The 136,147-nt window shown below is 56.9% G+C and overlaps 12 protein-coding genes across 13 annotated transcripts in view; 7 read left to right on the forward strand and 5 right to left on the reverse strand.

Annotated features, from left to right (window-relative positions):
- Positions 1-14,615: 14,615 nt before the first annotated feature.
- MATK (megakaryocyte-associated tyrosine kinase) lies at positions 14,616-18,801 on the forward strand (the record flags this gene model as incomplete). Its single annotated transcript, XM_082010813.1, is given in 12 exon segments — positions 14,616-14,654; positions 14,656-14,796; positions 14,933-15,048; positions 15,323-15,542; positions 16,569-16,662; positions 16,752-16,817; positions 16,973-17,072; positions 17,164-17,248; positions 17,426-17,499; positions 17,609-17,804; positions 18,192-18,278; positions 18,420-18,801. Coding segments are annotated over 12 exon segments (1,401 nt in total). The 3' UTR covers positions 18,603-18,801.
- Positions 18,802-19,960: 1,159 nt separating this feature from the next.
- LOC309413645 (complexin-3-like) lies at positions 19,961-21,413 on the forward strand (the record flags this gene model as incomplete). The annotated part of the gene is made up of 3 exons (XM_082010834.1): positions 19,961-20,115; positions 20,748-20,835; positions 21,103-21,413. The coding sequence occupies 3 exons, from the start codon at positions 19,961-19,963 to the stop codon at positions 21,322-21,324; spliced, it is 465 nt and encodes a 154-aa protein (XP_081866960.1). The 3' UTR covers positions 21,325-21,413.
- Positions 21,414-28,491: 7,078 nt separating this feature from the next.
- On the forward strand, positions 28,492-31,535 carry RAX2 (retina and anterior neural fold homeobox 2; the record flags this gene model as incomplete). The annotated part of the gene is made up of 2 exons (XM_082011075.1): positions 28,492-29,300; positions 31,092-31,535. The coding sequence occupies exons 1-2, from the start codon at positions 29,058-29,060 to the stop codon at positions 31,533-31,535; spliced, it is 687 nt and encodes a 228-aa protein (XP_081867201.1). The 5' UTR covers positions 28,492-29,057.
- Positions 31,536-35,199: 3,664 nt separating this feature from the next.
- LOC309413646 (mucosa-associated lymphoid tissue lymphoma translocation protein 1-like) lies at positions 35,200-40,695 on the reverse strand (the record flags this gene model as incomplete). Its single annotated transcript, XM_082010835.1, has 16 exons — positions 35,200-35,454; positions 35,551-35,685; positions 35,783-35,940; positions 36,211-36,357; positions 36,426-36,553; positions 37,040-37,114; positions 37,391-37,568; positions 37,709-37,912; positions 38,180-38,215; positions 38,310-38,357; positions 38,530-38,626; positions 38,702-38,880; positions 39,216-39,369; positions 39,482-39,612; positions 40,167-40,333; positions 40,559-40,695. 16 exons carry the CDS (start codon positions 40,693-40,695, stop codon positions 35,200-35,202), a joined length of 2,229 nt encoding a protein of 742 aa, XP_081866961.1.
- Positions 40,696-42,303: 1,608 nt separating this feature from the next.
- Positions 42,304-43,937, reverse strand: MRPL54 (mitochondrial ribosomal protein L54; the record flags this gene model as incomplete). Its single annotated transcript, XM_082010958.1, has 3 exons — positions 42,304-42,542; positions 42,854-43,010; positions 43,862-43,937. The coding sequence occupies 3 exons, from the start codon at positions 43,935-43,937 to the stop codon at positions 42,410-42,412; spliced, it is 366 nt and encodes a 121-aa protein (XP_081867084.1). The 3' UTR covers positions 42,304-42,409.
- A 238-nt stretch (positions 43,938-44,175) lies between these two features.
- APBA3 (amyloid beta precursor protein binding family A member 3) lies at positions 44,176-50,199 on the forward strand (the record flags this gene model as incomplete). The annotated part of the gene is made up of 10 exons (XM_082011004.1): positions 44,176-45,321; positions 45,720-45,759; positions 46,191-46,336; positions 46,498-46,584; positions 47,173-47,331; positions 47,690-47,869; positions 48,082-48,294; positions 48,911-49,030; positions 49,836-49,976; positions 50,128-50,199. The coding sequence occupies exons 1-10, from the start codon at positions 44,200-44,202 to the stop codon at positions 50,197-50,199; spliced, it is 2,280 nt and encodes a 759-aa protein (XP_081867130.1). The 5' UTR covers positions 44,176-44,199.
- Positions 50,200-51,556: 1,357 nt separating this feature from the next.
- TJP3 (tight junction protein 3) lies at positions 51,557-63,564 on the reverse strand (the record flags this gene model as incomplete). The annotated part of the gene is made up of 20 exons (XM_082010878.1): positions 63,323-63,564; positions 62,784-62,883; positions 58,938-59,126; positions 58,733-58,857; positions 58,427-58,529; positions 57,788-58,241; positions 57,379-57,482; positions 56,277-56,439; positions 56,107-56,197; positions 55,819-55,883; positions 55,567-55,642; positions 55,268-55,424; positions 54,761-54,869; positions 54,079-54,298; positions 53,555-53,751; positions 53,238-53,333; positions 52,860-52,930; positions 52,439-52,750; positions 52,095-52,313; positions 51,557-51,871 (listed from the first exon to the last, which is right to left on the reverse strand). The coding sequence occupies exons 1-20, from the start codon at positions 63,547-63,549 to the stop codon at positions 51,557-51,559; spliced, it is 3,393 nt and encodes a 1,130-aa protein (XP_081867004.1). The 5' UTR covers positions 63,550-63,564.
- Positions 63,565-64,872: 1,308 nt separating this feature from the next.
- PIP5K1C (phosphatidylinositol-4-phosphate 5-kinase type 1 gamma) lies at positions 64,873-111,201 on the forward strand (the record flags this gene model as incomplete). 2 transcript variants are annotated; one of them, XM_082011125.1, is made up of 18 exons in its annotated part: positions 64,873-64,972; positions 88,834-88,865; positions 91,193-91,279; positions 91,585-91,715; positions 92,324-92,441; positions 94,383-94,535; positions 96,654-96,953; positions 97,477-97,682; positions 98,878-98,961; positions 99,479-99,527; positions 100,525-100,609; positions 100,979-101,140; positions 102,109-102,247; positions 102,539-102,571; positions 105,007-105,111; positions 105,397-105,529; positions 107,301-107,375; positions 109,673-111,201. In XM_082011125.1, the coding sequence occupies 18 exons, from the start codon at positions 64,873-64,875 to the stop codon at positions 109,796-109,798; spliced, it is 2,118 nt and encodes a 705-aa protein (XP_081867251.1). In that variant the 3' UTR covers positions 109,799-111,201. The 2 variants fall into 2 exon arrangements, with proteins under 2 accessions (XP_081867251.1, XP_081867252.1); XM_082011126.1 differs by lacking the exon at positions 107,301-107,375.
- A 3,616-nt stretch (positions 111,202-114,817) lies between these two features.
- On the forward strand, positions 114,818-121,200 carry CACTIN (cactin, spliceosome C complex subunit; the record flags this gene model as incomplete). Its single annotated transcript, XM_082010966.1, has 10 exons — positions 114,818-114,975; positions 115,481-115,970; positions 117,539-117,634; positions 118,116-118,261; positions 118,346-118,508; positions 118,639-118,756; positions 119,008-119,200; positions 119,555-119,677; positions 119,845-120,113; positions 120,621-121,200. 10 exons carry the CDS (start codon positions 114,818-114,820, stop codon positions 121,109-121,111), a joined length of 2,247 nt encoding a protein of 748 aa, XP_081867092.1. The 3' UTR covers positions 121,112-121,200.
- Positions 121,201-129,184: 7,984 nt separating this feature from the next.
- On the forward strand, positions 129,185-130,819 carry TBXA2R (thromboxane A2 receptor). Its single transcript, XM_082011076.1, has 2 exons — positions 129,185-130,061; positions 130,485-130,819. The coding sequence occupies exons 1-2, from the start codon at positions 129,255-129,257 to the stop codon at positions 130,797-130,799; spliced, it is 1,122 nt and encodes a 373-aa protein (XP_081867202.1). The 5' UTR covers positions 129,185-129,254; the 3' UTR covers positions 130,800-130,819.
- A 398-nt stretch (positions 130,820-131,217) lies between these two features.
- Positions 131,218-133,706, reverse strand: GIPC3 (GIPC PDZ domain containing family member 3; the record flags this gene model as incomplete). Its single annotated transcript, XM_082011109.1, has 6 exons — positions 131,218-131,369; positions 131,455-131,536; positions 131,736-131,848; positions 132,319-132,499; positions 132,803-132,988; positions 133,449-133,706. 6 exons carry the CDS (start codon positions 133,704-133,706, stop codon positions 131,218-131,220), a joined length of 972 nt encoding a protein of 323 aa, XP_081867235.1.
- Positions 133,707-135,379: 1,673 nt separating this feature from the next.
- HMG20B (high mobility group 20B) overlaps positions 135,380-136,147 on the reverse strand; it is a gene marked incomplete at both ends in the record, with an annotated part of 3,293 nt that continues 2,525 nt past the window's right edge. The window contains 2 exons of the mRNA XM_082010879.1: positions 135,380-135,516; positions 135,938-136,147. The exon at positions 135,938-136,147 is cut by the window's right edge and continues 6 nt beyond it. Of these exons, the coding sequence (XP_081867005.1) occupies positions 135,380-135,516; positions 135,938-136,147 (347 nt within the window). The remainder of the gene's footprint in view (positions 135,517-135,937) is intronic.

A 136,147-nucleotide genomic window follows, 5' to 3' on the forward strand; every position in this document is an offset into this window, starting at 1 on the left:
TGGATTATAAATATTCTTCATTAATTCCTTGAAACTATGCTAGAAAAAGTGATATTTCTGTAGCACTGAATTTGAGAAATCTGAGGGGAAGTTGTTACAGAATTAGTATTTCACCTTTTTAATGAGTGATGTAGATTAGCTTACTCCATCATTGATTTTTTTTTTGGAGGGCGGTGAGGGAAAGTTTAAATAAGTAAATACACTGTTTTAGAGACTCTAAAAATATGTTCCTCGAGCCCTTGGACATGTGTATATATTGAAAAACATTAGATCTCCTTCTGTTTTAAGAAGAAATTTTTATTGATGCGCTAAACATCTCTTTCTGAACTTAATTTAGATGAAAGTTTGGGAATACATCTTCTGGGGTGCCTTCTGTCCTGTAGCTAGTTATTGGTGTTTCCATTAATGCCTGGAGTCAGGGCCAGCTGCCCCCATGGAGGAGTGTGTAGAACCCATAGAGCTGTGAATTCCCTGTGAGAAACAAAACTTGAGAGGGCATTTTCCCCCTTACCTGTATTACTTTCTCAGTTAGCTACCTGAATGACCTGTTCACAGTGGAAAAAAAAAAGAGAGATCTGTTACTTAACATGATGCTTGCAGAGAGCTAGAATGTCTTACAAGAGTGTACTTAAAAACCAAGAAGTTACCACATCTAAAACTGCTACAGTTTTTCTCAGAAGCAAGTATGCAATATGCCTGTAACTGCCTGGCCTCTTTGAACTTTTGTCTACATTAGTGATGATTCTTAGTCAGCACCCTACTGAAAACTTAAACAACAAACAGCTTGGGGCAAAAGCATCCTTAGTTCTTCATATTTTGTGAGGTGACATACATCTAACGAAGTGCATATGCCTACAATATTGTCACCTATATCTAAACCAGCTAGGTTAGGTATGCTCTACAGTCAACAAAAACCTAATCACGTAGATACGTTTGTCCATATGTAAGTCTTGCAGCCAAAACTGGACTGATTGTGTAAGAAGCCTAAAATGAATAGGTTGTGTGTGAGTGCTTACAGTAAGTGCAAGGTAGTAAAGGAGAAATTCATCAAACTATTAGTGCTTGTGAGGTTTTTATACATTGCAGGTTTAAATGTGACTCCAAAGGGAGCTTTTTTGGTTTTAATCTGAGTATTTCAGGAAATTTTCCATTTATTTTCAGAGGACATTTAGTGTTTTAGTAGAAAAACAGTACTGTCATTGAAAGGGACATGAATATGTTGCCCTGTTTGACTGCAGACTTATCGCGAGCACTTAGAATGACAAAAACACAAGAAGAAAGACGTTGTTCAGAAAACAGGAAACCAAGGAAACAGGAGCCCCGCAGGATTCAAAAGCAGCTTTGTGTGAGCTCTGTGATGTCTCTTGCACAGGAGCAGGTGCGTGTGTGACACATATCCGGGGAGCCATCAGAAGGTGGGATAGGTCTGTAGAGTTAAGAAAAAGACTGAGCTTACTTATGTTCTAGAAGTGTGTACAGCAAGTAAAAGATCTTTCAGAAACATTTCTGAAGGAAAACTTGTCATAGAAATACATGTGTTTAGTTCACTGCAGTAAATGAACTCTAGAGATAACCAGGTCTGATCTCAGCATAAGTTTGTAGCTCAGCTTTGCCAAATGTCCCTCCTCTAGCATTGTAATCTATGCTGAGAAACCTAACCATTTAAAAAATATTTTCTATAATGTTTTTCTCTAAAATCATACTGAAGTGATGTTACAGATAACAGGGGAATAACTTTATCACTTCAAAAAAACCTGACAACCTAACCATAGCAGAATAAATGTCAAGTGTATTTCTTGAAATATTCCTGAAAATTATTCCACAACTGAACTTGGTTTTGACAGGTCAAGCCAACATCTCTAAAAACCTTTTGCTCCAAGTGTTTAGTCATCTTTGGACATAGTTCTTTAAGTTTTGTTTAAGTTATGGCTTTGAAAATATCTGAGCACAAGAATTGTCCAGTTTTTTGTTTGACCTGGGAAGAAGACTGCATACTCCTAAGAGATTCTTCTGTGGTCATTCAGAGTTGTCTTTACTGGAGTTCTGTTCTAATGTCCACTTTCACACCTGAGTATTTAGAGCAGGGTGCCAGTATTTACTCCTCGCTCTTAAAGAAGCTGAGACAAGTCTGTTTTGTCTGTGAGACCAGCTATGCATCTGAAGTTGGTCTGCACTGTTCTTTGTGGTTTGTTGAGCCTAGAAACCGTTGTATGAATAGAAGTTTAGAAGCAGCGGACCTCTGATAACTGCTCACAGAGAACAGATGCTGAGGATGAAGAGGAGGAGGTGGTGTGAGCTATAACCTGTTCAAAAATGTTCTGGAATATTGAAGGCACTGGTGTCTGGTGTGCAGCATCATGTAGATGTTCACGTCAGCTTGTGATAAAAAGCTTAAAATCTTTCAGGCTTAACTACAGTTTTGTGTATAGTTGATATAATAGCCATCATCAAAGAAACAATTACAGTTAAATTTGTGTTTGCCAAGCACCAAGATTCTAGGAGAACCTCAAATTGCCTTTTCTTTTGAAAGACTTCTTACCATTGGAAGAACTTCCCTGTCTTTGCAGAGATCTTATCTTTGCAAAGAGTAACATTTTAATGTTACCTGTTGGAGATTGCATCGGTCTGAATGCAAGACAGATACTGAAGAAAAAGCTTTTGCTTAACAAAGCAAAACTTAGCATAGGCATTGGTTCTGTGTTGCATTAGAGGTGCAAATCTCAGTAATAAATTTAATCCATTACTGTCAGCTGCTATAATAATTGCTATAATGACAAGGAATAGAACAAATTGGGGAAGATTTTATGGTGACAAACAACTGACAATAGTATGAAGGATTTTTAACTTAAATGCTGTTAAGGATGTCTTCCTAAATAGTAAAGAATTGAGCTACTAATCCAGTTTTCTTCATTCACAGACTAATAAAAATACAGGGAACAAGCAACAAACTTGTGGAAGAGAAGGTGATGAAACCAGAAGCGGAGCTGCAACTATCTCTGAACATATACTAGAGGGCTGCTGGATGTACAACCTGTTTTACATGACCATGTAGAACAGGTTAATGTCTTTCCTCACAAGATAAATTGCTATGTGAGGCTTTTGATTTCAGACATACTAATCATGATTTTAGCATATTTGCAACATTGTTTTTTCACTAATGCTTGATCTAGCTGTTGAACTTATTCCATGCTGGTTTATTTCATGTATAATTAACTTTGATTTTTCAAATATACATTTATGGGCTTACATGCAAAGGTACCACCAAAATAAAAAATGTGATAGGAGGTGGGGAAAAAAGTTCTACTCTTTCATAGGCCCATAAAGCTGCAGTAGATGAGTGATGGAAAAATGCCAGTAAATAACAGAAATATCCATGGAGACCCCCAAAGACTTAGTCTAAATGATAGAGGTGATATATTCTGCTATTTTGTGTGCTTTTGAGGGAGAATTTCTTGTATGATTACTGCACCTAAGAAGATTACCAGGCAGCTGTAAAATCCTGCATGCACTCAGTTGTCTCAGATCTTTAACATTTTTAGAAAGAAGCTCTGAACTGAGCTCTTCATTCACTTGACGTTCATCCCTAGGAAGCACCATTTATTATCAAGTGCACATCAACGGATTGTTTTGTGTGTGGTTGATGGGGTGGTGTCTGTTTTGGTGATAAAGTAGCAAAGACAATTTCTTACTTGGCTATTTATATGATAAAAATTATCACAGAAGTTGATATGTTCCTGGTGGTTTTACAGGCCTGTGACAATGCAACATAGAAACTAATTTCAAAGTGCTAAAAAAAACAAGGCAGAGTCCAAAGGATGGGCAAATGTCTAGAGAAGTGGCAAGGTTCGGTTAAAGGGAAACCACGTTTGTTTGCTTTTTACTTCTAACATGTCACTTTTATCCTTTCCATAGGCAATGGGACTTTTTGTAGAAAAGACTTTAAGTGGGGCATCAAGCCTCTTAAATCTTGGCAGTAGCATGCAGCATGTTCTTAAAGGTGTAGTGTTGGGAATACCGTTGACAGGTGAGTATCACAGCATTATCCAGGAGCCTCACTGGAACCTTTGGCACAGCAGCTCATGCTGTGAATGATGTTCCTCAGTTCTGCTGCCTCTTGGTTGTTTTCTTATGAAAGTGTGCCAAGTGTGATGTTTTGGCTCCTGCACTGTTGAGTTGCTCTGTTAAAATAATATTGATAGCAACATGCTCTCCAGGAAGGAGAGACCTGTCTACCTTCTGATTCATAAGGGAAGACTAATACTTGAATTTGTCAGAGATGTATTTCAAGCCCCCGGGCACTCACACTTGGCTTTTACAAAGCTCATGTTGCTTTTCTGAATGCTTGCAATCATTACATACAGAAAAGCTTTTAAGGGAAGTCTCAAATGCTTTAACTGTGTGCTTATTCCAGAGAATCTACAGCTTGATCAGTTTGTCACATTTTCTTACTTGGGGTAAAGCAAAATTCCAGAACTATTTAAATAGTTCTTAAACTTTATTTTTAATTCTTTGCCTGTTGAGTTTTACAGTTAAAAACCTGACTGCAATATGTTTATTTTTGTGGTGTGTTTTCTTTTTCATATCTTGCATTGTCAGATGAACCCAGGCTGTAAGATCCCTGTTAGAAAGTAAGTTGGATGCTTTGGAGACTGTGAGCTGTCAGGAGTGAGATGACGTTGCAGCCTATGCGCAGGTAGAAAAGAAAAGCAGTTAACAACAGTTAAGGAGGACTTCAGGCTTACTTTGGTGAATGTTCCTGGCAGTGGTATACTGGAGATTCCCACAGCAATTAACACTTCTAAACTTCTGAGAGATGTGGTCTGCATTTTATTATTACTCTATTTCTGTCATTAGTAACACCAGAAATTGTGTTGCTGCTGCTCACTTTTAATAAAGGGATTCAAAGTGAATGAGTATTTCAAATGAGAAATATAATTTCTTTAAATATAATGCCACTTGTTCTAAATGTTTCTATCTGCCATTTAGTCCTCTGTCACATTTTTTTATTGCCTATGTGGAAAACCATAGAACTTATTGTAGTACATAAAATTGTGCAGTGCATAACTCAAGCCCTCTTCCATTCTGTTTGCTTAGTCGTTCTTAGTCTGATATGCAGTAGGAAAGGTCACTTACATAAAATTACTTCTTTATTATTGACACTTAAAATTTGCCTCACCATGCCGTTTCTTTGCAATGAAAGCATTGACTTTCTTGACCAATATCGAATAAGCAAACATTAAAATCCTACAGTTACTTGTGTTAAATATGTTGAAAAAGAATCAAGTATGAGACTAAATTAAAATTGCTGTAGCCAGTCTTGCCTGAAACCTCTGTGGCTCAGTGCAGAATTTCAATTAAGAAGACTTCAGCTTGGACACAGAATTCTTGATTTCTTATTTTCAAAGTAAGCTGGCTACTTTAGCTTTAGGTGAGTATTTGCAATATAAGCGTAATTGCTATGTATGTTGTAGTGGTGGTGATGATCTTTTAAATAGCTTTAAATTCCAGCTTCTGTAGTGTGTGTGGGAAGAACTGCAGATTTCTATGTATTTCCTTTTTACAGCTGCCTTCATTTCAAGTCGTGTTGTTACCATTTTATCTCCTCCTTCTCCTAGCATCTTCTAAAAAATGCTGACTTTCAGAAAAAAAAAGGGGGACTTGGAACGGGCCCCTTGTGATCTGCAAAAAATACATTTAGTGCATGTAGTAAAAAAAAGAAGAGATACAGCTATAGAAGAGTAGAGGGTGAAGGAGGTGGAAAAAAGGACAAAAAAGAATCTGCTTCCTGATAATGATACTGCTCATATGGTTCCAATTTTGTGTATAAAGAGGTCCTGGTTTAGTCTGATATCTTACATTTTTAATAACTTTGCCTTGAAATGGTGTACTGTAGGTAGTTTTAAATTGTACTATAATCACTACAGAAATTGTGCCAATACACACCCTCTGGTATTGTGTGTATTCTTTATACATTTTCTTTATTACTTTAGATTTCTACCCTCAAACTGGAGGCAGTTTCTAGCCTGCCCTGAAATGACTGAAACTTAACGTGGGTTTTTTATACAGGTTTGTTTTTTCTACCCCACCTCTGTTGGAGCAGGGATCTTGCACTTCAGGGGTTACTGTCCGGGAGCAGTGACATGGGGGCAGAGCTGCACAGAGATACCTAGCTGCTTGCTTAGAGCCTTTTTGGTGGTTTTGTCAAAGTTGACCAAGCAAATGCTGTAACGTGGCTTTAATGTTGTCATAATGGTACCTGGAAAAAAAGTACAATGGAGAAAAAGAGAGTTGAATACTTTTGTTCTTCTGTGTGATGTTGCCAGTTAGCTAGCAGATTGTCACAGGCTTCAGTTTCATGCATATGTTCTTCTTTTAAACTTCAGTTTCAAATCACTCTTCACATTCCTTCAGGCTTTTTGGAGTATTTTGAAAAACAACTTTTTAGAACTTACTGAAAAGCATTATTTTTGCATTGCTTATTGTCAAATAAAGCTGTTTCTTCTTTAAGTATTTGGGGGGGGGGGTTGTAAAGCAGGTTCTGTTTAAATAGCCTGTGTTAAGAGTTATAAGCCATATAAAAATATATATTTGAAGAGGGACGCATTTCAGCACTTCCGCAGATCTTTAAACAGATGCAGTGTTGTATTTAATTAGTACAGTGCTATGTGTCCTGAGCTAAAAGGTGCTCACAGCTAGCTGGTTTTGCTGGAGCTGCTGCCATCCTTCTGTATGTTTAGTGCTACCATAACCTCATGCTGAAGCCTTGACTCTGATCTTCCTTTTGCCATACGTTTATCCTCATCTGTTTCTGGTAAATCAGAAAGATTGGGAAGTGTTGAAATATGATGAGCAATTTCTATCCTTTTACTTTAGTCAGATCAAAAGAGGATGAAATGATACATCCACTCCAAAAATCTTCCCTCATTAGAAATTAGGAAGTAAAACCATTAGACACTGACACAAGTGCTGCCAGAGATGAAAGCCAAGTTATGACACCAAATATTAAGAGTTTAACTGACATAGCAGTCCCCGTTCAGGGTAAGTGAAACTGATACCTGTAAAGACCAAGAACCCAGATGTGGAACATGCCTGTTAGTGCTGCACGTCACCCCACAAAACAGTGACGACACAAGCATGGACACTGCAGTGAAGCTGCGACAACAGTGGGGTTTGGGTGTAAGGAACTGAGGTGCTCAGCTGCGGCAGTGCATCTCCCACTTGTCCCTTGAGCATGCCCAGTCTACTTTCTTGCTGGGGCATAAATCTGTGTGTTGCTATTTGCATTGGAAGTGTCAGTCAGGCTCCTGGTAATGCAGTGTGCGTAGTGTATGGGTGGATCACAGCATCTGAACACGGTGTTGTGTACGACTGACTGCTTGGAGCAGCATAAGGTTAAGGCATCATCTAAAGCTCCAGCCATTATCTAGGGTGAAATACCCTTTCAAATGATCCTCTATCCAAATGGCTCAACAGTGCTGTTGGGTTGAAATGTAAATCTTTGCTATGAAAAGGAGTGTTTAAACTCAGCGATATTCTCTTAAATGCTGAAGATTGGATGTCAAAGACCAAGACAAACTATGCTGCCCTTTCAAGCAGCAGGAAGCAAGCAGCCCCACTGGACAGCTTGGCTTACTCAAGGTTGGCGTTTGAAACTAGGTCAGCTGAATTGCACTCTGGAGGTGTCCATTTTTCCTTGGGCTGTAGAGGGAGCCAGAAGGGACCTGGATGTTTGACTTCAGTTGCTAGAAGGAGAGGTAAAAAGAATCCCCCCCCAGCTGTTGTGGAGGCAAGGTAGGGAAAAGTTGTCTGCTTTTGTGACATGTTGCTGTTTTCTGATTCCCTTTTTAAAGGCTTGAAATGCAGGGCAGATTCCTCAGGCTGAGACAGCGTATTTCTGGTGAATCCAACTGTGCTGTCAGCATGAACTGAAGGGAGTTGAGTTGGCAAAAGAAAGCCTGCAGGCTCTGGACTGCTTATGCCTGAGGCTGTGCCGAGAAGAAAGGAGCTGGTTTTTTTCTGTACAAACCGCGCTGCTCTTTTGTACAGAATGAATACTGTTGCCTGTCCTTCCTCCTTCCTGCTCCAACCTCTCCTTCCTTGGATAACTTTCATCCTTCATCTTACCAGGAATGGAACTGCTTAACAGTTTGTTCTGTAGCACATTGCACTTCTGACTGCAAGCCTGACTCTCCCTGACCTAAAGGAAGGATGCCAGGAGGAAGACTGACAAGTGGTTAAAGCCTCAGCCTACGATGTGAGAAAAACATTTCCCATATGATCGCACGTTTACCCAGTGACTTCGGAAGTGCTACAAAATCTTGATGTTTTGGCTCACTGTAGGCTGTTTTGGAGGGCACGCTGGTGATTCATCTATACAACGCTGAACTGGGCTGTGCAGTGCAGATATCTACTTTGCTGCAGCAGAGAAGAGAGGAAGGCAGTTTTGAGGATCAACATATTAAAGATTGAGGCACTGACTGGGTGGTAGGTACCCAGGTATGGGGGAGACCGGTTCCGGCAGAAGCAAGTTTTTGCTGGCCATGCAGTAGGACAGGGAAAGCCCATTTATTAAGTCTGAACAAGTCGTTCCCTGTGTGTGATGCTGAGTTCTTTGGGCCGTGGTCACATCTGGATGTGGCAAAACCCAAAAGTACAAAACATCTCTATTTGTTGCAGAGAGCACTGCACAGACCCCAGGAGATCTGATGCTGAGCCCCAGGAGTGTGCTGCCGGGGCTGTAAGGATGTACTCTTGTGTTTATTCTTGAGCTTGAACAGAACTGGTATCTAAGGATCCATCCTCACAAATCCAGAGCATAATGCAGGGGGTGCTGCTGGGGAAACAGTCACGAGAATCCTATGAACAGACCGGCTCGAATGGCTTGAGGAAGTTGTTTGTTGATGGAAAAATATAACCAGGAGCTGAAACTATTGGCTAGTTTGGAGTAGTTTTCCTCTACACTGCCTTTGCCCTTGAATTGCCAGTGTTTTTTGAAGGCTTAAATGCCATTTTATTAAAAACAAAACAAAAAAGTGCACACACGCAAAAAAACCGCAGACCCCCAGGATGAAGTATGGTGTTTGCCTGAAACTGCATTTTCTTCTTTTTCACCGTTTTGCTCAGAATATTGGACATGCTGAACGTTAGTGCAAAACTGGTCTCCAGTTTTCTGGCTGGGATGATGAGTTGTGGAGGCGATTATTCCCACCCCACTAGTTGCGGATGCTGGAGGATATAGATAAGCTACTGCCATTTGACAGGGGTGTTCATTTAAAGGACTCTCTGCAATTGCCTGTTCCAGCCCACGATGCAGCTCTGTCTTCATCCCCTATGGGGCAGCAAGGTGTGGCTGTGCTCTTGGGTCAACCTCCCCTAAGTCTCGCAGAAGTCAATGCTGAGATGGGATTAGCCTTTGGGATCCCTGGTTCCACCACATCCTCTCCTGAGCCTCAGTCTGCCACCATGGGCACCTGCTCCTTGGGTAGCTGTTCTGATCATGGCAATCGAGGCAGTAACAGCAAATCTCCCTATTTGCATAGTGGATCATTCATTTTCTGTGAGTGTTACACAGAGCTGCAGGATATCGTATCTGATGATCTCCAGTTCATTTCTAGGGAGGGTGTGTACTTGTGCCCTCAAAGGGTAAAAGTTGTTTTAAGTGTTGTCACATAATGAGTCATCTCTGATTAATGTTTGATGGTGCAGGCGGCCGGCGCTAGGACCTCTGGGACGCTGCATCTGTAGCCCTTACCAGAAGAGAAATCAGGAAATAACGCAGTAGCTCTTTCTGGAAGCATGCCCTTGAACATAACACTTTGCTGCTCCTTATGAAAGAGAATTTACTCTCCAGGTATTCAGGAATCTGAGTCCAGGCTTAGCTGTGAGCTGCCCCGAGACGTCGTTGCCCCCAAGGCTCTGCATGGACGTTGCTGGGAGGTAAGTGCAAGGGTCTGTTAGAGTAGGAGCAGCTGATGTGTTGTTGTGTCTGCTCTGTCAGTGGAGAGGGATGGACGTAATCTTGTAGCATTAAGAGCAGTGTGGTCAGTGGGGAAAATGGCCAGGTGTCACCCGTTTTTCAGCAAAAGAGCTGTACTTGCCATTTGTCCAAGGGACCCTTAGCGCGGCTGGGCGTTTGTAAAAAAGTTCTCCAGCTTATGTTTCAAATATGTGTGCACAATGCACCCGGTTCCAATTTCAGTGCAGGGGTGCAGTGTGTCCCCTCTTCTGCCACTGGGAGCTCCTCAGTTAGCGTAACTCTGTGCATGGGAAACAAGCTGAAACTCTCCAGTTCAGGGTTGGGATGGCTCCACCAAACCCCACTGTTTGTGGGGTTTCTGTACTTCTCATCCTCATTGGGTTAACAGATTTAAAAAAAGCATAGAACAGTTCCAAAACAAAGAGGGGGGGCAAATATCTCTTCCCAGGCTTTCTGTCCACGCATCCTGCTTGTGGGAACATTCATTCCAGCGATGGGAATCACATGGACCAAATATCTCCAAGAACAAGTAGTTGCTTTAGGACAAGGCATGTGAGTGGCACCAGGAGGAAGGTGATTCACTGCCATTGCCTGCTGGTGGCTGGGTGGAGGCACTGGCCCATCTCCAGGCTCTGCCAGCGGCAGATATCCATGTGGGGATGCATGTCCAGCACTCCGAACCCTAGTGCCAGCTGGGCAGAAGAGAAGCTAGGCTCTTGGGCGCTCAGAGTGGAGGACCCATCCCTTCCAAGCATGACCTGCTGTCTGCACATAGGGGCAGGACTGAGCAAACAGTTGTTGCTTTTCACCAGAAATTACTGTCCTGGAGCGGCAGAAAATGAAGGATCAACTGTCGGAGCCACTGTCACCTTTCCTGGCTCAGCCAGCATGTCCCTCCTCATATCAGGTTGTACCACAGCAAGGGGTATGGAGCAGTCCCTGTCCTTAAGGTCTGTGCCCATGAGGTCCTCACCCATCCTGTAAGTGAGCTGAGCTGCAGCCAGTCACGTCAGACTTTGGCTGTGCCTGCTGGGGAGCAGGCATGGAGCATCTGCCTTTGCATCTCTAAGTCCACCAAGATAATATGTGTGGCACGAATGGGCCGCAGGACGAGAGGATGTCTGTGTTAGCTAATGATGGCTTCTAGAACAGATGAAACTGCTGCCTGCTTATATTAACCTTGCAACAGCAATTGTCCCTTTTTGTTGTTGTTCTGGATAGAGACTGGCACTGTAAGTCCTTGGATCCTCGTCATCATGGAGACAAGCTGAGGTTTACCACCGGTGATGCAGAGGAGTGACCATGACTCACCCTCAAAAGAGGAATAGAGCAAAGACTGTCATCTCTGCTCCAAGGAGCCAAGTGAGCCCCTGCGCCTCTCCCAGGCCAGCAGAGACAGGGAGACATGGTCCTGCTCTGGGTAGAAGTTTCCAAGAGGCCAACAGTGAGGTTTCCTGAGAGTGGTGCAGTTAGCGCTGGATCGCAGCCATGCATTGCCCTGCCCAGGCTCTTGTGTTCACTGAGCACCAAGAAAACCAATGTGTGAATGAAGTCACTTCTCCCCCCCCGACGTTTCTCTTCTCTGGAAGCTGATGCTCCCTGGCTGTTTTGAGGTCTTGGAAACAGAGAGGAGCACCGAGCTGCTGGGATAGCTTCACGCTAATCTCTGGTGCAAAGGAGCAAGGTGAGCTTGAATCAACTTCACCTACGTGGGACGTGGGTCTCACCAGGTGGCATGTTTGGCAAAGCTAAAGAGTATGAGTTGCAAGCACTGAGAAATCCCACCTTCCTTTAAAAAAAGAAAAGAAAGCATCTGCTGTGCAGTGAGAGACAAATTGCAACTGCAAAAGGGATCTGGAGGAAGGGTGCTGAAATCAGAAAAAAACTTACGGAAACCACAACTTGGCTTTTAAGAACATGGGAGATTTGGGGATGATGCCATGATATGGGGGTGCATGGCAGCCCAGGCAGTGCCACTGAGGACACAGGCTTGGTGTCAATGCCCCAGTGGGTGGGCTGTTCCCCCTCCAGCCCCCTTAAGGCAGCAGGAGAGGATTTGCTCACTGAGTCCCAGCATCCACAACTTCAGTTTTTCGAGGATGTGGCTGGAACCCTCTGGGAAACCTCCCTCGAGGATAAAGGAGTTGAACAGAGCTGGTAGCTCTTTAAGGACATTTTTCTTAGAGCACAAATGCTCTCAATTCCGCTATGTTAAAAAAATGGGGCAAGGAAGGCAAGAAACCAGCATGGCTCGGTAAGGACCTTCTGGTCAAACCAAAGCGTAAGAAGGAAATGCACAGGCAGTGGAAGCAGAGACATGTATCCTAGGAAGAATGTAGAGATGCTGCCTGGATGTGCTAGCTATCGGGAAAGCTAAGGCACAGTTGAAGTGCAATTTGGCAAGGGCTGCAAAGAATGATAAGGGCCTCTACAAGTACATTGGCCAGAAAAGGAAGATTAAAGAAAATGTGTGCCCCCCTTAAATAAGACAGGAAAGCTGGTGACAACCAACATGGAGAAGGCTGAGGCACTCAACTTTTTTTTTTCCTCTCCTCAGTTTTCAATGGTAATATCTCTTCCCATGTCTCTCAAGCCCCTGAACTTCAAGGCAGGGACTGGGGAAACAAAGTCCCTCCCATTGTAGGAGAAGATCAGGTTCAACACCACCTGAGGAACCTGAACATACATAACTCTACAGGATCCAAGAAGATGCAGCCCAGGGTCCTGAGGGAATTGGCTGATGATAGTGCCAAGCCACTCTCCATCATATCTGTGGCAGTTGGGCAAAGTTCCCAGTGACTGGAAAAAGGGAAACATCACACTCATTTTTAAAAAAGGTAAAAAGGAGGACCCTGGGAACTCCCAACCAGTCAGCCTCACCTCACTGCCCAGTAAGATCGTGGAGCAAATCCTCCTGGAAGATATCTCAAAACTCGTGGAAGACAGGTGATTTGAGACAGCCAACATGGCTTCAACAAGGGCAAACCATGCCTGACTAATCTAGCAGCAAGGCCAAGTGCAGGGTCCTGCACCTGGGTCAAGGCAGTCCCCAGTATCAGTATAGGCTGGAGGATGAAGGGATTGAGAGCAGCCCCGCCGAGAAGGACTTGAAGGTACTGGTGGATGAAAAGATGGACATGAGCCATCAATGTGCGCTCACAACCTGGAAAGCCAACCGTATCCTGGGCTGCATCAAAAGAAGCGTGGCCAGCAGATCAAAGGAGGGGATTCTGCCCCTCTGCCCCGCTCTGGGGAGACCCCCCTGCAGGGCCGCGTCCAGCTCTGGAGCCCTCGGCACAGGAGAGACATGGACCTGCTGGAGTGGGGCCAGAGGAGGCCCCAGCAACGCTCCGAGGGCTGGAACAGCTTTGCTGGGAGGCCAGGCTGGGAGAGCTGGGGGCGTTCAGCCTGGAGCAGAGAAGGCTCCAGGGAGACCTTCCTGCAGCTGCCAGGGCTGAGAGGGGCTGATAAGAAAGATGGGGATGGACTTTTCAGCAGGGCCTGTAGCAACAGGGTAAGGGGTGATGGTTTTAAACTACAACAGGGCAGATTTTGACTAGATCTAAGGAAGAAATTTTTGACAATGAGGCTGGTGAAGCACTGGCCCAGGTTGCCCAGAGAGGTGGTAGATGCCCCATCCTTGGAAACATCCCAGGTCGGGTTGGACGGGGCTCTGAGCAATGTGATCTAGTTGAAGGTGTCCCTGTTCATTGCAGGAGGACTGGACTAGATGGTCTTTAAAGGTCCCTTCCAACCCAAACCATTCTATGAGTCTATGATCCTCCCATGACACTGGGGATGACGGGCTCTGGAGGGAGAAGACCCACAGTTTTGAATTGGGAAGTGGTCACATGCATCCCAGCATGACAAGAAGGTGGCAAGGGGAGCACAGGGACCTTGCGCAATCATCCCACAGCCAGAGGATGTGACCGTCCTGCCTCAGCCCAGCCTTGTCTGTCAGCATCCCCGCTGCGGCAGGCAGCCCCTGTGTCAGCCCTGCTGCATCCCACGTCAGCAGGGCCCCACGGCCGGTGCCTGTCGTGGCCCTGATGACCTGGAGCTGCTGAAATAGGAGGTGAAAAAACAAGTTTCTGGTAAAACCGTGTTTCCCCCATGGCCAGCAGTGCTGGTGGGCAGTGGAGCACATCTTTGGACTTCAAGGCAGGGAGAAGGGGCAGGGACCAGGACAGCTGGTCCTGCTCCCACCTGGGTTCGGGATAGGAGCATCCCTGGGGTACAGCCAGCATGGACAGGGTTTGCAGCCTGCTCTACGCCTTTTTGTCTCTCCTGTGGTGCAGGGCTGCCCCGGGTGATGGGCAGGCTTGCAAGGGGCTGCGTTGGTGAGGAGCCTGTGGGGACAGCAGCAGTGGCCTCGGCCAGGCCAGCTCAGCCCCATTCCTCCACAGCCCCCTTTGCTTTCTTCTGTGCAGGTGGCAGCAGGAGACAACAAGGAGTCCCTGATGCGCTGACAGCCGACCATGTCTGGGGTGAGCAGGGCTGCCACAGGGATGCCAGCACTTCCCCTGCCGACATCAGGGTGACACATCCCCCCAGGACCACTGTGGGGTGCAGGGGGTTCATGCCCAGAGCCCCCCTTGCCACCAGACAGGGCTTCAGATGGTCCTTGGGGCTGGCCTTGATGGCTGTAGGAGGCAGAGGGGGGCCAGCTCTCACTGTCCCTGCTGACACTGCCTTCTCCCTTGCAGAAGCACTGGCCCCCCGGGACACAGTGTGTCACCAAGCACGACCACACCAAGCCCAAGGCCCAGGAGCTGGCCTTCCACAAGGGTGACGTGGTCACCATCATCGAGGCCGTGGAGGTGAGCCCGACGGGTGCTCAGGGGACACGCTGCCCCTGAGCCTAGTGCCATCAGCTGAGCTGACGGAGACAGGCCTCCACGCTTCGCAGCAGGATCCTCCCTTCCCTCCCTTGCTCTGAGACCCTCTCGCCCCCAGGGCAAGGGCTGGTACCGCGCCAGGCACAACGAGACGGGGCAGGAGGGGCTGTTGGCGGCCAGCACACTGCGGGAGCGTGGTGCCATCCGTGTCAACCCCAAGCTCAGCCTCATGCCGTGAGTACAACCAGGGGGAATGCAGGGGGGCCGGTGGCCCAGCTCAGCCCCTGGAAGCTGCGACAGCAGATGAGGCCGGTGCATTTCCCCCCAGCCAGGTTTTGGGTTTGAAGACCCCCAGCTGTGCCCATCCAGCTTGGATGGGCCTCACAGGGAGGGGTTTTATGCAGTGGGGTCTACGTACTTTGGTGGGAGCTTTGCTTTCCCCATCTCGCTGCTGGCACTGGGGGAAGCCCACCGGTGTGGCTCCTCTTCCTAAAGACCCTCTCCCCAGCTGGTTCCACGGGAAGATCTCAGGGGTGGAGGCGGTGCAGGCGCTGCAGCCCGCCGAGGATGGGCTCTTTCTGGTGCGTGAGTCCGTCCGGCACCCTGGCGACTATGTCCTGTGTGTGAGCTTTGGCAAGGAGGTAATCCACTACCGCGTGGTGCACAAGGAGAACACACTTAGCATTGACAGCCAGCAGTACTTCTCCAACCTCATCGACATGATCGAGGTGAGACTCCCCTCCCTGGGCAGTGAGGCCCACCCGCGCCAGACCAAGGGCAAGAACCTCATGGGGTCACACAGCGCAGCGGCAGGTCCCAGTCCCTTTCTCCTATGGTTTTCATTGGGTTTCGTTACCTGGTGTAATTCTCCATCCCTGCCAAAGGCTCATGGTTCCCACTCGGTTTGGGGTGCAACAGACAGATCTGGGATGCCCCAGGGACATCCTCTGCTGCGAACCAGCCGTGCCGGCAGCAGCCCCAGTCCCCTGCCCAGGGCCACATTTCCCCCATCCATGCTTATTCGGTGCTTCACGCAGTAGCGGGGCTTAAGGCATATTGGAAAACAAAGATCCTGGCAGCCTCTGTCACCCCTGGACCCTGGGTGAGGTCTGAGCCCCACTGAGGCTTTGAGGCATTTTGCCATGTTTCTCTCCACTCCGAGCCCCCCTCTCACCTGCTGACCCCGCAGGGCTCCCAGGCTGCTGCGTTAGCTCTCGCCCTTCCAACGAGCTCTTCCTCAAGGTCCATCTTTGGCCTGTCTTGTAGCTGCTGCCCATCTCCTCTTCAGGGGTTTCCACTCTCATATGTTTTCCTCATTTAGACACAGCTTCTGCTTTCAGGTGGGTCCTTTCCCCTTTCAGCTGCCCTGGCCCCGCTCTGTAACCGCGACGGCTGTCCTGCCACTTCCGCTCCCTGCCGCCTCTGCAAACCGCCATCAGCTGCTGCAGCGCCTGCTGTGGGGTTTAACCCCATCAGCTGCCGTCCGGCTCACCAGTAGCATCCTATATCTCCTGTGGTCCATCCCTGGCTGTGCCCGGAGGGGAGCAGGGCTGAGACACAGGCTGCAAATTGCGGCGTTGGGGGAAACGTGGTGTTTCGCACTGCCCGAGCTGAAAGGGCTCCAGGTGCCTCGAGGGTGATGATGGTGGTGGGGTTCAGTAGAGCATCCTGCGGCCGTTTCCCGGCTCTGTGCCCCGAGCTTGGGGTAAGAGGAGGCACCACCACATCGCCTCCACCTGTCCATCCCTCGGCAGCACTACACGAAGGAGCAGGGAGCCATCTGCACCAAGCTGGTGAAGCCCAAACCAAAAACCGGGATGAAGTCAGCTGAGGAGGAGTTGGCTAAAGGTAGGGGTGGCGGGAGAGGATCATGGTCTGGGTTTTGGGGACAAGGCAGCTGGTGGCCCCTGCTAACCTGCCCTTGTGCCCGTGCCCAGCCGGCTGGTTGCTGAACTTGCAGCACCTCACGCTGGGAGACCGCATCGGGCAAGGCGAGTTCGGAGGTAGGCAAGAAGATGGGGTTGAAGGTTCCCTGGCCATGGCCTTCCCCAAATGACGCCCCTGATGTCCTCTCCCCATCCCATGGCATGGGGGGCTCAGCCTGGGACACAGGGGGCCGGGTGCGGGGCTGAGCCTGACCCCCCACGTCCCCTCCCAGATGTCCTGCAGGGCGAGTATATGGGGCAGAAGGTGGCTGTGAAGAACATCAAGTGCGATGTGACTGCCCAGGCCTTCCTTGCTGAAACAGCTGCCATGACGTGAGTGCCCTGTGGGGGGGATATGGCCCGACCCTACCCAGTGACCCAGGGACAAGCAGGCACCCCTTGACCCCGATCCCCTCCATTTCAGGAAAGTCCGGCATAAAAACCTGGTGTGTTTGCTTGGCGTGATCCTGCACAACGGCCTCTACATCGTCATGGAGTTCATGAGCAAGGTGAGAGCACCCAGCCAGTCCTCAGCCAGCAGGGCCCATCACCACTCAGATCTGGGGACACAGTCCCTGTTTGGGGGCTGAGTTGGATGGACGCTGGGCACTACAGCCCCCGCAGGAGGCAAAATTTTCAGGCAGCCCCATCCCACTGGTCCTTACGCATTTCTCCTCCTTTATCAGGGCAACCTGGTGAACTTCTTGCGCACGCGGGGACGGGCGCTCGTCCCAACCCAGCAGCTCCTCCTGTTTGCTCTGTAAGTCCATCTCCCTCCCTCTGGGCTGAGGACCAGTGCTCTGCGTCCCCGCAGGCAGCCCCACAGGACACACGGTGACACCGTGCTCTGCCTCGCTTGGCTGCGGCAGGGACGTGGCCCAGGGCATGGACTACCTGGAGTCCAAGAAGCTGGTGCACAGGGACCTGGCTGCCCGCAACATCCTCATCTCCGAGGAGAACGTGGCCAAAGTGAGTGATTTCGGCTTGGCCCGGGTCAATCCCAAGGGCACGGACACCACTTTGCTGCCTGTGAAGTGGACAGCCCCAGAGGCCCTGAAACACAATGTAAGTGATGGTGGGAAGGGAGGGGGAACTGGAGGGTCCTCCCAAAGCAGCTCACCCCCTCGGGTCCCCCCTGCTCGTTCCCCCTCCTGCCAACCTGTCCCTGCCCCATGGTGCCTTCTGGCACATTCAGCCCTGCATCTCCCAAAATCTGGGCTCTGTCCTGACCAGTCCTCACCCTGTTGCGTAGTGGAAATTGGGGCAGCTCCGGCCGGATGCAGCAGGACGGACCCCGGGCCATGCGGGTGACGGGAAGGGAGGGGGGGTCGCACCCCAGGGAGCTGGGGGCGGCAGGGGGCAAGTGCTGTCTCCTGTCTTGCCCTCGGGGAGCGATGAGCGCCCAGCGCAGCGCCCAGCCAGCGTCAGCCTCCCCTCCTCCCGCTGCCACAGAAATTCTCCTCCAAGTCGGACGTGTGGAGCTATGGGATCCTCCTGTGGGAAGCCTTCTCCTTCGGCCGAGCACCCTACCCCAAGCTGGTGAGTGCTGTGCTGGGGGACACTGTGGGTCGCACCCCGCTGGCACCAATGGGACAGGGACATCCCACTGTACCCTGGCCAGGGCGAGCCCCCGGTGGAGTGGGGAAAGGGGGGTCCCAGCTGGCTTCTCCATCCTGCCAGAGTCTCAAGGAGGTGACAATGCTGCTGGAGCAGGGGTACCGCATGGAGCCCCCCGAGGGCTGCCCGCCTGCCATCTATGCCCTGATGAAGAGCTGCTGGGAGCTGGAGCCAGGCAAGCGGCCATCCTTCAAGAAGCTTGTGGAGAAGCTGCAGAAGGAGCTGAAGCACCTGAGGGACATTTAACCCACATCCCGCTTCCTGGCCAGAAGCCCCCTGGACCTGCCGGGGTGGGAGTGGCGTGGCAAGGGGTGGCTGGGCAGCGGGGTGGCCTGCGGTGCCGCGCTGTCCCGGTGGAGGTGCAGCAGCAGCTGTGGGGGTCTCTCTTCCCCCAGGGCACCTGAAGAGGAAGCAACAGCCTCCCTCCATCCTGGCAGGGGTTCTTCTTCCCACCACACAGCCCAGAGAAGGTTCCCATGGGGTTGATTTCCCCCAACCTGCTGGAGTGGGGAGAGCAGCCCAAAGGGGGCCCATGCCCCACAGACCCCACACTCAGCCCTGGATGGCGGGTGCCACATGTGGGGTCTCTTCGAGCTGCCCCTCCCAGTGACAGGGGACAGGATGGGACACCTCTGCTTGCTGGAGGATGAAACCCCAACCCTGACACAGCTCCACTCCAGCCCTGCACAGGGATGCTGGGCGCAGCCAACTAAACCACACGGATTTGGGCTTTTTGATTAAACCAAAGAAATTAGTTCAACAGCATCTTTAAGCCTCTGGGCTCAAATTAGGCCTATCCCTCCCTGGGGCCTGGCAAAGCACAGGGAAAAGCTTGGGGGAGGCTCAGGAGCTCCGGCCCTCGGAGCCTCCCGCGCGCAGCCTGTCCCCTCTCCCCTTGGGGCTCTCTGCAGCTGGGGATTATTCTTTTAATCAGAGTCTGCATGGGAATTGCTTGCATATAGATTACGGGAGCGGGGCACATTCTCCGGCAGCAGGAAGCCCCCGGCCCCCAAGCAATCTCGACGTCTCGGTGGAGCCGGGATTAATGGAGGCACGGGGCCGCACGCACGTGTGTGTGTTTGTGCGTGTGTGCCCACCCGCTGTCTCGTCTTCCTTTCAGTCCTTTGACCCTCGACTGGGTTTTTTCGGCTAATCCTCTTGTGCCTCCTCTGCACTGACTTTTTGCACCTCCAACCCCCCTGTGCTGGTGCGGGTGGCTCTGGGTGCCCATGGCGCAGGGCTCCCCCCATCAGGATCTGGCCATGAGGGTGCTGTCCTCTATTGGGGCCTGTGCAATGGGGGAGGTTCGGCCCAATCCGGGGTGCGCTGGGGCTCAGTTTCTCCTTCCGCCTCCCTATTACCCTGATGGGGCAGCACCTTGCTGTCCCCCCGCACCACCGTCCCCCCAAGCACTCCTGGGTGCAGCGAGCGGCACAGGAAGGTCTTTCCACCCCATGGGCTGTGGCTTCCTATGGCCTTCCTAATGCCTTAATCCACCCCTGATCCGCACGCCCCTGGGGCAGCCAGTCCTGCTGACCTTGCAGGTGCTGGCCCCGGGCAGGGACCGGGTGGCACCGGGCACCGGCCGCCACAGCTACGCACCCATGGCCACCTTCTACACAGCTGCCCTGAAGAGCTTACAGGGGGGCAAGGAGGAGCCGCCCAAGGGGCCCCCCAAGGATGGCAAGGCAGCCACGCTGCCCAACAGCACGGCCCGCGAGGAGTTTGAGGAGTACCAGCGGCAGCTGCTGGAGGAGAAGTAAGGCTTTGCGGGGCGGGGGGTCATTGGGTCCCACATGCACTGGGACCAGAGACCCACGTGCCGTGGGCTGTCCCCAGGGTGGGACAGGGAGGCAGCCGTGGCAAGGGACACGAGCAGAGCGAGTGCCCTTTGGCACCTCTCCCTGCAGCATGTGAGGTCCCCGTGGATGCTGGCACAGGGGTGGGACAGTGGCTCGGTGCACCGCAGGTGACAAGGGGCACCCCCGGGTGCCAGTGCCCCAGAGTGGTGGGTGTTGGGTGCCAGCCCAGCACCCATGTAGCCAAGGGATGGCAGGGGCCAGCATGGGATTGCATTAAGGTCCCACCTCCTGGGGTCTGGGTGCTGTGGGGACGTGGTGACCCAGCATCTGGGAGCTGAGAGGCCACAGGAGGACGAAGTCCCTCCAAAAACACCTTCGCGGAGCATCTCGCTGGGGCTGGAGGGGCAGGATGTGGCCCCTGTCCCCACATCCTCCTCGCAGCCCTTCTGCAGACCTTTGCATCCCCTTCTCCTCCCGCCCCCGCCCAGGGCTGGCACAGCCACACTGCTGCAGAGGACGAGGGCAATGCCGGGGGGCTCGGTGAGGTGGGGGGTGGCAGCGCGGGGGGTGACAGGTCCTGCTGCTGCAGGATCGAGCGGGACAAGGCGTTTGCGCAGAGGAAGGCAGAAAGGGCCACTGTGCGGATGCACCTGCGGGACAAGTACCACCTGGCCCAGGTAAGGACCAGCCTGCGGTGGCACCTGGGGGTCCCCCCCGGACCCTCCACGCTCGGGTCGGCCCCAGGCCGGGCGGCTGCCAGGCCTCCCCCGGGACGGGAGGCGAGCCCTGAAGAGGGCAGCAAACGGCTGCCGGCCCGGCGCGCGCCGCCCGCCCGCGTGTCCCCCCGGTCGCGCCCGGAACCGGCGCGTCCCGGCGCCCCCCGGCCGCGAGGCCCCGTACCCCCCCCCCCCGCAGCCCTGACGCCGCCTCCCCCGCGCGCGCAGGACGAGCGGGACGAGGCCCAGCGGCACGTGGCGGGCGGCGCGGCGGGGCCGCCGCGGGAGCTGGCGGCCATGGTGCGCAGCGAGGAGGAGGAGGAGGAGGAGGATGGCGACGCCGGGGCCTTCGCCTTCCTGACGAAGCTGCGGGAGCTCGGCCTGCCAGCGCTGCGGGGCCGCGCGCTGGGCGCCGTTGATGAAGCAAAGGAGAAATGCGCCCTGATGTAGCACCGCTGCCCGCCCCGCCGGCGGGCGACGTCGGCAGCGTTGGGAGCGATGGGGGTGCGGCTGTTACGGGTGCCGTTACCTGGGGGTGGTGCCCCTGGTGTGAGCCCCCAGACGGGGCGGGTGGTGGTCCCTCATGCTCCGTCACCCCCAGGAACCAGCCCCAGGCCCTCGCACACCGTTTGGCTCAATAAACACGGCGTTTGCGGCACCAGTGTGGTCTTCCTGCGGTACCCCCCGTCTGCAGGAGCCCTGTCCTGGGCGGGCGCGGGGGACACGATGACCCCGCTGCAGCAGGGCTGCCCCGTGAGCCTCTGAGCCAGCAACCAGCCCATCACGCTCGGCTGACAGATCCGTCCCCCACTTCTGCAGCAACCCCCAGGCACAGCCGCACCCCAGCAGTGCCGGGGAGCCAGCGGGACCTGGTGCGCCCCTGGGGGCATCCCTCGGGGGCAGCACCAGTGTGGGGGGTGGCAGCATTTAATCCTCCCCAGGTATTCCCCTGCCAGCGCAGGCAGCAAGGGGGGTCCCTTTGGCTGGAGCCAGGGTGCTCCACTGCCTCTTGCCCCTCCAGGGACTTGCTCCCTGCTCCTGGGCATTCGGCAGTGGCTCTGTCTTAAATGGTGCCGTGCCGGAAGCTGGGGGCTGCTGAGATCACTAATACCTGCCTATTTTAGTGAGGTCTAATCTGCCTGAGTAGCCTGTCCCCGAGGACTAAGCTAGCTGAACCCTTGTAAAATGTACCGCCAGCACTGGCCCCAACGGCACCTCCCTGCCAGAGCAGGAGCCGCCAGGGGAGTCACGCTGTGTTTGCATGAAAGAAAGGACGCGCTGAGCCGCCTCCATCCTCCCCACGCCGGGGCCATCTGCTCCGGAAAGGCCTGCAGGGACGGCCCTGCCCCGGGCTGCCCACGGCTGCGGTGGCAGGGCTGGGAGGGGGTGGCTGAATCCAGCACAGGTGGGGTGGGAGTTGTGCCATGGAGCTCATCGCTGTCACAAGAGTCACAGGTCTCAGCCACCCAACTGGAGCACCTGGAGCTGCAGGAGCTCCAGCAAGGAGGTCCCTGGGTGCACGAGGTGCTTGGTTCCCCTGCCGGGCACCCACCCGTTCAAGTAGCACCCCTTCAGGGGCTGGTGACTGCTGGAGCATCCCAGGGAGCGTGCGACAGGCACATCAGGGCTTTGACACCTGGCAGCCTCCTCGTGTTTGGTGGCCCCGCTGTACCTGCCATCCCCACCATCCCTGCCATCACCACTATCCCCGCTCTCCAGCATTTCTTCAGAAATTGCAAAATCTCCCATTCAGGCACAAAAATCCACCCCTGTTGCACGGGATGGGGCCGTCCGTGTCGTCACTGGTCCCCCGGGCAGGTCCCCAGTGGGGCAGCAGCAGCCATGGCACCCGGCGCAGCCCTGTTCCCCCGCCACGTCCCCGCTCTCCCCAGGGCTGGGGCTCGACACTGAACACCAGCCACTGGGACGGTGGCACCGAGGTCCCCAGCGTGCCCCATCACAGCAGGATCCTCCATCCCCACCCTGCACCGGGGCCCCATCCCACCCCGTCGGGCAGCCTGGCTCCCAGTGCTCCCAGTGGGGCTGTGTGGGGGCTCCCAGCACCGGCTGGGATTCGGGTCAGGACCCTCCGCCAGGTCTCCTTGGCTAATCGTCCTGCCCCCCCGCCCTCCCCACGCTGCCACCTGCCTCCCGCTCAGCACCCTTTTGGGTCACCCCTGCCACCTCCCCGCCTGCCCAAGGCCTCTTAATGAACTAAAAAAGTGATAAATCCCTGGCCGAGCTGGTCACGTGAGGCCAGTGGCCCCCGGCCGCCCCCCGCCCCGACCCCCGCCTCCGGCCCCACAGCCCCGGTAAGCTGACGCAGCGTCTCTAAGCGTTAGCAGCTTTGCCCGCTAATAGGATTAGGGAGGTTTAAAACTGTCATTTGAGTGAACTAAACCCCCTGATACTCTGCATTGCACCTTCTTAACCAATTTGCCTTCAATTAGGGTAATTGGGAAACTAGCAAAGAAGTATAGCATTAATATTTTAAAGTGATGAAGCGATTACGGGCCTTGAACGAGGAAGCAAATCAATTTGCTATCTGCTCCTAAAAGGCAATTATAATCATTTGGCAAATAAGCCTGCTGGCCTTCTCCCCCCACCGTGCAAGCCAACACCTTAAGGCGGTCAGCAGAGCCGGCGCCGCACACACCACCCAGCGGGCAACACCAAAGCCGGGCAGCTGGGCAGCCCCTTGCTCCTAAAACCAGCCCCGGCACCCCACGGACCACAGGTCCCGGCACGGCAGCACCTCCCCGCGCCCGCTGGGGCTGTGGGGGCACCCTGGGGGAAACCACCGAGGGCCACCGGAGCGAGTGGGTCCGGCGTGTCCAGGTGCCTGTTTGCATCCCTGGCCCCACGCGCCGTCCCTGCGCCCAGGGATGTCCCCAGACACCCCTGAAGGCGGCATCCCCTGCACAGCCCCGCCGCAGGTGGGGCCTGAGCAGCGCTGTACGGCGGGGGGGTCACGCTGTCCCCAGGGGCATGTCACGCTGTCCCTGCTGTGCAGCCTGTCCCCGGGGCGGTGGCAGACGGGGCAGGCGAAGCTGCTCAGCCCCGCCGGCGCTGAGGTGGCCTCGGGGCCCAAACCAGGGCACAGAGGTGGCTGTGGGGTCCCGCCAGCAGCAGCTCCAGTGGGGAGGGCACGGACCTGCGTGGGCCAGCAGCCACGTGGCACAGGGCAGGGGGGCCCAAAAGCCCCACGGTGACATTTGCCACCTGAAAGGGGAACCGTGGTGAGGAGCGGAAGGGAGTGGGAGGAAGCCGAGACAGCGGCCGGGGGCGGCGGCGGCGTTTGCAGGTGGCAGGAAGAGGTTTTTGGGAGAAAGTAAAAGTGAGCAGAGAAAGAAAAGAGCAAAACCCGCCCGGCAGCACAGGGGGTCCAGGCAGCACCAGGCACCCCCCACCCGGAGCACCCCCGGACCCCCATCGTCATGTTCCCGTTGTCCCCCAGGCCGGGGTCCCCGAGGCAGCAGCAGGAGAGGGGAGGAGAAGGGTGGTGTTTCTGCCCCCCAGGCCAGCTGCCTCTGCCCCACACTCCCACAGCTATGGGCAGCCCCTGGGGGTGATCCCCACGGCTGGGCCCCGCAGTTGGTCCCCGCAGGCTGTCCCCATGGCCAGTCCCCACGCTCAGGCCCACATCCATGGCTTGTCGCCACACCGGTCCCATGGCTGGTCCCCACGCTTGGCCTGCGTGCCTGGTCCCTACCCCTGGTCCCCACGGCTGTTCCCCACACCTGGTCTCCACACCAGATCCCCAAGGCTGCTTCAGGGGACATGGTCCTTATGGCTGGTCCCTACACCTGGTCCTCACACCTGGTCCCCACACCCAGACCCCACAGGAGGTCCCCAGACCCCATACCTTGTCCCCACACTTGGTCCTCCCAGCTGGACCGCATGCCTGTCCCGTGTCCCTGTCCCCACACCCGCTGCCCATCGCTGGCTGTCACACCTGTGCCCACAGCCGGGCCCCCTCCCCAGTCCCCACGCAGCCGGGGCGCCGCTGGCAGCATCACCGGGAGCCCGCGGGGCCGCACGCGCCGTCCCTGGGGCCACCCCTGACTCGCCGTCCCCATCTGGGGATGACATCCACCACGGCAGCGTCCCCATCCCGCCGAGGCTTGGGGCGCCGGCCCCGGACCCCATCCCCGGGGCAGAGCCTCCGCAGCCGAAGGAAATCCTGCCCCCTCCCCCGCATCGCCCCGGCCTTTCTTCTCCGCTCCCCCTCTTTCTAATTCTTTTTCCTTGCCCGTAATGAGGGGATTACACGGCAAACTCCAGCAGGACGCCTTTGTGGGGAGACAATCTGAGTGGGGAAGGCAGTTCGGAGCTTTGTCCACCGCCGCCCCCCCGGGCCCGCTCTGGGGGGACATTTAGAGCAATTACTTGTCCAGAAAGTAACTGTCAATCATTCTTAAAGGGGAAGGCCTCCAATTAATAACCTCGTCTTAATCCTTTGGACTCATTTCCAATCTGCGGGGCCTTGGTGACATCTGCAACACTAAATAAAGATTCTCCCGAGCCTTAGCACGGCGGTTCTGTGACAAATAAGAAGACTAGAGGCAACTTTGGCTGCCAAAGCTGCGAGATTGGTGAGGTTGAGCCGCTTGTTTGGTTCCCAGGAGGGACCGGCAAAGTTAAATACTCCTGGAAAAGCCGAGTTGGGCCCAGCAGGTAATGCCGTTTTATTCCAATTCGGGAGGAAGTGCCGGGGGAAGATGCTAAAAAACGGAGTGGGTGTCCCCGGGGTGCGCCTGGGGCTGGGGCCGGGGCTGGCACCCTTCCCTGGGGGCTTGGGAGCGGGTGCCGGGCACCCATCAGCAACAGTCGCCCCGATTCACACCCGGGGCCGGGGGGCAGGAGCCACCCACGCTCCCCGCCGCCCGCGCCAGCCGCTGCGGACAGCCCGTCCAGGCGGCCCGAGCCCGGGGGGCTGCATCCCGGCACCCAGATGGGCTTTCGAAGGCCAGAAATTGGGACCCAGCGGAAGCCGCGGCTGCGCCCAGGCTGTCGCCCCCACGTCCCCCGCTGCCGGGGGGGCCTCTCGTCCTCGCTGATGCTCTGCTGCTTTCCGGCACCAGGGAAGCGATTTTTTTGACCTGCTTCAACCAGGGCTTGATGCCGGTTTTGTTGCCTTTCTGGGTGTCTTTAGTATCAGGCGCCCGTCCCCCCCCAGCTGGCAGCCCCCACAGGAAAGCCACGGGCCGGGGTGTCGAGGAGATGGGGGGACAATCCCCCCCGAGGCTTCGGGTCCCTGCGGTTCCCAGCACGGTTTTCAAGGTTAAAGGCTTAAATGCAGAAATTGCCACCGGGATGACAGCGGCCGCAGGAGGATGTCCAGCGGGCGCAGGGACGGGGGTCTCCCCGCCGTGCCCGCCGCTCGGCTTTCCCCGTTTTTAGGCAGGATCCCCGAAACGCCGACAGGGAAGGCTCGGGGCTGCTGGGGCCAGTCCCTGGAGGACAGGGACCGCCGGGTGGCCAGTGCCGACATCCCCCAGCCCCACCCCAGTGGCGTCCCCCCCTCCAGGCCTGGGGACATCCATGACGCTGGTCAGGCTGAAGCAGAGGGAGGTGGAGGCGTTTGGGGGGTGGCCCTCGCGCCCCCCATCCCGCAGGGCCCGGTGCCGGGCCGCTCCCCTCTCCACCTCCCATGCTCACTGCTCCGGCTCGGCTGTTTCGCTGTCACTTCGCTCCCGCTCCGTTTCCTGGGGGCTTTTGGCCTCCTTTGCTTTCGGGTGGGGTCAGGGTGGGGGACAACGGGGGGCTGCCCCAGCCCCGGCCCTGACCCCCATCACCACACCTCATCCCTGTTCCCCCCCACTGCCCCACATCTCCTCTCCTCCCACTTGCCCCATCTTATCCCCAGGCACCCCGGTGCCCCCTCTCACCTGTCCCCCCCAGTGCCCACCTCGCCCGTCCCCATCGCCCCAGCCCCCTCCAATCCCACCCCAGCCCCAGCCCCAGCCCCCCCCACTGCCCCGTGGGGCCGTGGGACATGGCTGGGCAGTGTGGTCAGGGGGTCCTGACGGGGTGCTGGGTCCCTTGGGTGGTCCATGCCACAGGTGGGGGCTGCGGGGGCTCTGGGGCTCTGGGGGCTCTGGGGGCTCATCCCCTCTCCCCTCTCCTTGCAGGTGCGGAGCTGCACAAATGAAAAGAGGGTGAGTTGAGAGCAGGACCCCGTCCTCGCCCTGTGTCCCCAGCCCCAGGACACGCCACAATACTTGCACAGTGACAACGGGACCCTGCTCCCCCCAGCACCCACTCGCCCTGGCCCCGGGACACCCCGGGGCACAGCGCCCAGCCCACGGCTCCCTGCGGGTCAGCCCACGGCCGCAGCCCCCTGCGGCAGCAGGGACAGACCGGAGCCGGCCAGAGCCCCCGGCGCTACAGGACACCCCGCAAGGGGCCGTGGGGCGCCTTGGGGGGCCAGCAGCTCCCAAAGCCGCACATGCTGACGCCGCACACACGCTGCACACACAGTACTGCACACACACCGCGCGCGCTGCACGCAGCCCCTGTGCATGTACCGCGCACGCTGCTCGGGCAACACACACCGTGAGCCCCGTGCACTGCACACACGGCGTGCGTGGCGTCTGGGCACGCACTGCCTGCACTACACATGCTGTGCCCGCTGCACTGCACGCGCCGCACAGCCTGCACACGCTGCACACCCACGCCCCGAGCGCTGCAGAGTCACCGGACGCAGCACTGACAGGCACTGGGCGCGCACTGCACCGGCTGGGTGTGCTGCACACACTGCACACATGGACACTGCACGTGCTGCACACCTGCACGCACAGTGTTCACTGCACCGCATAGTGTGTGCTGCACGCTCTGCATGCGCCTCCGCGACACGCACCGCGTGCACTGCATGCACCATGCAGACACTGCACACACGCTGCACGCACTGCATCCCCACGGATACTGTGCAGATTCACGCTGTGCCTACACATTGTGCACACCCTGAACACGTTGCACACATGGCACTCGCGCGCATGCACTGCACGCACTGCGCGCGTACGCTGTACCCTGCATGCTGCACGTGCAGACGTTGCGTGGTACGTGCTGCGCGCATGGCACACAAACACTGCACCCTGGGCACTGCACGCTGCTGCTGCACTGCACGCACCGCACGCAGCGGGCACTCGGCACAAGCTGCCCTGCACAGGCAGACGCAGCCCTGCGCACACGCGCCTACACTGCGTTTCACGCGTTCCACCCCACGCTCAGTCCGCCGCACGCGCGCCCTCCCGCGCACGCACCCCGGGCACCCCGCAGCTACCCGCCTGGGCAGGCCGCACGCCGCGCACGTCCCCGTACGCGCACAGACGCGCGGCTGCTGCAGACGCCCGCTCTCACCCGCGCTGCCCGCTGCACGCCGCCCTCTCGGGCTCCCCATTTATTCTCTCCTGGAATTAACCGACGTTCCTCCTCCCTCCCCACACCCATCTGGGCGTTAGCCGAATTTCTGCCGGCGTATCTGGGCGATGCAGCACCTTCCCCTCAGCAGAAGTGCCCCAGGATTGCAGCTTTCTGCCCCGTTTCCATGTTTGCCTACATCCTCGCGGCAGAAAGGGACCCTTAATCCCCAGCAACTACTGCAGGAAGGTTTCAGATGCCGGATAAAAAGCTTAAAGATGAAACGTCACAAGGGTTGAAAATGCTTATAAGCGTGCAGAAAAAAGGTTATTAGCCGGGGGACGGTGCTGGCTCGCCCCAGCCTCACTGGGGACTGACTCTGGGTCCTCCAGCACTTCGGGGCCGGACTCGTGGCCGATGGGGAAGAGGGGCTGGAGGACAGGAGCTGGGCTGGAAGGAGGGGGCTGACCAGGGCTTGCTCCCCTCCACGCCGGGGCAGGGGGGAGGTCGGGTCGGCTCCCAGTGACGGCGCTTTCATAAAAACCTCGCCTTTAGCTGAAATTTGAGTTTTCACTTCGGGTGGGTGCATTGGCCTGGTCGCACCTCGCCGTGGAGCCGAGCACAGGGTGCCCAGGGCAGGGTCCCCGGGGCGCTGCGCCCCAAGGCAGCGCTGCAGCAGAAGAGAGGATTACGCCTTTGCGTAACCTGTTTCTGGGGCTGCCCCATCCTCCCGCCCGCCTGCCCCTGGCCTGGGCTTGCATGGGGGGGTCCAACATCCCCACACCCCGGCTAACCCCCACGGTCCCCTCACAGGTGCCACCATGTTCCTGAATAAGTGCGAGGGGGACCTGGGCGAGCTGCGGAAGCCGGGGGACGGTGAGGGCACCCCACCAGCCGCTGCCGAGGAGGAGCAGCCCAAGAAGAAACACCGGAGGAACCGCACCACCTTCACCACCTACCAGCTGCACGAGCTGGAGCGCGCCTTCGAGAAGTCCCACTACCCCGACGTCTACAGCCGCGAGGAGCTGGCCATGAAGGTCAACCTCCCCGAGGTCCGCGTGCAGGTAGGGAGGACGCCCGGTGGCCCCGGCACCCCGGACCTGTCCCCTGGGCGGTGGCAGAGGGACCACCCCAGCCCTGGAGAGCTCTCCTCTGCTCCCAGCTCCATCGGCCCCAGGAGGTCCCAGTTCAGCCCACGTGCCAGAGGCTCCGTTTGGGCAGGAAGATGGGTTTTAGAGATTTTTTTTTTCCCCTGCTGCTGGTGGCTGCTGCCATCCCTCCAGCTGATCCCACGGGAAAGCAGCCACACCTCAGCTCCTGGTGAGCGCTTCCAGGTCCTTAGGGCCAGGAAAGCACAAGATTTGGGGGTTTTAGGCTTGTTGGAGCGGGGCGGTTCTGGGGGAGTGTCGCTCCCTGGGCTGCAGGAGAAGGCTCTGCGGGGTGAAGGTGCAGCCTGGGGAAGAGCCTGGGGTCCCGCCAGTCTGGTCCCCACCGCCCCTGGGATCGACAGGGAGAGACTGGGGCGAGGGAAAGTGTCAGGGAGTAGAAGCGGTGACAAGCCTGCTGCGAAGCAAGGCAGTAATCCTTGTACAAATGAACCAAGTTTCCCAGGCCTCAGCCCCAGTCCAAGAAAATGCAATTTTTTCTGAGGCCGTCCAGGCCGCAGGGACACCTCTGCCACGCTCTTTGAGCAACAACCACTTTCATAGAGTCACAGAATCATTTAGGTTGGAAAAGACCTTTAAGATCGAGTCCAACCATTAACCCAGCACTGCCAAGTCCACCACTAAACCATGTCCCTAAACACCACATCTACATGTCTTCTAAATATCTCCAGGGATGGGGACTCAGCCACTTCCATGGGCAGCCTGTTCCGGTGGTTGACAGCCCTTTCAGTGAAGAAATTTTTCCTAATATCCAATCTAAACCTCCCCTGGCACAACTTGAGGCCATTTCCTCTCATCCTATCGCTGATTACTTGGGAGAAGAGACCAACACCCACCTCACCACAACCCCCTCTCAGGTAGTTGTGGAGAGCGATGAGGGCTCCCCTCAGCCTCCTCTTCTCCAGACTGAACACCCCCAGTTCCCTCGGCCGCTCCTCATCAGATTTGTGCTCCAGATGCCTCCCCAGCTTCGTTTCTCTTCTTTGGACACAAAGTTTGCACCAGTATAGCCCAGAGTCCAAAAACAACTGTGACCAGCCCATGCGAGACATCCCCGTCTCAGCCCAGCCCACCTTTACTCCCCCTTCGCGTCGTGCGGCAGACAGCCGTGCCCCATGCTGCCGACGGCTCTGGGGACACGGGGACCAGCGCTCCAATGGGCAGCTCCCACAGGGCGAGACGTCAGCCCTGGGCTTGGCTCGCCGGTGCCTCTCGTTCCTGCTGGGTTTTGGGGCAACCGTGGTAGTTTGGTTTCTAAAAGCTTTTACCGAGGAGCTTTTCAAGGCCAGATAGATAACGTTATACTGAGGACTGCGTGGGTATTTGCGGGGCTGGGGTGCACCTCCCCGTGGAGCAGCGAGGGCAGGGGCTGCACAGTGCCACCTCTCGCCCTCCACACCTTGGAGATGCCCTCAGTCTCTGGGATTTGCGGGAGAGGTTTGGCAGAGGTGCATGGTGTGCTGGGGATTTCTGGAGCCCTGCGGGGCACCCCACGTGTGACCCAACACACAGGAGACCCTGTGTGGGATGGGATACCCAATACGGGACATCCCCACCTGGAGCACCCTGTGTGGGGCACCCTGCATGGGGCACAGCATGTGGGGCATCCCACATGGGGCACGGCATGTGGGGTATGCTGTGAGGGACCAGCTGGGCACGGTGGGGCTCACCCTGGCTCTCACCTCACAGGTCTGGTTCCAGAACCGACGAGCCAAGTGGAGGCGGCAGGAGAAGATGGAGGCCAGCTCCATGAAGCTCCACGACACCCCCGTGCTCTCCTTCAACCGGCCCCCCATGGCCCCCAACGTGGGGCCCATGAGCAACTCCCTTCCGCTTGACCCATGGCTGACGTCCCCCATCTCCAGCGCCACCACGGTCCACAGCATCCCCGGCTTCATGGGAGCCCCCCAGGCCCTGCAGCCCCCCTACGGTGGGCACTCCTTCCTCAACACCCCCCCGCCAATGGCGCAGGGCATGCAGCCCATGGCCCCCGCACCCTACCAGTGCGGCACCACCTTTGTGGACAAGTACCCGCTGGAGGAGGTGGACCAGAGGAGCTCCAGCATCGCCTCGCTCCGCATGAAAGCCAAGGAGCACATTCAGACCATTGACAAGACCTGGCAGCCCATTTGATGAACGCTCCCCTCCGGACCCGCCAGCTCCCGGTCCCTGCCCCTGGCGTCAGCTCGGCCCCGGGGCAGGCGACGGGGTGACGGTGGGATGCTCAGCAGGACCAAAGCCCGTGCGGGGCAGGGATGCCAGGCTGCATCTTCCCCCTGCCGAGCCAGCACCGCCGGTGGCGGGGGAGTGAGCGGGGGCGCTGGCGGGACCCTGCCGTGGGGGAGCACCCCAGCAGCCGCCCACGGCTCCCCTGCCTTGCCAAGGCACCAGCCCGGGCTGCGGATCCGGCCAAGGCTTGGGCATCCGGCCAAGGCTTCGGCATCCGACCTAGCTGCCGGGCCACCCACCACCCACAGTCGGACACCTCCTTTCCCCCCACCCCTTCCCATTATTAATATTTTTTTTTAATGCTGCAGATTTAAACAAAACTGAACAGAAAAGCTCTAGTTTCATAGGGAGTACTTGGGGGGATTTTTTTAGCCATGTCGGGGCACGACGCCGGTTGTGCTGGTAGATGCGCCGGCACCAAGAAGATGGTTGTATCGTGAGTAAAGAGATAAGCTGAATGGCTGCTGCGTGCTGGAGTCGGGTGCTGCCGGGGCCCTGCCCGCTCGTTTGTCGTGCCGCTCGTCAGCGCGCTGGGGCCGCGGAGCCTCTGCCAGGAAGGAGCTTTCTGGGGGGGACACGGGAGCACCGTCCCCGGGCACCTTCCCGCACCGCTCCCGCGGGCTGTTGCGTGCGGGGCTGGGGCCGGACCCAGGCACGGGTGACCTGGCCCAGCCCCGGCTCTGGGCCAGGGTCGGCTTTGTGCCGCGCCGCGTCCTCGGCGGCCTGTCAGCGGGCATCTGCTCGGCCACCCCTCGGGGGCTGCGCCCGCCACCCGCCCTAATTGCTCCCCAGCGGTGCCCGCCCGGCCACATGTTGGTGGCACAAAGCTGCCGTAATTGTTTCGGGGGGAGGGTGGGCGGCAGCGGGACCCCCTGCTCCCCAGACAGGGCCGGTGAGAGGAGGTGGCCGGCCAGGAGCCCTGGGGTCCCCACGGCCGGGGGCAGCGGGCTGCGCCAAGGCCCGTTCACCCCTTGCCAGTGGTTCCTGCCGGGTGGGAGCAGGGCGGCGGTGGCGAGGTGCCACGTCCCCGGGGTCCCCTCTGCAGCCCCACGGGGACCCTGCCTGCCCGCCGGCGCTCGGGGCACAGCCAGCGTCACGGGCCCCCTCACGATGGCGGCGAGGGCAGAGGGAGCTGAGCCTGCGGCGGCTTTGAGGTGCAGCACAGCCGGGACAAGGAGAGACGGGGGCTCAGCCCCAGGCGAGCGGGTGCCGCGCATCCCCGGGGTGTCCTGGTGCGCTCCAGGCCCCTGGGGTGCCCTGGGTCCCCGGGGAAGCGAGGTGAGCCCCATCCTCCCCGTGTCCCCACGGCCCCGCTCAGCGCCAGCACCCCCGGCTGTAGCCCCCCACCCCCGGGGTTCTCACTCGGGTCCGACAGCCCCGGGGCTGGACTCTGACGTCCCACAGCCCCGGGGTCAGGCGGGACCCGCCGGGTTGCCACTGGGCCAGGCGAGGCACTGACCCTGGCGAGACCCTTCTCCTTGTCCCCCGTCCCCCGGCTGCTGCTGCTCGTCTGCTTCGTTAGTGACAATTAAACCTTTAACAACCCATTAAATGCATAATCGATGCTCCCCCGGCTCCCCAGCCTGGCTAATGGGCCCGGGCCGAGGTGAAGCGGCCCCGGCAGAGGCTGCTCCGGCGGGGAGATAATGAAGCAAAGGCCGCGGAAGTAATGGGGTTTGATCCGGGGGAAGGGACACGCTCAATGGGGGCTGCACTTTTCACATGACATAATTGCCGCGGCTGGCGCCAGCCCGGGGCACCCCTCGGCCTCCCGAGCGCCAACAAAAGCCGGCTGGCGCGGAGAGCGGGGGGCTCGGCACCCCCGACCTGTTTGATCGGAGCCTAATTGGGGCGAGGATGCTCCCCCACAATCTTGCAACCGCCACCCGAAAGCGAGGGCGCGGAGAGGCCCCGGGGTGAGGATGCGTCTCCCTGGGCCCCTGGGGCTGGGGGTTATGTGAATTATTTAAATGAGCTAATTTGCATGCATTAACCGGCGGACTCCCAGGGCATTATGGCAGGGGATGTCGGGGTACCCTCGCTGGAGGGGTCGGCTGCCCCTTCCCTCCCGCAGGCACCCCGGTGTCGCGCACCGCACTTGGTGCAGAAACGGGTAGAACTTCCGGCCCAGAAAGATGCAGGAACGCCGTAGGAGCGCCGAGCCGCCTGCCCATCCTTCTTTATTTGTGCTTTCCCCAGCCGAGACCCGGGCAGCACGCCCCGCATCATCTGCAGCCGCCGGCACGTGGGGCCACGTTTGGGAAAAATCCACGCAAAAAAGCGTCTTTTCCCCCCGAGATCCCAATCCTGTCCTAAAATTGCTCGCTGCCCAGATGGGGCTGGCACAGTCTTGTGCCTGAGGTTATACTGGGAGGACTGGGTGCTACTGGGAGCACCGGAGGGGTTCTCCTAGCCTCTCATGGCAGAGCAGGAGTCCTCCTGCTCCCACTCCCTCTAATCCCCTCCTATGGGATTTGCCCCCTAATCTGCTTATTTCTCTCTATTTCTCCTAGGCCCGAACAAACCCAACCCTGCCCCGGCGCGACGCCTTGCGCCAGCTGAGCTGCGGGGTCTGGGCTGGCACTGCCCTGGGACATGGGGCTGGCAGTGCCGTGACAGGGGTCGTGGGGCTGGCACTGCCCTGGGACATGGGGCTGGCAGTGCCGTGACAGGGGACGTGGGGCTGGCACTGCCCTGGGACATGGGGCTGGCAGTGCCGTGACAGGGGTCGTGGGGCTGGCACTGCCCTGGGACATGGGGCTGGCAGTGCCGTGACAGGGGACGTGGGGCTGGCACTGCCCTGGGACATGGGGCTGGCAGTGCCGTGACAGGGGACGTGGGGCTGGCACTGCCCTGGGACATGGGGCTGGCAGTGCCGTGACAGGGATCGTGGGGCTGGCACTGCCCTGGGACATGGGGCTGGCAGTGCCGTGACAGGGGACGTGGGGCTGGCACTGCCCTGGGACATGGGGCTGGCAGTGCTGTGACAGGGGACGTGGGGCTGGCACTGCCCTGGGACATGGGGCTGGCAGTGCCGTGACAGGGGACGTGGGGCTGGCACTGCCCTGGGACATGGGGCTGGCAGTGCTGTGACAGGGGACGTGGGGCTGGCACTGCCCTGGGACATGGGGCTGGCAGTGCCGTGACAGGGGACGTGGGGCTGGCACTGCCCTGGGACATGGGGCTGGCAGTGCCGTGACAGGGATCGTGGGGCTGGCACTGCCCTGGGACATGGGGCTGGCAGTGCCGTGACAGGGGACGTGGGGCTGGCACTGCCCTGGGACATGGGGCTGGCAGTGCTGTGACAGGGGACGTGGGGCTGGCACTGCCCTGGGACATGGGGCTGGCACTGCTACCCCAGGGTACTTGGGGCTGGCAATGACATCACCAAGCCCCAGTCCCCTGTGCCAGGGGTCCCAGCGAGCCCCACGCCCCCTGGCACAGGCCAGGATGGGGCTTACCCCACCCCGGCAGCCACCTCCGCCCACGTCACCCCGGCCCCGGCCCCCAGCAGGACAGCCGCGGCCCCCGGGCACTGCGGTGACAAGGGGGTAGCTGCGCCAGCCCTCTACAGGGCGTGGGAGCCGGGGACCTCGGGGCTCAGGTTCTCCTCGGGGGTGTTGACCCAGGCGCTCCCTGCCACCCCCCAGCTCCCAGGGCGGGAGGTGGAGAGGGGGCTGCCGGGCAGCGAGGGGGAGGCCGCCAGCCGCAGGTTGAGCTTGGCGATGAGTGGCTTCCCCACGCTCACCGACCGCCTCTCCTCCACGAAGTCGTCCATGCCGCGGTAGCGGTACTGCAGGCAGACGGTGAACACCAGCTCCTGCTGTGGGGGCACCGGCGGCATGGGCACCTGTCCTGGGCCACGGCTGTGGCCGTGCTGTACTCCCGGCACTGGCCCCCTGCCCGGTGCGGCTCTTACCCGAAGTTTCTGCAAGCCACAGAGGCGGCTGTAGAGGCAGCAGGAGGGGCAGCCGAGGCTCCAGGCGGGTGCCAGCGGGCTGCCCACCTCCTCTGGGCTCTCCTTGTTGGTGCACTTGAGGTCCACGTCCAGCTCCTGCCACGGACAGCATCCAGCCGTGGAAACCACCGTGGGTCCCCCCACCCTATTCCCCAGCATTGCCCCAGTGTGGGCTTCGGCAACCCACTCCCACCTCAGGTATGTCAGTGAGCTTGGCCTCACACTTGGTGATGTCCCCAGGAGTGGCCACCACGCGGGTGTAGATGATCATGATGTTGGAGAACTCGGCGGCGAAGCCCAGCTGGACGGTGACGCCGCAGTCGAAGTGGAGGTGCTGGCTCTCCGGCAAGACTGGGAGGGGGGACAGTGAGCACGGGGCTGGGACCTGCACGTGCTCAGAGACAGAACTGCACCCATGGGTGAGGTGACCACCAGGGTCACCCCGGCGCGGGGATGCCGACATGATGTTCCTTCTACCAGGCTGGCAGCTCTGCGTTGGCGGTTTCTCTCCCCCGGGGTGGGAGAAGCCCAGCAAGGTGCTGCCGCGCCTCCTCTCCATGCAAATCAGCACCGTCCCCTTCCCCAGGTGCCAGCTCCGGATGGGGTGGCCACGACCCTCACCATGAGCCTTGGCCCACTGCAGGTTCCTGGCGGAGGACTCGTCCCGGCCCGGAGGGCGGATGGGGTCCGTCAGAGCTCGTCTCTCTGAGAGGTTGCTGCGGAGCTCCAGCGCCTGCCGGCCCCGTGTGATCTCCAGAGTGCCCATGTCTGCGGAGGGGACGGGGGGTCGGTGGGGGCCGCTGCGGGGCCGCTGTCCCCTGCTGCTCCCCACTCACCCTCGGCCACCTTGTCCAGCAGCACTGTGATCTTTTCATCCTCCAGCAGCCAGCGCTTGAGGAAGGTGACGAAGATGCCGTTGGAGAGCTCGCCCTCGCTCAGCTCGTAGGCTTCAGCGTCTGCGCACCTGCAGGGCCGGGGCAGCGGTCGGCTCCGTCACGGGCTCAGATAACTCCCCTGGGAACCAGCCCCCCGCGGGGTGACACCCCTGGGGAAGCAGAGACAGGTGCCCACCGCTCCACCCGCCCCCATCGACCCATCCGGCCACTGTGCCGGGGAGAGGTGGGAGCTGCGCCTGGATGCTGGATGCTTAAAGCATCTCAGCCCAAATCCCTGTGCTCCGGAGCAGCCTCGGGGCTTAATCCCCTCGGGTGCTGCCTGAAGCTGAGCCGCACCGTGGGCATCTCCCTGCCCTGTAAGGGACCAGGGGCTGCCACTCGCCCACCACCTCCGGCATCGACTGGGGGGAGTGACACTGCCAATATGGGGTGGGAGGACATGGGTGCAAATGGGGCTGAGCCAGGGCGGGGGGCTGAGCCCCGGCCCTGCTTGGGCCAGGGAGGGAAATGCAGCCCCACTGCCCAAGCCAGGGAGCGGTGGGGAGGGGACCCACGTGGCGTAGCCGAAGACGATGTTGGCCGTGACCTGCAGCGCTCCAACCTGCGGGATGACGTCGTCGTTGAGGTTCCTGTGAAAGAAGTGCTGCTGGGCAGAGCTGGGGGCCCCCACCCCCCCAAAACCCACCCCAAGGCACCTCAGACACCGGGGGCTGCCCCATGTCCCCCTGCCCACCCATTGTGGCGTCGGCGGGCTCAGCTGGGGCGGGGATGCTTTGGGGCATCCAAAGCATCACTTTGTCAAGCCCCGCTCTGCTCCCCCGGGAATCAGCACCCACGGCCTCCCCTGTGCCGGGACCTCCCGGTGTGGCATCTTGTCGCCAGGCTGGTGGCCGGGGCCGTGTCACCTCTTGCGGCACATGTCGAGCAGGAAGACGTTGAGGCCGGTGCGGCGCTGCTGCATGCTCCGCAGCACCCGCTGCACGCACAGGCAGTGGGCTGAGGTGTAGGAGCTGGGCGCGTCGATGGGCACCATGAAGCTGTTGCCGAAATTTTCATAGCCGTGCCCAGCGTAGTAGAGCAAACCTGCCGGGAGCAGCGGAGAGCAGATGACATCCCTTGCCCTGCTGGTGCCTGCTTCTTGCCCAGCCGCCCCCCAAGACCCCGCCAGCACAAAACCCCCCAGCTCCCCCCCGCTGGAGCCGCCCTGGCGGGTGCCGCCGCACCATAAACACCCTGGTCGAGGAGGAGGAGGAACTCTTCGACAGCCATCTGCATCTCGGCCTTGCACAGGTCCAGCAGCGAGACCACCTTGAAGTCGAGCTGGCGGAGGAGGGCGCTGAGGGCGTGCACGTCCACCATGGGTGCCTTCAGCTGCTTGTGGTGCAGGTAGTGCATGTTGCCAATCAGCAGGGCCACTTTGTCGGTGGCTGCCAGGACGAGAGAGGGAGGCGCTGGGGACGGAGCAGGACGCTCCTGCTGTCCCCGCTGACTTCAGCCCGGAGGTGACACGCTGTTGTGGCCAGCAGCGCTGTCCCTGCGTACCAGGGTGCCCTGTGGGCGTCCCTGCCTCGCTGGTCCGCTCTTCCCAGCGTGCCGTACCCAACGCACCCCTGGCCGAGCAGAGCCTCACGGGGTGACACTGGGGACAGTCACAGCCCCACAGGGCCACCAACCCCTCCTGCGCAGGCTCTTACCGTACAGCTGGCTGGGGCTGCCGTGCTCCGGGGAGCCTGGGAGGAGAGAAGCGCTGTGCCACAGCCCTGCAGCGCCTGGGGAGCGCGGCGGGCAGAGCAGCGGGGACCTGCCCGCTCTGCCCCCACCTACCTCCATCCCCCTCCTGCCAGGAGCCTCCGGAGGCAAAGAGCCGTGGGCCTGCGGCAAAGGGGGGAGTCAGGGAGCCCTGTGCGTGGCAGCATCTGCCGGCGCAGGCTGAAGCCCCCCAGAACCACAGGGCAGCCATGGGAGGGCTTCATGGGGGAGCAGAGCAGAGCCAGGACACCTCATGTGGCGGCGGGGGCCACGGAGGTTTGCCTGGGGCCCTCACCGATCTCCACGTCCACTTCCTGGCTCCACACCTCGTGGAAGAGGTTGAACACAAGGCAGGAGTAGCTGCCCCGCTCAGCTGTTGTCACCAGCTTCACCTGCCGGCAGCACGGAGTGGGCAGCTGGGGTGGCGTGCCGTGCCGCGCCGTGCCGCGCCGGGGGTCCTGCCATACCTGGAGCCGGGGTGCCTGCGCGCCTTCCACGGGGCATCGGTTCCTGAACCACTGGTACTGCGGCGGGGGGTTGCCAGCGGCTCTGCACTCCAGCACCAGCGTGTCGCCCTCGGCCAGATGGCACGGCTGCGGCTGCCGCAGGATCTGCAGCCCCACTATGGTTGGGCAGTAACCGCTAACTGGGGAGGGGACGGGGCAGCAAATCCAGCACCCAGCCACAGCAGGGCTCCGCCAAGCTGCCCCCAGACCCCAGGTCCCTCACCTGCAGGTCCTGGCACCCACAGGTGGCATGAGCCAGTGGGCACGAGGAGGACACAGGGCATTCGGCACCGTCACCCCAGCAAGCCCAGAGACCCTCGCGGCTGAGCCAGGGTGCGACACGGCAAGTGATGCCCTACGGGAGCCACCCCACTCCCGATGGGGTGAGTAACGACCTACGGGAGCCACCCTGGTCTCGACGGGACAAGTGGTGCCCCACGGGTGCCAGCCCGGGGATGCAGATCTCGGGGCCCACCTGAGCTGGGGCTGCTGCTCTTCTCCACCTGGACGCGGGCCCACCTGGAGAAGGCAAAGGCGGTCCCGCAGTTCACCCGGCAGATGTACCACTCGGGCTGGCCTGGCGGGGTGGCCGTGTCAATCACCAGCTCCGGGGCTGTGGCACCAAACACCTACGAGACATGACGGGGCCAAGGTGTCAGGGGCTCCTTCCCACCCGTCTGGGTGCCCTGGCCATGGACGCGGCTCGGGGGCCCTGCTCTGTGTGGCACGGCAGGACCTCACCTCCTGCTTCCCGCAGAACCACTGGTACGCGAGCCCCGGGGGGCCGGTCGCCCAGCAGGTCAGGGACACCCGCGTCCCCTCCGTCACCACCTGTGACTCCGGCTGCACCGTGATGCGGATCATGTCCTGGACTGTGGGAGAGGAGAGACCAGCCTGGGCTGGCTGAGACCCTCGTCCCACACCGTCCCACACCATCCCACCACATCCAGTCCCATCCTGGCCATCATAACCTCCCACACCCACCCACAACAGCCTGTCCTCTCCTATCCCACCCCATCCTATCACACCATGTCCCACCCCTCTGTCCTGTCCCACCCATCTCATCCTACCTTGTCCCATTCAGTGCCATCCTACCCACCCCATCTCATCCAGTCCCATCATATCCCACCCCACTCTGCTCCACCGTCTCCCATCCCACCTTGTCCCATCATACACTGTCCCACCCTGTTCCATCCCATCCTTTCTTGTCCCATCACAACCTGTCCCACCACATTCCATCGCCTGCTCCCCCATCCCATCACACCACATCTCATCCTTTCTCACCCTCCTGCACCCACCCCACCCTGCCCAGGGCCCCGCTCCCCAGAGCAAGACCACCAGCAGGAAGAGCTGCTCTTCATCTCCCCCTGCTTTCCTTCTGCTGAGCCCTCTCCAGGCCCCGTGGGACGCCGCTGCCCATCCCTACCGGCGCTGCTGAGGACCTGGCAGGCCTGCGAGTGCCCCATCCTCTCCAGGCAGCCCTGCAGGTACTTGAGGGTGCAGTCACGCTCAGCCAGGAGCTGCAGCAGGCACTGCGTGGGGCTGCCGCGGGGCTCCAGCACCTTCAGCGAGCACATCTCCAGCTCCTCTGCGCTGCAAGGCACCCGCAGCACTCAGCACCGCAGCCCACCTCCCCCCTGGGGAGGACAGGGACCCCTGCCGGGGGACTCAGCAGCGCCCACAGCCCAGGCTGTGGCCACAACGGTGTGGCTGGGGGACCCGCGTGCCCCTCGCTCAGCCCATGGCAGGGCTGTGCCCATGTGCATTTTGCCACCCAGTGGGGGACAGACCCCCGGAGATGGCCCCCCCTCCCCTTACCTGCACTTGAAGCGTTTCTCTGCCCCGGCCACCTCGGCCAGCTTGCGCCAGCCCTGGCTGACATTATCCAGGAGCTCGCAGAGCCGGGCCACCACCTCCTCGCCCAGTGAGCCGATGGACATGCTCCAGTCCCCCATCCCGTCCCAGCCCCTGTCTGGGGACGCAGAGGGCACAACCGTCAGTGGGTGATGGTGTGACAGGCACCTGTGCCCCACCGGACACCGCCAGGCGCTGCTCTGGCCAGGCACAGGGTGGCTCAGGAGGGAGAGCACCAGCACGAGCTTGCCAGACTTGGGTCACCTCCCCACGGGAGCTCAGGAGGGCTTTGGCATCCCCGGGGAGGTGCTGGGAGCTGGCCAGGCAGCACTGCTGGATCTGTCTGCCGGCAGCCAGCCAGCAATGACACAAGTTCCCCCTCCATGCCTGGAGGACAAGAGCCGTGACAGTGGCACAGGGGACCCCGCTCACCCCCTGCCCTTGGGCGAAGAGCCCAGCCCCAGGACAGGGATCTTCATGGGATGGAGGTGGAAAGAGGGGATGTCCCCTGTCACCTTCTCTGTCACTTCAGGGGACACAGAGAACAGGGCCCATCACAGAGGGCTGAGCCCAGTGACCCCTCTCCTTCTGGCAGACACCCCAGTGGGCTGGCAGCAGCCCCCTCACCAGGCCCCTGGGTGGTGGCTCCAGAGCCAGCATGAGCCCTGTTGGGCCACGACAAGGAGCCCACAGAGGGGGTTAGGGGAGGGGACAGAGGACTCCAAGACGGAGGGCAGGGACTCAGGTGCCCCCTCTGCTCACCTGCTGCTGGATTTGAGGGGCTGGGGTGGCAAGGGGAGCGCAAGCTGCAGAACGGGCACAGCAGAAACAGGGCACTCACCGCTGGATACAGCCTGGCCTGAGCCCCGTCAGCTCCGAGGGTACACACTGAGGCCCACGCAGAGGAAATGACGGTTCAACCCAAAATCTCGCCCAGCCCCGCTGCACCACAGCACGGCACTTCTGCTTTCCTCCGCCTCTTCCTGTGCCATGGCGTGTGGGCACTGCAGCTGCCAGCCCAGTCTCCCCACAGCCCCCCGGGGGAGCAGGGCATGGCCCCTGGCCCCGGCCCCTGCCGCAGGGCACTGGGGATGCTGCTGGGCCGGACAGTGGCTCCATCTCCCCTTCCTTGCTGCAGGAGGACCTTGCAGAAGGTCCTTGCAGGGAAGACTCTGCCTTCATCACACAGCCCAGCCAAGCCAGTGGATCCCAGTGTCCCAGCAGCGGCTGCCCCTTCGCTACCGCAGGAGGAAGCAAGAGTACGGCATGGGGCTGGCACAGCGAGGATCCACTGTCCCCCCCCTCACCTCGCCTGCTGCCCCCGCAGCACTGCCCATGCCTGGCCCCTGTCCTCCCACCCCCGGGGAGCACAAGCTGCTCAGCCCCCCAAAGCCCCCTCAGGGGACACAGCGACACCAGTGGAGTCATTCCCCACCCCAAACACACCATATGCCACCCCGTAAGGGCCCTTAAGCCCCAGCCATTGCAGTGCAGATTGTGACAGAGCACCAAGCAGGACCTGTTTGGTGGCACAGCCTCCCTCTATGAGCAAAAAGTCAAGCTTCTCTTTTAGCAAATACACTGAGAATTTGTGGCCTGTATTGCCTCAGCTCCTCACCAGCCCCTGGCACGAGGCAGGACCCGCACCGAGCTTGCCAAGGACCTGGGTTTGCCACAGCCTCTGTAACAGGCATAAGCCTCACCAGAGATTTATTATTAGTTTATAGCAAGAAGAAGAGACCGAAAGCAGAGCTGGTCCCAGCACCACTCATGCTGGCACTCAGGGCAGCCCTCAGACCCCGAGCTCTGCAGCGCCTACAGCTTCTTGCCCTTCTTCAGCCTGTTGCGGTGCCACGTGTTGTACTTCCGCAGACGCCTCCAATACTCAATCGAGTTGGGGTCCAGCTCCTCCAGCTTCTTGGGCGGCCCAAGGTGGATCTTAAAGAGCCTGGGGGCGAATGCAGAGGATGTGAGGCTGTGGCAGGGAGTGCAAAGGGACAAGCACGAGTCGCAGCGATGGAGGTGTATGACCAGGATGTGCAGACCCCTCACCTACCACATACACAGTGCAGCCTGCTCTTCTCCCCTTGCCCTCGGGGAAGGTCTCTGGGCTGCAGAGCGGCAGTTTTCCTCCTCCCAGAACAGTTCCCTGTCTCTCCTACACTCATCTGTGCCTCTGGGATGGCACCTCTGTCGGGGTGGGCACCCCAGGAGGGACCCCCCTTCTGCACACAGCAAGGGGAGCTGGGCACCACTTACCAGTCAGGGTACTCAGAGTCGGGCTTCAGGGCCACCTCCGGGCCGTCCTTGAAGTAATTGACCCCCATGGCGTAGGTGGTGAGCATGATGGGGTCCGTGCACACCTCCGGCCCCTTCAGCCCCTCCTTCGGCACGTTCTTGCCCTTGGACTTCATAGCTGCAGGGACAAGTGCATGGTCAAGACAGGGGATGTGACAGGGAGACAGAGATGCAGGTGAGGAAAGGACGGCCACAAAAATGATCAGAGGGCTGGAACAGCTCTGCTGTGAGGACAGGCTGGGAGAGTTGGGGTTGTTCAGTCTGAAGAAGGCTCCGGGAAGGCCTTACTGCAGCCTGCCAGCACTGAAAGGGGCTGGTAAGAAAGACTGGGACAGACTTTTTAGCAGGGCCTGTTGTGATAGGACAAGGGATAACGGTTTTAAACTAAAAGAGGGCAGATTTTGACTAGATCTAAGGAAGAAACTTTTGACAATGAGGGTGATGAAACCCTGGTCCAGGTTGCCCAGAGAGGTGGTCGATGCCTCATCCCTGGAAACATTCCAGGTCAGGTTGGACAGGGCTCTGAGCAACCTGCTCTAGTTGAAGATGCCCCTGCTCATGGCAAGGGATTGGACTAAATGATCTTGAAAGATCCCTTCCGACCCAAGGATTCTGTGATTCTCTGCCGGAGGCTCAGTCAGGGCAGGAGACAAGCGCGGGGGAGGAACACGGCCACCGCGGGCTGCAGCAGCACTGGGGCCGGGAACGCGGGCCGGGGCAGGGGACGCGGCACGGGGGGGCGCGGGGCGTGAAGAAGGCAGCTGGGGCAAGGGACGCAGGGCTGGGGGCAAGGGACACGGGGCGAAGCCCCGGGAGGAGGGGACGAGGCTGCCACTGGGGAGGGCCCGGGGACAAGGCCGGGGGGTCGCGGGACACGGGGCCGAAGGCGGGGGGTGAGGGACGCGGAACCGGCCCCGGGGCAGGGGGCACGGGCGGCGGCACGGGCCGGAGCCGCGGGACGAGGCTCACCCGGCTTCTTGGCGTAGCCGCGGGCCGGGCCGGGCAGGGCCACCCGCGCCACCCGCAGCAGCACCCGGGCAGCCATGCTGGCGCGCCGCGGGGCACGCCGGGAAGGGGCGGCCGCGGCCGGACCGCGCATGCGCGGCGGCGGCGCGCGGAAGCGGCCGCGGCGGTACCGCCTGTTACCCGGGCGGCGGCGCCGGCAGCGAGTGGATCCGCACGGCCCGGGCGGCCGCCAGCGGGGCGAGCCGGTGCCGGCAGCGCTGGCCCTGGCCCCCCGGACCACTCCCCAAGGCCTTTTCCCCGCCCAGGGCGACCTCTCCCGCGCTGCGCGCCGGAGCGACGCCATGGAGAGCAGCGTGGGCTTCCAGGCGGGCGCGCCCTCCGCCCCTGCTCTCGGCAGTGACGGGGCCCCGGAGCCGCCGGCCATGGACATGGAGGAAGGGCCTGCGGTGCGGCCTGACGCCCCTGAGCTCCGTGTGGGTGACGGGCAGCCGGAGGGGTCCCCATTCATCGCCCTGCTTCCGGGCTGCGGCTCCGGGCAGGATCTGCCCGTCCCCGAGGGTCAGCGGAGGGGTCTGGGGCCCAGCTCGAGGCCTGCTTCAGCCTCGGACCTCAAAGGAGGCGGGGGCGGACAAACTGAGCTTTGCCGGGACTTAGGAAGAGAGATGGAAGAGGAGGCTGTGACTGCAGGGCTGCAGGGCTCTGCTGACTGGAAACCCGGGGCTGGAAGCACCCCTCGGGACACAGGACACCCGCAGGCCCCCAGCAGCAGTGACCCAACAGGCATGGAGCTGGATGAGGCCTCCGAGGTCAGCGCCCGCCTAGGCAGGACCAAGGATGCAGATGATGAACCCTCGGAGATCCAAGGCCTGCTGGCCCAGCTCGAGACCCTCGACCCCAGCCTCTGCGACCACACACCCACCTCAGAGTGGGGCCCACTGCCTTCCTCGAGGACTGGCACAGCCCCTCTGGTGGGCAAGCAGGCCCGGCCGAGCTACGGGGAGTGCCAGGGCAAGTGTCGGCCCTGCCCGCTGCACGTGGCCACGGGCCAGGGCCTGGAGACACGGCCCTGCTGTGTCCAGCACTCGGCCTGCTCCCGGCCCTGCCACGGCCTGCTGTTTGCTGAGGCTGACCGGGAGGACTTGCTGAGCCTCTTGTGCTGCGAGGGTGGGCTGCCCGAGGCCAGCACCGAGATGCCCTTGGCCCGCTCTGACATCCTGGCTGAGACCAACCTGGAGATGCTGCAGGCTTGGGAGGAACCAGATGCTGTGGAGAAGCATGAAGGGCTGGGGAGGCTGGAGAGCTCAGAGGAAGGACCTTCCTGTGGCTGGCGTTATGGAGAGGGGCTCTGTGAGGTCGACTCCGCCTGCGAGAGCAATCGGGAGGGTTCCGTGGAGCTGGCCTGGGTGGCCCTGCCTCCTGCTCCAGCCCCAGAGGCAGAGCAGCCACTCCAAGGCAGCGTGACCGTGAGTGCATTGTGCACAGGCTGTGGCAGCGCCGTGGCAAGCCAGGACGTGCCTCGGCTCTGCTCCCTTGTGGGATTTTGGGTGGGGGTAAAGGGGAGCCAGGGATGTTTTCTCCTCAGGTCTTACAGGGCCTCATGCTGCTGGGGTGCCAGTACAAGACCCTTGGTACTGGCTTTGGCTCCTGCTGCCCTGAATGCAGGGGGCTATTTGCAAGACTGTCTGATCTGTACAAGCCCCAGGGAAGAGGCTGGTGGGTCCAAACAACCCTCCAGCCCCAGGACCCTGCACCGCCCCACCAGCCTCAGAATGCTCTGCCCTCACTGTCCCAGTGCTCCAGGGGCAGCCTGAATCCCTGGGATCCCAACCAGAGCCTCACCTGCTCTCTTGTTGCTTTGCAGAACAGGGAACCCCCATCCTCCTGCCCGGCCTTCAAAGAGGGTGAGTTGCTTCTATGTTTGAGCAGCAAAAGCACCCAGGAGTCCTGACCCACCGCCTCCTGCTCTGACCCCGAATGTGGGGTGGCCAGGGGCCCCAGCCAGGGAGGGAGCGCCCTGCTCTGCACACACAGGCTGGGAACATGGCTGCAGACTCCGGGTTGGCTTGTTCAATCACAGCTTGCCCTTCACTGAGCAGATGGGGGTGCTTCAGGGATCAGGGAGGTGGGATGCTCAGGCTTGGGAATGGAGAAGGGATGCCACGGTGTGCCCGAGGGAAGGGGGAAGCAGCCCTGCAGTCAGAGTTGATCCCCTGTTGATGCCACAAGCCGATCTCTGTGTGTAGGAATGCAGCTAACAGGCAGTAGGAGTTGGTACCCCCAGTTTTCAGAGGTGGGGGGACCAGCCCTGGCTTAGTCCCTTCTGATGCTTCAGTTCCAGGCCCTTGCGACCCAGAGGATCTGCTGGATGGTGTGATTTTTGGGGCAAAGTACCTGGGCTCCACGCAGCTAGTCTCAGAGAGGAACCCCCCAACCAGCGTCCGCATGGCACAAGCCCAGGAGGCAGTGGACAGGATCAAGGTGCAGGAGGGTTAGGGGGGCATGACTGCCACCAGCCTGGCCCCTTGTGGGCGTGGGGCAGTGCTCAGGCCCTGCCCAGCAGGACCTCCTGGCTGTGGGGCAGGGACCCAGAGAAGTCCTTGCCAGCAGCAGTGACCTCTCCTGGGCACTTTGTTCTGCAGGCACCAGAGGGGGAGTCCCAGCCCATGACAGAGGTGGATCTGTTTGTCTCCACACAGAGGATCAAGGTGCTCACAGCTGATACGCAGGTAAGAGGGGGAACAGGAGCATCGACATGGCCTTGGGGACTGCTGAAACCTTCTTGTTTGGCCTTGGGATCTCTGCTTTGTGTGCATGCTGGTGGGGTCGTGCCCAAGGATGGCTTATGGGCCAGGACACGTGTCTGGGAGGAGACATGGCATTCTGCAGCCATCCCATGTAGATGTGTTGTGTCCCTCGGCTGTCTGCATGGCTGGACAAGGTTTCTCATGCAAACTGTGCCTAACGGGAGCTGCTGGGTTCCCAGACCAAGATCCAGGCAACCTAGGCATCAAATTTCCGTAGCTCTTTGCCTCGGGATTAGTTTCCACTTTATAGTAAGAGGAAAGAGCTGTCTTGTGCCCTGGCAGCACCCAGAGACGTGGATGAGTCGTTGACTGAAGGAGCTGTTTGTACCTTTTAGTGTAGACATGGTTTCTGCCCAGTGTGTGCCAGGCATTTGAGCTGCATCCCAGCGTGGTGGCATCTGAACACAAACCCTTCCTGCTTGTGGTGGTGCCTGGCTGGCTCGCAGGCTGCCCACAGGGCACATCGGGCTGGGGAGGGCTGAACGTCTCTGCCCGTGTCCCCCTTGCCAGGAGGCCATGATGGATCACTCCCTCCAGACCATCTCCTACATCGCTGACATCGGCTCCCTCGTGGTGCTCATGGCGCGCCGGAAACTGCCTCAGCGGTCGGAGGTGGCAGAGGAGAAGCGGCTCTACAAGATGATCTGCCACGTCTTCCACTCAGCCGATGTGAGCCAACACACAAGTCCCTTGGGAGGGCAGGGTGGCATTGGGGTCCCGGGCCCCATCTTGCTGTGAGGGCGGGGTGCTCTGGGTCTCTGTGCTGGGGGCTCCTGCCAAGGACAGAGTGGGGGAAGGAGCCCAGCCTGAGCACCTCTGCTACATAGAGGGGCCCAGCGAGAAAAGCGGGGAGGATTGGCACCGTAAAGGGGCCTATTCAGGCAAGGAAGGAGCAGGATGTCCTGGAGCTCCCAGGGCACAGTGCCTGTGCTGGGCATGGCAGGGTGCTGGCAGCTGTTGGCTCCAGTTTGGCCATGAGACCGTAGGGCCTGAGCCATACGCACAAACAGCCCCTCTCTTTCGCCAGGCCCAGATCATCGCTCAGGCCATCGGGCAGGCGTTCGGCGTGGCCTACCAGCGCTTCCTGGAGGCCAACAGCATCAACCCAAGTGAGCTGAGCCCTCGCCAGTACAGCCGTGCCCTCGAGGACCAGGAGCAATACAATGCAGAGCTGTCCCACTTCTCCCGGCAGGAGAACTGCAAGGATGTAAGAGCTGCTTTGGAGGGGTGGGAACAGTGTGGGGTACCCACTGGCACCTCTGTGTCATCCCCTCCACAGCTCCCTAAGCAGCTGAGGTCCTCCCTACAAAACTGGGTCCCATCCCAGCTGGCTGTGAGCCCAGGACACCCATACCAGGGGTGGGACACATGCCCCATGACTCTGGTGACCATAACCCACCTGTGCCCCCCTACCCCCAGGTCTGCATCCGGAAGCAGAAGGGGGAGATCCTGGGCATCGCCATCGTGGAATCGGGCTGGGGCTCCATCCTGCCCACAGTGGTCATTGCCAACCTGATGCACGGGGGCCCCGCGGAGAGGTCGGGCGAGCTGAGCATTGGCGATCGCCTCATGTCTGTCAACGGGACGAGCCTGGTGGGGCTGCCCCTCACCACCTGCCAGAGCATCATCCGGGTGAGCCAGGGCTGCACCTGGGGTGGCCTCCTGCCCCCACCCTGGCAGGAGGGCAAGCGCTGCAGAGATGGGCACAGGTCTGAACACGTCTGGGAGGGTCTGTAATGCTGGGGTCCCCCACGATGCTCCCGGCTTGGGGGCAGGTGGGTGATAGGAGACAGAGGGGCAGGAGTGTGGGCAGCCATACCTGTCCTGTGGGCTGTGACCATCCCTGCTCTAGTGCCTGGGAGGAAGGGATGTGACAAGGCAGGGACAAAGCTGGGGATTAAACTTGCTGTGGCAGGGTGCAGCCAGCGCCCTGCCTGAGGAGGAGGGTGGCTGAGGAGACAGGCACCTGTCCTGGATGGAACCTGTTGCATCTCCTACCTCCAGGGGAGGAAGGAGCTGAAATCAAGGACAGTGTGGCCTCAGGGGCAGAGTGGGATGTCTTGGACTGTATTTATAAGTTCTTCTCCCTGAATTTGAGCATGGCAGTATCCCTGTGTGTGCCTCAGTTTCCCCATTGAAAACAGGTTGCTAATCCTCAGCCCTCCTGTGAGCAACATGGCTGCATCACCCCTCTCAACCACATCGAATAACTCTCCAAAGTCTGACAAAGCCCCATCCCGTCTTCCAGGAGCTGAAGCACCAGACAGAGGTGATGCTGAATATCGTGCACTGTCCCCCTGTCACCACGGCTGTCATCCGGCGCCCCGACTCCAAGTACCAGCTGGGCTTCTGTGTTGAGAACGGTGTGGTGAGTGTCCACGGGGACAGGATCGGAGCCAGGCTGGGGTCAGCTGAGGGCTTCAGCCACCCGTCTGGCAGATGGACACACTTCTGGCTGTGTCCGTATGGACAAGCGCACAGCTCCAGTGCTCCTTGAGCCTGCCCTGGTTTCACAGGGCTCTGCTGTGCCACAGCAAAAGGCTCTTTGTAGCTCTCTTGCAGCACTGGTGGTTGGATCCATCTTCCTGGTACTCCTTAGCTGTTTGGTTTTGGGGTAGCGTTTTCTTCCTGGCTTTCTTGGTGTGACCCGAGTGATATTTGTTGCTGTCCCCAGTGCCCCAGCCACTCCATGCTCCACAGTGGCTGCGTTGGAAAGGCAGAGAGGAGCATTTCCAAGACCAGTGGGCATTGATGGGGTGGGTGGGTGGTGGAGGGAGTGGCATGGCTGCATTGTGCAGCGACCAACACTCCCCACAGTGAGACGCGGTTACCCTACAGGCGCGCAGGAGCTGGTGCCCCAGGGAGAAGCTCTGGCTCTGCAGCCCAGGCTTGATGGGAGCACGAGGGTTCAGTGGGTGGAGGCGGGGAGCTCAGCTCTTTGTCAGCCCACGGGTTGCCCTTGCCCCACACACAGCTCAGCATATTGCTCTGGTGGCAGCAATGCAGAGGGACTTCCCTGCCCTTCCTGCATGCCCATGGACTGGAGAAGACAGCACCCAAGTCCAGAGCTCTTGCCGGGAGCGTGCAGGGACAAGAGTGTTCGAGGGGGCGATTGCGCATGGCCTTGGGCTGTGGGCACAGCTCTGATCTTACCAGCGCTCCCTGCTCCCTAGATCTGCAGCCTAATGCGCGGGGGCATCGCAGAGAGAGGTGGCATCCGCGTGGGGCACCGCATCATTGAGATCAACGGGCAGAGTGTGGTGGCAACGCCCCATGAGAAGATCATCCAGATCCTCACACAGGCAGTCAGTGAGGTGAGGTGGGCCCAGGCTGGGTGATGGCCGGGGCCCCATGCCCTGAGGCAGCTGTGGCTGCACACAGAGCAGACTGGGCTCAGGGCTTTGCCCCAGCACCCACCAGTCTGGGGTTTGGCATCTCCCAGCTGATCTGTGCGTCTCTGCCTAGGTCCACATCAAGACCATGCCGGCCTCCACGTACCGCTTACTGACCGGGCAGGAGCAGCCTATCTTCCTCTGAGCCACCGGCCGTGCCCGGCTGTCGCTGCACATGCCTGGGGCCAGGCAGGAGCGAGCTCAGGGCCGCAAGGGCAGGACAGGCTCTGCCTCCTGCCCCAGTGCCCTCATCGGAGCCCTCTGGTCCCCAGCAGGGCCTAATCCTGCACCTCTTCTGTTTTACTCAGGACACAGGGGGAGGCTCTGGGAGCCTGATACCCAGCTTAAGCAGTGTCAGGGCCTATGGTGCTGCGGTTTGGGCACCTCATCCCCCTCCATTCACCCCTCCCTGCCTCACGGTGCCTGCATGGTGCCTCTCCCGCTGCCTCACAGGGTCCCTCAACTAGGCCTGATGCTGGCCGGAGGAGAGGGGATCCCACGTGATAGGTCACCCCATCCAGTCACTACAGACAGTGCTTTTACACTCACCGACGGTGCCTTTCCCCTGTGGGGATGGTGCTGGAAGCACAGCTCCAGGGCTCGCCCTAGCACAGCCCCAGAGCAGCGCTGACGTTGCGCACCAGTGCGTGGGTGCACACTGGCATCCCCAAGGCAGGGCCGGCAGCTTCCAGACTGAGCCTTAAGGGCAGCAGCACCCTTGGTACCTGCTCCTCCTCCCTGGCTTCGCCAGAGGCCTGTCAGGAGTGCAAATGAACTCCCCGTTAGACCTGTTGCACCGGGCTGGAAAGCTACCTCTGCTTTTCCCCGGTGCTGCCTTTAACCGCTCTGCACGCACAGCCTGGCCCCAGGGCACTGGGTCACAGCCCTCAGGGCTGTTCCTCAGCGCAGCGAAAGGGAACACGGCACTGTGCAGTCCCACATCCGGGGGAGCTTGGGGTCACGAGTCCCAAGGACCAGCCCCTGGTGAGGTGTCTTTTCATGAGTGGGTCTCTGGGCCTCTATGGCTGAGGCAGTGCTGACCTGACTTTGCCTGTTTTCCTTGTAAAAATAAAAGTTTTGGGGAACATGGGAGCCTGTGTTTCAGGAGCCCTGGCTGCGCTGCAGCAGAGGATGCTCAGCTCTGGGGCACACACCCTGAGCCCGCTGCAGTGCCAGATGTTGGCACAACCCAAGCCTGATTCCTGCACCGATGGCTGTCGAGGCAGGCGCTGGCCACCCTGCCGCGTGGGTTTCCCCCTGCACGCTGCCACCCAGCACGCACAGAAACAGCCCGTCCTGATCAAAACATCCCTTTTATTCCAGCAGCAGAGGCCGTGGCCAAAAGGGTGAAGAAGGCGCTGGGTGGTGAGGGGCACAGCAGGCTTAGGCCCAACCCAGCCTGGCTGCGGGGTGCTGCATGGCGCTACCTGCACTGTCACGTGGAGCCGGTGGCGTGGGGCTGCGGCAAAGCTGGCCCAGGGGGGCAGAGGCCAGCAGTGCTGCTACACGTCTGTAGCTGGGCCCCACTCGTAGCCTTCATCCTGGTCTGAGTCTTCCCTGGCCCGGGTGAACCTCTTCCTCACAGCGTCATGCTCGTATTCCCTGGGGGATGAGAAGCCTCGGTGATGCCTCTGGCACCCGGTTGGGGCAGGGGGCAGAGACAGTCCCCTGCTGCGCGGGGCCGGGCCAGGCAGAGCTGGCACCCTCGGCTCCGGCTCCGCAGGCCCTCCCCAGTGCCAGGGCTGGCCCTGGTGCACGAGGTACCTGATGCTGTCGTAGCGCTGGCCCCGCTGGCCATGCTGGCGTTGCTCAGTCACCTGTGAAACACCAGAGAAACGGGGAGGGTCGGAAGTAAGGGCAGGATTTGTGCACCAGCCTGGGGCTGGGCTGCATTCCCTCATGGGGAATCAGAGCTGAGCATGGATGCGCAGCCGGACCCTGCAGCTAGAGGCGACGCCCTGCCTGTGCCGCAGGGGATAGAAATTGGCCCCTGTAGCCAGGCACTGTGCCACCCCCCTCTGCCCCCTCAGCCCCTCGTACCAGTATGGGGGGACCCACCGGCTTGCTCAGGCTGTGGCCTGGGGACATCTGTGCTGGCTCAGAGGAGCGGGCCAGCCCAGGCTGGTCATAGGCATCCTCCACCTCGCCATCTGTGTCGTCATAGTCGCTGTTGGCGTGACTGTCGCAGGTCAGGTAGCCCGAGGTTGCCACGCTCGGCGGGTTCAGCAGGTCCAGAGTGTCCTCCAGTGCCATATCTGCCTGTGGGGTGGGGATGACAGCAAGGTGGGACCCCAGGTGTGGGGGCATGGGTGCATGGCCCCGTCACCTGCCTGGCTGAAGCCCCAGCAGACTGAGCCTTGCTGCAGGGACCCCGTGCCCCGTACCGGCTCTGCAGCCGTCCAGACGGGCTGGTTCTGCTGCATCCTGATGATGTCCTTGATCGCCTCGTACCAGGCATTGCCACTGCCGCTGAGGCTAACGGTGGCAGTGAAAAGGTGGCTGCAGTACTTCTTCATCTTGCTGGCCTGGGTGTAGAGGCGCCGGGAGCTCTTCCTGGAGTCGGGTGCCAGCCACTGGCGCATGGCCTTGATGCCCTGCCGGCTCTCGGGCTCGCAAAACACCACCACCGGGTAGTACTGCACGTAGTTGAGGCGCTCCACAGCCGAGGGTGTGATGTCCAACAGGGCATGCTTGTCCTGGGGTACAGCACAGCCATCAGCCCCGCTGGGGACAGGGACAGAGGCCATGGGCTTCCCCTCAGGCCCTGGCCCACCTGGCTCCAAGGACACCAGAAAGGTCTCTCACCTTTTCTGCAATCTGCCGCACTGAGTCCAACTTGATGACCTTGGACGATGCCCCGTCTCGGGGCACACTCGCTGCCGGAGACGGAGATGTGGTGTGAGAGGGGCTGGGGGAGATGGAGCATCTCCGGATGCCCCAGGCAGGGTCTGGCTGTGCCAGCCCCGGGGCTGTGTCCCTCAAGGCAGGGGCATGTCTGGGGCCTGGCTGGTATCATGATGCATGGGGAGAGGGTGAATGCGCCCAGGAAGATGTTGGGGTGTCATGAGGAGGGGGCAGCGAGGCAGGATTGGGACAGAGCCACAGTAAAGAGCTCCCACAGGTTGCAGACACTGAGGGTCCGGCTGCTGGATAAAATTTCCCCCCAGCGTGGGGGGCACTTACGGGCAATCTCAAACAGCTCAGGCAGCTCCGTGCTCAGCTTCTGCATGGCAATGTCTGCGATGGGGCCCAGGATCACCACCGGCCGCTTGAAGCTGGCTGTGGGGAGAAGACAGACTGGCTCAGGGAGGCTGGCAGTGAGGGCAGAGCTCACAGCACCCGGGCACCCAGCCCCACTCCTCAAGGTGCCTGTGGGCGGCCTGGGACTCACCCCGCTTCTCCCAGGAGAGCAGAGCCCACTAGCACCCACAGTGGGGCAGCCTTGGGGCTGATGTTCCCTGGGTGGGTCTGGGCAATGGGGACACAGCCCTGGTGCCCACCTTCCTTCAGGACCACCCTCTCGTACGGTGGGTAGCGGCCCTGCTTTGTGAGGGTGGACAGGTCCTCCCGGCTCTTCCGCAGCATCTTCTTGGCTCCCCGCAGGCCCCGCAGCTTCCAAAACTCAGCTCGTGCCCCAGAGGGGTTGGCACTTGATGTGGCTTTCAGCACCAGCTCCAGGCTGGCAATCTGCTCGGCCCTGGGAGGGGAAAGTGCTCAGGATCTGGAGCCTCCAGATTTACGCCCTGCTTTGTCTCTCCGGGCTCTGAGGAGCAGGGCAGGAGAAACTGGCATCCCCGCTCGGTGGCATGATTGGATGAGGCTGTGGTAGCCTCTTCCCCCTGGGATCTTGGACAACCAAACCATCAATCCCGTCACCCCTGAGAAGGCGTTTCACAGTCTCACGCTTCCCACCGCTGCACCCTTGCCCTGCCTCTTACTGGGCCCATCACCCATGTCCCTGTCTCACTGGGGAGACATCCCCTGGCTCTGCTCATCTTGGGGCTGCTCCTGGCTCCACCGCTACCTGCTCCGGTTGGGGATGATGCCCTTGTCCTGCTCCTGCAGGTCCCTGCCCATGCGCACAGCCAGCCAGCTCCCCAGCCTTCCCCGGTACATGGTGTCCAGCACGTGGAAGACATCCCCACGGACAAAGCTGAGCCCCGACGGTGTGTCCTTCTCGAAGTCAAAGTGCGTCCGGATGTAGAATGAGTCACCCACATTGGTCAAGATCACCTTCCTGTAAACTAGACTCAAGGTGAGAGGGACCATGAGGGGAAGAAGTGGCTTTGGAGGAACATGCTGGAAAGGAAGGTGCTGGAGGGATTTGGGAAGGAGCTGGGCTGGCCAGGAGCCTCCACAGTAGCCCTTGCTGCTAAGAGGTGTATTGGGAACACCTTTTCCTCCCATGGCACTCTCAGGCACTCTGGGGACAGCAGGACCTGAACCCCCAGCACACACTGGCCTCTCCAGGCTGAGCCACAGTACCATAAAGACCCCGTGCAGCAGGATGCCAAGGCACAAATGGGGCCGGGATGGTCTGGTCCCCTCCCATCACCTCTTTGGAGGAAGAGGAGAGGGGTGCAGTGAAGAAGGACCACCCTGCAGGGGCATAAAGGGCTGTGGCAAGTCCAACAGCTCCAATGCTTGCTCAGAAGAGTCAGAGGATGGAGAGGCACAAGCCTAGGATTAGTCCGGTCATCACTCACTGTCCTGCTTCCTCTGGGTCCACAGCGTGATCTCCTCACCCGGCGGCAGCCTCATGAGATACTCCACGGCCTCCTCACGGGTCAGGTTCTGGAAACTGGTGTCATTCACCTGCCGCAGAAAAGTACTTACGGCCCCGCCAGTGGGACGGAGGGCGCAGCTACCAGTGGGGGTCCCAGGGACAGCAGTGCCCAGGACAGGGTGGGAGAGGGAACTGGTCCCTGTCACCCAACTGCCTGCCACAACCCCTAGTAATCCTGGGGAGGGCCCCTGGGCCAGCTGAGATGATGTCTGGACCCTGTGGGATGTTAGCTCGGTGCTGGAGACGGGACCATCCCCTCGTGCAGTGCCCACAGAGCCAGCCCGACAGGTACAGTCCATGGGCACCAGCACTGACCCAAAACGATGCCCAGCAGGAGAAATCCAAGCCCCAGAGGGGCATCAGACCCAAGAGGGATGGGGCCAGTCCAGGTGTAGCAGCATTCAGAGCTGTTCCCAGCCCTGGGTACCTGCAGGATCTGATCCCCCTCCCGGACACCCTGGCTGTCAGCCGGGCTCCCCTCCTGCACACTTGACACGAAGATCCCCATGTCGTTCCCGCCAGCCAGCCGCAGCCCGACGCTCTTGGCCTTCACAAAGCGCACGACCGTGGAGTCGGCGCTGTACCTGCCATGGGGGAAGCCGCAGTCAGCCCGGCAGTGACGTGCCAGCAACAGCGCAGGGGGTCACTGGCCCTGTGACCCCAGTCCTCTGCCGGAGCAGCTCCCCATCTCCCCCAGCCCTTCCCCACCACCTCTCACAGACGTACCTGTCCTTGCGGGCAGCTTGGGCAGCAGGGCTGGCATGGGGGCTGTGGCAGCCATCCCCCTCCACAGCTTCGAGGTCTGCAGGGAAGGAGAGCTGGTCCAGGAGGCGGCGGTGGCTGCACCGCTGCTGGGGCAGCTGAGGCACAGCGAGACCTGGCACAGCTCTACTGGGGGGTTCGGGCAGCGGAGACACGCAGGAGCCTGGAGCCTACTCAGTGCCCTGAGGTCTCGCAGCCTGATCTGAGCTCACTCACCAGGGCCCCACGCATTGCCCACGATCGTGTCTGCCGCAGGGTCCCTGTTCAATCGTCTCCTCTCCCTGGAACAAAGTTGGGGCAGGATTTAGGCAGGTCATGGAAGCAGGCGCTGGATGGGTACGGGCAGGCAGTGCCAAGCGGAGCAAGATGGGGACTAAATGGCAGTCCCACCTCCAGAGTAAGCTGGCTCTGGGGTGGAGGAGAACCAGCCCCTCCAGACAGACAGAGAACACAGGGGGATCTGATGGGGGAAAGAGGGGCTGATGGGGACGGTGCAGGGCTTACAGTGGTGAATTCATCCTGGCAGCAGCTGGAGGTTGCAGGGAGGTCTCAGGGGATGGCGGATGGGACAGTTCAGAGTCAATGTCAGAGATATCTGCAGCAACAGGAGGGGAGACGCATTAGTGACCTGTGCTGTGTGTTTGTCCCCTGGCCACATCACCGTGTCCCCTCACCATCCATACGGGAGCTGTCGCTCTGGCTGTCTCCTACATCAGTGATGTTGACCAAGAACTGCCGGTGGTCCCGGAGGATGAGCAGGGTCAGGGTCCCCTCTGTCCGCTCAATGAGCTGATGGGTGTCAGCCAGGGACATGTCCTCACTGGCCACCCCATTGATCTGGAGGGGGCAGAGTGGAAGGCCTCAGGGCACTTGCTCCCAGGAAAGCCCCACCTGGCCTTGCTCCCATGGCTTCGCCTAATTCTGGGCAGTGTCCATGTTCCTGGCTGCTTCCCAGTGGGGCCTCATCCGGCACAGAGGAAACAAATTAGCGAGCCTAATTAACTCCCACCTTTAGCTGCAGGGGAGTGCTGCACGAAGGCAGGAGCTGCAGAGACCCGCTCAGATGCTGCCTGAAGCTCAGTTTTATGTTGACCTTGGCCCAGTGCTGTCCTTCCACGCACTGAGCTGGTGCCAGGGAGTCAGGCCCCAAGTGGACCATGGGGCTGTGATCTCCCTGAGGTGCAGCAGCTTTTCCCAACAGATTGCTGGGATGAAATCCCTTCCATTTGCCCCAGTTCCCAGGAGCTGCGGGTCTGCCTGGCCCATGTGTGCAAACGAAGCATCTCCCTCCTCTATTTCCTCTTCCCCACATACTTTAAGCATCATTTCACTTGACATACTCTGAAGACCTGAGCTCCAGTCTTCAGAGTATGTCAAGTGAAGCAGGGCCAACTGCTTCCCCCGGCAGGGACATGCACACGTGGCAGGGGACCACATGCCGTGGGGACAGTGGGGCAGACACAATCCTGCTGTGCAGTAGGACAAAGCACCATCCCTGATTGAATGCCGCGGGGCTGCCTCAACCAGCCAGCCTCGGCGTCGCGGGGAGCTGGTCCCCAAGAGCCCAAGCAGGGTCCCTGGTGATGGCTGGGGAGCCAGGGCAGGGTGCGGGCACCAGACAGAGCTGCCTTCGGCCAAGCCGCCATCCTTTGCCAGCAGCAGAGAGAAGCACACTCTTGGCTTATCCCCTGCGGTGACACTAGCCAGGGACAAGCCACCCGGAGAGGGGGAGATGAGATCCCCAGCAAGTGCTGTGCACCCCATGGGACCTTGTACCTTCAGGATGAGATCTCCTTCCTGCAAGGAGCTGCGCTTCGCCGCCAGCCCGCTCTCCACTATGTGCTTGATGAAGAGCCGACTTCCCAGCTTCAGGCCGTAATCTGTGCCAGAGAGAGCCCATGACAGTGCCAGAGCTAGGCAGATGTAGGACCCCCTCAAGGTCCCCCCTCGCCACCATCCCCGCAAGCCTGCCCTGGCTCGCCTTGGGGACTAGCAAGCCCCAAATCTGAGCTCTGCAACCCCGGGCTGAGGCCAGGCAGGTTTGGTGCACCCAGCATGGCATGCACTGCCCCCTCGCCACATGCCAGACCCTGGCACCAGCCTGCCATCGCCTCCTCCCCAGGGGGACGCAGGACCAAAAATCAGGTGACAAGACCCGGGGACAGAGGGAGCAGGAGACCCTCACCTTCATTCTCCTTCTGCTTCACCAGGACTGATGTGATGGGCTTTGTCGGCACACCCCGCTGCGGCAGCCACTTGAAGCCTGACACGAGGGCCAGCCCATTGGTGTCCCCTTTGTGGCCGAAGCCATTGGCAGAGCGATGCCGGCTGTAGCCCCTCCGATCCGAGCTGCTGCCTGGGCTCTGCCTCCGGTGGCTGCTGTCCTGGCTTTGCCTCCGGCTCCGGGACACTGGCTTGTGGTGGAGGTGGTCATCCCGGTGGTGGCCGGAGCTCCTCTCGCTGGATGAGTCCCCGTCATAGCCCTGGCTGTGGTCCAGGTCATCCCAGGAGTGGTGCAGGGCTGGATCCGCACCGTGCGACCTGTAGTCCTCGTCTGAGTCATCGTGCCGGGGCACGGTGGGCGACTCAGGGCTGCTCTTGCTCACGGGGAGGTAGATCTTCTTTGGTCTTTTCAGTGTCTGCAGGTGGAAAGTGAGAAGGAAAGGATGCTGGGTGCAGCCATCTCTGCCAGATCTTTCTACAGCAATTTCCAAGCCCCAAATGGGAATCCCAGGGTGTGTGAGACAGGGGAGCTGGGATGGGAACAGGCACGGTGCGGTTCCATGCATGACGCCGGCCCTGTCCCACTGCACGGCACACTCACGATGTTGGCGATCTTGCCACAGGTTTTAAGTGTCTGGATAGCGAAGGAGGACGAGACATTCTCCATTGAAAGGCCATTCACCATCACAATGTGATCCTTCCTCCTGGGAGGGAAAAGACAGCCATGGCTCTGCCCCGGGGGAGAGCTGGTGGGGTGGTGAAGGCAGCTGTTGCCCCAAGGAGACCCCATCCCAGCCAGGTAGGGTGGCAGCAGTGCTGACCCTGTCCCTGCAGGAGCGATTCACTGCCCTTCCCGTCACTGCTGGCAGTGAGCACCCCCGATGTCCCCATGTCCCCGCACACTCACTGGAGCCGGCCCACTGCCGGGCCTCCAGACACCACATCCGAAACAACCACCGCTGTGTCCCCAGTCATCCTGTTGGGACGGTCCCGGCCTCCAGAGACAGCGAAGCCAAAGCCCCGTTGAGGGTCCTAGCAGGGACAGGCAGAGAGGAGTCAGGCAGAGCCGGCCCCACAGACCCCATCCCGTGGCCATCCTGGGCCACGCTCACCTTGCTCAGCGTCACTGTGTGCTGCTCCCAGATCACCATCTCCTCCATGGCGGCCACTCGCCAACGCAAGCGAGGGTGGGCGACTGCAGTGGCCGGCCGGCGCAGCCGCCCCTGCCCGGCGGCCGGGGGTGTGGACCGGCTCCAGCTCCTCTTCGCAGCCGCTGGCCCCTTCCTCAATCCCACTTCAGGCTGCAACGACGAGCAGAAGCAAAGCTGAACTGCGGGCCCCAGGGACCACAGGCACCAGAACGTGCAGCTGTGTCGCACCCCAGCTAACACTGCATGGGAGCTGGCTCCGAAACCCAGAGCTGCCTCCATGCAGCATGAAATCCTCCCCTTGGGAGGGCCATCTCCATCCCCTCGGATGTGTGTCCACGGAAAGGGAGGTTTTATGCAGGGCTAGCAGGTCAGGACCCATCTCCATGGCTGGGGCCACCTGCCCACGACATTCTCATGGTCCTGCTCCCCTCCCTCCCGCCGGGAGCTGGCAGACCTCGGGGTGCTGCTTTGGATGGTGCTTCAGTGACCTCCCGCCCGCCTGCTCTGGGCTCTGGCATGATGGCAGAGCCAGCAGCTCTGCCAACTGCTTTGGGAGCACCAGTGCCCCGGCTTCACCCTTTGGTTTCCCTGGGTTTTCCCCAACTCCAACATTTTCCACCTAGGACAGATGAGCCTGACTCACAGGGTGACATCCTGCCCAGGCTCAAACACCTGGGACGGGCCTGGGGATCCCCTCCACCAGCTCCTGGCTCCCCGGAGGAAACACTGGCGTGAACCCAGAGAGACGTGGGATCCCTGCGTGGAGTGGGTGACAGTGGGCCCAGAGCATCCTGCGACTTCCCATGGAGTGGGACGGGAAGGAGCCAGTTTGATCAGCAACTCAAAGGGTCTGGGTTTATCTGTGCCATTGCACATGCCAAGGAAACCCGGGTGAGACCATCAGGTCATTCTCCGGGGTGATGGGGGCAGGAAAGCCAAGAGCCCAGCGTGATGCCGCCAGCACTGCCGGGTGCTCACCCCTCCACCCGGCACGGGGACTGGGGAGGACAGACCCACACCCATCGCTCGCCCATGCCAGCTGCAAGCCCACAGCCGGAGGGAGGTGAAGTGCCGACCGGGCTGCCCCAGGACCTTGTGTCCCCCTCCCACCCCAGGCACCCCGGGGCTGCCAGCGCCCATCCTGGTCCCACCCACAGCACGGCACAGGCACAGCATGGCCACAGCTCCGGCACAGACACAGCCCATCACGGGCACAATGGGCCGTGGCCACCTGGCGCTGCCGGGCCTGGTGCAGGGCACCCTTGTGCCGCCATCGAGAACCGGCCAGCAGCTCGCTGGGAGAGATGTCCCCAGTGGTGGTTGGCCGGCAGCTGAGGCGTGGGCACTGTCCCCTGGCACTGATTGGCTGGCAGCTCTGCCATGGCAGGACCCCAAGACCCCGTTGGCCAATGGCTCCGCCACCACAGGTCTCTCTGGACACTGATTGCTTGGCTGCTCTGCCACAGTAGATCCCTCCGATCTCCGACTGGCCAACAGCTCTGCTGTGGCATGTCTTTGGATTCTGATTGGCTGGTATCTGTACTGTGACAAGCCTCTCCAGGATCTGATTGGCCAATGGCTCTGCCACAGCAGATCTCCAGGGTCTCTGATTGGCCAATGGCTCTGCCACGGCAGACCTCCAGGGCTCTGACTGGCCGATGGCTCTGCGGCGGCAGCAGCCCCCAGTCTGGCTGCAGTGGCCCTGCTGCCCGAGCACCCTGTCCCATGGCACCTGCACGGCCCCAGGGTGCCCGAGGGCTCCGGGACCGCTGTGCCGGGGGCCGTGCTGGCTCCCCAGTGCAGCTCGGCCACCCTCGGGCCCAGCCGGGGCCCCGCCATGTCGGCGCTGCGGGAAGCTGGAAACCTCCACGGCCCCTTTGGGAACTGGCTGCAGGGCAGCGTCAGCGGGACCGGGGGGCATCAGAGACGCGCGCTGATGCCCTGTGAGCAATGCCGTGGGCAATGCCGTGGGCAATGCTGAGCAGGGATCCCATGGGGAAGCTGGGGCCGGCAGTGGGCAGCCAGCCCTGGGGCAAGCACAGTGGCTCAGCTCCAGCACGGGCCTTCCTGTGGGCAGCCCTCAGCTGGAGCGGCCAGAAGCAGCCAGCTGAGCCCCCAAAATGAGACCTGGCTCACAGCAGCCCCGGGGAGGGACGCTGTAATCATTCACTGCAGCCTCAGAAATAGCCCCGGTCAGCTGGGCTGCAAGCCAGCAAGCGTGGAGGGCAGAGTCCGGGTTTCCACTCTGCGTCATGAGCTGCTGAAAGCAGCCTGGGCACCCACCCGCCACCCTCCGGTGCTCAACACACGGGGACATATGTGCCCAGGGCTGGCTGGGGCTGAGCAGGACCCTGGTGTGGTGGCACCCAAGGTCCTGTCCCGCTGCTTGTAAGACTGGTAATAAAGAGGAGACCCCAGCATGGCGGTGGGGTGGTTTCCTGATGGATCAGTGAGCTGAACTGGCAGGTCTCATCTCAGCCATGTCACCACTGTTGGCTGGTCAGTGCTTATGGGCTCCCTGGACACCCGTGGGTGACATGGCATGAGCCACAGGTCTAAGGGACCCCAACCGTGGGGCAGCCAGAGCATCCCCCTCCCCAGGGCGACGGCTCATCTGCTGTGCCCGAGCCAGCCCCACTGCCACCCAACACAGCCTCTCACTGTCCCCAGCCGGCTCCCACTGCTGTCCCAATCACTGGTGTGCCACAAATTGGCCACGCACCTGCATCCCACTGCTGTCTGTGGCTCTCCGTGGGCAGGAGCAGTCTGGGGCGGGGGACACACTGGGGGGACGGCAGCAGCCCCAGTCTTGCCAGCCGGCACAGGCAGCGCCCACGGTGCCGCCAAGCCCCGGTCCCAGTCTCCCCCGCGGGGACGTGGTGCAGGCCCCCGCGGGGACGTGGTGCAGGGCCTGCCCGCAGCCAAAGGCCAAGGCTGGCAGCTGGAGGAGCCGGCTCGGCCGGTTTCCGACAGAAACCAGCCCGCACCCGAAATGGCCCCGCCGGGAGAGGCAGTATCTGGGCTGAGCTGACCGTGGCCCGGTGCAACACGCCCGGCACCGGGCACCAGCAGCACGGGTAGCCCCATATGCCCCACTCTGCCCCACGCACACACTGTGGCCGATATCTCCCAGGGTTTTTAATGCCAAACGAAGCCTGGTCTGTGCTGGGGCAGCTGGTCCCACTGCAGGGTCCCTGATTCAGGGCTGGCAATGCCCACCATGGGGACAGCAGTGGGTGGGGAGGTTAATTACCAGAGAGCGATGCAGCTGCCCACCCCAGCCTTGCCCCACAGCCATCCCCACCACCCATAACCTGTTTCCCAAGCCCTCTGCTGATGGGGGGTCCTCAATCTGGGACCCCGAAGCCTTCCTGAGGCCACTGGGGTCCCTGATCTCCAGTGCTGCACAACCTCTTGTCCCTTGTCTAGTCCTGGCTGGACTCCAGGACCGGAGTCCCAGATCACTGAGAAGCTCCTCTAACCCAACCCCACCCACAGCACGATGGGCTGATCCTGACACCCCGCTCTGGGAAAAGGGTCTCTGGAAGGTCTGACCCCACCGGGGTGTAAATCAGTGGGATGGAGTCATATCCTGCAGCCCTCCAGGCATGGAGCTATTGATGGCAGGGTCCCAGGATCCCCCCGGGGCAACTCCCTGCCATCGAGGCAGGACTCTAAGATGGTCACTGGGTCCTGGCGCCACCCAGAGAGAGACAAAGCATGGCTGGTTCCCCGGGTGAAAGCAGGGCTGGGTCCCTGTCCCCAGCTAGGGCTGGCAGATCCCGGGGGACAGGGTTAGGCACTCACCGAGCCTTGGATCCGACCAGGAAGGAGCGGAGCTCCCGGGCTGGTGGCAGTGGTGTCACTCCAGGGTGCCTTGCGTAACCCTTTGTGGGCCAGGCGCTGCCTGCAGGAGGGAAGGAGCAAGGGAGGGCGTCCCGGGGTAGCTTCTCGGGCACTGCAGGAGGCACGGGGGGGGCTGTCCCCCTTACCCTCGATGGTGCTGCGGGCTCAGCCACGTCCACTCGCCCCCCACCCAGTCCTGGGCAGAGTCAGATTCACAGGACGCTGGGACCGGTGGTGCCTGGGCCCGGGGGTCCTTCCCCCCCCTCAGCCTGGCCTCCCCCCAAGGAGGTGGTGGGGCTCTGCAGCAACCCGCACCGCCCCGGACCCCAAACCCTCCCAGCAGCAGCGCTTGGGAGTCCCCGGGGGGACAAAACGGCTTCACCCAGTGCCCCAAGACGGAACAGGGATGGTGGCCAGCCTGGGGCTCCCGGTCCGGGGGGCGGTTTGCAGGGGAAAAGGTGACCCCATCCCTCCTTCCTCCCCTTCCCTCTGCCCCCCACCTGGGGACCAGCCCCACGACACTCCTCCTCCCGCGGGGTCGCTTTCCTGCAGTGACAGAAATCAGCTCCACGCCCTGGCTCTCCGTCCAGGCTGCTGCTTCCCGCCGGGGCCGGTACCGGTGCCGGTGCCGCAGGAGGAGGTCACAGCCCTGCCGCGGGGCGTCGCGGGGTGACCAGCTCCTCCTGAAGCCCCCGGCCACCAGCCGCCACCGCGGCGCCGGAGACATGGCGCCTTCCTCACCGCTCGTCAGACCGGCGTCAAGGGGCTCCTGCTCGCCGAAGCCCCCGCCAGCCCCGAGGGGAAGACGGAGCAGCCCCGTCCAGACGGCCGCCGCTCCCCAGACCCCGCCGCGGCCGCCTCAGCTGCTGTGGGGCCGGCGGCTGCGCTCCCTCCGCGCCGGGACGCGGCCCGGGTCGCCTCGGGCGGGGGGACGGCGCTTCCCACGCTGCCCCGAAGGCTGGGCGCTAATGCCGGGCGGGTGGCGGCTGGGGCTGCCCCTGCCCGGGACACGTTTGTCCCCCGGGGCCAGGGCACGCTGGCGTGAAGGGACCAGCCGGGAGCTCCAGCGGGGCCGACCGGGCTGACCCGCACCCGGGCCTGACCCGCACCCAGAGGTTGACCCGCACCCAGAGGTTGACCCGCACCCAGAGGTTGACCCGCACCCGGGCCTGACCCGCACCCGCGGCGCCGCTAGATGGTGCCACGTGCCGGGCTCGCCGCGGGGCCGGGCTGGGAAGCGGCGGCGGTGGCGCCGAGCGGGGTCGCGGTGGCCGGGCCGCGGGGCACCTCGAAGGGAGCGCACCCCGTGCCGGCCGCGGGGCTGTCGCGGCTCCCGCGGGGACCCGCTGAGGCGGAGGGCGGGGAGGCGGCGCCCGGCACCGGCAGGGCCCCTGTCCCACGAGGGCGAACGGGGGGCACCAGAGACGCCGCCGCGCCGGGGTCCGGCACTGGGCCGCGCCTGGGGCGAGCGGGCTCGGGGTCTCGGGGTGCTGCGGTACCGAGGTTCCGGGGGCCCGGGGCAGGCCGGACCCCTACACGTGCCCGCACGGCGCACCGGCCAGCCCCGCCCCGCCGAAGCCCCGCCCACGCTGCCATGGCGACCAGCAAACACTTCCCCCCCCCCCGCCCTCCCCTCGCTCGGGGGCGCCGCGGCGCTATGGTGGCTCCCGCTCGCTAGAGAGGACGCGGAGGGTCTTTCTCTTCGCTGCTCTATGCTGCGCGAGGCCTCCTGCCTCTCCCTGTGCCTTCCATCCGTGAGTGGTCCCGGTCCTGCTCCGACAGCCCGCGGACTATCGCGACAGCCAGGCCCCGCGTCGCGATTAATTCCGGCGGAAGGGGCCAGCTTCATTTCCGGTGCTGGCCGCTTCCTCTTCCGCCCTGCGGCGCTGGGGCGTGTCTAGTCGCGGCGCCTCCCGCGCTCTATGGTTCCCGGCGTTCCCAGTCTCCTCAGCGGCGGTGGCTGGAGTCGGGAGGAGTTTGGTGGCGGCCGTGGCGGTGGACCGGGCCAGTCCTGTCCCGTCCTGCGCCGCACGCGGCCTTTGCGGCGGCCATGGAGCTGGAGGTGCCCGAGGAGGCGGAAGGATCGGCCGTGGAGGGTGCCGGTGCCATCACCCCAGAGGCTGGCGTAGGTGGACTGGACGCGACAGGAGGTAACGGGCGGCTGGCACCCTCGGCCGGGCTCCCTGGCGTGTTCCTGCGCGTGTCGCCGTCCCCCTGAGGGGCCACTCCAGGCCGGGCCCCCAGGATTGTGTGTCCCTGTGTCCCATCCCCCCTCGGGCCCAGAGTGGTTTAGCCCAGCTGCACCCCCGGGGGAGGTCTGAGTGGTACCTCCCGGCCGGGCCCCTCGCGTTGTGCCTTGTGTCCCCCGGGGGGGGCTCGGAGTGGTTCAGCCCAGCTCCCCCCCCCCCCGCAGTGTGCTACCCCTGGGGCATCGCGTGGTGCCGTCCAACTGCCGCTCTTCCCACCCCCCACCCCGCCCCGGGGACCCAGAATGCTTCTGCCCCCCCGGGGCTGCCCGTTGGCCCAGGACTCCCCGGTGCTGGGCCTGTCGCTTGTCTCCCGCCCCGCGGTGTCCTGGGCCGGTGCTTGCTGGGAAGGGGCAGCCGCGACCCCCGAAGCAAGTGCAGGGCACAGGCCGGCCTGCCCGGCTCCGGGGCTTCTCTCCGGCCCCCGGTACCGGCCTCCGGTACCGGCCCTGGGGCCTGTGCCGGGCGCTGCTGCACCCTGGCACCCTCGGGAGCGGGTCTCCCCTGCGCCGGAGCAGCCGCCCGCTTGCCTGCTGGCGAGAGGGACGCCGGGCCGCGCTGCCCCCTCTGCTCCGGAGACGGGCCTCGGGCGCCGCCGTGCCCTAGGCGGGGCGGCAGGGCCCGGAGGCGGGCGGCGGGCCCTGCCTGGCTGCGGGGGGCTGCTGCGGCGCCCAGTGCTCCCTCCCGCAGGGCCCGGGCGGCCGCGGCGGCGAGGGCAAGGCCGGGCAGGGAGTGAGCCCCAGCCCGGCGGCAGCGCCGACGGATCCGGCTGGGCCGGGTGTGCGGGGCTGGGCCGGCGCACCTGCCTCCGCCTGTGCTGCCTGATAATTTATAGTTCGTTAACAGCCTCAAAATCGCTAGCTTTAGTTTTGCGCGAGGTCGCACAGCGCCGCTCTGTTGTCGGGTTGACGTGTTCCCTTCTGGGCCTGACACCAATCTCCCGAGCACCCGCCTGAGCCTGAAGTTTATTCAGAGCCTGCTGTGACGGGTTTTGGTTGTGTTATGACAGCAATCGCCTTGTGTTCAGGCCTTTAAATGAGGATCATTAGATCTTCTAGAAACAACAAATTACAGCGGAAGCCGTGATTATTTCATAGATGTCATCTGCCGCGGGGGGGGGGGGGCGCTGGATGTAGCATATAATTTTTGGTGAAGTGCTGAGATTTTGGCAAGTGGCAGCCCGTCCCCAGCCTCCCTGCTTCCGTTCCTCAGTGCTGCAAGGAAAATGGAGGGGCTGGCTGTGTGCAGCTTGCCTTTCCCAAGGCTGCTCACAGCGTTCCCCACCCACTGCTCGGACCTCTTTTTTGGGAGCGTTCCCCCAGCACGGTGTGGTGTGGCTGGTGGACTTCCAGCTTGTGATGCTGAGGGAGCGAAAGAGAGAGAACCTCTTGCCAATGAACAATTAAAATATTGTTTATCCTTCTGATTTGTCTGTCATCTTTCTGTTTTTTGGGGGGGGCAGAGGGTTCTTGCTCAGGACAAGGTATCTGTGGAGACTGTTGCTCAGGAGGGGTTTAAGCAGGGAGTGCGTGGGTTTTTTCTCTTTGCAAGTAAATCTGAATTTACAAACCCATAGGCTGTCTTACCTTACACTGATAGTAAAAAAGATGAAATGGAGCCAGTAATCTCACCGATGCTTTGATTTTTTTTTTTTTCAGTCAGGTTGCTTACTTGGGTAGCGTCCAAATTGTGTCACTTGCCCTCAGCCACGCTTGCAACTGGAGCTCCCAGGAGGGCTGGGGACAATGTGCACGACAGCTAAGGTGTATTTTCTGGAAGAGAACAAAACCCGGGGTGACTGGAGGTGGCCCTCGGTGGGCCGTGCACAAAGACATGGCTACACCCGCGTGTGCAGTGGGCTGTGCTGCGGGTCTTGGGTTGGGACTGCCGGCTGATGGAGCACGTTGACATGCTCTGTGGCCCTTGTTACAGCAGATGGGAATACTGTGTGTCAGAGCAACGTGCCCGGGAGCAGAGGGGGTTTGTGCTGAACGCCGTCCTGTTTTGTCGTCTGTTTCGAAGCTGATGGTGACAAACCCAATTTAGCACGCGCAGCACTGATGCCTTCGCTGCTATTTGCAGCAGCAGTGGAGGTGGTGAAGTGCTCCTGACCCACCTATACGGGTGCTTTGTGCCACTCACCTTAATGCTTGTGCTGTTAATGAAGGATTACCAGCATAGCTGGAATCTGCTCCCCAGGTCTTTGCTGGAGAGTGGGGATGGCTGTGAGCTGTGCTCTTAGTAAACAAACATGGTGGGATTAATCCAGATCCTGGGTCAGGTCAGCAAAGACCTTCCCCAGGCACTCGGTAAACATCAAGAGGGGAGCTGGTTAGTCTGGTACAGGAATAAAGCTGGATGGAGGAGGGGAGCTGAAAGTCAGGGAGACCTTGACAGTAGGTTGACTTAAGGCATGGGGAGTCTTCTTAAAGGGAGCTTTTGGAAGTCTCATAATATGCTTTGAGGGAGAAGACCTCATTTAGTGCCAGCAGCTGGGCTCATACATGAACACACAGGCCCAATTTGTCCCTTTCTGAGAACCCAGCTCTGAGGTTTTAAAAGTTTTGTAACCACTGTGGTTGAAAAGGGAGTTTCAGAATCTGATGGGTATAAATGACTGCTGTGCCTCCTTCCTGAATCTGCACTCTCTTGCCCTGGGAGTGGGCTGCAGGGAGCATAAGGGACTGTTTGCCAGTTTTGGTGTGGATAGCAGAGCTGTCGGCAGGAGCGGAGGTGCTGTGTGGAGGCACTGTGTGCCTGCGGCGTGACAGGTGAGCACCGGGATCGTTCAGGCTGGGTGCCCTGGCTCCAGAAATGGTTGGGTGAGGAGAGGGCACATCACCATCCCTCTACCTGGGTGCAGCCCAGAGGCAGAGGGTGTGGAAATATCCTTTTATCCAAGGGGGCCTCAAGTTATTGGAGAGCTGTTTGGTACAAAACCGATAGCAAAGCTGGTCTGCACCATCTTCTTGCAAAGGTGGAAATTCTCAGCCTGATGGGGAAGTAGAGTTGGTGTCTGATTCATTTCCATCTCTCATGTCTCCTGTTATATGGGTTGCAGTCTGCCTATCATCTATGGCTTAGAGCCTGGACAGAAGCCTCTAACGTTCTTCAGGGTTGAATTCCTCTGCTTTAGGGAGCTGAAATGATTTAACAAGTATTTATGCTCTTGTTCAACAGTTGTCTCACTGTACCCAGAACTGGAGATAGCAAAGTGGAGATCCCGGCCCCAGCCAGTGGTGCCAAGTGTGCTGGATGCTGGCGGCACCTGTAAGGCCATCTGCAAAAAGCACTGGGAGAGCGTTGATTGCAACAGACAAAGAATGGTATTGCAGCTCTTCCCTCTTTGTGATGATAACTTTGAAGTGACTTTTGAAAGGTTGCTGGAAGCAATTTTTTCAGTGAGCAGATTAGAGATAAGAGAAGAATTCCACCCTGTGGGGCACAAGCAGTTCAATCCATACCAACGTGATGGAGAGGGAAATTGGAGAGAGCTTATCAGCTTGAGGAAAAATCAAATGTAAACATCATCCCCAGCATGATTATGGTTCACAGCTTAGTTGGATGTCACATGCTTCTCTCCTGTGAAACGGTGCTAGTGAAGATGATGACAGAGGGAATCAGCTAGGCAAAAACAGACAGAAAAACACCCTGTGCCTTGAACTTCTAAAGACCCTGCAGTTACTTCACAGTCAATAAGTCACAGCTCAGCTGCAGGGAAGGAGGAAGGCAATGAAAATAGAATTCATGCTTCTCTGGCAAAATAATTGTCCTTTAAGATACGAATTGGCTGGAAACAAATAGGGAAGCTGTGATTGTGGCACCTGGGAGCTGCAAAGGGCAGTATTTGTATGGCAGGGAAATCTGGGCACTGCCCTGAAGGGTGCTGAGCCTGTCTGTATCTTGGTGTCAGGACAGGCTGGAGAATGAATCGCCGAGAACTCAGGACGAAGAATGATTAATTTTCATTAACTAGCATTTGGCACTGACATGTATATAATAGCCTGTTACACCGCTGCTGGATCTGCAGCTGGCAAGGCTGCCGCTGCCATGTCCCACTTGGGATGCTCGCTGGGTCTCTCCAGAAGGGCTCTTCGGGGGGTGACTGGAGTGAATTTAGTATGAGCAGTGCATAATTTGGGAATAATTACTGAAGTGATTCACTGACATGACCATTATGGGCTCTCGCCAGATGCACAATCTTATTAAATATGATTTTCCCATATAAGGTGGTTGCAGCCTGAAAAGCAGCAGCAGGAATTCCAGTGCTCCCTTTCTTCATGCACACTTCTTTCAATCGCAGTCAGTCAAGTCCCAAAAGAGGTCTGCCACGGCTCTGCGATACCCTGACAAGGGCTCGGGGAGCCCTTCGCGTAGCATGCTGCTTACATCTTTGTCACATCTGATTATTCCCGTCCATCTTTTCGGGCTGCCAAGCATATTCCTGTAGACCAGGATTAATCTATAGAGGCCTGGCAGGTGCCTTGCTCCCGACATAGATGTGGTACCTGCATGTTATCTGGGACCTTACCAGCATGAGATCAGTTCCCACCTGTCCGTATGAGAACTGCAGACGTTGCATAGGTGTAATTAACTTGCAAGTCAGAAAACGTTGCACCCTTTTGCACCACACCGGGGAATGTCAGAAGTGGAGGTGGAGGGGGAAATGTTTGCTAGCTCCCAGTGGCTCCCAGTGCAGGGTGGGTTTGGCTGTGTTTAGGTGGGAGTGACCTTCAGCAGACTGGTTCACACGCTCTGCTCCCACCGGCAGCGCGGGCACAGAGCTGCTGGTCGTGTTGCTCATGGGAGATGTCCCCTCTCACAGCCTGGCTATCGGAAAGCAGGAGCCAAAGTGGGTCCTGCCTTCCCCGGATGGTCTAATCCCATGGGTGCACCCTCTCTCATCTCCCCCGAAGCCTGTGGTGCTGGGGGAGCTGGCAGGAGCAGCAGGTATCGGAGCAGGCTGCCGGTTTTGAGGCATCCTCTCTAGACCCCAGAAAGTTTAAAGCAGAGGCCTTGGCACCTCCATTTCTTGAAGGTGCCTTTGTGGGGAGAGGGGTGACTCTGCATGTTTAAACTCGTAAATAGCAGCAGAACAGCAGGAGAAAGTCTGGGCAGGGTTTTTTGTTTCCCATTAAGTCTTTGCAGGTCTCTAACCAAAATTTCTGATAGTCCCCTTAAATTTAACTTGTTAAGTTGACAGTGTCACTTTACTTCAGCTATCTCCCAAGCTGTTGCATTCTAGGCCTGCAAGCTGAGTCGCCTTGTGAATGTGCCCAAGAACAGAATTTCTTAGTCATGTCAGACTGGATGTCTGTGATCACGCCTGTGGGTCTGGGCAGAATCTATTTTTAAAGCATTATGCAGGCGCAAAGCCCTAGTTGTTTGCTGTGGGTTCCCAATAAGTAACTACTATTAGGACAATATCTCTGTGTGGTATTTTGGCATTTCTAAATCCATCTGTGGCTGGTGCAGAAACTCAAAGGAGCAAAATATTGTCATTTTCTTGAAGTCTTTGGCAAAGCAGAATTCCTGGCACAAGCACCCTCTCAGCGTTTGCTGCCTACTGATGGTGCACCGCTCCGTGTTCGTCCAACAGACAAGTGCAGCCACTTGCGTTTTCCTCTAATGGAAAGGATGCCATAATGAAAATGCACGCCATGCTGAGCCCTGCCTGTGCAGGGCTGCCCATCGGTTCAGCTGCAGGAATGCACTCACGACAATGAAACGACAGGAGCGCAGCAGAAAGGTAAACCAAGGCACTGGGAGGGACTGGAAGCAAAAGGACGTTTAATGCTGAAATGAAACAATGAAAGTACAAGAAAAGAGGAGGGTCGTGTAAAAACACCAAACTAGTGGCCTGTGTGAAGTGAGTTTTGTCTTGATCCTTATCAGCACTGACCTTCTCAGCAGAGCAGCCTGGTGTGGCTCACCTACCCGCCTAGGGAGCTGCGTGCCAAAAGAAAAGGTGTCTGCTGGTTTTCCCAGGCTCTTCACCTCCTTTGCGGATAACTGGCACACTGAGTCCCTGGAAGGGGAGCCTGGCCTCTCCAAGTAGCCCTACAAGAGCCAATGATAATAAGGTAATGTTGGGGTTTTTCCTTCTTTAGGTAGGTCTTAGAAATGCTCTGTTCCTAAGCAGCCTGGCATTTGTTTGTTTGAGTTATTCAGTGTTGCCAGTAGTTGAGTTAACCTCAGTACTTTCTGGGAAACATTTTCTGTAACTAAAAAGCTAAAAGTGATCAGAGCAGCTTTTCTGTCACTTTGTCTCTTCTTACCCACATATTTAAGCAGAAAATGCTGTCAACGCCTAATTACGTGTTGTTGTCTTCCATCATGTGTTCTTGTGGCTTCCCCAGCTTACGTGTGGGTTTTTGCACTGGCTTGCGGTGAATAACCCAGGCTGAGTCAGAGTACGTGCTGCGGCAGTGAGGAAATCTGGAGGTTTCAACGTGTTCGGTTGCCCCAGCGTTCACCGCCCCTCCGATGCTGCTGGTCACTGCTAGCCATGACTTGTTTCATCATCTCACAGCTCTGAGGAGAGGCTTTCACCATATGAGTTAGCCCCTTTGCTTCTCTTCCAGCTTTCTTTGAATACAGCAAAACCACCACTCTTCCCTAATTCTGTTTAAAAAATACAAATGCATACAACTATAGAGTCAGTGTAATGTGAAGAGTTCTCTTAAGTATTTACTATAACACAGAAACAGGCTAGAATAATTGATATTTGAAGAATAGCAGCATTATTTTTATAGTGTGGAGATTGCATATTCTGTACAGTTGTGTCTCTGGCAAATGACTGTTAGAAGAGCTGTCCCTCTGGCTAATTGGATGGCTTTGCAGCCATTAGATCTGGAGTTGCAGAAAATGAACCTCGCAATGTCCAATCACTGCCTCTATGGTTTGCCTTCAGCGCGAGGAGTGTAAAACGCTTTGCAGACTCATCGAGGGGGCACAGTCCTCATCTCCTCTGTAATTAGCAGCATCAGCATGTTCCCTTTTCAGAAATTGCTATTGAGGAGGGTGGAAAAGGCTTCCTGGGAGAAAAGAGAAGTTGGAAACCGGCTGTTTGCTTCTCTGGCATCTACACTGTTGCCTGTTGCGTGAGAAGTGTTTGGAAAGGAGGTGCTCGTGTTCCAGTAGCACACCTGTAGCTGCTGCTGCTGCACAAGGTGCTCATTGATCCAGCAGAGGAAACCAGGTCACAGCCCAGGGTTTGTCACAAGACCGACCTGGGCAGATACACTGACACTTCTGAAGGGGCTTGGAGATTAGCTGAGCATGGGAACACCACATGCAACAAGCTCACGTCTTTGTTCTGTGTGAAATAGCTCAATCTACTCAACTTGGAGGAATTAATGGATTAAAAGACAGGGGCAGCTTTGCCTTGTTTGCAGTCATTAAAACATAGCAGTGCGCTGTTGGGACGGTACCGTTAGTGACGTGGGCTGCTGGGGAGCTTGGTAGCGGTCCAACTCCAAGTAGCTCAAACGCTGCTTTTCACTGTACCGTGCAACATTAAATCTCTCCCAGCCACGCGGGAGGGGCTGGGAGATGATGTTTAATTCAGCGTCTGCCTTGTGCTTCAGCTGCCATTGTTATGACTTTACTGCCTCTGTGTTCTGGATTTGCAGTGGTCCCGTTGGTGCCTGTGGTAGCTGTTGCTGAGGGATGCTTTTTCATGGGGCTTGGAGGCTCCTGCAAAATTAGTTCTCTGTGCTTTGAGGATCCATGTAGCCAGAGTAGTTAATAACTCTTCATTTAAACTTGGCGATGCTTTCTCTGATGGAGCTCGGTTAAACTACTGACTCTTCAAATTCTCTGTGTTCCTGTACCATGGTAGACACCTCCTAATTTCTTCTTCAGAAGATGTGGGAGAGCTTTGACCTCAGCCAGCACTGAGCTCCTGGAGGAAAGGCAGCTCATCACCAGAGGAAGGGAAGTGCTGGGCTGGGAGCCAATTGTGTCCCTACTCTTGCACGGAATTTAGTAATTCAGAGTAATTCCCCAGCTGTTTCATGTTTTTTTCCATAGGAGGCAAAGAGATCTGCTGTTTTTGAGACTGGGTAGCTGACTTCACACAGTCATTTGGCAGGGCTGGTGTTGGAAGCCTGTCCTTTATGTAACTCAAACTCTGGACACATTGGGATGCTGCCCTTCAAAATGGGTGTCTTGAATGTGTCAGATCATGCTGGTGACCATGTAATGATTCTGCAAGAGTAGAATTAGTCAAGATTGTCTTGCCCTTTCGTTTGCTGCCTGGCAAGATGTTGCTTAAATAGCTGGGTATACTTTTCTTCCCTGTGGAGTTTGCCATTCTCAGTTGCTGCTTTATATTCTGTTACCCTAAGTAAGTTAAGGTCCAGATCTCCAGTGGCTGAGATGGCCACTGAGACCAGTGAAGCACAACCTGATGGAGTTGAGGACTGATACAAAAAAGCCACATAATCTCCATTAAAAGAGCATCATTTGCAAAGTCAGTCCCTTCTGAGTTCAGGCTTGATGCACAAACTTACTTTCTGCCTCCCTGGTTAAGGCTGGATGCACTCCACCTGCATGTGTGCCACCTGAGCAGAGGCTTTCTTGCTCAAGCCTGTGTGGGGCAGGAAGGATAGGGAGGAATGAGATAGGTCGACTAAAAGTGATGCTACCTTATATTTAAAGCAGCAGTAATGTAGGTCATCTTGATCTGCTCTCCCTCCTCCCCTTCCTGCGGGATGGGAGAGTGTCCCAGCCACATGCGCTGCAGGGCGATGGTGAGATGGGACAACCTGCTCTTTCCTGCTTTCTACCTTTGGAGCATTTTGTGATCTTTGCAGGCTTTTCTACTAGTTTGTTATCTAAAAAAAAAAAAAACAACCAAAAAAACCAAAAAAAAACCAAAAAATCTCTCCAACAGTAGAGTAGAACAGTGTTGTTTCTGTGCATGAAATGTATGGCTTCAAGGTCTTCTCAATCAATTTTTAGGGTGGAATTCCCAATTTGTGGGTGGAACTGATTGTGTTTAAAGCACAAGTCATCAGCATCCTCCTGAGCTCTTGGATATTTACTTGGGTTTTTTTCTCCAGTTAAGATTGGGCAGCAGTGCGGTTACAGTACTGCTTCAGTTACTGTGTGAATACCTGTATAAAGACCTTTGTAATGCTAGTCCTTTCAGCCCTCCAGTGATTAGAGTTTGGTTCAGAAAGTCTGTATATGGATTTTCATTTTTCATTCAGGGCTGTGCAGGTAGTTAAGGCTACTTTGCACCAATTTGAGCAACTTGAGTGTTGGGAGCAATTTTGGTTGGCACGTCGATACAGCTCACAAGGGGTTTGGAGCGCTTGCGAAATATTTTTATGTAATTGACAAGTTTTGAGAGATTTTGTGAAATCCTTCCAGAGCTCAAGACGCATCTCCAAAGTACTGCAAGGCTCATGGCAAGCTGCTGTACCTTAAAACGGCCAATCTTACCAACATGCACATCAGCGATGGAAATACCAACAGCAGTGTGAGCCACTCGCTTGCTGTGTCGACGCGGTCAATAAGATCTTGGGGGTTACAACAGCTGAGATGAGATACAGCTGCTTTTCTGCTCTTGGAGCCTGCTCGGTTTTGTTACCGCTTTGTCCGCAGCGGGTCAGCCACCCAGAAGCTGACAGCCCAACTTTGGCTAAGTGTCATCTCTGATGTCCATTGATTTTACTCAAGGTCCTGAAGATCTGTGGGATTGAAGAAAAACCCTCAGGCTTGGTATAAGGCCTAGAAACACAAGTTTCTATTTTACAGAGTAAAATGAAGGTAATTAGCTGGAGTCTCCCATTGCCACCAGTCAGGTGGCCTGGTTTCTTCCTGCAGGATGCCTGGCTCTCTTCCAGGTGTGGAGTCGGGAACTGAAGTTTGCACTGGCTTTGCGACCCTGATGACGTTTACCACGCTAGTTCATGTGTGGAGCGTGGGGAGAGGGAAGACTCTAACGCAAGGCAGAAGTGATGGTTCTTTGCTAATTGCTTGAAAAAGACAGGGAAAATTTGCCGGTGTCTTAATGCTCGCTTATCGTGTTTGGTGCTGTCTGTGACGCGGGCAGTAGCGCAAGCAAAATATTACCAAAGCCTCTAGTGTGGGCAGAATACAGCAGCTGATAACAAAGAAGCTGCAGTAGTTTTCTTTCCGTAGCCTCTCTGCTCATCTGATGGACCAAATTTGGTAGATTTTTCAGGGCAAAATTGTCCATTACTGCATTTTTCCAAGGGAGGCAGCTGGCTGAAATCATCATCCGGTTGAGTGCTCCTTCCCTGAATGTGTGCCTGATGGCACTTCACGCAGCCAGTCGCTCCCTTTAGATGCTGATGTGAAACTTGGTTCTCTGTCTGATTTCTTGATTTCACAGTTTCCGTCCATGCAGCCGGTTCTGCAGCGTATGTGAAGAGGAAGAGGTAATGTGATCAGAAGTCCGACGTGCTGCCCAGAGGGCAGATGTAATACCTGAAACTGCTTGTCTTCTCTTTAAATGTCACTTTCAAATGGGTGTCATCTTTAAAATGACAGTTTTCCTTTCTGTATGTGTTCGGTGCTGCTCTTGCCATCTGTCTGAATGCCTGTTGGTGGGGGCAGCATACAAAATGGCATGGAATTTGCTGGCAGAAATGTAAACTATAGAGATGTAAAATAATCCCTAACTTCAAAGCTGGAACAAAGACAGCAGAAAGTTATACTGTCTTGAAGCTGTACTTGTCAACGTTAAATGACACGCTCTTCGGTTACAGGGCAAACACTTGCCTAGGTGGAATCCAGAACTAGGGCAAAGTTCTTCAGTTGGGCCTAACAGGTGGTGATTATTTGTGGGCTTAAATAGCACATGTTACACGATAATTTTTGTGTTGGTAAGGACTGTTTGTTCAGTGATCAGAACTGAAATCTGGAAGGCTAACAATTGCCTTTGCTTAATTTACTACTTTTTTTCCCTGTAATGCTAACTTATGTTGCAAGATAATTCATTTTTTCTAGGGGGTGAATATTGTGCTGCATTTTGTAGCTTTTGATATGCATACTGTTTTTTTTTTTTAATTTCAGGATACATCCTCTCAAACCGGCATCTATTCAGGCTTAATTTTGATAGAAGAGAAATGATGACATAGTCTTTCTCCACCTTAGTCTCAGAGGGTTGGATGTTTGTTTTCATTTCAATATTAAGTAGGAGTCACTGGTGGATTAACTATCTAGGACGCTCTTTTGAGAAAGAGGCTTCTGGACTGTTAATGCTCGAAAATGCTTATTAAAGAAAATGAGAAACTGAAGGAGCGAACATCCTGAAACTGCTAATTGCTTCTGCGGCTTCTTCGCAAACCGGCCCCATGCATTTGTGTGTAATTGCAATCTTCGCTGCAGCTCCTTTGCAGAGAGCCTTGAAGTCCTGATAAACGTGGGTCTGTCTTTAAAACGAAGCAAAAAGACTGTATTTTGTCAAAGATACATATTTCAGTTAAAGACAGCAATTACCTCATCTGTTTCACTTTGGTATAATAAACCGGGTTGCCCATCGTATACCAGCTGCAGAGCTGGCCAATATAGGCTGGTATTACACTGAAGACCCTCCCGAGACGAAATGCTGGTAGTGGACTGCTTGTCAGGACTCCATCAGCTGTGAAGAACGTGGTAATTTGGGAGGAGCTTCATTTAATATAGCAAGCTCTGGTTTTGTATTGTTAGGATGGAAGTGCATGAGCTTCCATGAGGTATTGAGCGTTAAGGTTTATAACTGATCTCAGAGAGATGCTATGGCTTCCCTAACTCCCAGGTTTTAAAACACAAAGACTGGTTTTATTTTGAATCTCTTTTTCTAAACTGAAAACTAGGAGTGCATAAGGCTGGAAGTGACCAGCATGAAGAGCACACTGTAATCTAGATCGAGGTGGGTTTTTACGGTATCTGAAGAAATGAAATTTAAATGCAAGTTTTCCTGTCAGGTGGGGTGGAAAACAACTTAATCTGTAAGGGAGAGGTGGGGTGAAAACAACTTAATCCAAGGCCTGCAGGAGGGAGGAATAAGATGTGCGTGAATGGCAGCTGCTCATCTAAAGGGAAAAGGAACATATTACGGGCAGAAATGGCAAGTGCTGCCTGTTACTTAATGTCTTCTATTAGAGCTCCTGCTTTTGGTTGCTTTGACTTGCCAAGATACTGGTCTCCAGACATCCTTTGCCTTATGGCTGGCCCTTAAGTTTTGACATAACCAGTGCCATTTTGGTGAAGAGGAAGCCAAGAAGTATTGCCCCATCCAAAACTTCAGAGCTTGGTCTGGTCCATCCTTAAATGGCATTGCAGTATGTGTGGGATGGTTCTGCTTCATCAGACCTGCCTTTTTCTCTTTGGGTGGAAAGCCATTGGCACCTGACTGCTGTACACCTTCTAACGTCCATTTTGCTGTGCTTTCTAAAAATAACTCACCCGTTAAAATCTCCCTGGCCTCACCAGTGAGGCTGGAGGAGCCCCACTGCTTGGCGGGTACAGATCTATAGGCTTGAGCCATCTGGCCTGGGAGATTACTGGGTTGGGAGCCAGGAAATGTAGAGTTTAAGCCATGGGACTTCCCATGTCAGCCCTGTGTATCTTTTATTCCCCATCAAGAGCTGTTACGTAGCTGTGGGCTGGCATCACTGCATTCTTCTGTCTCTCTTCCTCCTACCCCACAACGCACGCCATCATTGTAGAACAGAGAGCCAGCAGCTACCAGCTGAGTTGGGAGGGGAAATCCAAGCGAGAGGTTGGATTGTCCTCCCGGAGATGCTTTTTGGAGCGAGCGTATGATGTTCGTGTGCCTGGCTGTGGTTTCTGTTTCTCTCCAAGTGCAGGAGCAGATTGTGCTGTTCCCCCCCGCTTCGCAAGTCAGTGGCAATGAGTGGCAGCGTGTGTTTGGCTGATCCAGCCTTGTAGTGTTATGGTTCAGGGGAACCTACTTCATATCTGGTTTTATTAAAGTCTTAGCAAACAGTATTAAAGATCCTGTGAGATTCTTCTGTGTAGTTCAGAAATGCTAGACTGAAGTTCACTCTGCTGCAGGAATCCCCAGTTTTTCCTTGTGTCGGGCACATGTTGAGTAAATCCCTGAGAAGGGCTCAGGAGTTAAGTTGTTCATGGTTCAGAAGTTTGTTTTAGGACCATGTTCTTCAGTTGTAGCTTTCTGTGTTTAACGAATGCCTTTCCTCCTTCACTTTCTCACTGAAGGAGGGCTGCTCTGAAACCCTCGGCCCAGGAGCTGGGGGCTCTGGAAAGCTGGAAAAAGAGCTGACCCAGCTGGCTGTGGTTCAGCTCCACAGTAACTTGTTTTCTTTCACCTAGTAACAGTCTGCTGTCAAACATCTCCTAGAAGCCACAAAGTCACTTCAGAAAGACCTTGACCACTCCTGTATCCTGTGCAAGCAGTCTAAGTGCAGGATACGAAGGCTAAGTATAACACTTGCGCAGTGCACCGCTCAGCAATGACCGTGGTCTCCATTCTTCTGATCCCAAACAGTGCTGCTGCTTGCAGAGGGGCTTGTGGCTGAACTGGGTATGAGTGTGTGTGGCAGCCTCTGGGAGAATAATGCCAGAAATCTCAAGTGTCCTCAGCACCAGGGGTGCCTTCGGGAGTTTGGGGGTAACCAGTGCCTCAGTTCTGCCTGCGCAGCACTTTGGGAGCTTAAGTGGTCTTTTGGATTTTGCTCTTTGTTCCTTTGCATCTTTAGTTTGGACTTGTACCTGAAGAGAGACTGGAGCAGAGCTTGTTCCCAAATGAGTAAATAAATGGACATAGCTGCACTTGGTTAATAAATGCCTGGCTCAGCCTCCAAATAAAAATCGTCCAGGCTGGGCTGGAGAAGCTGTTTTACTGACCTAGCATTCGAGCAAGCTGCATTCTGTGCCAGAAAGAGCCTGTCCTTCAGCTTGTGGTTACCTGGATTGGAGGAGGCTGTCCATGCTAGTCAGTGTAATGCAACTGAAACATCCTTGTAGCCCAGCATGGGCACCAGGTTATCTCTTCTTGCCATCTATGCATGTCTCACTTGTTTTTGTTTCCTACTAAGAGCTCTAGAAGTGTTTTTTTTAAATTTTCATTATTTTCTAGGTAATTTCTTTTCAGCTGATAGCTGAGTCATTAGCTGTGCTACAGCCAGTATCCCAGAGAAAGAAGAGACTACTTGCTGAAACTTTGAGTTACGATTTTTGGCAGCACACTTCATCTTTTGAGCTTGTTCTGCTGTGGCTTGTTTTGTTCCATCTGAACAGGTGCCTTTGTTAGAGCAGAGCAGGAGCACCCGACTGAAACACTCTAGTCACAGAGAGCAGAAGTGGCCTTAACAAAGCTGGTGGGAAAAGAACATGGTGGTGAGCAATAATTTAAATCTATTCTTAAGCTACAGCCCCCCACACCTTGCAGCAGTACCTTTTGCCCTAGAGATCCTTCCTCAGTCTCACAGCACAGGTACATGGTCTGTCTAGAGCTGCTGAGGGGGACGTTTGCTGACAGAGCCCTGATGGAGGAGAGGAGGACTGAAGGCTTGATACCCCTCCTAGGTACCAGCCCCTCAGTCTGGGGGAGAGAGGAGGTGTTGGCACATCCAGGGAGGGACAGGATCCATCTGGAGGAAAGGATTTGCAGTAGCTGGGATGGATTAAGCAGAGTTTGCTCCTAAAGATCTGGCTAGCCCTCGTGCAGCCTGCCGCAGAGTTTGGATGGGTTGTGTGAAATCTGTGTTGCCTGTGCAGAAAGAGGGCGCAGGCAGAGCGGGTGGCCGGGTGCTGTGATGAGGGCAGGGTCACGCTGATGGGAAGCAGCAAAATGCCAGCCAGACCCGGCCTTCTGCCACATGTCAGTTGGGGTAGTTAATTTTGAATGAGGCCAAGAAATCTGTGATAGCTTGGTGCCTAACAAGCTCAGATAAGACATGCATGCAGCCCGTGGAGCTTGAATTTCTAGGTGTTACGGCAGCAAAATCTTAGGTTTATTTAGAAGTAGATTCTCTCAAAGAAAGATGTATCGCTGATCTGCTTTTCCTATTATGTCTTTTTAACTGCATGTTTTTAGTGCGACGTGATCAGCTTGAAAACTATGTCTGAACTGCGGGGAGGGTATGCTCTTTGAGGGGCTGTATCACAAATCCATGCTCTAAAAACAGGTCCAGAAATTCACCCTGATGCTTTTGCCTTGTTTTTGAAACGGGTAGAAGTTACAGATGTCCCCCACCTCTTCTCCCACCCAGACCTTGTCCTCAGTGTTGTGATGCAAATCTCTATGTACGTGATGCAGTATTGTCAGCAGCACCCGTGGCAACCTGGAAGTTTCGTGAAGGAGAGTTTACTCAACCTGATGTGAGCAAGTCTAGCAAAAGGACTTTATATCCAGTGACACATGTACACAACCCCATTCTGAAATCCCCTTTCAAGTCTTCGGTGTTTGAGCACCCTCGGAAAATCTCTGTCAAGTGACATTAGCAAGAGCGGAATTAAACCTTAGAGGATTTAGCCGAGCAGCTTTGGCTACGGAGTAAATCAGGAAATACCCCACTCGTTAAAAATCCAGGTACATCTTCACGTTGATGTGTGAAGGGTGGCCTGCAGATGGACAAAACAACCGCTTTCCCTTTGGACTTTGCTGTTGGTTGGGATGCTGAGCTCCCATGGTTTTAAAGCTGTGCTTACTGTGTTAACTTCTGTATATCCTGGTATCGTGGTAGGTGGTTATTGTGAAACTTTGGGTAGATTTTGTTACCTGCTATGACTGTAGTAACTGGACTTCAACATGTCTTTTAGAAGGTCAGAAAATAGCAAAGTTGGGGAGGCGGATATCTTTCTTGTGTTGCGTTCTTCTATTTTAATGTAATTTAGTCTGAGAATAATTCTTGACAGTGAATGAGCGAGGGGACTAAGCTCTCTGTTAAGTGGTGTCTGTAGGAAGACACTTTTAAATGGCGGAAGTGATAAACAATCTGACCCATCCCTCCTGGATCAGAGGTGCCAACATTGTTTAGCTGCAGAACCCTCTGTGAGAAAGGGCTGAGAGATAAAACAGGGAGAATAGTTTGTCACTGTCTCATATAGTTTGCAATCTGTTGCTCTTGATATCTGCTGTGCTGCTCCTTCAAGCAGCTTGAATGGTTTCTTTGACTTGTCAGTGCTCTCCCAAGACAGGTTGTGATCCTTTGGAGGGGTACCCAGAGAAGCAATATTGTAAAGGGGACCAAGCTGATGTTGTACAAAGGCATCCTCCTGCTCTCTAGTTAAAGCGGGGTTGCCCTCTCAGTAACAATATCCTGTGCTATTTTATCAGCTTAAGAAGTTTGGGGATTGGCTGCAGTGAAGTTCTGCTTTTCCAGCACCGATTCCTTGTCCCATGCCTGGTACCAGCCTTGCAGGTATCCTTGCAGAGATGGCGAGTTGCAAAGGGAGCTCACAAAGGTGAGGTGGTGAAGAGCCTGCAGCAGCGCTGATCCCTACCTGGTCAGGAGGTGCTGAGATCTGACATTAAGCCTTGTGCCACGCTGCAAACCTTGTGTATTTGGGGCAGAATAACTGCCCTGGCAAGCAGTGTGTAACCTCAGATTAGTCAGCTTGTGCTTCTCCTTCTTTGTTAGTGGCACTTGGAGAAGAGCATAATGGAGGATGCAGCTGAGCATCCTTTTCCTACACAGAGGTGGGATGCTGCACGGGTTAAACGTGCTGAATCCTGCTTCTAGGTGGGAGCCTGCAGGCAGGCAATAATGCGCAGAAAACAAAGGAGGGAAGTGAATTCTGGACCAAGCCTTTGCAAAGTTGTCTTGTGCTTCTCTTACCTGGGATTGGCAAAGGGCTCTCTGGGACCTTGTGGCAGCTGAAAACTCCATCTGAACACACAAAAAGAGTCCCAAGGGCTGTCTGGGTTCATGTGCTGCATGCAGGTCCCGGATGTTTTTGCAATGCAACTAGAAAGACAACAGGAGGTTCTCCATCTTCTCGCTGCTGAACTACAGCTCTCCCAGCAGCTGGGAGATGCTCCAGTGAGCAGTGTCGGTGGGTTGGGATCCTCTAGTAGGGGCTGCAAAGCTCTTCTGGATGATTGTCAGGAATGTGACTTCAAAGTCCTTCAGCCTTTTATGACCTTGCTCTAAATTGGCGTTGTGGTTTCAGTGTGGTGCCGCTGTGCCTGGATGTCATCACGGGCAGGGAGAGCTGGCTCTGTCCTGGAGAGGTTACGCTTCCTGCTGCGATGTTTGCTGTCTCTAATTAATCCTAATCAAGCTTTGCTGTGAATTCTGGTACACAGATTTGAAGGTTGTAATAAAGAGAGAAGTCGGAGGCTAGGAAGCGGCCGGCATCCCTAACGCCACTGCCGGAGTGCCTGACCTTGGGAGCGTCTCACCTTTTTGCCTCCGCTGCCCACGTGCTCTGAATGTGCTGGGGAGCATGTGGTGTTCCACTCCACAGTCCTCCTGTGACCGGCAGCGTGGAAGGGAGCAGGAACACTGTGTTCAGATAAGACTGCATCTTTCCCATCTAGCAGATGTTTGCCTGAACATCCCACTGGATTGCATAATTACAGAGTTGAACGTGGAGCCGAACGGCTGCAGCCTTTTCTGCTACTGGGTGTCAGCTATTGTATGCTTCTCTTGATGAGATTTTTGTTTTGCTTTTTTGTTTGCTGTGTCACACTTCAGGCTAGGCGCTCTGAAATTGTCCTTTTTTCTACGCGCAGCTGATCTGAGACAAGAAAACGAATCAGTTCTTTTTAAATTTCATTTCCCTGGTCTTGTCCTGCTTGTTCCTCACTGTAATTGGGCTTCCATGCTGTAAGCGCTTTTCTGGTGAGTTGTCAAGGAAACGTTTTAGCATGGTATGTCCTGGCTCGGCAGCCCCGAGGAGGGCTGCGCCCAGGATGCGGTCCCGCACCTGCAGCTGAGGGAGGAATGTGTCAACTCCCCGCCTGCATCTTCAGCTTCTGCCCTGCCTCCTGAGCTGGGATAAACAGATTTATTTCTGAGCCAGAAAGCATTTCTGCATAGAAACAAAAATAAAATAGGCTAGTAGGTGCCTTTACTGCAGAATCAGCCCTTTGTGGCAGTCCCTTGCAGTGGTGATGCTCCATAAGCTGGGCGCTTTGCTTTGAGCGGCCCTAGCTGGGCTCTGTAATACAGGGCTCAAATTGCTTGACCCCTGGGGAGTTCTGGCAGGGGAGGAGCGAGAGCGCTTCTGGGGCTTGGCGTTCAAAACCCTCAAGCAGAAACGCGGAGGGGTTGGCTGGGGCAGGACTGGGCATGGGGTTCGCTGCTGGCTCGGCGCGGGCTGGGGGCTTCCGGTCGCCTGCCTGGCTCGGGTTAATTGAAGAGCTCGTAGGTAGAAACTGCCCTGGGGTGGAAAGGAAGGAGTGAGCTGTGTCACTGCTGTTAAGTAGGTATCACAGCAGTGCCCCAAGGCCTGTCCTACCCAGCTGGAACATTAAGCTCTTTCCCTTAATTTGTACAAGCCATACCATTCCTTTCCCCAACGAGTTTACGCTCAAATAAACAAGACAAAGGGTATGGGAAAAGAGTGCAGCGCACAGAGTTGATGCAGGAGATCATGGTTTGCAAATGTCATCTTCCCTCCACAAAGTGGAGGTGGTTACTGCATGCTTGAAACGGCAAAACGAGGCATGGAGCTGGTGTGGGTGGTGAACAGGAGGAGAGCAGGGCGACCGAAGTGGGATTAAATAGGATTACCTATCTCTGGCAGTTCCTGGTAGTCCAGTCTGATTACTGCCCGGTGCTGCCAGCATTTTCGTCTGTCTGCAAATAACTGCTGGACTGTGGATGGTGACTGAACTGTCCCGAGGAACGTGGAGCTACCTGCGCTTGCAGGTGCGTTGGAGCAGGGTCTCTCCTACCCTGTGCTGTTCTTGCCCATACAGATGGAGCACGTCTTGCCTGAGCACCGGGCTGGATGGGGCCAACCAGTGCAGAGAGAGTTGAGGCGGTTTGTGTTCAACCAGTGCGAGTTTTGTGTAGATGATCCCCAAAATCATTCATTCAGTCAGCAAGTGCTCCAGGGGAAAAATGGATACATTTTGGTGTCAAAGCTACATGTAGATTCTATATAGCAAGCAGAATTTATCTCGGATTGCTTTATTTCCTTATTATTTCTACAAGCTCTCCAATGGCAGAAACAGCTGTACGTGCCCAGGTTGCAGAGCAGTCAGCTACAGCTCGTTCTGCTGAGAGATGCTGCATCTGAGGAGGAGAAAACTCCAAACTTTTTATTTGGTATTGTGGCTTACTTGGTGTTTCTCATCCTAATCAAATTGTGTTGTTTTATGGGAAGAAAATGTGTTTAATGATCAGAAATAGGTCATCCTGGATGCCTGGGAAGGGCAGGTTATAAATTGCTGCCTTCTCCAGGAGGCTGCTCAGAGCCCAGCTTCCGCTCCCTGTTGTGCCTCCCTCTCTCTGACTGCCCTGGGCTGCCTGATCCTGTGCGCTGCTTGCTGGCAGCTGGAGCCGCACGTTTCCAGTGCGAGAAGAAATTCAGAGGTTGCTTTTCTGCCTCTCCCTTTTGATATGGCCTGGCGCTCGTGCTGGCTCCTTGGGAAGACCCGGCTGGCTGCCTGCGCTTGTTCAGCTGCTGCTTCTCAGCTGAGACGTGTTTTCTGGCATCTTCTCTGAATTGCCTTCCCCCTCACAATTTTAATTTCTTTTTATCAGCAGTCCCTTATGGGAAGTAACAGCTGTCTCTCTTGATGGATGCGATTCATTTCCAGCCTTTCTCTCTGTATTTCAACTGTAACACATCTGCTACATGTGTATAGCCTTTAACTTTCACAGCTCGTGCCTTAGCGCTCTGTTTCTTAATGCTTTTGCACGTAGTGCGTTGACCGGAGGGGGCTGTATTTAGAGTGGTCTGATAGAACAATAAATCCTAGCATCCTGATTGCAGGCTTCTCTGTCATCTAAATGGGTTACTCAGGTGTGTCACATTGTCTTGTTCTCAATCGAATAAGTGTAAAATTAGATCCAGACCTCCTTTGGTGTTTGTGTGACTTGTCAGAATTTCACCGCTTTCTAGCCACTTACACTGGGTTAGTATTAAATGTCATTTTGCAATGGCTGCTGTCAGCTCCATAGTTTAAAAACAAAGAACATAAAAAAAAAAAAAAAAATCTAGCTGCAACAAATGTAAACTTCTGGTCCATTACTTTTGGAGAACTGTACTTTGAAAACTAGCTGTATTTAATTGCAGTTGCTGCCGCCCCGATTGAGAGCGAGTGGCAAATTGCAAGTCTCTACGGTGTTGCATTTTTGGAGGGGTCACGTTGGTACAGCCTCCAGCTGAATAACTTACATAGTGCTTATATTCTAACATATTTTTAGTTTCAGTCACACTATATATTTCCTGGTAAGCATTTTAATAAAGTGAAGCTTTTATTAAAGGTGCAGCATTGTTTCTGACTGGAAAAAGGAGTCCAAGCATATGTAAATGGGGGGCAAGGGGCCTAAAAAGGTCTGAACACCAATTTGTTGATGCAGTGTCTCGCATAAGAGGAGAAATGGGTTATCTCATCTTGTGTAGGTTTACGCTCCTCTGGTGCAGTAAAGCTAAAACTCAAGAGTCTGTTTCTGTGTCAGACAGTAAATGTGCAGAGGGGTTTCTGAGTTAATTCCTCCCTGTCCTGCAGGGTGTCAGCTTTGTGGCGGGGACGGACAAGGCGGTCGTGGCTGCGAATAGAGAGGCATATGAGAAAAATAGATGTTAAATCAGAGAATTGCTTGAATGGTACAACCAAAGCATTCATTTGAGGCCACAGAGGAGCTCAAGCGTTGGGATAGGGTTGACTCAAAGCTGTGAGCAGATGAGAAGAGGAACTGAAGGCAGCAGGTCAAGCGTGCATGAAACGCACTGCAAGACCCAGGCGGGAGCTGGAGGCAGGGCAGAAAGCTGGGGTTTCATCCTAGGGTTCCTCTTCCAGAGCCACCCATCGTGTTTCTGAATATACCCTCACTAAGCTGCACCAAATCTGACAAGAATAATTTCAATTAGCTTGTTAAGTGTTGAAACTTCCTGCAGCAGAACTCCTGTTCCGCGCAAACCCCAGTGCTGTCTCTTGTGGCTGTATACCCCTCGAAGCCCGAGTTACATCAGTTTTCACAAGGCCATCTGTCAGCTTGTTTGAGATAAGCACAGCCAAGTGCCATGTGCTGGGTAGCTAGTGGAAGATTTTTTCACTTTATGCCTAGACAAGTTGCTTTTATAAAGCTGATTTGGGGGAGGGGGGGTTGCTGGCGTTGCTGGAGGTTGCTCTAGTCCGTCTGAAGCTTCATTTCTCCTGGAGATCCGCAGTTCCTCGCCACCGGTACCTTTCCTTTGCGCAGGCGGTTGGTGTTGATTCCACATTTGGTACGTGTACAGCAGCAGACACTTCAAAGCTGGGAATGGAAGCAGCTTGTGGTAATTATCACAAAATTAAAGATAATCTCCTGCTCTGGAATTGTGACAAAGTGCAGAAAAGAGATTAGTGCAGTAGGAGAGCGGTCTTGGCCGTGGCAGGGAGAGCGTAGTCTCCCTGGCCTGTGTCCCTCTTGGCCACGTTGTGTTCCCAGCGATTTCCAGTGTTCAGCCTGGAGCAGCATTTGCCCCTTTGGGTTCCTCTGTGGTCTTGAGTTGCTGCTCCAGTTTGTGCCCTGAAAGTTCCTTAGCCAAATGCTCACTCGGTGCCTGCCATATCTCCACTGGCCGTTGCGAGGCTTTTGTTGAACAATCATAAAATCGTGTTGTCTTAGGCCAGAGACCTAATTTTTCAGCACAAAAACTGATACGGAGTTTGAGCTTAGCCGTGGTCCTCTGAGCTGCGTGCTGGCTCAGTCCCAACGAGCTGGAGGGAGTGATGGGGTCACGTATCGCTCATCACGCGCGGCACTCGCTCGTGTAGGCGACGGCCCCTTGGCTGAGGGATGTGCAGCCCAGGTGGGTGATGGAGGGGAGCGCTGGTGAGGGGTTCCCGCTCCGCTCGCCTCCCCTCCTCTTGTTTGAGATGGGATTGTGCGATGCAGCTCAGACGGAGGGAGCCTTTGCTGCAGTCCTGTGCTCTGATGTGAAACTTGGGTGCTCAAGAGGACGATTTAAAACAAAACAAGTAGTGAATCTTCCCGTGCCACTCTGGCTTTGCAAACACAGGTCGGGCTGGGGGGTTGCATTGCAGACAGTTCAAAATGCCACATTGACAAGACCCATTTTGCACCAGGGGACCCAATTTGCTGAGACCAGAACGGTGAGATAACCTCAGCATTTGTGATTGAGAGTAATTTCATCTCCCCTGTGACCACCAAGGGGTTTTTGTTGGGTTTGGGGTTTTTTGCTTTCCAGTGTCTGAAATATTTCCTGAAATATAACTGAATCGCCCGCTCCCTAGCACTGTTGTCGTCTGCAGAGTATCGCACTGCTGTTACGCCCAACTTCTGAAGCAAGCCCTGAAGCATTGCTGCTTTTATTGGAGGAGACTCGGCAGTCAGCCCGGCTAAACCATCATAGTTCCTCCTTAGCTAAATGGGGGAGATGCTGAAGCAGCAGCATGTTGGGCTGGATCCTCTGGGGCTTCTCCTGCTCTCCAGCTGGGAGGGCTGGACATCTCCCACCCCCTGGAGAGGGACCACCCCCCAGTTGGAGTGTAGGTATCCCTCTGGAGTCGGAGGACTTGCACACCAGCAGGCGGTTGTGTAATCCACCCGTTGCCGTCAAGTGGGGAAAACTAGAGGGCTTGGAAGAGCCGTTCTTTTTCACAGTCAAGACTCTTAAGCTCCACTTGACGGTCTCTTGCGAAATTAAGCCCTTCCTAAAGGATTGTGTGTTGCTTAACAATCTGTGCTTATAGGAATGCTTCAGCCAGGAGCAGGGAGTGGCAGACTTGTACCTGGAAACAGATGGCCTTAAATCTATCTTTGCAAGTAGGCTTCTCTCCCAATAACTGGGCTCTGCATGCAGAGGTGGTTGGGGGAGGCTGGGGAGCTGCCTCGGTGGGGGACGTTGTGCTGCGAGGATGGGGTGGGGAGCTCTTAAGCAGCTCTTGATCCTTGTTCATGGTGGCTGGACTGGAGCTTGTGGTCCCACACACGAGGCCCTCAGCAGGTCAGCGAAACCTTGTGGGGCTAGTGGCAGATGAGCCTGTTCTCACTGTTGCCTGAAAATAAGCTTTGCTCCTTGCAAATTTGGGCTCATGCTAGGAAATGGAAAGATGGCCTCATGTGAGAGAAGGGTTTGGGACCATATAACTCTGTGTATCTAAAGGCAAAATCCTAATTTCTCATCATTCACTCTAATGGAGTAACAGTGGCTTCTCCCAAAGGCAGTGGTAGAGATGAATGATGCATTCATTTTGCAATATATTTGGACATCAGATTCTATAAATAGATTCAATTATCAATATAGTTTGTCAAGTGCCTTCCGAGTGGCTGGAAAGCAGCTTCATAAGCATCTCTCTGTGCCTCTGTATGTAACCGACCCTTCAGTGTAGTGTGGACCTATTACTTACAGTGCTGCAGGGATTTACAAGAACTCTCTCTACTGAAGCCCCTAGGATACATTATTGCTAGTAAAAATTGTGCATCTTTGTGCTTCTGAATGTGAAATTGTTTGGGTGACCCCTATAACTTCAGAATCCTGCACTAGTGAATCTGAAAACTGAGCAAAACAAGCTGTCTTAAAGGCTTTCCAGCTTGCTTGAAAGAGCAAAGCATTAGGCTATTTTCTTGGTGGTTTGTTTTTTTTCTGATGTCCCTACTTTCACTGATGCTCTTCCCTTCTCTCCTCAGGTCTGGCACCAAAGAAGGCAGCCATCACCGAGGTGAGATCTGTAAAACTGGCCTTGAAAATCCCATGTTGAGAAATGAGAACGTACAGCTCTAGAAAAGACTTCTGCCTGACTTTTTTGAGCAAAGCTGGTTATCAAAATACATTTAAGATTATTGAAAAATTGATAACCTGTTATTTGGGAGAAAGAAAATCAGTGGCAGGTCTCTGGAGCCACAGAGTGGGTGTGAAGGGATTATGCCTGCCAAAAGTGACCAACTTTTAGCTGCGTGCCTCTTGATGCCTGTAAGTAAGTGGCTGAGGGCACCTCTTCCACACCAGAACCTGAAGGTGGTAAATGGAGAATCTGTGTATTGGGTATCGCCAGGGCTCTGTGTTTGATCTCAGCCCACTCCTGGGAGTGAGTCAAGGAATTTGTGAAGTCATAAAACAGGGGAACATCTCGAGGGACTGATCTTCTCTCGCACATAATCCAGGTCGCAGGTTGCTGAATCACGCTTATCTTCTGAGCAAAACTCTTCACAGTTGGCAGCAGGGAATCTAGTAGGAGGATCTGTGCCTGAAAGCTGTTCCCCAAAGCCCACACTCTTGGTTTAGGGCACCATGTTCAAGTGATTTTTGTTTGATCTAATTTTCTGACATACCCCTTTCTATTACTCACCTGGTATGATGACCATGTGTATACATGAATAGCAAAATCTTCCCATAAAACTGCCAGGAGCGTCACACTTGATTCTTTTTTGCCTCCCCAGTAAAATACTTAGTAGGAAGTTCAACTTCTGTGAAAGTTGATTGCTTTGTTCAATGTACAAATAGCCCTGCTTTTTCTTGCCCTGGGAACACAGCCACAGGTAGAGCAAGGGACTGTGCAAGAGGCTTTTGTTACTGCATTTCATATGATGGCAATCTCTTAACCAATACCCATGTCTGTTAATTGCTTCAAGAGGATGATGATGAGCCACATGGCAAGGCAGAACGATGCAGCTTGAGCTTGTGTGTAATAGGATCCATCTTGTTGGTTAGAAGCTGTAAGGAAAGGATAAGCTGTACAGCTTATCATGACTGCTTGGGGAAGGAGTACTCAGAAGCAAGCCTGGCTGTGCTAAATGTTTAAAACAGAGTAGAAAATAAGATTTTTGAAGGAGAAATCAGACTGCTCCTTAGTACCAGAAGTACAAGTGGTTTGGCCAGAAATAGCTGCAAGCTCTTGATTAAAAGCTAAAACACAAAGAACTTCTGTAGTCTGAACAAAATTATACATTGTCTGCTATAGACAACAGTTCCAAGAGATGGCTCTGTGTGGCACTTGAGAGAGATAGTGATATAATATCGTCACTTGGGAAATGACCTTGGATCTCTCTGCGTGCTGCTTAAAGGAGCATCTGAAGCCTGGCTGTTCTTTAACTTAACAACCCCCTAAATGTCGCTGGTGGCTCGCTGGCAGTTTTAGCCATCTGCTGGGCTCCGCAATCCGCTGGGGTGGCAGGAGAGCTGGGGAGTAGCTGGAACGTTGCCCTGTGGCAGAGTATAGAGGCCCTACGCTTGGGCTTGCAAAAGGAACCATATCGGACCTCACAAAACGCGATTGCCTTGGCTTGTTAAAGGGTACAGCCACAATCTGCTCCCTCCTGGATTGGCAAAAAAAGGCCCAGGCAAACTAAGATGTAGAAGAGGAGAAAAATGGGATAGGAGTAGGTTTGTTCTTGCACTGAAGTGCTGGCAGTCCTATAGTGTTTCTGTAAATTCTTTGCAAAACTTCTGGAAGAGCTGTTATTGCAGTTCACCCTGTGGGGGCTTGTCCTTTGAATTGTAAACAAATGGGATCTCACTTAAATGGATTATCTCCATGTGAATGCAGGAGTGGGGTTGTGTTGTCCCTGTTATCTGTCTCTTATTTCTCCAGTGAAGCGCAAGGTATTGGTATGACGCCTGAGGGCATGGGATTTTTAAGAATAAACTTCTCTCGATTTAATACATCGCTATTTTAAATCAATGAGAAACCGCAGTCAAGCAATGGGGGAATCTTGGCAGCTGGGAAGCAAGTGCATCTTTCCTGAGCTCAGCATCTTTGCTGAGGGCTCTGCCCAGTTAGTACTGAGGGTGTCAGATGGGATGGTTGAGTATTCTAACTCTTCTTGTCTTGAGGGATGAATGTATAATTCAAACAGCCTTGTTAAAGCTTGACGGTGCCAATTACACCTGTTTGCACTCTGCAGATTTTTCTCCAGCGGTAGAATGCTATCCCTCTGTGCTTTACAACTGTGATAGTGTGATAGTGTGATTGTGCCTGTGCTGCTCTGCTTGTTCTTACCAGCCAGGTCAGCTTCTGTTCTGGGCTTTAGCCATGCTCTTTCATTGCAGGGACCATCGCTACCAGGACAGCCTGGCCAAGGAAAGAAGATAGGTCATCGAGGTGTTGATGCTTCTGGTGAAACCACGTACAAAAAGGTTTGGTTTGTGGAGTGGGGACTGGCAGCTACGTGTAGGTGGCAGGCTGAGAAGAGAAGTTGGGGGCCAGTAGCTACCAATCTGATTTATATTTTATGCAGCACCATTGTACTGCATAATCTTGCAAACGGCAAACCTGGAAGCCGTAATTCATCTCTTCAGCAGCTGTTTGAACTTGTTTAGCAGTATGTAGTGCCCACGACGACTCCACAGAAGTCATAGGCATGACTGTATTGTAATATAGGAGATGTTATTGCGATAATCTGCTGTGAAATGCTCACTGACTGCTCTTTTCTTTCTGCCAGACCACCTCTTCCACTCTGAAGGGGGCCATCCAGCTAGGGATTGGATATACTGTTGGCAATCTGAGCTCCAAGCCAGAGAGAGATGTCCTGATGCAGGACTTCTACGTGGTGGAGAGCATTTTTTTCCCAAGGTAAAAGAGACAGGGGAAACAAAACAAACAGATGAGTTATTCCTTTTCCTTTCACTGAATTTTCAAGAGAGCTTCCATCTGTCTTTAGATCAGAGTCGGATGCTCTGAAAGTTTTAAATATGCATCCGTTACATACAAACATAACAGTGGGAAGTGTTAGATTCTGCAGGACACTGGTTTGCAAGGAAGTACAATGTAAGATGCAGTACTACATGCTTGAGTTTGTTAGCCTTCCTACGTGCTTTTCTTCTACCTGTCCATCTAGAATTTCTTCCATGACATTATATCATGTTTGAGATGGAAGAAACTCATTCTGGGAGCTCTTTAACTCTGTGAATAAACAAAGCTCATAAAAGCTATATTCTCTGTGTAAGTATATTCTGCTTGGCAAGTTGTTCCTTGCACTCTTTGGAAGTACATGTTGGCAGATAATTTAAAACCCATTTTCCTGTTGTCCTGCCACGGAAGAAAGGCGATTGTTGTTGTTCCTAAGATGTCTTTTTGCAAGGCTCAATTAGTCTTAAATGTACAGTCACATCAATGCTACTGTATATGTCTGGCAAATGGTAATACAGAGGCCCTGCTCATGCAATGTCTGTTCTGTGCAGCGAAGGAAGTAATCTCACCCCAGCTCACCATTATGCTGACTTCAGGTTCAAGACCTATGCACCGGTGGCTTTTCGGTACTTCCGAGAACTGTTTGGGATTCGTCCAGATGATTATTTGGTATGGTTATATTTTTGGATTTCTCTGTCTTTCCTCCTTTATTTGAGATGGCCTAGAGTAACAGAAGAAATCTGCCCCTAAATCAAGGCTGTCAGCCATTCTTGCTTAAAAGGGATAAAAAAGAGTTGAGGAATTGTTCTGATCCCAGCAAGGAGTGGGGACAGGCTGTGGATTTAGGGACTCTGTTCAGTTTTGGAGAGGATCCAGTGACAACCCCAGCAAGACCAGCACCACTCAGCCCAAGTCTTTGTTTGCTAAGAGGTAGCTGCTAGCCTACACTGGAGAGAAAGGAAATGATCTGCGTACAGCGTGTGCTGTGTAAGCTATGCGATGGGGTTCCCTCTCTGTTGCTTGTGGTGACAATAACTTACTGTGTTTACAAGCAAAAGGAGTTGTGTTCTGCTGGGTGCAACCCTGTAATGTCCCCTGTGGCTCTGAGGACAAAGATGGGAATTTTTCCTTGTGTACTCACTCAAGAGCTATGTGAGTGTAGTTATTTTAATCATCTTACAAAGACAGAATAAAACAGCTTGTTCTTGTGCCCAGAAAGCTCCTCAGAGCTGGAAAGGCAGTTTTTAAAATACCTAGTAGTACAGGCTGTTGGGACTTGGAGTACACTGGGGTTGAATTTGATTCCTTGCATGTGTGTGACATCCTGCTTTTTAGAAAAGGACGTTTGTTGAACCGGGCAAGGGAACACATCCAAATGGGCACGCACCCTCCCCCTTTTTTAATAACTTTTTTTTCTGACTTCAGCTGTAGGCAGGGGTAATCGTAGCTGAACAGCTACAAGTAGAAACAATTGCATTGTTTGAGAGTAACGGTGGTCCCCATCTGTGCCATCCAAGATAATGCTGGCTGATTTGATGAGTGGTTCAAAACTCGGGTGAGGCAGAGTGCCTGCCTCAATTGCAAAGGTCACGACTCTGATTTGTTGCTTCTGCTTCCCCTGATTCTCTCTTGCCTGCCACAGCAGCAAATGCCTTTAATTATGCATGAGATAATTAACTTGATAAGGTCTTGGATCATTAATCTGTGCAGTGCTGAAAGCCGTTTTCAGTACGTAATGATGAGCATTTAATTTATTGCTCTGATCATGTCCCTTACATACCCTACCTCCCTCTCCTCATCTTACCTCTTGCTGTGGCAGCTCTGACATGATGCTGCCCTGAACCCACTCGACCTACGCAGTTACCCTGGGGTTGGTACCTCGCTCCAAATTGCACGTGCGTGCTTGCGCTTTCTTCTTTTTATTTTTTTGTTCCCCGTGCTGCTAGGCATGTCCTCATTTGAGGACCTGCTGTTTGCATACTGATGTCCAGAAATGTCCTCCCAAGTTCTGTTCCCGATGCAGTATGCCTTGCTGTGCTTACACAGCACTGACCCCTCTCTTCTTGTTTGGACACTTGGTCTAACACTTTTCATGTGTTTCTATCTGGATTGAGGGAGTGAGATGTGGCTGTAAAAATCCTCTGTAACAGGGGAGCACAAAGCCAGAGGAGGCTGCTGAGAACTGGCAGTGCATTGTGTTCCTTCCAGCACGGTGATACGTGGTACCTTGAGCAGACTGTCATGTCTCTTAAAATCCTATCTTTCCATCTGTGCTTGTGGTAATGTGCTGAAAGAAGCCTAAATGTGATACATGCACAACAGGAAAAGATAAGATGTCGTTGTGAAGCCTGGATGTTACTGAAAGCAGATTATTAGCTTGATTCTGAGCAGTTTGGATGCTTTGTACTGTAATCTTGGTTTCTAATTGTAAACTGTCCATCAGCTTTGCTGCTTAGACCTAACCTATAATGAAAATAGTTCTCATTTAAGCTTTGCTACCCCTTAATCTCACAGGCAGACAGCATGCTGGGGAAAGCCCTCAAGGGCATAGAACTCAGTGTGCAATGAGTGGGGGCTAAAAACATAATCTTTTTTTCTTTTCCTCCCTAGTATTCATTATGTAACGAGCCTCTGATAGAGCTGTCGAACCCTGGTGCCAGCGGCTCCCTCTTCTACGTCACCAGCGACGATGAATTCATCATAAAAACTGTGATGCATAAGGAAGCTGAATTCCTACAGAAGCTCCTTCCTGGCTACTACATGGTGTGTATCACCCAGCACCTTGGACCTGACTTGGGTTTGTCGCGGCAGCTTTTCTGCCCAAACCATCACACAGGGCCTGTCCTCCACCTGGGTTTCTTGTGCCCTGCCCACCCTGTGCCAGGGACAATGTTACCAGTGTGTCACGAAGCCAGTCCCAGAAGCACAAATCCTGCCAATTATTTGCAAACTCTTTGGGTGAACTTGAGGCAGATAATTGTGCCATTGCTTGTAGGCACCTTCTGCTCTGAAAATGGCTTCCCACATGTGTGTTTCTGGGTGTCCTTTTCTCAGCACTAGTTCGTTGTTCTTCACTTGGCACCATGCATCTGCCTCAGCCCGGCTTTGAGGATGGCTTTTGTTTGCAATAACACAACCACCTTAGTTTTGTGGGGAAACCACTGCTGTCCATGGCTACCTCCCATACCTGTTGTTTAAGAGACTTATTCTGAAGGCAGTTGCTGGTTGTCCTGGCTCCCACTGGCTGCAGTACCAAGCTAAAGACTCCCACGATACCAGCCAGCTTTAGCACATCCAGTCTGCTGCAGATAGTTGTTGCTTTAATCTCAGGGCTAGCGAGGCAATATATTGAGACCCGGAGGACTCGCATGTAGTGACAAGCAGTAAATCAGAACCAAATCTGGTGCTTTGGTGTATAATCCAGGAGCTGTCTCCCTGCATAACTGTGGTGAAGGGTCCAGCTCTATAGATGAGGGCACTGAAATTCATTTAGAACTACACAGGGATTCACTTGCTATGGAGATGCCAAAGAGAAGGTGATGGCAAGCGATGTTAATGCTGCCCCATCTGCGTGCATGTTGCAGTGGGTTTGATCTATGTGATCATACGCTGTTTCTATGAAAACGCTTGCCTTGCTCAATATTTACTGGGGAAAATGTGCCAAAGACAGACAAAGTCTTGGGTGTCTGTATATAACTGACATCCAGTCACTTGCTTTTGCAAGTGACAGTCAAGTTCATGGGCAGGCTGAGCTTTCTTGGAAAGTGTTGCCTGTTGCCTAATTTATGTAGTCAATCAGGTGGAGGGTTTTGAACAGGAAGGGAGTTGCACTGTTGCCCTGAATTCTGCAGTTGTCCTGACTAGCAATCAGTGTAACGAATTAGACTGAACTTACCTGCCTGGTGCAGAGTTATATGCTACTTGTCGTAGCGTTCCAGTGTTTGTGGGTTACTAACACATGATCTCTCTGCTCTTCTTGGGAAACCCATCCAGTGTAAAAGGAGTCAGTGGAAAGGCAGCAGAGTGATTTTGTCCCGAGTTACTTTAAAGCTGGGCAAGCACTGTTTGTGTTTGGTCCTGCCTGCCTCTGTTGCTTTTACCTTGCATGATGTTGATCAGCGCAGTCGCAAAGAGGGCTCGCTCGTGTGCCCAGTTGGGTGAGATGGAAAGGCATAAAATTTTAATGCAGTTGTGCTTCTGCCGTCTGTCAGAGAATCTGTCAGGTCTGTCCATTCTTTCATAATGTGCAGAGATGTTCTGTTTCCTTCCCAAACTTTCCCAAAGCTGAACAAGCAAATGATGCTTGTTATGTCATTCCTAATAATACCGCTGCCTAAAAAAAGGACATGATAGCAAAGCAGGATATCCGTGCTCTCTGCCCAACTGTGTTTAATAAAGCAACTCTGCAAAAAGAGAAAATTGATGTTGTTTTGTTTAAAAAATACCGTGTCCCTGGTTTATTCTGGGCCAGAGAACGGCTCTTGATTTCTGACACTTCTGAAGAGATGAAGATAGCTGTTATTTTTAAACTTGAAGTTCCCGCTTATTGTGTTTATTTCTCTTCCAGTTTAGTTTTCCTTTTTTAGCTGCCGTTGATGAGGAAACTGGGGAATTTCCGGACTTGGCTATTTGCCCAGAGAGTGCTGTATGTCTCATTCCCTGTATTTGAGGCATAGTGGTATTTTCAGGTCCTAAAGCGACTGAAATGCAAGCGTTTGTCAAATGTGTACAGTAAGCTCTCATGTAAAGTTCAGAAAATCTCTAGGTGAACAAGTCCTAGTCTGACTGCTTCAAGATGTCTTAACATGCTTTGTGTTGAACACAGCAGGAGTCTTCTGCCAAAATGACCTTTCCCCATGCTTTTTTGCAACCCTGCTGCAGAATCTGAACCAGAACCCACGGACGCTGCTGCCGAAGTTTTATGGACTGTACTGTGTGCAATCAGGGGGCAAAAACATCCGCGTGGTCGTGATGAACAACATTCTGCCTCGTGTGGTGAAAATGCACCTGAAATTTGACCTGAAAGGATCGACCTATAAACGCCGGGCATCCAAGAAAGAAAAAGAAAAGTCCAGCCCTACGTACAAGGATCTAGACTTCATACAAGATATGCCTGAGGGCCTGATGTTGGATGCAGACACCTTCAGTGCTTTGGTGAAAACATTGCAGCGAGACTGTCTGGTAAGGAGACGGGCAGCTTGGGGAGCAGGTTAATGAAGTTCTGTGGCTCTCAAGCATGAGAAAGAGTGCATGACTGAGAATCTTGCTAATCTGCTAACCCCAAAGCAGGATAAATCCCTTCTACTGCCCTTTTTCCTGAAAGCAAACCAGTGGAGTTGGATCTCAGGACAGCCTCTGAGGATTAGGGCTGTGTTCCTTTGCCTGGTGCATGAAATTGTGGTAGCCCGCTCCACTTGTAGCTGGGCTATTGGGACTAAATACATTTTTCCTATACAGTGTACAGCGGATACATGGTACAAGAGCGTTATTTGCAAGCCTTCAGCCTTTTGGGTTGATTGTGGGGTGGCCAACCTCCATGCGATCAAGTCCAGAGGTGATTATTGGTTCAGAAATGTTCAAACTCTGGCAAAGGGGTTATTAGTGGGAAGGTAGACTGGCTGTTCCATGCTTTGGGATCTGTGCTGTATTTGAGCTTCTGGCCTGATATTTTGTCTTTGTTCTTAAACTCAATACTAACTTGTAGGTGTTGGAAAGCTTTAAAATCATGGACTACAGCCTCCTGCTTGGGGTTCATAACATAGACCAGCAAGAACGGGAGCGGCAGTCTGAGGGAGCCCACAGCACGTCAGATGAGAAACGTCCCGTGGGGCAGAAGGCACTTTACTCCACGGCCATGGAGTCCATCCAGGGTGGGGCTGCCCGAGGGGAGTCCATAGACACAGACGACACGTACGTGAAAACCTGGTTCTCTTGCGCTGCTGTGAGGGGTGGAGGGTGGAGCAGTAAATCCCTAACTGAGGCCTATGTGAACTCTAAGAGTGAGCATCTCTCCTGGGGGTTATGGTATGGCTGCCAATAAAGCAGTGTGGTGTGAGAGGGGGACGCTGGGGTGGGAAGTACTTCTGTAAGACTCCAGCCTCACAGCAGCCTCTCTTAGGCCAGACTGTAGGTTGTCAGCTCCTGTAACAGCTTCTAAACATCCACCCGTGCTCTGGGGAGGAGAAACCTAGCTCATTTCTATCTCAGCATCCAAATACAGGAGTGGAAGTAGGGATCAGCCTCTCCCTAGGAGCTTGGAGTTTGTTCTCCATTGCTGCATCTTTGGAATCCCTGACAGTACCCCGAGGCCATCTCAGTGCAGTTAGCAAACAGCAATGTAGCCAAGCGCTGGAGTAACTGGTGGAGCTGTGGGTTGGGGGGTTGCCCAAAACCTGTCCTGTGCTGTGCCTAGTCCGTGGCTCTTGTGCTGCAGGTGGCTCTTGTGACTGGCTCTGGCTCTGTGGACCAAGCTTACTAACAAATGGTAGAGTTCGCTGTTTGTTGCTCTCTGAAACCAGCTGCTCCAGTTTTAATGGAGGATCAGTCATGGTGGAGCCAGGATAATACTTTTGGTGTTTCCATTCTTTCAAGTAGCATCATTAATTGCAGTAGCCTGCCTGATACCTGCATGCTTTTGCCGTGTGCTGGTGCTAGTGGTTGCTGCATCTTTGGCAGGACTGATACTGGTGTGGACGGGACTGGAAATACCCTTGTCCTTAAAGGTGTGCTGCCCTAATAGGCAGACAGCTCACGCTGAACTGATAAATAATCTGATCCCCAGAATAAAATGTCCTGTAGCTAAGAAACGACATGGTGCTTTCTGGCCCAGGCAGAACTGTTGCCACGTGACGTGGGTCCTGTCCTGATAGTTGGTGTTTGGCAATCTGGGCAGGCAGTAACTCCGGGGACACCTTGTGTGAGATGGCCTGGGTCAGTAGGTGGTTTCCTCTGGTTGCACACAAAGGGCCTTTGCAGGACTTGCGTTGTGTCTGACCACCACATCCGAGCCCTCTTCAGTGCTGCCGTCTGCCCTTCCGCAGGTCTTGTGGGTATTACAGCTGTTCTTTTTGAGGCTGCACTGACTGAGGTTTTGTTTTACCTGCAGGATGGGAGGAATCCCAGCAGTGAATGGCAAAGGAGAGCGTCTCCTGCTACATGTAGGAATAATAGATATCCTTCAATCGTACAGGTAGGTAACTTTGCAGTTGTCTGTCCTTTAAGTGTGTTAACGTCTATTTTAATATTGAATGAAAGCAGGAAGATTTTCCTCTCCTGAACAGTTTGATAATGAGTAGGCAGGCTGCCTACAGCTGTCTGTCGATGCCTGTCAGGGGCTGTGGATTTTTATCCTGTCCTTAAAACAGCTGGTGTCACAGAGACATTTTTCTAAGATATAATGAGTTGCCCATAAAGAAGTTTCCCGTCTCTGTGCCTAGGATGGCTAGCATATCTTCAGGGATGGAAGGTGATTTTCTGCCTCTCTTCCAGCTCAGCTCCTCCTTCCCTGTAGGGTTCCTAGGCAGTCCTGACCTGACTGCAGAGATGCCGGTGTGCTCAGCTGACCTCTCTTGGCTGCAGGAAAGCTACACTCCAGATGAAGGAGGAATCATTAGCAGCTTAGTGATCTCTCCTGTGTGGGGTATGAAAGATATAAAGTATGTGCCTGAATCTGTCTTTCTTTCTCTCCACTTCTCCGCTGGAATTAGGTTCATCAAGAAGCTAGAACATACCTGGAAGGCCCTTGTCCATGACGGGGTGAGTACAGAGGCAGGAATTATCCAGGACTCGGCAGGATTACATGCCTTGGTTTCATTTATGCTAGTTGGTGCTGATTACCTTGCTGTTTATCGTGCCCAAACTGGCACAGTTGAAGCTGATGAAAGGAATAGTTCTTGCCTCTTAAGCCTCCACAGTGATGTAGTGCCGCTTATTCCCAATCAGGTTGTCTTGCTCACTCCACCTCCTCACATGTTTAGCTGTCATGCTACCAGCTTTCCTCCTCTGCTCCCATCTGTCTTTTTCCTCCTCCCCATGATACCAGGAGCTGTACGCACAAGGCGCATGCATTCATTTGTGTCAGGGAGCCCTGCGTTTGCTCTCTTTGGTGACTGACTGTGTTTCCACTTCAGTGAGTTATCTGTTAATAAACCCCTTTCAGTGTTTCCTCACTGTCTTGTCTCCTGCAGCAGCCAAGTGCATGTTTAGGAAAGAGCAACTTTGGATGTGGAAACTATTTTTCAGTATTGCATAGCGTAGCTTCCCTTAAATAATAAGGCAAAGGAAATGTGTAGATGCCAAGTCATAGTAGCACAGTTGAATATCAGAAGCAGAGACAGCTTCAGCTTTACTATTTCAAACAAAAAGTGCAAAACATTTGAAATGTATGGAGACCTTTGGCTGAATTTTGGTGTCCATGTCTTTTGGAAAGGTATCCAGGTATGCTTTGAATGTCAGTCAGCAATGCCAGAAGAAATTTCATGTATGTAGTCAGGACAATATTTGAAAAATCCAGGAAATCACCAAAATTCATTATAAAATTACAGCAAGAATATAATCAAATGCAATCAAATCAAAGGCAATGCTTCAGGCCTATTTATAGCATTAATCAGATCATTTCAGTTAAGCCTTTCCACTTTAAGGGTCTGTCAGTGCTAAATGTTGGAATAAAAAAAAAAAGACTGCATTGGTTGTTACAGAAATTCTGCCTTGAGGGATAATTTTAAAATTAAACAATTGCTTCTTGCCTTTGTAGGACACAGTGTCAGTACACAGACCCAGCTTTTATGCAGAGAGATTCTTCAAGTTCATGACCAACACAGTATTTCGAAAGAATTCTTGTAAGTAACTAGTCCAAGAGCTGTTGCCCTTGTGATGTGGGAGAGGCAGAGCCTTATCTCCATCTTGCTGCTTCAGTTCATGTGGAGAGTTTCTGGGCTGGAGTAAGAGCAGACTTTTCTGCTGCAATATAGAGCAAAGGTGGGGTTTGCAAAGCCCTCTGCTTGTCACAGCTTGCTTTTGGTCTGCTCAGACTCCCACCCAGGAGCTCTCCCTGCAGCCTGACTCAGGCTCAGTCCTTTGGAGATGGCACTTGCAGAGTGTGTATGTGTGTCAGAGGGCAGAGGCCTCTCTCTATGAAGGGAAAAGTGCCTTTGCTGTGACAGTAGTTGGTGGTGGTAATTTCATCTTCTCTTTCACTCTTCATCCAGCTCTGAAGTCATCTCCCTCAAAGAAAGGGCGCAGTGCCTTGCTAGCTGTCAAGATGGCTGGTCCAACAGCTGCATTTTCAGCTAGCCAGCTTCCCTCTGAAAAGGACGAAACACAGTATGACCTTCGTGCGGCCAGGAGTTACCCCACACTTGACGATGAAGGTAATGGTCTTGTTTGGTGGCTGGTGACTGCGTGATTACCCTCTCTTTCCTAGAAGTTCCTTAGGATCCTCCCCTGTTCTCGTCAAGTTCCCCACTGTGCACCAACCACGTCTTCCTTGATGGGTAGCTCTTCATTGCATGTCTTGCTGTGCTTTGCAGGTGCTAAACTTAACCAGGACAGGGGAGAAGGTAAGAGTGTATTGTTTTGTCACAGCACCAACAGTTAGTTGATTGGGGAAGCAATGCCTCTGCATTGAAGACAACCAAATCCCTTCTTTGCAGCACTGTATGATTCTGCAGTAAAAATGGTCACTTGTGTTACTGCTGCAAGGCAGCCACTGCCAACTGGCACCAGCAGTCATAGCCCAAAAGCGATCAGAAAGTTGAATTTTCCACCCTTTAAAAAAAAAAAGGCTGGGGGATGGCAACTGGGACTGAAGGACTGTCATGACAGTGTTTGGACAGTTAAAAGGGGCAAAATCTTGCCATTGAAAAAAAGGTGAATGGCCTAGTACTGTTGGTGCCTTTTCATCACTCTCATCTGGGCTGGATTTACTGAAGAATGGTGAAGGACAAGCTCCTTGAGTGCATAGATGTTAGATTTCTACCTATGCAAAGCAGTGAGCACTTCTTAATTCACTTGGATATTCATCCCTGGTGATCCAAGCCTTTAATCCACCTTTGGTGACCAGTGAGATATCTTCACTGGCATTACAATTCCTGTAGCATCTGTCTGTTGTGCTGGAAATGGTGCTTACTGGCTCTCTCTAGAGGATGCCTTGCCGTGTTGCGTTCGTGAACCCAGCTAAATTTCTTGCCCCTTTGTGGTTTTAAGTGACCAGTCCCAGTGAGGGTGTGCAGGGTCATGGTGGAACAGCCTCACACAGGGCTGATGTAGGTAAGGTGTTGGTGTTTGACCTACTCATCCTTTTCCTGCATCTCTCCTGCCCTCCACTCCGGGCCAGCAGGCAGGCCAGACCTGCTACCCTGCACACCTCCTTCCTTTGAAGAAGCTACCACAGCCTCCATAGCCACGACACTATCTTCAACATCTCTCTCTGTTCCCGAGCGATCCCCTTCGGAGACTTCGGAGCAGCCCAGGTACAGGTGAGGACAGCACTCATCCCCTGCTCCCACTGGAGTCAAGCCACTGCTGTTCTTTGTGCTGCAGATCTCGGCATGCTGCCCTATGCTCTAGAATGCTAATGACCGATTTTAATTAAATATCTCCTGGGAGCAAGCAGACACAGCTTTGATGGAATTAATTATTGCTGGGAGAAGTGTCAGCTGTTAAGCAGAACATCTCCCTCATAGGGTGGGGAGTTAGATTTGGGGGTAGTTTAGGATTTCTGTCTTGAATCGCTCCTCAAACTTTACTATTCTGTTTTTTTTCTGCAGGAGGCGCACACACTCCTCAGGGCAGGATGGCAGGTGAGAAAAGTGTCTCTTCTCTTGTGCTGCTGCACAGAGACCTCACATTTGTCCCTGTGCAAAGGTCTTTGGAAGACGGAATGTGAATCTTGGCAGCCCCAAGATTTTGGCATGGTCCTCTGCAGGATTATGAGCTTCTTCCTGCAATCAAATGATCCCCCTTTCTTACACAGAATTTTCCTTACAAGCAGATCTCTCAGTGCTTTGCAAGGAATCTTAAATATTTACCCCTGTTATTTGATGGGAAAGGGGACAACCAAGTTGTCGAAATTTACCCACCCAACCAGCACCAGAATCAAGGAAGGTCATTTATGTCCCCCTTTTGGGTAAGCGAGCCTTAAGAGCAGGAACGTTCCTCCTCTGTGTGCCTCGGTACGATGGGTGTGAATATGGGAAAGGGATTTGACTTTGCGAGGCACTGAGCACCCTTAGTCCCCATAGAAGTAGCTTCCAGTGTTTTCAGAAACTCGGGTACTTTGAGGGTTTTTTTCCCCTCCTGTGGCGATAGGTGGCTCGGAGCCAAGGGCAAGGGAGGACAAAAATCCCCTACTGCATAGGGATGTCTGGATTTAGAGGCTCATATCATACCTCGCATATTTTAGCACCAGTAAAAATGACCTCATTGCTTGTGTCAGTGGGATCATGCTGCTGATTCTGCCCTAGATTTCCAGGATATCTTTTAAGTCTTGTAGGTGCAGACTTGCAGAAATGCACATCAGAGACTCGGGCTTGGGATATGCCATAGCCAGAGGAGCTGCTGGACAGGCAGACGTCTGTTCTCTCTGCAGTCAGTGTTTGGTGCTTTAGAGGAAGGCAAGGACTTTGGTAGATGAGGGTTTGCACCATTTTACAGACAACTCCCCTCATTCCTTGCTTTTAGTGATTTGCTGAGCTTCAGACCACATACACTGTGAAAAAAATCTCTTTCAGTGTTAATGAAAATACCTCTGGATGCTGCATGTCACTGAATCCCGGTAAATTCCTGTCACTGGAGGGTGAGGACCTACTTGCTGTTGATTTGCAGCACCTGCTGAAGTGTCAGGGACCTGTGAAGCGCCTCACCTCCTGGAAAATCTGTTGTCTGAAATCCATGAAAATTGGAGACTTAAACTCAGGCACCAGTGGTGGGACCCATTTGGCAAAATGCAGTGACTTCACCCGAGTTACTCCAGACTCCCTCAGTACCTAATGGAGGGACCTGCTGTAGGATGTGACTGCTCTTCCAGAAATAGGTCAGGTGAATCATGTCCTAGAAGTGACTGTGTCCCTGGACCATACAGGGAGTTTAGCAGCTTGCTCAGAAGTAGATCTGTCTGTCACTGATTTGCCACCGCTACAACCACCCCACACAAGTGTGGCCACCTTTGCTATTTTTTGCCTAGTTTCTTCATTTCTGGTGCTGGTGTCTGTGTGCCCTTTCCAGGGGAGCAGGACCTGTGTATTTGCAGAGCACTCTGTGATCCCCTGGTGAAAGCCAGTGCAAGAACAACGTTATTAAAGCATGAAATTACATTCCTGAGCCGAAATGAAAAAGACCTTATCCAATTTGCTCAAGAATATGTCACACCTCTGACTATTCTAATCTGCTGGGGAATTCCCTCTGGGTTTCAGAGATCCATCCCTGTGAGGAGGAGAGGAGCAAGATCCCTGGCACCGAGCTGGGCAGGAGTGCCGCCTGCTGGCTTCGGCTCCCAGCCAGGGACAGGGCAGAGCAGGACGGTACTGCCAGTGAACCTGGAGCTTGTCCTTTCTCCGAGACTGGGCCCTCAGCTTCACGAGCGCCTGCTCCTTGCTCCCATGAGGAGGCAGCCCTGCTAGCACAAGCAATTACTTTAATAACATGAGGCATTAAATTGAAGACTGTCACAAACAGCTCCTGAGCATGCAGATAAATCTGATGTTAACCCTGCAGCATGCTTGGGCAGTTTTGGTGCGCTGGGAGTCTTGGAAGAGGTTGGAGGCTTTGGCCCTTGTGCAGTTGATAGATAATGCCAGGCTAACTTTGGATGCAGGTTTTCCCTGGAGGTCAATTCTCCTCTTTCCTCCCGTACTCCATTTGACACTGCCCGTCTTTTCTGCAGCACTGGCTAATTAATCCCTTTCCTGTTGTCCTCTTTTCCCACCTCATTAGTCTTGAGCACTGCAGTCTGACAGAACTGACTCTTTTGCCTGGGAGTTTTGGTTATCCAGATCCTCAATCCTGGGAGGTCTGATGGCTCCCTCTGAGCCGAAATCAACAGCTCGGTCTGTGCCGGCAGCTCGGTGCCGTGAGTGGCTGGCAGCAGGCAGGGCAGACCAGCACAGCTCACTCCTGTGGGAACTGCGGTGCAAGAGTCTGGGCTGACTCAAATCTGATTCAGGCTGACCTGAAATTGAGGACTCTGCATAACTAGTGCCTCACTGAGCCTTTGGGCCTGTCTCTGTTCGGTTTCCAGGTCACATGAGGAGGTGCGGGTTGAGGAGGAGCTTCAGCAGATCAGTGTCGAGCTGGAGCCCAAGTGTGATGTTGAGATTGTAGCTCCTGAAGAAGATGACAAAGAGTGAGTGTTTTGGAGCGTTGGGTAGCTTTGTGGAGCCCTGCCTGCTGTCATTTGGTCTGTGGCAACTTGTGCTGGAGGCTGACTTTGTAGGGCACCAGCTTTCCTGGAGAGCTAGGTGCTCCCCCAGACGCTTCAGTGAAGCTGAGCACTGTTGCTTCTGACCTGACCTGATCTTTCTGGATGTGACAGCAGAGCATCTTCAGCTCCTCTGTAATAAATCATACAGTCTTGCTTGCTCTTTTTCTGATTGCAGTGACTAGACTGTCATTTCTTCCCCCCCTCCAGAGAGGCAGCTTCTTCAGCCTGTGCCATTGTAACATCCACAGCTGCAATAGAGGTGGAGACGGCCAGCCAGGCCTCTGAACCAGCCAGCCAGGCCTCGGATGAAGATGACGTGCCAGTCACAGACATATACTTTGTAAGACATCTTCTCCACCTGGCCTGTTAGGGGTGTGATGGGAAAGGTTGGACGAGTCTCAGTTTCATGCAGTTGGGTGCAGGGCATGTCTGCACCATGCTGTCTTCGTGTTGAGCACCTTGAGATCTTATAGCTGGTTTTTTGAATGCAGGGAACTGGATTAACCCCTGGAGTACTCAAAACAGCAGGTAGTGGGGCTCAAAGGGGTGGTGCTGCTGCTGTGGATGTAGCTGTAGGTGTGCTGCTCTACTTCCAAGCACAAGCACGGAAGGGCTTATCTAGGCCAGCATGTTCACTCCCCGGACAAGTCAAGGTGAATGTAGGTGCAACTGGGAGGCTCCTCCTTCCTTAGCCAGAGAGCCCAGCTGCTTTCCTGAACACAAACGTGCCGTAGCGGCCTGGAGCCAGAAGGGAGGTGGTTGCAGTGGGGCTGACCTCGGGCTCTGGTGAACTCTGGCTTTTCCTTTCCCTGCAGGCAGATGCATTAGGTGATGCAGTGGAAATCTAGTGCTGAGACAGGGAGTAAGTGAGGTGGTTGCCGGTTGGCAGCAGAGTGCTGTGGAGCCTGGCGCTGTGTTCCTCAGTCAGCTCTCACAATGTCTGAGCAGCTTCTGCAGACCAGAGAAGAGCTTTTAGCAACATGTACCTGCGTCGTGGACTCCCAGAGCAGAGCTGAGGGTCTGACCCATGAGAGCTCTCCCCTATTCCCAGGCACAATGGAACCTTCTCATTAAAAGAGGTGCTCAGCTTCTTCCTGCTCTGACTTGTTGCTGTTGGTTATATGGTGATGGAGATGAGCTGAGCCCTTGTGATGAGCTCCTTCAGGCTAACCTAAAAATGGCAATGTTTGCCTTTCCCTGTGCTTGTGTGACTCTGCTGCAGAGCTGCTCACTCGTTGCCGAGTCATTCCGAGGCTTGTGTGAGCTGTGGAAGGGATCAGCTCCATTTTAAAAGCTTGTCTGTTTGGGTTTTTATGCATGCTGTTCAAAATGCAAACAGCTCCCTCTAACACTAGCTGCTCTTTTTTTGCCTGTGGATGGCAGCTCTGTGCAAGTTGCCTGCAGATACTGCCTGCTCCACTGGCAAGTGTTTTCTAGCAAAGGTCGGCTTCTCTTCCTCCCTGTCCCTGGGCATATGGACTCCACCACAACTTGAGGGGCATCTCTCTATCTGGAGGAAACCATCTGTGTGCAGCGTGTGCTCACAGAGAGCATGACTGAATGCTCATCAGCATTTCATACTTCATCTAAGTCCTTGAGTTTTGCATTAAATGTGTGTCGTGTGCTGTGGAGTGTTTGTCACTGCTGGGATGAAGGGAAAAGCTGATTTGGGTTTCCACGGGCACTCTCCTTGGAAAGCCACTTGAGCTGGAGCTCAAGTGAGGCTGCACCAGAGTGCAGCAGGGCTTGGACCACAGCTGGTCTCTTGCAAGAGTGCTCCAGGGGTGATGGTTGGTGCAGGGATGCTGTGCACAGAGGATGATTTGTCAAGTCCCAGGGGACTGTAATTTCAGATTTGGAAGTCTGCTTCTGAAAAGGAGAGCACTTTATCCTCCTGTTCACCCATGGGGGAATAAAGGTGCAGAGATTGTGGCAGGGCATGGGTGCCACTCTTCCCACGCACGGCTTTCCTTTCTGCTGATCCGTTCAGGCTTGGTTTGCGCAACCTCTTGTTTTTTGCTTTTGTCTTTCATCCTCTCTTTTACATCATCCTTTTTTCCCTCTGTTTCCTTTGTTTCCTTTCTCACTTCACTTGCCCTGGGGCCATCCAGTTCACAGATGGGAGGTACTGGATTTACTCTCCCCGCCAGCGCAGACTCCGAACCACCTCGCTTTCTTCTGGGATTGTAAGTGAACATGCTAGCACGTAAGGGAGCAGAGCTGCAGCTTTGAAACACTGGGGCCAGCACGCCACTTGCCTTGGTGGCTCTGTATTCTGTGGCCTGTAGGAACCAGCCCAGCAGAAACCAGGGAAGCATATCAAAATCACAAATGGATCTCCATGTAGGATCCTACAGAAACACAGGCTCTGCCCTGCTTTTCTGCAGGCTGGTGACACAGTTCCTGCCATGGGCTGGGCTGCAGTATCACCCAGCCCTTGGACAAACTTGTAGGCACCAGACCTGGCCAAAAAGGCACCTGAACCTTTGTAGGTAATGTTAGGCTTGGCTCCCTTGGCCCAGGAAGCTAAACAGAGTTCCAAAGAGACCATTAAGATGTTTTGAAGCTGCTAAAAATCCAATTGCAGATATAACCTCTTAGGCTTGTGACTGGTAGTCTTTCTGGTGGCTGGGATAGTGAGCAGCTCATAAAGCCAAAGGAGTTAGGAGTTGCTGCTGGGTTAGGGATGGTTTCTCCTCTCTCTTCTCAACATCACTCATGTCCTCCCTCCTTACTGCCGGTTTTCTGTGAACAGTGAGGGTTTTCCTTTCCCTTACAAAAGATGCAGGGAGGCAGTTGAGCATTTAGGGGCTGAATCCAGAGCTCAGACTGCTCAAGGTCTCCCTTCCCAGGCTTTGGGAGAGCTGATGTCCTCAGAGGGTAATGGCAGTGCTGTCAGAGCCTCAGTACAAGCATTTGTATAGCGTGGTCCTCCCAGCACCTGCCCTTTTGGTACCAGGCAGGGGAGCAGTGGAGAGGGCATCAGGCACGGTGTGTAGGGAAGCAGGGGCAGTAGCATGCTCCTGGTCGTGGCTGATGGCATGAGGAAAGTGCTGCACCTATGTGGACCAACAGGCAACCCCTCCCGGTGGCTCTTCCTGCCCCCTTGGCTGGGTTTGGCTGCACCGGAAGGGTTAATACCAAGCACCAGATGCTCCTTTATCTCCACGCTGTTTTTGCAGCTCCCTGCCTGCATCTGAGCTCCTAAAAAGGCTGGCTGGAGCATGCAGTTCAGTCAGGACGAATGAAAAACAGGATGTGGGGCAGGTTTTATGCAGTGTTGAGCTTTCCTGCACCTCTAGCAGAGCTCTGTAAGAAGCTCCAGGCAAGGGTTTCTCTTCCTTCCTCCCAGCGGTCTCTGCTAGTGTAGCTGCAATTTTTGATGGGGTTCAGCATGCAGAGTCCAGTGCTTCAAAGCTCCTCTGGCTTCTTGTAGTTTCTCGTACATCGTAGACTGTTACACTTGGTTCCCGGGCTAGGACCCCCCCCAAGACTTCTTCTAAGTACTTCTTCCAGTTCCATTTCTCTTCCTTTGCAAACCTCAGGCTGAGTCAAAGGGGGCAGTTCTCTCTCTCTGGGAAGCACCTCTGGAGCCAAAAGAGCCCATTTGCAGTGGAAGTGGATACCCCCTGGGGACACTGGAAGGAGGCACCAGCCCTTGAAGCTGCCTGGGCTTCTCTGCTGTGGCACAGCAGAAGTGTGTTTTGTCACACTGATGCGCAGTGCTTTGATAACCAGCTCCCTTGATGCATATCCCCTTCCTCCTCATTCTTTCCAAGATCCTGTTGTGTTTTGCCCCCTTTGTTGTACTTGTTCCCATCACCCCAACTGTCTCCAAGACTCTCAGTGATAACTGTTTCCTTTCTGTGGCCACCATCCACCATGGTCTAACCCACTCATCTGCTGCCTTGCTTGGCCTGCAGGGAAGGAAGGCACAGCAAAACCGGATCAGGTTTCACTGTAAAACCCCTCCTGGACACCAGAGGTGCCAGCTTGTAGTGTGCACAGGGCTCAGGAAGCAGGGGCTTGAGAGCTGGGAGCGGGTAGCGGGAACAGAGAGCTCTGTCACTGCCCTTAGGTAAACCACTTTCCCTGTCTCTTGGTTTCTCTGGAGTCAGGGTGATGCTATGGCAGGGAGCTGAGGTTTCCCTGGTCTCTCAAAAGCTCTAAAAATCTGTCCCTGCAAGAGGAGAGGCTGTGCCATCCCCACTGCAGCTGGAGCAGGGCCTAATGTCAGCTGCTGGTGGGCTGTCCTGTGTCCCAGCTGGTAGGGAGCAGGTATGTACTGAGAATGAGGAAGGCTTCTCTGCTGGGAGCTGGCACTGAGCTCAGTTCTCCCCCTGCAGGTGGACAGCTGTTCTTACTGTATTGTTTCCTACTCTTTTTATTTTCTCCTTTTATTTTTTTCCTCTTCTCTTCTTTGCTCCCTGCTCTGCTGCTGCTCTCCTTGCATTCTCCCCACCGTCTCTGGCCACTCTGGCAGCCGACAGACGAGAGGAGTTGGGTTTACTCCCCGCTCCACTATAGCACTCAACTCCACTCTGTCTCCGATGAGGAGAGCGATACAGTAAGTGTACGAGAAACGTGTGCCGGGTGCCTGGTGGGTTGAGGTCGGAGCTTGCGCTCCCTCTGCAAGGTCAGCTTGCAGAGGGAGCCACTGTGGCCTCTGCGCAGCATGGGGCTCTTGCATGGCTGCAGCAGAGCCGTGCTGCATCTTGGATCAGCTCTGTGGTAGCAGGCAGGATCTGCACTGGCAGAGACCTGGTCTGCTCAGCCAGGGTTGTGGCTTGTTCCGAATCGTTTGGTGCAGTGAAAGCTTTGGGGAGCTGAAGTTCTCCAGTCGTGTGAAACAAACAGCCTTCTCTCTTCACACCTGTGTTGATTCTGGGGAGTTAGCTGGGCTGAGACCTAACTGAACGCAGGGCGGATGTTGACTGTTTTCTCTGCCTCTTGCAGTAATCTCTATGCAGACACAGAAGCCCCAGAGAGCAGCGATTCCCTCTGCAGGTCGATGTGTTCCCTTTTCGTTGATGCAGCCGTTCCAGTGGGATGGGGAAGAGCTTGCTGACACCAGTATTGCTGCACTGCAGGATCCCGGGCACTGCATTTCAGAATGGAGCAAAACTATAACCGTGTATTTCTACTTGTCCCAGATGTGGGCAGCAAAGAAACCACCCGCTCACCCGCAGCTCCCAACGGAGACATCCAGCTGGGTGTAGAGAATCCTGGGTAGTAACACAGTGTTTTCCAGACGTGCACTACCGTAGCTACCTATCCATGTGTGATACTGTGAACCTTTTTAATTTTTTAATCATGTATTTATTTCTTTTATCTTTGCACAGAGACAGCACAAATGTGCTTTTTTTTAAACATTTAGTTTACTGCACTTTTTTCTTTTTTTTTGTTGTTGTCGTCATATACTTGTGCATCAAAGGAGTGTGAGACCTCACTGGAGAATTGGTAGCAGCACGTTGCTGGGGAGGGCAGGGGCCGGAGTGGCTTCATCTGAGGCAGCACCATGGTCTAACCAACTGATGGAGTCGAGAGGTTTAAGGCTGTCTAGGTTCTGCCGTGGTTTTGCCGAGTGACCTAAGGCAAGTCACTTAACCACTCTGTGCCTCGGTTTCCCCTGTGCTAATGGGTGTACAGTACCCACTTCCGTTAAAGCACTCAAACCCTGGGATGAAAGGTGCTATGTAAATGCAATGTATTAAAGGCCATTGAATAGAATTGCTCCCATGTTACAGTAGTCCAAAGTAGCCATGCCAATTTACTTGGATTCAAAAATCGCTAGTGACTTTTATTGATCTGTAACACTGTGCGGGGGAAGCAAACAATTCCTGGCAACAGTGACGTGGTCACCTTGGCTCCCCTCCGGATGTCGTGATCGGTTCAGCCTTCACAACGTGCTGCGCTGCTGCATCACCCCGTCCCTCTGTGCTTGGAGTCCACGCTTCATCTTACTGGCTGCCGCACCGCCACCTGCTCCAGACACACAGGCATGGACAGATGAGAACTGTGCCCCTCCAGGGACCAGCTGCGCTGGACTGCGAGTTCCCCAGTCTGGCCGGCCCCTGGTGTGGCTTGTCTGGACACTGCATCCTACTGGAGCCACTTAGCACCTTGCATGCTCATGGATATATCTGACCGCCTAGTATTTGGGGGTCACCAATATTGGGTTCACACGTATCCTCTGTACCTGAGGGCAGTCAGGGAGGTGCATGCATGTCCACACACTGGAGGCAGAAGCAAGAAGCCTGGCTCTGGCCCCCTAATTGCACCAGGCGGTATTGTGTTCATTGACTCTGTTGGACAAAAAGCCGGGTGACTGGGATGTTGCCTGTGGTAACAACTGCAATTGGAAATAGCTGCTTCGGATGTCAGTTTGCTTTTTGAGGGCTGCAAGGCTTTAGGCAAGAGGGTTTGGTGTTGCTGTGTAGTGTTGTCCATCTGTCAGGAGGACACACACCATAGCATTGTCTTGAACTCTCACAATCCCATCCTCATCTTCCAGAGAAGAAAAGAAATCCTTTAGACCAGAGGGAGCCAGGTCTTATTCATGTGCTTCACGAGCCTCACTTGAGAAAGAGGGTCAAAATCTCCTTATTCTTACTCCAATCTTCAGACTGTCCTTGGGATTCTTGTAAAGGATTGTGGAAGCGGGACCCTTCACTCAGGGCTCAGTTCCTCCCAGCCTATCTTCACAGCAGCACTCGGGTTAACTGAGGTCCCAGAAGGTAACTGGGCTAGTGCAATGTTCTGATCTTGGTGAGGATCTTCATGACTTGACGGTTTCTTGCCTTCTTCCCCCTTGCTTGTAGCTGCTGAAGGCTGTAAGGTGTGCATCTCTCGAGAGCACAGGCTGCGGATCTTGCAAGTTACTGCCATTAGATGTATTCACCAAATAATCTATCAAAAGTCTTTCAAGAAACTCTCCCCTTTCAGTCACTACTTGACAGTTCATTCACCCAGCCAGTAGCATTGCTCCATGACAGCCCCTGCAGCAGGCTCGGGAATGGCTTCTACTCCCCTCGTCTGCTCGTGCCAGTCCTGCCTGGGCTCCGCAGGCTGCCACGGCAGTGCTACGCGGGGCTCGGTAGTTTGGCAGAGGGAAGGCGGGAGGTGTGCAATACCTACAGACTAACCTGCCTCTGGGCTAAAAGCAAGAGGCTTCAAAATGCTAAAAATTCAGCCTTTGGGTTTTTTCCTCTAGAAGCGTGATACCATTTGTAGAGAGGCCAGAGGGAGCCACACACCTGCATCTTCAGATGTTGCTCTTGGGTGCCATGCTAGAGGAACGTAGCTCTGGGGAGGAACCTGGAAGGTTATGCTTGGGCTGTGTGACCTGAGGCCCGGCGGCCCTGGTACCACCTTGTTTGTGGGCTGGTGGGTTTAGCCTTGTCAGGACTTTCCAGCCAACTGAGATGAAGCATCTTGTTTAAGATGGTTTAAGCATCATGGATGGAGACTATTCCTTCCCCTCATTTTGGGGGTCTCTAAAGCTGGTTAGCATCTGTGCAGGGAGCATATGAGCCCCACCTTCATGGAGTATCTCAGTGAAAACTTCGCAGGCTGGAGCTGCACTTGGTCGCAAGAGACATAGGGGAACCCAGACCTTTTGCAGCATGTTCATTCCAAGCATTGTCGTTCCTCAAACGTTCAGGCTTTTTGAGACAATCCATGTGCAGTTCTGTAGTGCTGAATCTTTTGGAGTGAGCAGGTCTGGACATGGAGGGTTGGTCCTTGAGAGAGTATGTGCAAAGTTTGTCAACATGAGGGGACAGGAGGAAACTTCCTTTAGGGAGATGCTGATCTGAAACGGGTTTCAGCCTGCCCCTTTGCAGGCTCCCACATGCTCCATGCTGCGTGTCACCTACTGTCTGGTTAGCTTGGTGCTGGAGAACTGCTTGGCCTCCACTTCTCATGGAGGCTAAAAGGACCTTGGAGTTTAAAACCTGCTCTTAGCCCACCCCTCTGCACTGTGCTGCAGACCATGAAGCATCAGGGAGCTCTGGAGCATTTGCCAAATGTTGTTAATGCTGCCTTTGCAGGACATGCAGTCAGAGGAGGGCAGGAAAGAGCATCGGCCCTTTTTTGGGGAAAAGAACCATCACCTGTCTTTGGGCTGACTGTCCCTCCAGCTGTACTTCCAGCTCCTCTGGGACATAAGTTACCTGTACTTTCTTTGTCAGGGCTTTCACTGGTGGCAGGTGTTGTCCCTGATGTACCCCCTGCTCGCTACATCGCTCCAAGATTTGAGCAGAGCAGCCCTGCGAGACAGCTGCTTCCCATGTAGCTCTGTGTGCCACCACTCTCCTTCATCCCCATCATCCCAGCTGGGACCCTCAGCGCTGTAGGACATGTCCTGAACATTGGCTGGTGCTGAGGCTGCTGGTGAGCTTTTGGCTTGGGCTCTTGCCAAACTGCAGGTGCCTGCTGCCTGCCAGGTATGGATTTGGGAAGAGAAAACCGGCATCTCTCTCTGTGCTTGCTGTCAAGCTCCTGTAAAGGCTCTGCCCTTTGCAGGCATGCGTAGAGCAGGGGCATGGGGCAAACCAAGGAACTGGTGTGGAGAGCCCTGAATGTTCACGCAAGGGATCCAGCTTCTGGCCGCTCTTGCCTCCGCAGTGAGCGGCTTGGTCGCATGTGCCGAAATCGCACTTTGGGAAGCTTTCTAGTGAAGCCAGAGCACTCGTAGGTCTTGGCACAGGGCCAGCACCAGCACAGAGGTGTGTGCCTGGGCTCCATCCTCCCGGGTCCTTGCTGGGCTCCCAAACCATGGCAGGGCCTGGCATTCCCTCTTCTCTCGTTCCCAGCCGCTGTCGTGCTCCAGCTCTTTCCTAAAAGGACAAGGCAAAATCCTCAGCTCGGGTGTAGCGGATCACGTCTGATTTTTCTTTCTGTTGATGTCTACATTAGACCCAAGTATGTTCTGTCGGATGTTTGTATTCTCACTCATTTTCAGTGTCCGCTGTGTGCGTGCACCATGTAATGAATGTATGTGAGGTGGGGGGGGCTGGCGGCCCAAATGTGATGCCAACCCGCGGGTGTTGTCATGTTTCTCTTCTTTTTTTGGGGAGGGGGTTAAGTCATGAGCGCCTTTTTTCTTGTTCTTGGTTGTTTTGAGGGGTTTTTCCCCTCCCTTTTCGGGGAGACCTTTTTCCAGAGAACTGTAAATTGATGCTATCTGTCCTCGGCTCTGTGATAAAGCGTACTGCAGTCTGTGCTGTGCTCACGCCGGGCGGCTCTGCCTCCTCTCTCCCGCGCTTGCGGCCGCGCCCGACCCCGCTTCGGGGCTAAAAAGCAAGAGAAAAGCGACGGGACGGGAAGGGCGGGGGCGGGGCCGCCGCGTTCCACCGCCGGCACCTCCCGCCGGGGCCTCGCCGCGGAGCTGCCCCGCTGCCGCCTGCGCTCGCCGTGGCCCCGCGGAGCGGCCCCGGTGCCTCCGGGCTCGGGGGCAGGCAGGGGAGCAGGCGGGTGGGCAGGGGAGCAGGCAGGTGGGCAGGGGAGCAGGCGGGTGGACGGGCAGGCAGGGGAGCAGGCAGGCAGGGGAGCAGGCGGGCGGGCGGGCAGCCCTGCGCGCCTGGCGCTGCCGGAGGCCCCCGGGGCGGAGCCGCAGCGGCAGCCCATGGGCTCGGGGTCGCGCAGCCCGGCCCGGCGGCGGTCGCGCTCGCCGCGGCGGGAGCGGGACCGGGAGCGGGACCGGGAGCGAGAGCGCTCCGGCAGCCGGGAGAAGCGGCGGCGGCGCAGCCGGAGCCGGGGGCGCCGCCGGGAGCCAAGCTCGGGGTGAGCGGGCTCGGCTGGAGCGGCTGGGCCACGTCTGAGGGGGGACCGGGACCGCTGGAGTGGGGAGCCGGGCCTCGGTGTGCTGGGGCGCGGGGGGAGATCGGCCCCCGGTGTGGTCGGGGGCTCGGGCGGGCCAAACCAGGCCCCTCTCCCCGGCCCCGGTGCGCGGCTGGTGCGGAGGCGCTGGGGGAGCCCGGGTACGGGCGGGGACCGGGGGTGGCTCGTAATACGCCCGGGCTGATGAGCGGTTCGAAAAGTGTTGTCCGTGACGCAAAACCAGCCCCAAACCTGGGGCTTTGCTGGGGGCGCGGGGGGGGCAACTACCCCCATGGCAGTGTGTTGGAGCATTCTCGGCTCTGCTGGTAGCTCCGGCTGCGGCTTGGGTTGGTTCTTACCACGTCCGCAGCAGGGAAACGCGCTCACCTCTCCGCTCTGGAGCGCCCGTTGCCCAGCACGGAGCCAGTAACCATCTCCCAACTGAGACACGATTTTCCCCACACCCCAGCTCCGACTCTGGCAATGAGAGACAGAAATGGAAGAAGAAGAAAAGCAAGACCAGGGACCAGCACCATAAAAGCCAGAAGAAACACCGCTCACGGTCCCGGGGTCGCTCCTCTGGCTCGAGCTCAGAGTGTGAGCGAGACAAAAGGAGAGCCCAGAGCAGAGAGCGGCAGAGGAAGAGAGATGGCTCCAAGTCTTCTGTGTCCTCCATCAGTTCTCCCTCCCCGCCACGCTCCCGGGGTAGGGAAGAGACGGGGCAGCAGCTGAGCCTCCAGGAGCGCTTGAGGCTGAAGGAGGAGAAGAAGAAGCAGGCTGCACTCATGAAAGCCTTGGAGACGCCTGAGGAGAAACGGGCTCGCCGGCTTGCCAAAAAGGAGGCCAAGGAGAGGAAGAAGCGGGAGAAGATGGGGTGGGGAGAAGAGTACATGGGTTACACCAACACTGATAATCCCTTTGGGGACAACAACCTGCTCGGCACCTTCATCTGGAGCAAGGTGAGTTCTCCGCACCCACGTGTTGTAGGAGGCTGCTCAAAGGAGGTTGTGCCCCTGTAGCTGCCACAGAACAGGACGAGAGCAGTGGTGTGCCAGGGGGACCTTTGCTTGAGGGAGGAACCTATGTAACACTAAAAGCAGCCACATGAGAGCAAAGTGCTCGTCTAGGGCAGCAGCTGGCTGTTTCTGACAAGCTCAGTGGGGTTTTAGAATCACAGAATCATTAAGGTTGGAAAAGGTCTTTAAGATCATCAAGTCCAACCATCAACCCAGCACCCCCATGCCCACTAAACCATGTCCCCAGGTGTCACATCTACACATCTCTTTAAACACCTCCAGTGATGGTGACTCCACCACCTCCCTGGGCAGCCTGTTCCAATGCTTGACCACTCTTTCAGTGAAGAAATTTTTCCGTATATCCAGTCTAAACCTCCCCTGGCACAACTTGAGGCCATTTCCTCTCATCCTTGTTACTTGGGAGAAGAGGTCAACACCCACCTCGCCACAACCCCCTTTCAGGTGGTTTTAGGGAGTGATAAGGTCTCCCTGCAGGTTCCTCTTCTCCGGACTGAACAGTTCCCTCAGCCGCTCCTCATCAGACTTGTTCTCCATACCCCTCACCAGCTTCGTTGCCCTTCTCTGGACACGCTCCAGCACCTCAACATCCTTCTTGTAGTGAGGGGCCCAACTCTGAACACAGGATTCAAGGTGCAGCCTCACCAGTGCCGAGTACAGGGCACAATCACTTCCCTACTCCTGCTGGCCACACTAGTGCTCGTGCAGGCCAGGATGTTGTTGGCCGCCTTGGCCACAGGGCCACACTGCCGGCTCATGTTCAGCCATCTGTCAGCCAGCACCTCCAGGTCCTTCTCTGCTGGGCAACTCTCCAGCCACTCCTCTCCAAGCCTGTAGCATTGTGTGGGGTTGCTGTGACCCAAGTGCAGGACCTGGCACTTGCCAGTTGTGTGAGTTTTAACAAGGCCCTCAGCCCATCGATCCAGCCTGTCCAGATCCTTCTGCAGAGCCTTCCTACCCTCAAGGAGTTCAACACTCCCACCCAACTTGGTGTTTTCTGCAAATTTACTGAGGGAGCACTCTATCCCCTCATCCAGGTCATTGATAAAGATATTAAACAAGACTGGCCCCAGTAACTGAGCCCTGGGGAACACCGCTTGTGACCGGCTGCCAACTGGATTTAACTCCATTCACCACAACTCTCTCTCAGTTAACCCCTTTTTCCTGAAGACTGAGGTCTATAGCTAGGGGTGTGGGATGCAGAGGTGGGTCAGGGTGCAGGAGGGGGACCCAGACCTGCTGGGAGCTGCAAGCTGAGTGTTGGGCAGTGTTTACTGGTGTGGTAGTGCTCAGCAGATCAGGTGGGCTCCCTGGGCTGAGCCTGGGTTTCACTGAGGCACTTCAGGAGCAGGATTTGAGGGATTTGCAGACCTTCCATAGGATCAGAGCTTGCTAGAGCAGCAGAAGCGGGTGGATGTGGTGGTATTAGCTGGCTGGTGCGGGGCTGTAGAAGTCACTGGGTTTCATGGCTTCCTTTGGCCACTCTATTTCAGGCGCTCGAAAAGAAAGGGATCAGCCACCTGGATGAGAAGGACCTGAAGGAGAGGAACAAGCGAATCCAGGAGGACAATCGCCTGGAGCTGCAGAAGGTGGGATCAGATGTCCCCTCCCTCCCACCATCTGACAGAAAACTGGGCTGTGGACAGCCCAGTTCTCCCAGTTGCTCACCTGGAGTTTCCCCTGTTCTCACTGGGTGTGACCATAGGTTGTAGCGTCAGGGGGGCTACAGTATACTGACTTCTGCTATTCCAGGATGAGGAGACTCTTCTCTAGGGGTTGAGTCCAGCTCAGGAGGTGCTGAGGAGGACAAGTGCCGGGTCACAGCACCGAGGCACTCGGTTGTGCCTGTGTCCCCTGTCCTCCAAAGGGCTGGCAACGAGCAGCACGCAGCCCGGCCCCACTGGCCCACACTGGCTGTCCTTCCACGTTGCTCCTGGCTCCCCAGGAGCCTCGGGCTGATCGCAGGAGCTGAGGCAGCTCAGTGAGCAGGGTTATGGCAGCATCCTTCATCGCATGTCCTGTGTGTGTGCCCTACTGCATTGGCCTCACATCTCCCTCTGCCCCGGGCAGGTGAAGCAGCTGCGCCTGGAGCGGGAGAGGGAGAAGGCAATGCGTGAGCAGGAGCTGGAGATGCTGCAGCGGGAGAAAGAGGCAGAGCACTTCAAAACCTGGGAGGAGCAGGAGGACAACTTCCACCTGCAGCAGGCCAAGCTGCGGTAGGTGTGTGCCTTCGCAGGGACGGGCCTGCCAGGGAGCAAAGGATGGCAGGCACTGCTCGCTGTCCCTCTCCTCTCACCCAGGTCTAAGATCCGGATTCGGGATGGGAGGGCAAAACCCATTGACCTTCTGGCCAAGTACATCAGTGCAGAGGATGATGATCTGGCTGTGGAGATGCATGAGCCCTACACCTTCCTGAACGGCCTGACTGTCTCCGACATGGAGGACCTGGTGGAGGACATCCAGGTGCCCCCTCTGCCACCCCTGTGCTAGGGCTGGCTGAGGGGCGGCAGCTCAAGGCTTCCCCCCTCAGCTCTGCCTCCCTGCCCGTGGTGCAGAGCAGGTGCCTGATGTCCTGCTTGTCTCCTGCCTGCAGGTGTACATGGAGCTGGAGCAAGGGAAGAATGTGGACTTCTGGAGGGACATGACCATCATCACGGAGGATGAGATAGCCAAGCTCCGCAAACTGGAGGCCTCTGGGAAAGGAGGACCGGGTAAGCAGGAGGGCAGAGCCTGGTGTGGGTGTGAGGGGAGTGTGAGCAGTGGGTAAAGCAGGACATAGGGTCTGCCACATGCACTCGGGCTCACAGGGATTCTCTAGGATCTGCTGGATGGAGGCTGTGGATCTGGCAGCCATCCCCTGCTGGGGTCTCGCCTTCCACTGTTGGATGAAGCCCAGGAGGGCCTGGGTGAAGGCAGGCTGAGCGCTCAGAGACTGACTGGCCGCCCTTGCCTGTCTGTTCAGGGGAGCGTCGGGATGGCGTCAACGCCTCCGTCAGCTCAGATGTGCAGTCCGTGTTCAAGGGGAAGACGTACAACCAGCTGCAAGTGCTGTACCAGGGCATCGAGAGCAAGATCCGGGCAGGAGGACCCAACCTTGACATTGGGTACTGGGAGAGCCTGCTGCAGCAGCTGAAGGCTTACATGGCTCGGGCCAGGTGAGAGCAGGGACTGTCGCCTGGCCAGGGCTGTGGAAAGGGGCAGCACAGACCTCACTATGAGCAGAGCTGGAGAGGGACAAACCCAAAGTCGTTGGTGGAGGATTTTATACCTTTTCTGAGATGGTTGGATCTCCCAAGAGGATAGAAGGGTTGGACACTCAGTCCCTTTTCCAGCAGCAATGTTTACAGTGAGGTCTTCAAGAGGGAACCAAATTGGAGGGTTATTCAGCCCAAAACCATACAAAACACAGCAGATTTCTGCCCAGTGTGCTGGGTGTCACAGCTCTGGGCCATGTGGGCATGAGGTGGTTTGGCTGGGTGGGACCTGATGGCTCATTTCCTCTTTTGCAGGCTGCGGGAGCGGCACCAGGACGTGCTGCGCCAGAAGCTATACAAGTTGAAGCAGGAGCAGGGTGTGGAGAGTGAACCGCTCTTCCCCATCATCAAGCAGGAGCCGGCTTCCCCCAGCGACAGGTACACAGCCCTTTCCTGGGGGCAAGCAGCCATCCAGGCCTCTCTCACGGGGCACCCGGGACAGAAGGTGTAGCACTGTGCTCCCATCCTTCCATAGACAGACCTCAGGTGAGCAGAGAATAAGGGTACCATCCCCGTCCCAGTCCTCTCTTCTCTCTTCCTTGCAGGCTGGATCCAGAGGAGAGCGTTGTGGTACAGCCAGGGCCATCCTCGGAGCCGGAGGCTGAACAGGACACAGAGGCCAAAGGGGAGGCAGAGGGGGAGGCCGTGCTGATGGAGGAGGACCTGATCCAGCAGAGCCTGGACGACTACGACGCAGGGAAGTACAGCCCCCGGCTGCTGGGCACCAACGAGCTGCCCTTCGACGCCCACGTGCTGGAGGCTGACGAGGATATGCATCGGCTGCTGCTTCTGCGTCAGCAGCTCCAGGTCACAGGTAGGAGGCCCTCAGGCAGGCCCTGCGCCCGCCAGGCTCGCAGCCTGCCTGGCACAGGTTAAACCACAACCGTGTGCTTTGGGGAGCCGGGCTGGAGGGGGACACTGCCCTCAGAAAAGGGCAAGAGCTGGATCTGGAGCGTGCATCCAGAGCTGGGCTGGCAGAGGGGTGTTCCCAGGCAGCAAAGGGCGCTGTGGCCCAGACAGGAGCGGGGAGATGGGGCTCAGACGGCTGGTGTTCCCTGCGGGTACCTCTGTCAGGTCCTTCCCCACTCCCAGCCACACCACCAAGCTGTTCGGGCTGTGGACAAGTGGGAAGAGTGTTTTGGTCGAGTTTCCAGCAGAACTCAGCCCGGTGCCCACCCGCAGTCTGCAGGGCAGCGTGTCCAGCTGCGCATCCCCTGCCGCGCATCTGCTGCTCCATCCCTCTGCACGCCTGCGAGCAGTGTCCCCACAGCCCAGGCCTGGCTGGCGCTGCGGGACTGAACATCACCTCTCCTTCCTACAGGTGATGCCACCGAGAGCGCCGATGACATCTTCTTCCGTAAGGCCAAGGAGGGCATGGGCGCAGACGAGGCGCAGTTCAGCGTGGAAATGCCCCTCACGGGCAAGGCCTATCTCTGGGCTGACAAGTACCGGCCCCGCAAGCCCCGCTTCTTCAACCGGGTGCACACGGGCTTCGAGTGGAACAAGTACAACCAGACCCACTATGACTTTGACAACCCCCCTCCCAAGATTGTGCAGGGCTACAAGTTCAACATCTTCTACCCCGACCTCATCGACAAGCGCTCGACGCCCGAGTACTTCCTGGAGGCCTGCCAGGACAACAAGGACTTTGCCATCCTGCGCTTCCATGCCGGGCCACCCTACGAGGACATCGCTTTCAAGATCGTCAACCGTGAGTGGGAATATTCCCACCGCCATGGCTTCCGCTGCCAGTTTGCCAATGGGATCTTCCAGCTCTGGTTCCACTTCAAGCGTTACCGTTACCGCAGATGAGGGGCTGCTCCACTCCCCTCTGGACCCCTGGCACAGGGGGTGGGCAGGGCTGTCTCAGCCTCCATCACAGGCACTGTCCCAAGGCCTATCCCAGCACCAGGCCTATTCCTGAGGGTTTTCCCTGTCCTTGCTTTTATCCTGAGGGACCCTGAGACTTTGGTACAAATAAATAGGGGCTGTTTAAGACATGGGATCCTGTGTGTGTTCAGTTTTGGGCCCCTCACTACAAGAAGGACGTTGAGGTGCTGGAGTGTGTCCAGAGAAGCACAATGAAGCTGGTGAGGGGTCTGGAGAACAAGTTTGATGAGGAGCGGCTGAGGGAACTGGGGGTGTTCAGTCTGGAGAAGAGGAGGCTGAGGGGAGCCCTCATTGCTCTCTGCAACTCCCTGAGAGGAGGTTGTGGTGATGTGGGTGTTGGTCTCTTCTCCCAAGTAACAAGCAATAGGACGAGAGGAAATGGCCTCAAGTTGTGCCAGGGGAGGTTTAGATTGGACATTGGGAGAGATTTCTTTCCTGAGAGAGTGGTCAAACATTGGAACAGGCTGCCCAGGGAGGTGGTGGAGTCACCATCACTGGAGGTGTTCAAAAAACATGTAGACATGGCACTTGGGGACATGGCTTAGTGGGCATGGGGGTGTTGGGTTGATGGTTGGACTTGGTGATCTTAAAGACCTTTTCTCTAACCTTAATGATTCTGTGTGGGCACCCCACACTGCTCTGTATGATGTGGCTTCCCTGCATGTCATCACCAGCCAGTACCATGCTGGGCCAGCCCTGGGAGCTCCCCAGCTCCACTGGGGGCTGCATAATGCTGGAGGGGGTGTCCTCACCCCCATGCCTCTGGGGTGTCACCCCCTCCCCACATGCTGTCAGCCCTGTGTGCCCCTATTGTCTGTTCCAGCCCCATGTGCTCCCCTTGCCCACACCAGCCCCCTCCCAGCCCCACCGGCCCCAACACTCCCCAGCTGGAGCTGCGGTGCCCTTTGCTCCACAAGCACAGCCTTGCCCCAGTGGTCCCGCTGCCGCAGACCTCCCTGGGCCCATTGCCCTCCAGCTGGCCCCATTTCGGTGCATTCCCCGCCCCGGGATCCGGCTTTCCCAGCCTGGGAGCCCCACTGCCTCCCTCAACCCTGGCTGCAGGATGAAAGTGTTCACTGGCTGCGAGGCGTCTGGCTCCAGCGGGAGGAGGAGAGGGCTGTTGGAGAGGACATCTCCTTACAGGGCAAAATCCGGTTTCCATGGCCTGTGGTCCCTCCCACCCAGTGCCCGAGCGGCTCTCTCGCTGCCCTGGGCCAGGGGCAGATGCGCTCCCCAGACCCTCATCGCTGAGGTGGGGGTCTCTGAGGGCCCTGAGCAGCGCTCGGCGGGTTTCAGGCACCTTGGGGAGTGTTTCAGGGCTGAGCTGGGCCTTGCTGGCGTCGATCCCTCGGAGTGATGGCTGTGGGGCACAGCCACACTTGTCCGGCGGTGCCCCATGTGGCCCCATCCCCACCAGCTCCTGAACCCCCGGGGTGTCCCCGCTCTGTGCTGAAGCAGGTGGGAGGGGACGCTGGTGTATGAGCGATGCCTGGTAGCGCAGCCTCCAGGAAACCTCCTTCTGGCCGTGAACTATTGCAGCAAGGTTGTTTCCTCCCTGCCGGCCCTGCTGCATCCTGCCCATCCGGTACCGTCCTGGCACAACCCCACGGCAGAGGGGCCTGGGGGCTGCCCGGGTACCCCAGCACTGGGGCAGAGCCAGCCCTGCTGTGTCAGGGCTCCCTGGCCTCAGGGGCTGCCCCACAGCTACCGTTTTCCCCCATAGCTGAGGAGGAGCTGAGTCCTGTTGCTGTCAGCACCGCTGGCAGGATCCAACCCTGCAAACACCGTGGGAGCTCGTGCTCAGGAGGCTCCCACAGCCACCCACGCATGCCAGGGCTCAGCCTCCCCTGGGATGGGGGAGACCCCAACCGCCTTGGCCCCACATGCTGGTACTCCCTCCCCATCCTGCCGGATGTTCCTGTGCCGGCGGCTGCGCTGGGACGCATCCCTCAGCCTCTCCTTCCTGTGGGTTATTTAAAGCCGTTGCGCGGCTGCCTGGCGCAGCGGGGCTTGGGGCCCGAGCGCAGCGCAGGAAGCGTGTGAAGGCCTGGCCAGGGATGGCTTTGAAGGAAACAGGGGAAAAAAAAAAAAAAAAAAAGCCCAAGGCAAGCGGGTGGCTTCCCCTGCTTAACTGCCTGCCAGAGCCTCCCTGCCCACAGACCCTCTCCCTCCTGGGTGCACACACGTACACAGGGGGGCTCCCCCAAAACTGTCCCACTGTGTCCCCAGCCTGGACAGTGTCCACGGCCCCTCCCAGGTGCTGCCTTTTCCCCAAACCCCCAACTGCGAGCCCTGGATGGAGCCGCTGATGGGGCACAAGAGCCTGAACGCCGGGAGCTGCTGCAGCCGGGTGCCCACTGTGCCAGTTCAGGGACTGGATCTGGCTGAAGCCCAGGATGTTTTTTCCAGTCCTGGCTGCTCTGTGCTCTTCTCCGCACCTCCCCTATATTTCAGGGGGACTTGGTTATGTTCCTTTGCCTCGTGGTTTGCCACGGCGCAGCCCCAGGCTGAGTTTGGGAGACTCAGCTCTTTTCCGCTCCCAGAGACAGCGGCTTGGCCGGGTTCGTGCCAGGGTGGTGGCAGGCCGGTGCAGAGCTGCCTTCGGCACTCCCACGCCCACATCCTCTGTGACTGCACCTGCACCCTGTACCAGGACAGCGGGAGGCTCAGCACACCCGAGCAGCATCCGGGCACAGCAGCCGGCTGCTGAGCTGGGTTCCGCTCGCGGTGGGGCTGCTCCTGCACCTGGCACGCTCCCCCCGCCAGGGCCAGATGTGTTCCAGCTCTGCAGGCTCCAACGGACGGTCATGCTCCTCCTGGGCTTTTGCTGTAGCGGTCTGTGCTCCACACCAAGGGATGGGGTCTGCAGCCCAGCAGCGCCAAGGCGGTGGCAGGAAAACCGCCTGCTCAGGCCTCCGAGCATCGCCCAGCCACTGCACGCCCCGGCCTTGGTGGGATGCTGGGATGCTGGGTGCACGGGGTGCACCTGCATCACCCCACAGGCTCAGGCGCTCCCAGTGCATCGGAGCTGGACGGTGATGCCAGTGCCATGGATGGGCTCTGCCCTCCCTAGCCGAGCGGGAAGAATCACGGAATTGTTTAGGCTGGAAAAGACCTTGAAGACTGTCAGGTCTGACGTGCCACCCCGGTGAACCCGGCTGGCTGTGGCTCTGAGGTCAGAGCTGGGAAAACCACCGGAAGGCGAGACCCCCCCGGGGTGGGGACGGCCGGAGCCGCGGGGGACACTCGGGGACGCTGCTGCGGGAGCCCCCCCTCACGTCTGGGTGGCACCTGCACCCTCCTGCCAGGACCCGCTTTCTGCCCCTCCCTGGGCCGCAGGGCCCGCTGCGGGGGGGCAGCGGGGACGTTCCCTCCCGGACCGGACGACGGGCCCCGCCGCGGTGCCAGCCCGACGGCGCGGTGCCGATGCGGGGGCGGCGGCGGGACTGAGCGCGCTCCGGGCGCAGGGACCCGGCTCGGGAAACAACCGAGTAACCGGGAGGGGAGCCCGGCCCCGCTCCACGCAGCCGGGGCGGTGCGGGCTCGGGCTCTCTCGGCGCCGGCCCGTTCTCGGGGCCGGGCGGAGCCGGGAGATGCGGCCCCCTCGGCCCACGCGCGGGTGCTGGCGGGGCTCTGGGTGCCGGCACGGCGGGGCTCAGCACCGGGGGGTGCTGCTGGGGTCCGAGGACGCCTCCCGGTGCGGCCGGAGCCGGGCGGGAGGGGGGTGGCGGGGGAGGGGAGCGGCGAGGGCTGGACCCTGTCCCGGGGGGCGGGGGCGCAGTCAGCCCGGCCCGGCCCCCGCGCCCTCCCGCGGGGCTGAGCTTGAGCCGGGCTGAACCGAGCCGGGCTGAGCCGAGCTGAGCCGAGCCGAGCCAGGCTGGGCTCAGCCGCGCCGGGTGGGGTCCCGCCGGCAGCGAGGTAGGGGCCGGGTGGGGGGGGGGGCGGGAGGAGGTGCCTGGGGGTGCACGGCCGGGTCGGGGGTAGAGGCCGGGGGGGTTGGGAAGGACAAAGAGCGCTCGGATGGCCAGACGGAGGGGCTGGGATGGACAGACAGACCGCTGGGCTCGGGCGGGGGGGCTGCGCGGGGCGGCGGGGCTGGGCCGGGGCCATGAGCTCAGCCGCCCGTTTTGCACCGAAACCCGACGAGCTGGTGCGTTCCGGCGGGGGGAAGCGGTGACCCCTCGGGGCGGGGGACGGGACGTGGTGGCCCTGGCTGTGCCCTGGGCGGGCTGTCCGGGACTGGCACGTCCCAGGCTCCCCTCCCCCGGCACCAGGATTTGCTTTCGGGGCTCCCCCCGCCGAGCCGGACGCTGCCCCCTCGCAGGGTCCCCGCCAGCGCTGCCCCCGTCGGAGGGTGAGCAGGTTGGGGACAGCCACCGTGCCTGGCAGGGACCATCCCTGCTGGTGTGTCACTACTCCCCATGAGTGTCCTCTGTCCTGAGTGTCCCGGGGACGTCCTGCTCCAGACCAGGCCAGCTCCCCCAGCAGTGGGTCCCTTTGGTGGTTGTGGGTCCAGGGAGGGACACTGGGGCCCTGCCAGGTCCCCGTCTCCATGACGTGGCCGTTGCCTTTCCTGTCCCAGCTGATGGCCTTGAGCTGATCTGCTGCCTGCAGAGTCCCGGCCTGGGAGGCGGTTGGCGGTGGGGAGCACGTCCATCCCTGGCAGGGGTGTGTGCCCAGCGGCATCCCGTGAGAGCACCTGCACAAGGGAGAGGCTGGAGAGGCAGAAGGGACACTGCAGAGAAAGTCCTTGTCCTTCCAGGACAGGGTGGGATGGGGCTGTCCCTGGAGAGGTCCAGCAAGCAAAGAGGAGGGACTGGACATGAGGGACAAATGCAAACGCCCTGCAGCATCTTCTGTACGGCAGCCGGGCGGCCGCGCACCATGTCCCGAGCAGCAGAGCCCAGGCCAAGGGCGCACGCAGGGTGCGGGAGGAGTCGCTGATGCCTGGTTTGGGGTCCCTTTGCAGCCGTGCAGTGCCCCGCTGCCCAGCAAACCTCCCTTCCCAGCTCTGCCCTGGCCTGATCCTGCCAGCCCCGTGCCCAGCCCTGCTTGAGGAAGCCTGGGGAAGCAATGGGCTGGGGCAGGAGCTGCGCTGATAAGGAGCAGCCTCCCGTGCTCCCCATTAGACTCTCGCTTTTCCCTCACTAACCTCGGATGTGGCCAGGGCAGGAAGCGGCACCCAGTGGAGGCATGGCAGCCCGCCGTGCATCTGCGGCGTAACGCCGACCCACAGGCTTGTGCGGCGCCAAGAGCCCCATTAGCGCCCGCACCGGTCCCCGCCACTGCTGCCAGCGCCTCTCAGCCTCCAGCAGCCCATTTCAGAGACGGCTCCTCTCCGCCAGGATTTTACCCCAGCACCCTTTGCCTTTACTCGTGGCCAAACCTCGCTCCCCCGGGATCTCCCTGGGAGAGGGTTTTGCCCGATGTGGGGATGATAACCCCAAAGCCAAGAGCAGGGGGTTGGCAGGGACCTCCTCCGCAGGACCTGCCCTCCCCATGCGCATCCTTCTGCGGTGGCAACGTGCGATGGGGGGAAACGGCAAGTAAGGAGCCCCCAGCCCCTGCACGAACCCCTTCCCTTAAGTGCCTCTGGTTTGCTCTGGTGTGCACAGGGTTCGTCTCACTCCCAGCTGTGCAGGCGCTAAATGGCCCCTCTTTAATATTTGATTCCCTCTAAGTGCTGCGCGGTCCCAGGCCGGCAGGCTGCGGCAGCTCTGCGCAGGGCAGCACCTGGCTGCTCGGCCCCCAGGCCCACCCCAGCATCGTGGCAGGTCCCAGGGCAGAGCCCCCGGTGCCCTGGCCCTGCCGGCAGCGAGCAGCAGGTGAGGGTCCAGGTCGTGGTTGCGCCGGGCCGGGAGGGGAGGACAGGACAGGGAGGGGACCTGGGTGATGTTGAGGTTTGGGGTGTGCGGCACAGAGCTGCTGGGGCTGGTGCATCCTTGCCCAGCCACGGTGCCACTGTGGGGAGATCCCCCCGGACACTTTGGGGAGAGGGGTCGGATGCTGCACCAAGGCAGTCGGCAGCCAAGAGCATCCCATGGCTGTGAGTCCACGGGCAATGGGGGCAGCAGGGCAGCATCACCCCGTGGGCCTCTGATCCCCAGCCACGCTGGAGCGAGCGCAGGGAACACCCTGGGGTGGGGGGACACGCTTGGGGTCGGCTCCCCAAGAGCGTGGGCAGGCACGTGGCAAGGGAGCGCCGGAGCGGGACCGCCAAGCTGCGGCACTCACGTGACATCGCTGAGGGGCAGGGGGGCAATTTGCCGCCTCCCAGGGAGGGGAATCCCAGGGGACACGGGAAAGGCTGGTGGTTCCTTGGGGACTCAGAACTGTCACACTGAGGCTTGACCATGTGTCTCAAGGGGACTGACGCCTTTGGGGCCACCACTGCCATCCCTCAGGGCCCGGAGAAAACAAACAGTGACAAGTTTTCGCTCTTGTCTCATGGAAAAAGCCGGGGCCGTCCACGCGCTGCGGCAGTGAATCACCGCCACGCTCTGCCAGCTGCCCGCGCCAGGACGGGGGCAGCGATGGGGACGTGCCCCTGCTGCCGCCCCGGCCCCTTCCCTGCTCCCCGGTGGCTGCGGGGCTGATGGTGCAGCCGGCAACGAGGGCGAGGGTGGCGGTGCTGCCCGTGCTGGATGGAAGGCCAGCACCCTCAGCCGTGCAGCCTGGCTGGATGCGGCCCCGGAGGAGGATGTTGCAATGCCTGGCCCCATCCCAGCCCCAGGATGGGCTGTGGGATCGGTGCGCGCCTCGGGTATGCGCCGTGGCTCCCAGCCCTGTGGCCGTCCTCACACCGGGGTCCAGAAAGGGGGTGGCAAGTGGGGGGTGCCAGGCTGCGGGACGCGGCGCAGGGCTCGCCCAGGACGTGGGGACGCAGAGCGGGGCGGGATGCAGGACCAGCTGCTGGGCTCGGCACCCACTGGGGTTGGCTTGAGGTTTGCCTTTGGCATGGGAGGCAGGTGACAGTGCCACTCTGTCCAAGGGGGAGGCAGGGGTGCCAGGACGCCCATGGCTGGGGGGGGTTGGGATACAACTGGGCACTATGGGGGCCACTGGGCCGGGAATGGTGTCAGCCAGCGGTGTGGGGACAGGGCAGAGGGGGTGGCAAAGACATCCCCAGCCTGGAGAAATGGGTCACAGGAGGAGAGAAGGGGTCTGGTCCCTGGGGGGGTCTGGTCCCCACTGTCACCACGCCTCTGCCCCATCCCACGTCACCCTGTTTGCAGCCTGGAGTAATTAGTGACGGAGGCAGCAGCCCTTGGGCTTCCCAGATCCTTGCTGGCCCTGGGTCACTGCCCAGCACGACAGTGTGGCATCAACCGGGCTGCCCATGACCGCAGCCATCCTCAGGCACCCTGCCACAGCCACCGGGCCAACGGCCGGGTGACAAACCCCCAGCTCCAGCTACAGGGGGGCCAGGGGGAGGAGAACTGGGTGTGGGACGTGCAAGCCAGCTATGTGTCCCATGGCTGTGGTACCGGCGCCAGCGTGTGCAGCACACAGCTCCAGGCGTGGACGTCCCATCTGTGCCTCAGTTTCCCCACCATACTGTGGGAATGGGGCAATGTCAGGACCAGGTCCCGGTGCAGTCACCTTGTGCCTGCACACCTCATCCTTCAGAGCGTTGCCCCCCACCCCAGCATGGGAGGGACCCAGTGCCATGAGAGCCAAGCTGCCCGTACCGTGCTTCTCCCGCCACCCCCCATGCCAGATTACAGCCCCACGTGCCTCGCAACCAGCGGAGCTTAATCCAGCCAGCTGTGGGGCTGGGTCCCCCCGTGCTCTCTGCTGCTGCTGCACCCAGAGCGCTGCCAGCCCAGCACATGTTCTGGTCCTGCTGTGCTGTCCCTCTCCACAGCCCGTGGGCTGCCCAACGTTTGCAGGCTCAGGGTGGGTGTCAGATAGGCTTGGCCATGGGGGACCAGCCCTAAACCCCCTCTTTGTCCCCTCAGGACAAGGCAGGATCAGTGCCAGCAGTGGCTGGGGGCACACGCCATGCAGCCGAGCCAGGAGCGCGCCTGAAGCCACCGGACGGAACGGGACGGGGTGGGGGAATATGGAGTCCCCCAACAGCAGCACGGCCAGCTGGTCGGACATGTGCTTTGGGGTGTTCAACGCCAGTGATGGCCGCGACAACGCGCAGAGCAGCATTGCCTCACCCTGGTTCTCCACTGCCTTCGGCCTCATCGGCCTCTGCTCCAACCTCTTCGCGCTCTGCGTCCTGCTCAGCTCCTCCCGCAAGCTGTCCAGCCAGGCCCGCTCCTCCTTCCTCGTCTTCCTCTGCGGGCTGGTGGTCACAGACTTCATGGGGCTGCTGGTGACGGCCTCAGTCATCATCCCCTACCACTTCATCAAGTTCGCCTGGGCTGAAGTGGACCCCAGCTGCCACCTCTGCAACTTCCTCGGCTTCTCCATGGTCTTCTTCGGGCAGTGCCCACTGCTGCTGGGGGCCACCATGGCCGGCGAGAGGTTCTTTGGCATCAACCACCCCTTCTCCCGCTCCACCAGCATCTCCAAGCGCCGTGCCTGGTCCATTGTGGGGCTGGTGTGGGGCTTCTCCTGCCTGCTGGGGCTGCTGCCGGTGCTGGGGCTGGGACGGTACACGCTGCAGTACCCCGGCTCCTGGTGCTTCCTCACGCTCCTTCCCGACACTGGCAACATCATCTTCTGCCTGCTCTTTGCCCTGCTGGGCATCTTCTCTGTGCTGCTCTCCTTCATCTTCAACACAGTCAGCGTGGTGACACTCTGCCGTGTCTACCATGACCGGGAGTCGGTGCAGCGGCGCCGGGACAGCGAGGTGGAGATGATGGTGCAGCTCGTGGGCATCATGATCATTGCCACCATCTGCTGGATGCCCCTCCTGGTGAGGTCCTGGGCCTTGGTGTGTTCCGCCCCACCATATCCCTCCTGAGTTTTGGTGTGTCCCCCCACCAAGCTCCCCCGGTGAGGTCCCAGGTCTTGGTGTGTTCCCCCACCCACATCCCTGCTGGCGAGGCCCCAGGTCTGGGGGTGTCCCTCCTGGTGAGGTCAGAGTGTCCCCCCACCACCACTCTGCAAGCTGGGCTGGCACCTGGGCGCTGGGCTCAGGGGCTCAGCACCTCTCGCAGGCAGAGCAGGTGCTCCCTGGAACCAGGTGCCCCGACCCAGCCTAGGATCCCTCTCCAGCCGGCTCGACACCCAGCTTGGACCCTCATCCCCTCATCCCCTCATCCTCTCCCTCACCCCAGGGCAGTTCACAGCCTCTGTGTGGACCCCCCTGCTTACACCTTGCCCCCTTCCCCCCCAGATCTTCATTGTCCAGAGGGTCCTGCAGCAGCTGCCGGCCAGCGGTCGGATCCAGATGCTGCCCACGGAGACACAGAAGATGCTGCTCATCTACATCCGCATGGTCACCTGGAACCAGATCCTGGACCCCTGGGTTTACATCCTCTTTCGACGGGCCGTGCTGCAGCGCATCTACCCCAGCCTGCGCCCCCGGCCCTCCATCCTCTCCCTCTACCCTGTCCTCAACCCCTCCCTGCGCCGCAAGCTCACGCCCGACTCCGTCCTGTCCTGCCCCGGGGACAAGCCACCCCCCCCTCCCACCCCCCAGGTTAATTAATTGTCCCCATCACCTGTATGCCTAGGCTCTCCCCACCCCCCCAGCCCGAGTTGGGGGCAAGGGGCATCCCCACCCCTCCCTGGCCCCATCCCCAACTGAGTGACCCCCCCAATAAAACACAGCCTGTGCAGGTCTCCGTGGGGGTGAACGCCGGGGGGCTCGGGGGGGCCCAGCCCCGTTGCCAGCTGGAGCAACAGCCCCTCTCCTCCGGTCTCTGCTTTAATGAGCCGCGGCCACTTCCCGCCGTCTTCCGGGGTGCGCAGGGGGGTCCTGGGGGGGCTGCGTGCCCTGCTGTCCCCCCGGCCCAGGGGACACCCCTGGGTGCAGCTCAGGAGGGTGCGGGGGGCAGGATGGGGACCCCACGCGCCCCGTCAGCCCCGGCTGGGGTGGGTATGGGGGGAGGGGGCGAGGGGCGCCGCTACTCCTGCCCCGCCGTGGGGTGGCAGACGGCCGCCCACAGCTCGGCCACGAGCTCCTGGGGGAAGGCGAACTCGCCCAGCACCGAGTCCAAGCCGCGGGCGAGCTGGGCCACGCCGGGGCTCCCCTTCGCCACCTCCACCATGGCTGAGGCTGGGGGGGAGGAGGAAGGGCAGGGTGAGCGGCGGGCGAGGGCCGAGCAGCCGCCCCCCACGCGCCGCCCGCGCTGCCCGCTCACCCAGCTCGCAGTCGCGGATGCCCATGTAGCTCTCCAGCAGGTCATCCACCCGGCGGGCGGCTTCTTCCTCGACGGGGCTGGGCTGGGGGCGAGAGGCCCAGGGGGTGGGGGCACGGCCCGGGGACCCCTCACCCACACCCACGGAGCCACCTCATGGGTGCTGCACGTGTGGGCACCCAGCAATGCACGCGATGGAGGCGCAGCGCAGGGTTCACGCAGGGGCATGGGGGACGCTCACCCCCAGCCCAGGCACAGCGTAGGGGTCTCTGGGTGGGTCTTACCCCCTCCTCCAGCGTGGCCGGGCCCTGTGCCCGCAGCCGCAGCGTTTCCTTCCCGCTGGCCGCTCTGCCCTCGCCCAGGGGCTTGCTGCTCCGTGTCCTCTGCCCGATCATGTCTGCACCCCAGGGTGGGGGGTGAGGCCGCAGGCAGGGCCTCCTGCTCACCCCCCCTGCCCACCACCCGCAGCCATCACCCAGCCCACACGTGTCCCAGCACCCCGGGGGGCACCACAGGGTGTAGGGTGCTCATGGGCAGCGTGGGCATAAGGGACACCCATGGGTGCAGGGTGGAGATGCACACAGTTACACATGCTCATGGGTGCCCAGGACAGTGCACTCAGGGGTGGGGGGTGCCCACAGGGAGCATGAGCTAGTGTGGGGACCCCCCGAGTGCCCCCATAGATGCCATGGAGGGGTGCCCCGGGGCTACCGGGTACACACGGGGTGGGGGGCAGGACACGGACACACACAGGGGTGGAGGATACCTGGGGAGGGGGCTGCAGGGCAGGAGGGCCACAGGGCCTCGGCCTCCCCACAGTCCTCCCAGGGGTCCCCCAGGGAGTGTGTCCCCCACCCCCGGACTCACCGAAGGCCTTTTTGGGCTGCACCAGGCGGAGGGTGAAGGGCTGAGCCCGGGGCAGCTCCCGCAGCATCCGGGCCACTTCGTAGTGCCGGCAGCCCACGATGGTGTGGTCGTTGATGGCCTCAATGCTGTCGCCCACGCACACCGTCTGGAGGCGGTTGATGATGCTCCCTTCCTTGATTCTCTGGGGACCGCGGAGGGGACACAACGACAAGGTGGCACCACGGGAGGGACAGCCAGACGTAGCCCCCACCTCACCCCGCACAAACACACCTCCCTGCTCCCACGACCTTTAGCAACCGGCTCAGGCAGGTTGGGTGCAACGTGGTGGGGGGACCTCCAGGAGCAGGAGGGCCCCGGGGGGGTGAGAGGGGTCAGGGAAGGAGCAGGATCCCAGGGATGGGGTGGCAGCAGGGGCTGTTGCCCTGTGGGGCCATGGGCCCCAGGGCTGCCCCTGGCCCCAGCATGTCCCCACGGAGGGGTTCACCTTGATGAAGGCGTAGCCGGCCCCGTTGTCCGTGATGGTGAGGCCAAGTGCATCCTCCGTCTTGGTCACTTCCACCTCCTTCGTCTCACCCCGGACGTGGGCAAAGATGAAGTCCTCCAGGCCAATCTGTCCCCCCAGCAGCTTCTGCATGTCTACTTTGTACGTGTTGAGCGTGCAAAAGAGGATCTGCCCGAGGGAGCCCCGTCATCAGGGGCTGGGGATGCTCCAGCAGGGCTGGGGGGCTTCAGTGGCGCCGAGGCAGCAGCCAGCCACGGGCAGACCCAGCCAGGCCTGGGCGCTGCTGGAGGAGAGGGGTCTGGGGACACCCGGGCTGCCCAGGGAACCTCCACTGCCCTGTCCCCATGTGCCCCTCCCTCAGCTCCAGGCTGCGTGGCAGCTGGCATCAGCTGGGGGATAGGCAGCCCTGGCTCCCTGCCCACGTGCCGGGAGGGAAACTGAGGCACAGAGCCACCCAACCACTCCCCAGAGACAAGACAACCCCGAGATTAAAATGCTCTTTTTCAGGTCATTTTGGGGGCTGCATTTGCAAGCAGCTAGGGACCCATGGGAGGGCTGGCCACAGGGTTGGCACCCCCCGCTTTGGGTGCAAAGCCCCCCCCGCACCCAGCAGCCGCAGCCCCCTCACCTCGGTGGGCGAGATGCCAAAGACCTCGGCGATTTTGGCGTAGAGCTCCTTGACATTGGTGAAGCCCTCGATGCACCCCGTGGGGCTGCCATGGGCCAGCTGGGTGTGAAACACCAGCCTGGGGCGGGCACGAGGGAGTCGGGGGGCCAGGCTGCCCTCAGTGGTGGGTGGCTCAGGGGTCCCCGGCTCTCGCCCCATGCCGTTCTCCATGGGGCTGCCCTCCTGGGCTTGCCTGCCGTGCCTGCCCGCCTGCCGCATCCTGCTGCCGGCACTGCTGAATTATAGATGGGTACCGGAGCCCAGCTTGGCCGTAAGGTGATCCCCGGGCCTGGGAACCCAATCCAGCAGTGCAGGTAACCCGCCTGGGATCAGATGAGCTCTGTCACGTAGGAAGGACCCTGGCCAGGCTGGAGGAGGTAGGAGAGCAGCCAGCACAGAGCCGGCCCCATTGCAGCCTCACCAGCTGGGGTTGGGGGCTGCAGCAATGAGCTCAGGGCCGCCACGCTTGCTGTACGCCCCAAAGACCCCAGGATTAGGGCTGGGAGCAGCTCCAAAGCATGAAGACACTGCACCGAGGCCTCTTGTTTCTCCCACATTTATTTGCTCCCATCTCCATCCCAAGTCAAGCGGCCACCAGGAGATGGCAACCAGGAGACTCATCTACAGAGCATGGACCTCGCAGACGAGAAACAAGCAGTCGCACACCAGCCCCGGGTTAAACCCAGGGCCGGATCAACATAGTGCTAGTAAGAAAATAAAACACTCTCTAATTACACAGTCTGAGATTAGTGACAGGCAGCCCCGGGGCCGGCCGGCCCCAGCACAGCACGGCCAGGACACAGTGGCCATCATGATGGTCCCACAATGCAGGATTGGCAGGGAGGCCGGAGCCAAAGCCTGTGCGCCGCCCCACAGGCACCCTGCCGTGGGGAGGAAGGGGTCAGCCCCAGCTCCCCCTCCAGCATGAAGGCTCTTTTTTGCCTTTGCTGCTGCAGAGGGCAGGAGCTGCCCTGCCTGGTCCCAGAGGCGTGGGGAAGGAGGTGGCAGGCAGCGGGACAGAGGCAGGGGGCTGAAGGCACCCATGGACGAGCAGCAAGAAGCCAGAAGGTTAAATACAGCAAGAGGTGGGCGGAAGGAAGCCTGTCACCTCACTCGCTGCAGGGCAGGGGACCGAGAGGCTCCCTGGGCTGACCGAGGGGCTAGGAGGCAGCACCAAGCCCCAGGGGCTTCCAGGGCACCCGACTGCCCTGGGTGCACACCGACTCCCCTCACAGCCCGGTTAACAGCCGTGCCGGGTCACCCTGGAAGAGGCTGATTCGCTCCAGGCCAGTAACATGCTGGCACCTCGTCTGCCACCGGGTAGCCTTTGGGAAGTCTCTGGTTTAGTGAGGCGGAGCTGCAGGAGCTGGGGAACTCACAGGGGAGCGGGGGGATGCTCACACCCACTGCTGACCACCTCGCCCAGCACCACGCCTGCTGGGGTCTCAGCCCTGTCACCGCTTGGTCCCCAGAAGCTGAAGGTCCTCGGAGATGGTGCAGCCGCAGGGCCCAGCTGCACCAGGGCTGGGGGGGTCCCAGCTCACTGCTCCAGTGAGGTGCGTGGGGTGGAGGGGGAAGCAGCCGGACCACCAGCAGAGACTGTCCCTTGCATGAGCTCCAAGGGACAGGGCCATGGTCCGGCTGGCCCCGGGCTCTGGGAGGGACTGGTTCTCTTCACAAGTGTTCACTGAAAAGGGAAGAAAGCAAGGCTGAATTATAGGGGCTTGGGTTCCCTCTCCCACAACTCCCTGGAGCAGCTCTGAGCCCCTCTCTGCCCGCACCTCTTCTGCTCAGCTCCTGTCACCCACCCTGACACGGGCTGACCCAGTGGTCCCAGTGCTCGCTGGGACACGCGGGCCCTGGGGCACTGGCTCCAGCCAGCCCAGCTCAGCTCACCTGGCTATCCGGGACAGGATCTCCTTGATGCGCACCACCAGTTTCTCATGCTGCAGCGGGTTGCTCTCAATGGCGCTGTGCAGTTTGGCCATGTAGAAGTCCAGAGTGCTCAGCGTGGGGGTTTCCCCGGTGCCTATGAGGTGGCAGCCCAGTTAGCAGGGCCAGCAAGTCCCCATCCAGCCCTGCCCATCGTGCTGGTGACCGGGGAAGGGACCCTGAACACTAGATACCATCTCCTGCAGCCGAGACAGCGCGCACCGACACAAGCTCAGGAACAAAAGGATTTAGGCTAATCTCTGCCTTGCAGGTGCAGCTGTGACTGGCTCAAGAGGACAGCTCCCAGCCTGCCCTACCCCATTATAGGGGAGCCAGGTGGCTGTCACATCCCTGGGCTCCCCAGAGAGCCCCAAAGTGCTGCAGGATCCCACCCAACCAGCAGATGAGCTTCTATCATTGCCCCCACTTGTACCACGTGCAGAGCCCCAGGGGTGCCCCTCCGCATGGCCACCAGGTCCCAGCGAGCAGGCTGGTCCCCACGGCTGCCCCAAACTCACCAGGGATGGGGAGGGAGGCAAAGCTGGCGGTGAGGGCCTGCCGCACGGACTGGAGCTGCTGCTGCAAGGCCAGGGTCTGCCTCTCCTCCTGGGCCAGCTCCTGCTCCAGCTTCTCCTTGGCACAGTTCATGCTCTCTGTGTGCTTCTGCAGAATGGCATTCTGCTCCTCAAACTCTGTGTTCATCTTCCGCAGGCGCCGCAGCTCGGCCT

This window comes from Phaethon aethereus, assembly GCF_964289735.1.
Source record: "Phaethon aethereus genome assembly, chromosome: 26".
Classification (NCBI taxonomy): Eukaryota; Metazoa; Chordata; class Aves; order Phaethontiformes; family Phaethontidae; genus Phaethon; species Phaethon aethereus.

Coding starts and splice junctions, on each gene's coding strand:
- TBXA2R (XM_082011076.1), top strand. CDS start 129,255: ATGGAGTCCCCCAACAGCAGCACGGCCAGCTGGTCGGACATGTGCTTT. Junction 130,062..130,484: donor TCTGCTGGATGCCCCTCCTG/GTGAGGTCCTGG, acceptor CTTCCCCCCCAG/ATCTTCATTGTCCAGAGGGT.